Source organism: Rhinoraja longicauda, chromosome 30 (genome assembly GCF_053455715.1).
Source record: "Rhinoraja longicauda isolate Sanriku21f chromosome 30, sRhiLon1.1, whole genome shotgun sequence".
In the NCBI taxonomy this organism is placed as follows: Eukaryota; Metazoa; Chordata; class Chondrichthyes; order Rajiformes; family Arhynchobatidae; genus Rhinoraja; species Rhinoraja longicauda.
Window position 1 is genome coordinate 6,771,565 of NC_135982.1, and position 135,689 is coordinate 6,907,253.

General features: G+C 45.6%; 2 protein-coding genes across 3 annotated transcripts in view; both read right to left on the minus strand.

The window, feature by feature from the left end:
• Nucleotides 1-47,932: 47,932 nt before the first annotated feature.
• On the minus strand, nucleotides 47,933-120,891 carry ctnnbip1 (catenin, beta interacting protein 1). The gene is made up of 4 exons (XM_078425264.1): nucleotides 120,704-120,891; nucleotides 90,806-90,929; nucleotides 75,783-75,873; nucleotides 47,933-50,322 (listed from the first exon to the last, which is right to left on the minus strand). Exons 2-4 carry the CDS (start codon nucleotides 90,899-90,901, stop codon nucleotides 50,264-50,266), a joined length of 246 nt encoding a protein of 81 aa, XP_078281390.1. The 5' UTR covers nucleotides 90,902-90,929; nucleotides 120,704-120,891; the 3' UTR covers nucleotides 47,933-50,263.
• Nucleotides 120,892-127,355: 6,464 nt separating this feature from the next.
• lzic (leucine zipper and CTNNBIP1 domain containing) overlaps nucleotides 127,356-135,689 on the minus strand; it is a 12,417-nt gene continuing 4,083 nt past the window's right edge. Inside the window, exons 3-7 of one of the 2 annotated variants that reach the window (XM_078425173.1) lie at nucleotides 133,998-134,133; nucleotides 131,819-131,917; nucleotides 130,759-130,854; nucleotides 129,979-130,060; nucleotides 127,356-127,641 (exon numbers count right to left, since the gene is read on the minus strand). In XM_078425173.1, the coding sequence (XP_078281299.1) occupies nucleotides 127,583-127,641; nucleotides 129,979-130,060; nucleotides 130,759-130,854; nucleotides 131,819-131,917; nucleotides 133,998-134,133 (472 nt within the window). In that variant the 3' untranslated portion in view covers nucleotides 127,356-127,582. Of the gene's footprint in view, nucleotides 127,642-129,978; nucleotides 130,122-130,758; nucleotides 130,855-131,818; nucleotides 131,918-133,997; nucleotides 134,134-135,689 lie in introns of both variants that reach the window. The other variant, XR_013549156.1, reaches the window with a different exon arrangement.

Consider the following 135,689-nt stretch of genomic DNA (forward strand, 5'->3'; position numbering starts at 1 on the left):
GAGGCTGGCTTGTGGCCATTCCTCCCGTGCCTGCCACCCTATCCCATCGCGGCTCATTCTGTCATTATCTCCCACACACTTTAGTGTTCATTTCTGAACTCCAGATAGTTCAGTTTACGAACTGTTCTCAGGAATGGATTACAGTCGTAACCTGGGGACTGGCCTGTATTGCATCTTCCCCAGGGAAATTAGGAAGAGAAATTGCTGTCATTTCTGTGATGTTCTGCACTTTCAGTGTATTTTGTTTCTAATTAAATTGACTTTGCTGTGGAATGAATATGCCTCACATGCCTCCCTTCAATAAATACTGCGTGTTGAACGACTGGTGGCATCTGTCCAACAATCTATCTATCTAAACCTCCGCTCACCTGTGTTCACCTGTTACCTGTGTTGGATGGCACTGTAGATGTGTAGGGAAAAAAACAACCCGAAACGTCACCCATTCCTTCTCTCCCGAGATGCTGCCTGACCCGCTGAGTTACTCCACCATTTTGTGTCTACCATGGAACTGCAGATACGGTTTACACCGAAGATAGACACAAAATGTCCATCTTGTCTATCAGTCTGAAGCAGGGTCTCGACCCGCAACGTCACCCATTCCTTTTCCCCAGAGATGCTGCCTGACCCGCTGAGTTACTCCAGTATTTTGTGTCTATCTTGCCCTCTGACCTGCTGGGCTATTCCGTGCCCATCCTCTCCTCCAGCTTTCTTCCCCCAGCACAATTAGTCTGAAGTAGTGACCCGGCCCAAAACGTCACCTATCCACTTTCCCCGGAGGTTCTGCCTGACCCGCTGAGTTACTCCAGCATTTTGTGTCCTGTTTTAGAGTGGAGATCAATGCAGCCGGGCCTGGTCTGGTCTGGTCTGGCCCACACATCGATTCTGCCGGCAGGGATGTACGAACACCACTGTGGTGGACAGGCACGCTGGGGAAGGACTCTTACTCCAACCGGAATACATTTCACAGGTGATCAAAGCTAGATACACACAAGGATGACATATCCTGGTTTAATCAGCAGTATCTCTTCCATCACAGTTTGACATTAAGTGCAATTAGAGACTTGCCCACGTTACATTTCATGTCTTATTACATATGCGAAGAAACATCTCCCCAATAGTTTTCCATGAGAGACTCATTAGTTTGAAGCTGTATTTTTTTTTACCATCTCACCTGAAGTGCCGTGATGCTTTTATCAGCCCCAATTACCACCCTCTGCATCTCTTCATTATTCCTTGCAGTCATCCCTTGTGAGAATCCAGTTTCTCTCATCTTGCAACGCAGTCCCGAGTTGAAAGGTTGATTGAAAGGTACAGCATGGAAACAGGCCCTTCACACCAGCTCTATGTGATCACACTTTCTCATTCGCTCCCGGCACACTAGGGGCGGTTTACGGAGGCTGATCAACCCGCAAACCCACAAGCCCATCTTTGGCATGTGGGAGGAAACCAGAGCACCTGGAGAAAACCCACACGGGTCACGGGTCCCTTCAGACAGCGCCCGTAGTCAGGATCAAACCTGTGTCTCTGGTGCTGTGAGGCAGCCACTCCAGACGTACAGCACCCATGGTCGGGATCGAACGTGGGTCTCTGGCGACGTGAGTCAGCAGCTCTACCCGCTGCGCCACTGTGCTGGCCCTCGGTTGTCACAGATCTGCCTTGTGACCCTACCCTCTGCTAACAGCTCGAGGGTTTTTGGTGACCTCTCTGAACGCTGTTATCCAGAGTTGGCCTGACTAGAAACCAAAAATGCTGATTGTTTTCTCTGGAACGCAGGAGGTTACAGGGAGACCTGAAATAAAATTAAATTCTGTGAGGCATAGATAGGGTAGACAGTCAGAGTCTTTGTCCCAGGATGGAAAACACAAATACTAGAGGGCATTTGTTCACAAAATGCTGGAGTAACTCAGCAGGTCAGGCAGCATCTCAGGAGAAAAGGAATGGGCATCGGTTTAAGGTGAGAGGGGCAAGTTTAAAGGAGGTGTGCAGGGCATATTCTACACGGTGGGTGATGGGTGACTGGAACGCACTGCCAAGGGGTGGTGGTTGAGGCAGATACGATAGTGGCATTGAAGAGACTTTTGGATAGGTACGTGAATGTAGGGATATAGATTACGTGCAAGCAGACAAGAGATCACCTTGGCAACATGGCCGGCACAGACAATGTGAGCCAAAGATCCTATTATTTTCTGTACTGTTCTATGTTCTATGATCTATATCTAGCAGATGAAATAGTGGCTGTCGAGAGAGAAACATTCTACCAGAATCGGCCTGAGACATTAATTCTGCTTATTTCTCCACAGACTGCAGACTGACCCACTGAGTATTGCCAACATTTTCTGCTTTCAATTCTGATAACCACTGTTTTTGATTTTCATTTTACTGTGTCTGACGAGACGGTCTAAGGATGTCCACAATAACCTCTCGTTAGCTGTTTCGACTTTTATTTTTAGATTTTAGATTTAGAGATACAGCGCGGAAACAGGCCCTTCGGCCCACCGAGTCCGCGCCGCCCAGCGATCCCCGCACATTAACACTATCCTACACCCACTAGGGACAATTTTTACATTTACCCAGTCAATTAACCTACATACCTGTACGTCTTTGGAGTGTGGGAGGAAACCGAAGATCTCGGAGAAAACCCACGTGGGTCACGGGGAGAACGTACAAACTCCGTACAGACGGCGCCCATAGTCAGGATCGAACCTGAGTCTCCGGCGCTGCATTCGCTGTAAGGCAGCAACTCTACCGCTGCGCCACCGTGACGCCACTCCTACTCCAGGAAAAGTGGATAAATTACAATTGCAAATGACATTAAATTCATTTCAACTTTACTCTTAACAATTTCACTACCATGGAGACCATGGACAGGTGATGATATGTGTAGGAAGGAACTGCAGATGCCAGATTAAACCGAAGATAGACACAAAAAGCCGGAGTAACTCAGCGGGACAGGCAGCCTCTCTGGAAAGAAGGAATGGGCGACGTTTTGGGTCGAGACCCTTCTTCACACAAGGGAAACAAGAGATATAGAAGATGTTGTGGAGAGATAAAGAACAATGAATGAAAGATATGCAAAAAAGTGACGATGATAAAGGAAACAGGCCATTGTTAGGTGTTTGTTGGGTGAGAACGAGAAGCTGGTGCGACTTGGGTGGGGGAGGGATAGAGAGAGAGGGAATGCCGGGGACTTATGAATGAATGAATGAATGAATGAATGAATGAATGAATGAATGAATGAATGATTGATTGAATGATTGATTGAATGAATGAATAAGTTTATTGGCCAAGTATGTGCTTATACAAGGAATGAAGCAGGATTGAACCCAGGCCTCTGGTGCTGTAAGGCAGCAACTCTACCACTGTGCCATCGTGTCCCCAGTACATATGAGAGGTGGAACCTTCTGAGGGAAGGGAAGGGTAAAGTTGGACACAGAGGCTGGACGATGATAAACTGGGAGACAAAGGTACAAGTACTGGAATGTGATTCATAAAGAAGGTGATAACGGGAACCATTAAGGCAGGAGTGAAGAACAAATGGAACCGGATGAGGGAGGGGGGGGGGCGGGGAAGCTGGTGACTGAAGTGTGTGGGTGGTAAGTGGATGGAACCAAACGGACAATTGGGGAGCTGGAAGGGGAGGAGTGTATGTGTAAGGAAAACAAAAATGGGACTTCCAGGGGTGGATTGGACGGGGAGAGAGAGGGAAACACAGGAGGTAAGTGTTCTTACAAACTGCTGGAGGAGATCAACGGGTCAGGCAGCATCAGGTTCTATCCCTGGTCTGGCCTGGACGTCACTCCAGACCCGCCAAGGTGGTTGGCACCTGACTGCCTTGTCAATTCAGGGAATAAAATAGACACAAAGTGCTGGAGTAACTTAACGGGTCGGGCAGTATCTCTGGAGAAATAAAAATACAAAGTGCTGGAGTAACTCAACGGGCCAGATCGTATCTCTGGAGAAAATGGATAGGTGACATTTTGGGTCAGGACCCTTCTTCAGACATTTTTTTGTCAATTGAGGGGACAGTTGAGGATGGACAATAAGTTGCTGGAAATGCCAGGCATTGCTGCATCCTGTAAAGTAACAAATTAGAAAAGAAATGAGATCAAATATGAAAAAATCTGGCCCAAGGAGATTAAATTCTCAGTTTAGTGGATCATGGTGACCAATGGATAAATGAAGGAACAATGGAGGACCTGGCTTGGGGGGGGGGGGGGGGGTCACTGTGAGGGAGGGGGAGGGGTGGGGTGGGGGAGGGGGGAGAACAAAGGGGGACCTGCCGTGGATACTCTGAAACTGTCAGCGCCCCTTATGGGCGGCTATTTGCATACCTTGGGCATGCAAGCAAAGAGTTTCACTGCGACTTGTCACATGTGACAATAAAGTATTCATTCAATGAGGTATTCATTCACAACTTGATCTAGGGGGCCAGGCGCACAACGGCACTGTTACGAGAAATAACTTTTCAATCTTGGTCATGTTAGAATGGGAATTCCTAAGGGCAGTCCCTTGAAGCCGTCTCTAGGTTTTTACTACTGGTTTCTACGGCTGATTGAACTGTTATCCTTCTGCTTTTTGTCCCACGAAGTGTGTGTGCAAATGGGTAGTTTCTAAATACTCTCCCAAGTCCGGTATTCCCCGTGGGGAACAAAGTGCAACTTCTGTAGTCATGTCACCGGCTGACGACAGTGAAACCAATTCCCTTCCTCCTCGGCATTTCTACCTCTCGGGGGAAATTAAGAGCGTAATTTTTAAGGAAGTTTTGAAAAAATGACATGCAGAGGAGTTGGGGCTTGGCTATCGAGAGTGGATTGCAATATGTGACATTCTCACTGCAAATTCCACCAATACAACATCTCACAGTAACAAAGCAGGAAACAAGCGTGGAATATTCAGATGTTTGTAAGCAAGCACCCTTTAAATTTTGCTTAGCCATGTCTTCAAATGCTCGGCGCTTGGCACGTGGTGCTTGGTACTTGCTATTGAGGGCGTGCAGCGTAGGTTCACCAGGTTAATTCCCGGAATGGCGGGACTGTCATATGTTGAAAGACTGGAGCAACTAGGCTTGTATACACTGGAATTTAGAAGGACGAGAGGAGATCTTATCGAAACGTATAAGATTGTTAAGGGGTTGGACACGTTAGAGGCAGGAAACATGTTCCCAATGTTGGGGGAGTCCAGAACAAGGGGCCACAGTTTAAGAATAAGGGGTAGGCCATTTAGAACGGAGATGAGAAAAAACTTTTTCAGTCAGAGAGTTGTGAATCTGTGGAATTCTCTGCCTCAGAAGGCAGTGGAGGCCAATTCTCTGAATGCATTCAAGAGAGAGCTAGATAGAGCTCTTAAGGATAGCGGAGTCTGGGGGTACGGGGAGAAGGCAGGAACGGGGTACTGATTGAGAATGATCAGCCATGATCACATTGAATGGCGTTGCTGGCTCAAAGGGCCGAATGGCCTCCTCCTGCACCTATTGTCTATTGTCTATTGGCGCTTGGCACTTGGTGCTTGGTGATTGGCGCTCGATGATAGGTGTGGACTCAGTGGGCTGGGCGCTTCTTTGGTCATTGATTGACTGACACGGCTAAGGCCCACCGAGTCCACACTGACGATCAATCGCCCATTCACATTAATTCTACGTTATGCCACTTTTACTTCCATTCCCTGGGGGTGGCTTTAACAGGGGGCCAATTAGCCTACAAACACACTCATCTTTGGATTGTGTGAGGAAACCGGCGCACCCGGAGAAAAAGTACGCGGTCACAGGGAGAACGTGCAAACTCCGTACAGACAGCTCCTGGGGTCAGGATCGAACCCAAGCCTCTAGCACAGTGAGGCAGTGGTTCTACCCACCGTGCCACCGTGCCACCGTGCCACCGTGCCGTCCCTGCTGCTGTGTTGTATAATGAATGCCTGCCGCCCATCCACTCTGGAGCAACTTATGCTGGCACATGAAGCTACCAACCAGCATGCTGTTGGGGGGAGCACCCAGAGGAAATGTACCCGTCCATGGGCAGAAGGTGCAAACTCCACAAAGACAGCACCCAAGGTCCACAGCCAAGTGGCTCCGTGGAAATGTGGGATGGCAGCACTATCATTGAGCCACCATGCCACCCTGAATGATGAGGGAGGATGATTTCATGAGCTGAAAGTGCTCGTGACTTTCTCAGACCCAGCCAAAGCTCGGGCCGAACACCTCGCCCAGCCTTCAGATTGTCATGCGGTGATTATTGGTTCAAAATGTCACCGCTCTGATATTGTCTCTCAGCATATCAGGAGCACCGAAAGATTAATAAAAGGCAGGCTTACATTTATGACAACATTCAAACGGGTCTCACTGCTGTCCACATTCACACAGCAAGCTCACAAAAGGGTCAGTTTCTTCCCAGCTGTTATCAGGAACCGGAACCACCCTGCCACAACCAGAGAGCTGTCCTGAACTACTAACTGCCTCTTTGGAGACCCTCGGACTATCTTTGATCGAACTTTACTGGCTTTATCTTGCATTAAACGTTATTCACGTTGTTCCCTTTATCATGTATCTGTACACTGTGGACGGCTCGATTGTAATCATGTATTGTCCGCTGACTTGTTAGCACGCAACAAAAGCTTCTCACTGTACCGCGGAACACTCGACAATAAACTAAACTCAAGCTCAAACTCAAAAATGGCAGCATGATAACGCACTGAACAATGGGCAGCTGCTGGTCGGTCCATCACGGGTAGCGATCTCCCGATTATCAATAGGATCCACAAGAACCACTGCCTCAACGAAACAGCTAATATTATCAAAGAGCAGAAAACAAAATGCTGGAGGAACTCAGCAGGACAGGCATCTGTGAATAGACAATAGACAATAGACAGTAGGTGCAGGAGGAGGCCATTCGGCCCTTCGAGCCAGCACCACCATTCAATGTGATCATGGCTGATCATTCTCAATCAGTACCCCGTTCCTGCCTTCTCCCCGTACCCCCTGACTCCGCTATCCTTAAGAGCTCTATCTGGTTCTCTCTTGAATGCATTCAGAGAATTGGCCTCCATTGCCTTCTGAGGCATAGAATTCCACAGATTCACAACTCTCTGACTGAAAAGGTTTTTCCTCATCTCCGTTCTAAATGGCCTACCCCTTATTCTTAAACTGTGGCCCCTGGTTCTGGACTCCCCCAACATTGGGAACATGTTTCCTGCCTCTAACGTGTCCAACCCCTTAATAATCTTATACGTTTCGATAAGATCCCCTCTCATCCTTCTAAATTCCAGTGTTCCAGAATTTCATGATTCCAGTTCATATCCAATGCATATAACAGTTAAACACTTTTGATTGATGATTAGATGATCGGAATTGATAATGTTGATTGAGGGATAAATACTGTCTAGGATAGCACCCCTTCTCTGATGGAGCAGAGGGATTGGGGAAAGGAAGGTAGAGGGGGAATGTACAAGTGAGACGGTGGTGTGGATGAGGCTCAATGCACAGCCATAGAATCATAACAAACAGACTCATCAGCCCAACATGCCCACACCGACCTAGATGTCCCATCTACATGAGTCCCACCTGCCAGCGTTAGGCCCATGTCCCTCCATACCCGCCACCATAACGTTTCATTTTCAAACAACTGTTTTGACTTTTACTTCAGACTTTAGAGATACAACGTGGAAATAGGCCCTTAAGCCCACCGAGCCCGTGCCAATCAGCCATAATAATAATAATAATAATAATAATAAAAATATATTCCTTTATTTGTTCCCGCACCGGGGAAATTTGCAGTGTTACAGCAGCAAAGTGGATAGCAAGAGACATTCATTATAAATAAAAATAAAGATAAGGATAATTGTCATCATTTACTGTGTTTTTTTAAAACTGTTACTGTTTACTGTTATTGTTGACTCGTCTGCTGGGAGCAGTGCTGGTTGTGCAGTCTCACAGCAGCGGGAGGCAAGGACCTCCTATATCTCTCCTTCACGCACTTGGGGTGAAGGAGTCTGTCACTGAAGGAGCTACTCAGTGCAGTGACAGTGTCCTGCACGGGGTGGGAGTCGTTGTCCAGCAGCGATGTTATCTTTGCCATCATCCTCCACTCTCTCACCGCCTGCACTGAGTCGAGGGGGGCAACCCAGGACATCACCTCATGCACTACACACTAGGGACGATTTACAATTTTTACTGAAGCCAATTAACCTACAAACCTGTACGTCTTTGGAATGTGAAAGGAAAGGGGAGCGCCCGGAGAAAACCCACGCGGTCACGAGGAGATCGTGCAAACTCCGTACAGACAGCACCCGCAGACTGGATGGAGGCCGGGTCTCTGGCGCTGTGAGGCAGCAACACTACCGCTGCACCACTGTGACTTGCTCATCACACAGCCCTGGTACTGGGAGTGTTTGGTAAATAGGCACAACCCAATGAGCTAAGCCATTCCAGGAGACTGAGCAATAGCTCTGTGCTAGTTGGAGCCCTCCCTGCCTGCAACCACAGTCCCTCCACACAGACAGGTGCTGACCTTGCATTGAGCTCTGTGACACACTCACAGAAGTTACTCAGGACACCTCTATTCTCTATTCAGAGTCACAGAGTCATACAGCACGGACAGAGGCCCTTCAGCCCAACGTACATATACTGACCAAGGTGCCTTCTACACTATTCCCGCTTGCTCGCATTTGCCCGATATCCCTCTAAACCGTTCCTATCCATGTACATGTCCTGTTGTCTGACCCACTGAGTTAAAGAGAGATGCTGCCTGTCTCCCCCTGAGTTGTTCCACCTTTTTGTGTCCATCTTCGGTTTAAACCAGCATCTGCAGTTCCTTCCTACACATGCCTGTTCCAATGTCTTTTAAATATCTTCATTATACTACCTGCCTCAACTACCTCCGCTGGCAGCTTGTTGCATACACCCACAAAGGCTGCCCCTCAGGTTCCTGTTAAACCGTTCCCCTCTCACCTTAAACCTATGTCCTCTGGTTCGTGCTTCCCCGACTCTGGGTCAAAGACTCTGTGCATTGGCCCTCTCTTTATTATACAACCTCTATAAGATCACCCCTCAGCCTCCTGCGCTCCAAGGAATTAGTCAAGACATGAGATCCAATCTCCGTCACCTTTATTAAAAATTAAAATCCGAGATGAAAGAGCTCCCCCTTGCAGAGTGAAGCACGATAATTGATGCAGTTGTTGGCCTTGGGTTGCTATAGTTATGGCTGCCTCTCCTGGATCACGACAACTCTTCATCTGCTTTGCTTTTCCAACTGCAGGAGACTCAATGGCAATTAGGCGGATATTTCACTTGGAATAAATCTGCGATCCACCTTGATCTGACAACCATGATTCTTGTGCTCTGGACAGCTTGCATGCTTTAATTTTTAAGTAATAAAACAAATCTCGCCCACAAAGCGCTGGTGTGGCTCAGCGGGTCAGGCAGCGTCTCTGGAGGACATGGACAGGCGACGTCTCTGGTCTGAAGAAAGGTTCCACACAGTGGCTGTGCTACAGACTTATCCAAAATAATAATTGTACAATAATTGGGCAATTGCACGGAACCCTTCTTCTGGTCCGAAACGTCACCCATCCATGTTCTCCAGAGATGCACCCCGAGCTGCTGAGTTACTCCAGCACTTTGTGTCCTTTTGAGTATTAACCAGCATCTGCAGTTCTTCATTGACACATCCGTAGTCCCTTGTTTCTTCATGCATTTAACTCCTCAATTTTCGTTAAATGTTTCCGTATTTTACTCCCCTGGCTCTCAGTCTGAAGAAGGGACACGAGGAAACCGGAGCACCTGGAGAAAGCCCACACAGTCACAGGGCGAATGTACAAACTCCGCACAGACAGCACCCGCAGACTGGATGGAACCCGGGTCTCCGGCGCTGGGAGGCAGCAGTTCTACCAGCTGCACCATTGAAATTAAACGTCAACAAATTATTTTTAATACTTAATTGTTAATATTTACACCTTCACCCACAGCCTGTTGCTCCCACTTGCTCCTGCTCTACAACGAATGCAACCAACACCTTCATCGAATAGATACAAGGAACTACAAATGGCAGGTTACAAACAACGGCACAAAGTGCTGGAGCAACTCAGCGGGTCAGGCAGCACATGGAGAACATGGATCGGCGGCGTTTCGGGTCGAGACCCTTCTTCAGACTGGGGAATACCTTCACAGAGTATCTTGCTTGCTGAGGTGGGCTGTAGATGTCCACTGTGCAGGTTCCCACGTGAAACACAGCGCTGTGGCAGTGCAATACAAACAGCAGCTTGCTTCAGTGAAAGACTAACAGCAGCAATGGGGGAGAGAGAGAGGGGGAGAGGGAGAGGGAGAGGTAGAGGGAGAGAGGGGAGAGGGAGAGAGAGAGAGAGAGAGAGGGAGAGGGTGAGGGAGAGGGGGAGGGGGAGAGGGAGGAGGAGGGGGGAGAGAGAGAGAGAGAGAGAGAGAGAGAGAGAGAGAGAGAAGAAGGGGAGGGAGAGGGAGAGGGGAGGGAGAGGGGAGAGGGAGAGGGGAGAGGGAGGGGGAGAGGGAGGAGGGGAGGGGGAGAGGGGGAGGGGGGGAGAGGGGGAGGGGGAGAGAAGAAGGAGAGGGAGAGGGAGAGGGAGAGGGAGAGGGGAGGGAGAGGGGAGAGGGGAGGGAGAGGGGAGAGGGAGGGAGGGGAGGGGGAGAGGGAGGGGGAGAGGGAGAGGGAGGGAGGGGAGGGGGAGAGGGGGAGAGGGGGAGAGGGGGAGGGGAAGGGGAAGGGGAGGGGGAGGGGGAGGGGGAGGGAGAGGGAAGGAAGGAGCTAATCATTTAACCACATCACAGAGACCAAAGCAGTTGGCGAAGCATTACAGAAAACCAGCCAAGAATCGAGATAAGATCATAATCAAGGAGTGTTCAAAATGAGTGTGGCTGAGACTGTTATCATTTCCTGTGAGTGTTTTATACAGTCTGTTCCCCTGGCTTCAATGCACAACACTGATGGTGATGCAGTTCTGGGACTGGGTATTTAAACTGTTGCTTGCAGACTGCAGCTCCCCACCTCCCTCTCCGTCTCCCTCTCCCTCCCTTGCTCACTGTGATTCATAGTCTGGACTCACATGTGAGTCACGGACTGCACCAAACCCTCTGTATTTGCTTAAATTAGATCTGAGAGGTTTAACTGAAAGACACAATGGCTGAATGCAAGAGTTGAATTAAGCTGGTTACATGGGACTCGCTCAAGATTCAAGGGTGGATATTTGAATCAGAAAGGCTTTTCTGATCAATGTTGTGCATATGAAATATTTGTGTTCATTTCTTCACAGGTGTGAATGTTGTCGGCAAGATCAACATTTATTGCTCATCCCTGCCTGCCCCAAACTGCAGAAATGGTTAAAACACAGTTTTATAGACGAGATGCTAAACTGGGCTGTGTGCATGTTGGTAGGTTGGAAGATTGACACAAAATGCTGGAGTAACTCAGCGGGACAGGCAGCATCTCTGGAGAGAAGGAATGGGTGATGTTTCGGGTCAAGACCCTTCTTCAGACATTTTGTGTCTATCTTCGGTTTAAACCAGCATCTGCAGTTCCTTCCTAGACAGAAATGTTATCTTTGTATGCTTCGTTGTCACCTTCCCCCTCGATAACAATGATGTACCCTACATTTTCCTTGAACCTCATCCCCTTTCATGTCTCATTTTCACACCTCACCCTTCCATACCTCTCTGTCACCCTCTCCCCTGACTCTCAGTCTGAAGGAGGGTCTCGACCCGAAACGGCACCCATTCCCTCTCTCCAGAGAGGCTGCCTGTCCCGCTGAGTTACTCCAGCGTTTTGTGTCCGTCTGAGAGGCAGAATGACAGGTCAATTGGCCACTGTAAATTGTTCCCAATGTGTCAGTGCGTGGTAGAATCGAGATAGGTCAGTGAGAAATTGGGGAGAACAAAATGGGATGAATGAAGAAATAAAGAACTGCAGATGGTGGTTTATATCAAAGATGGACACAACATGCAGCAGGAGCTGACGACCTTCTACCGCTGCACCATAGAGAGCATCCTAACACATGGCATCTCAGCTGTGTGGTATCTCAGCTGCACGGAGGCAGAAAGGAAAGCTCTACAGCGGGTAGTCCATAGAGCTCAGAGGGCCATCGGAACACAGCTACCTGCCTTGGAGGGCATCTACAACACACGATGCCTCAGAAAAGCCACCAGCATCCACAAAGACTCTTCACACCCCTGCAACAGTCTGTTCGAACTCCTTCCATCGGGCAGACGATACAAGGCCTTCTACGCCCGCACCTCCAGACTCAGGAACAGCTTCATCCCCAGGGCCATAGCTGCTATGAACCGGTCCTGCTGTGCCGGATGGTCACATCGCACAGTGAACCGGCACAGATCTACTTGCACTTTATTCCGTTTTAAAACTGTTACAATTTGTTTTATTGGGTTGTTTAAATTAATACCGACTAGCTAATTAAATTATTGCATCGTATGGGAGGCGCATTCCCAATCTCGTTGTACCCCTGTACAATGACAATAAAGATATATTGTATTGTATTGTATTGTATTGTATTGTATTGTATTGTATTGTATTGTATTGTATTGTATTGTATTGTATTGTATTGTATTGTCAGGCACCACCTCTAGAGAAAAAGGATGAGTAACATTTTGGGTCGGGACCCTTCTTCAGGGTTACTTCTGGGTTACTGCTGCACTTTGCATCTATTTTTTGGGATGAGTGCACGATGAGTTAAATGGGCACTTGGTGGTCAGAATGATCTAGTTGGGCTGAAGGGCCTGTTTCTGTGCTGTATCTCACTGCCGCACCTGGTGTCTAGTCTAGGTTTAGGGTTTATTATTGTCACGTGTACCGAGGTACAGTGAAAAGCTTTCCTTTACATGCTGTCCAATCAAATCAGATGATACTATTTGAATACTTGTTCACAAAAGTATATTTGAATACTTGTTCACAAAATGCTGGAGTAACTCAGCAGGTCAGGCAGCATCTCGGGAGAGAAGGAATGGGCGACGTTTCGGGTCGAGACCCTTCTGCAGGCTTTGCCCTGCCTCTCCCAGGTTTCTTCTCCCACCCCCCCCATATGTCTGACAAAGGGTCCTGATCTGAATTGGAGGAACAGCACCTCATATTTCGCCTGGGCAGCTTGCAGCCCAGTGGTATGAACATCGACTTCTCCAACTTTAGATAGTTCCTCTGTCCCTCTCTTCCCCTCCCCCTTCCCAGATCTCCCTCTATCTTCCTGTCTCCACCATATCCTTCCTTTGTCCCGCCCCCCTGACATCAATCTGAAGAAGGGTCTCGACCCGAAACGTCGCCCATTCCTTCTCTCCCGAGATGCTGCCTGACCTGCTGAGTTACAGCATTTTGTGAATAAATACTTTCGATTTGTACCAGCATCTGCAGTTATTTTCTTACACTATATTTGAATACAATCAAGCCCAACACAAGTACAAAGGAGAGAGCAAAGAGAGGGAGGCACTGAAGTGCAGAATAAAGTTCCTTAGCATTGTAGCGAAACAGTTCCAGAGAAAATGTCTAACATCTGCAATGAGGCCAACAAAGCTCGGGCAGACCAAAGAGCGCCTTTCACCGAGTTGATGACCTTCCAGCAGCACTCGATGTCAGTCTCCGAATGCGTCCCTGGGAACAGTCCGTAGATCACAGAGTCCTCTGTGACGGAGCTGCTCGGAATAAATCGTGACAGGGACCCCTGCAAACCTCTCCAGACTCTCTTGGCAAATCCACACTCTGTGAAGAGGTGGGCCACCGTCTCCTCTCCATAGCAGCCGTCCCGAGGGCAGCGTGCGCCGGTAGTGAGGTTCCGGCGGTGCAGGAAGGATCTGACTGGGAGGGCTCCCCTCACCGCCAGCCAAGCCAGGTCTTGGTGCTGTTGTTGAGTTCTGGCGATGAGGCAACGCCAAGGCCCTGTGGGGGAGGACCACAGTCTAGGGTCCTTCCGCTGCTGGACATTGGGGGGCAGGGTGTGGTGGAGAGAGACGCCCCTCCAAATAAAGAATTCTGTGTAAATCTGGAAATGAATATCTGCATTGAATGTGTAACCTCCGGAAATGTCGGGTGGGGTTTTTAAAAGGAAGATGTTTTGTAAATATTTATTACTTGAATAAAGTTTTTTTTTGATATATTTAAAAAAAAAATAATTTAAATTTTTTTATTTAAAAAAAAAATCTGCAATGAGGTCGGCTGGATAATCAGAACGTACGCAAGCTTGTGGATGGACAGCAGGTAATTCCTCAAAAGGATCCTTTTTGTTGGTTCAGGTTTTCAAGGAACTGCGGTTTTCTGAGTGAAGCGACTGTCTGCCAGCGTGAGGTTTTGCTGGGCATTCAATAGTTGTGACTTGCTGGAGAACAACAGATGACACACTTCAAAGATATCTGCTGAGCGTGAAATGTCTCTGCGATGTGCGACAGTCTCACTTTCTTCCTTCCTCAAAAGATTTTTTTTCCGGTGTAGATTGGAGACTTTTATTTCTATGATCTTGTGCATTTTATAAAAGATTCAGTTTGAGATCAGACAATTGTGGGCGGCACGGTGGCGCAGCGGTAGAGTGGCTACCTCAGCGGTAGAGTGGCTACCTCACAGTGGTAGAGTGGCTACCTCACAGCGGTAGAGTGGCTACCTCAGCGGTAGAGTGGCTACCTCACAGTGGTAGAGTGGCTACCTCACAGTGGTAGAGTGGCTACCTCACAGTGGTAGAGTGGCTACCTCACAGCGGTAGAGTGGCTACCTCACAGTGGTAGAGTGGCTACCTCACAGCGGTAGAGTGGCTACCTCACAGCGGTCGAGTGGCTACCTCAGCGGTAGAGTGGCTACCTTACAGCGGTAGAGTGGCTACCTCACAGTGGTAGAGTGGCTACCTCACAGCGGTAGAGTGGCTACCTCACAGCGGTCGAGTGGCTACCTCAGCGGTAGAGTGGCTACCTTACAGCGGTAGAGTGGCTCCTTACAGCGGTAGAGTGGCTACCTCACAGCGGTAGAGTGGCTCCATACAGCGGTAGAGTGACTACCTCACAGCGGTAGAGTGGCTACCTCACAACGGTAGAGTGGCTCCTCACAGCGCCAGAGACCTGGGTTCCATCCTGACCATGGGCGCTGTCTGTATGGAGTTTGTTCGTTCTCCCCGTGACCGCATGGGTTTTTCTCCGGCTGCTCTGGTTTCCAAGGACGTACAGGTTTGTAGGTTTATAGGTGTGGTGGACAGTGCTAGTGGAGAGGGATCAGTGGTCGGCACGGACCTGGTGGGCCTAAGGGCCTGTTTCTTTAAAACTAAAGCTCAAACTAAAACAATAATCCTCACAGTGGTCAAAGTGGTTTGATCGGGGACCAGGAAGAGCAGCAATCAGGGAGTCTTGTCCCTTCACAAGGCAGTGGATCCGGGAGACAAGGTTTGTCCCGTACGGGACTGCTCTTGTCCCGTACTAGGTCCGCGGGCCGCTGTAGGCTAACGGAGTGTGTTCGGGGAGCGGGGCTGAGTGTGTTTGCTTAACGGAGGTTGGTTAGCACTCGGCCCCGCTCACCGAACACACTCCGTTAGCCTACACTATCCCGGGCCGCTGTAGGCCGGGACAGTGTAGGCTAACGGAGTGCATTTGGGGAGTGGGGCCATGTGTGTTCACCTGATGGAGGTTGCGTGGCAACCTGCCTCCCGGTGGCTGCCATTGGTGGAGCGGGAGCACGTGGCCGCTGGCTGGGTGAGGTCACGTGAGGCGCGGGGCGGTGACGTCACCTTGTCTCGTATTTGGGAGAGAGGAAGTTGGCAATCCTACAGTGTGAAGTGAACTATGGTTCTATTCAGCACATAGAAATGTACTGAGGTACTCTCTCCATCTATTCCCAGAGCACTTATCTTCCCATCCCCAGCTGGAAAGAACACGGAGACATTTTACGAGGATGTTGCCAGGAATTGAGGGCCTGACCTAAAAGCAGCGATGTAACACGGAGACTTTATCCGGCGCTGGTGAGGCCATATTTGGAGTATTGTGAAGATAGACGCAAAATGCTGGAGTAATTCAGCGGGTCAGGCAGCATCTCTGGAGAGAAGGAATGGGTGGCGTTTCGTGTCGAGACCCATCCTACAGTTTGAAGGGTCTAAACATAGAGGGTATAATTTAAGGTAAAAGGGGAAAGATTTAGAAGGGATTTGAGAGGCAATTTTTTTTCCACACCGGTGGGTATACTGAACAAGCTGCCAGAGGAGGTGGTAGATGCAGGTAGTATAACAACATTTAAAAGATATTTGAACATTTCATGCATGGTAATGGTTTAGAGTATGGTTGCCAACTGTCCCGTATTAGCCGGGACATCCCGTATATTGGGCTAAATTGGTTTGTCCCTTACGGGACCGCCCTTGTCCTGTATTAGGCCCGGGGGGCGCTGTAGGCCCGGACACTGTAGGCCCGGACACTGTAGGCCCGGACACTGTAGGCCCGGACACTGTAGGCCCGGACACTGTAGGCCCGGACACTGTACACCCGGACACTGTACGCCCGGACACTGTAGGCCAGGACACTGTAGGCCCGGATACTGTAGGCCCAGACACTGTAGGCCCGGACACTGTAGGCCCGGACACTGTAGGCCCGGACACTGTAGGCCCGGACACTGTAGGCCAGGACACTGTAGGCCCGGAGGCCCGGACACTGTAGGCTCGGACAGTGTAGGCCCGGAGGCCCAGGCGCCGCCTTACGGAAGTTGCGTAGCAACCCGCCTCCCGGCCCGGGCGGCCGCCATTGGTGGAGCGGGAGCACATAACCACTGGCTGGGTGAGGTCAAGTGGGGAGCAGGGCGGTGACGTCACCTTTTGTCCCTTATTTGGGAGTGAGAAAATTGGCAACTAGTTTAGAGTGATGTGGGTCAAATGCAGGCAAACAGGATTAGTGTAGATAGGCATTTTGGATGGCATGGACAGGTTGGGCTGAAGGGCCAAACTCTGTGCTGCGTGACATTAATCTCACTCGCATACAGCCTGTGTGTAAATATATCATGCAGCAGGAGATTTAAATTGCATACAATGATAAAATTAAAGCAAGTTCGTGTGGCGATCAGTGACTTATTATGGAGGCAATGATATCACTTTCTCTCCCACACTGGTTTACCAAAGAGCTTTGCGAAGGAGAACGCCCTTTAAAGTACTTATTTGTCTCAAAGGGCAATTGGGAAATGGGATTACAATCTGATTCCAGAAGTAAAATAAGCAAGCATCTCCTTTGATATTTCAGGAATTATCAGCAATTTTGTGTGACTATTAAAATATCTGAAAGAGGTCAGAGAAGGCCTCTGTTCAGTGGAAGCATTATGGGATGTCAGGGGCACTCGGGGACAGTTACTGTCTGCCCAAGGATTACGTCACTTCACTCCATTACCGTTAATTCCTCTGGGACACTGCTCAGTGTCTCGGCTGATGTAATACATTTTAATAAGAACAAAAGCAAAATAATGTTGATACTGGAAAGCTGAAATAAGCAACAAAATGCCCCCAACACACTGGACTTCTCACACAGTGTCTGTGGAGAGAGATTAACGATTAACGACCCTTCATCAGAATAAATCCCTGGACCAAATAAAAACACCTCCACTTACATTTACTGGGCGAGCGGGAGAAGTAGTCACTCACATCTTAGTTTGGTTTAGTTTAGAGATACAGCGCGGAAACAGGCCCTTCGGCCCACCGAGTCCGCACCGACCAGCGATCCCCGCACTAATTAACACTATCCTACACACACTAGGGACAATTTTACACATTTACCCAGCCAATTAACTGACATACCTGTACGTCTTTGGAGCGTGGGAGGAAATCGAAGATCTTGGAGAAAACCCACGCAGGTCACGGGGAGAACGTGCAAACTCCATACAGACAGCACCCATAGTCGGGATCGAACCCGGGTCTCTGGAATTGCAAGCGCTGTCAGGCAGCAACTCGACCGCTGCGCCACCGTGCCGTCCAGTTCTGTTGAAGAATATACATCTAGACATAGAAAATAGGTGCAGGAGTAGGCCATTCGGCCCTTCGAGCCAGCACCGTCATTCAGTATGATCATCCAAAATCAGTACCCCGTTCCTGCTGTTTTCTCCCCATATCCCTTGATTCCGTTAGCCCTAAGAGCTATATCTAACTCCCTCTTTAAATAACATCTTTTTGATTTGTTTCAACGTTTACAGGAGTGCGTCCTTGAGGGCGGCGTGGTGGCGCAGCGGTAGAGTTGCTGCCTCACAACGCCAGAGACCCGGGTTCCATCCTGACCACGGATGCTGTCTGAACGTTCTCCCCATGACCGTGTGGGTTACCTCCCACACTCAAAAGACGTACAGTTTGCAAGTTAATTGGCTTCGGTAAAAATTGTAAATTGTCCCTAGTGTGTAGGATAGTGCTCGTGTACGGGGTGATCGCTGGTCGGTGTGGACTCGGTGGGCCTAAGGACATCTTCCACACGGCATCTCTAAAGTCTAAAGTCAACTTAATACTCAACTGGGAAACACAAGGACTAGATTTGTACCCAAGATGGCTGAGGCCAAATTCCACCCTGGCCTCTGGCCAGTTTGATTCAATGAATTAACTAATAAACTAGAATAATATACACAGAAATGGTGAAGTACCATCTTGTTGCAGGAACCACTGGATGAACTAGTGCCCTGTGGTAAAGATGTCCTGGATCATAGAGTCACACAGTTCAGCCCAACTCGTCCATGCTAACCAAGATGCCCCATCTCCACTAGTCCCGCCTGCCTGCATTTGGCCCACATCCCTCTAAAGTCTTTCCTAACCATGTATCTGTCCAAATGTCTTTTAAACACAGTTTTTTAAAAATATTTTTTTTTTTAGATTTAGAGATGCCCACCGGGTCCGTGCCGCCCAGCGATCCCCGCACATTAACACTATCCTACACACACTAGGGACAATTTTTAAAAAACATTTGCCCAGCCAATTAACCTACATACCTGTACGTCTTTGGAGTGTGGGAGGAAACCGAAGATCGAAAACCCACGCAAGTCACGGGGAGAACGTACAAACTCCGTACAGACGGCGCCCGTAGTCAGGATCGAACCTGACTCTCCGGTGCTGCATTCTCTGTAAGGCAGCAACTCTACCGCTGCGCCACCGTGCCGCCCTGTTATAGTACCTGCCTCAACCACCTCCTCTGGCATTGCGTTCCATATACCCACCGCCCTCCGTGTGAAACGGTTGCCCCTCGTGTCCCCATTAAATCTTTCCCCTCCCGCTTATAATGGAAATGAAGAGCATCTCTTCTTTCGGAAGGTTGTAGATGTGTGGAGTTCTCTGTCCAAGAGAGCCAGGGATGCTGAGCCATTGAATCTGTTCGAGGATGAAGGGAGCCGTTGGGTGAGCTAACTCAACCTCTCAACCCAACTTCTCTCCAACACACGACTGGTCACAGAAACCTGTTTCTGTCTGATTGTTCCAACTCCAGTCACTACACGGGAAGTGGAGTTACAAACCCACGCATATAACGACACCATTTGGCCCATGCCAGCTTCCAGGGGAGCAATACCATTGTCCCATTCCCCTCTCCTTAGTTCCCTGTACCCTTGTGACTTATTCTGTCTCAAATTCCCATTAACTTGGGCAGCACAGTGGTGCACCGGTAGAGTTGCTGCCTCACAGCGCCAGAGACACAGGTTCGATCCTGACTATGGGTAGGAAGTTTACATGTTCTCCCTGTGACCACGAGAGTTTTCTCCGGGTGCTCCGGTTTCCTCCCACATTCCAAAGACGTGCGGGTTTGTAGGTTGATTGGCTTCTGTGAATCATCCCTGGACTGCAGGATAGAACTAGTGTGCGGGGTGATTGTTGGTCGGCAGGGGCTCGGTGTGTTGAAGGGCCTGTTTCCACGCGGTACATCTAAAACTAAACTAAGAAACTCCCCTTCGATTCTCCTTTATGCAGTCAACCTACACTGAATGGTAATTTACAGTGGCCAATTAACCAACCCTTTAGAATGTGGGTGGTAAATGGATCACCAAGAACGAATTCATCTGGTCAGAGAGGGGATGTGTAAAGTCCACATGCACAGTTCCTGACTTCCACGCTCTGCTTCCCAACTTTGCTTCACAAAGGCCGGCACAGTGTCTCAGCAGTAGAGTTGCTGCCTTACAGCAGCACAGAACCAGATTCCATCCTGACTCCAGAGTTTGTACATGCTCCCTGTGACCACGTGGGTTTTCTCCGGACGCTCCGGTTTCCTCCCACACTCCAAAGATGTACAGGGGTTTGTAGGTTAATTGGCTTCTGTAAATTGTAAAATGCACCTAGTGTGCAGGATAGTACAAGTATATGGAGTGATTACGGGTCGGCATGCACTAGGTGGGCTGAAGGGCCTGTTTCCCCCCCTGTATCTCTAAAACCTAAAGTCGACATCAAATGCAGGGGTTTTGTTCTCAGGCACTTTCTTAAACGAATAGTTAAAATCAATAAATTCTCCTGAATATCCAATTTCTTTTGTTAAAATGCCTAAATGCAGTTAGGCTTGGTGGACAGTACAGACAGACACCAAATAGATCATCTGGAAACTGTAACATGATCTCAGTGTCGAATGGCATTAAAAATCCATCCTGACTAACGATTGATGATATAATGGGAGTCCTTCACCGCACAGAAGCCTCAGATCTCTCTTCACCTACATTTGGAAACTGGACCTTCAGTGATGCCAACATTAATAGCTTGTTACTTATTATAAACCTCACACCACAGGTCATTAACATGGATGCTCGTTTGTCCAAGGTTAATGCAATCTTTCAGCACCTGCAACTGGCATACTAATTGAGCTTTGTTCAGGTAGAAGGGTCTCGACCCGAAACGTCACCCACATTCCTATGTGACACCAATGAGAAACAGACCTCTGTGTAAGAAGAAACTGCAGATGCTGGTTTAAACCGAAGATTGACGCAAAAAGCTGCAGTAACTCAGCGGGACAGGCAGCATCTCTGGAGAGAAGGAATGGGTGACGTTTCAGGTCGAGACCTTTCTTCAGACTGATGAAGGGTCTCGACCCGAAACGTCACCCATTCCTTCTCTCCTGAGATGCTGCCTGACCCTCTGAGTTACTCCAGCATTTTGTGAAATAAATACCTTCAAGTTAATAGGATATTCCCACAGTGCTCGTATAGGCGTGTGCTTATTGCATGTACATCTGTAGTTGTTAGCTATATATCACATGCATGAGGAAATGGGAAATCCTTCACAACCATTGCTGATGATAACTCCAGATATCTCCGCTGGAAATTATGGCAGGATGGGTCTGAGCAAATGTAAGTGAAACTGAGGAACGGCTACATTGGCTTATGGATGGACAACGAAACCAAATCTTCTCATATAGAAAAGGCCATGGGCTCTTTCGAAGATGACAGGAAGGTTTTGCCAGTAGCACAGTGGTGCAGCGGTAGAGTTGCTGCCTCACAGCGCCAGAGACATGGGTTCGATCCTGGAAACGTATAAGATTATTAAGGGGTTGGACACGTTACAGGCAGGAAACATGTTCCCAGTGTTGGGGGAGTCCAGAACAAGGGGCCACAGTTTAAGAATAAGGGGTAGGCCATTTAGAACGGAGATGAGAAAAAGCTTTTTCAGTCAAAGAGTTGTGAATCTGTGGAATTCTCTGCCTCAGAAGGCAGTGGAGGCGAATTCTCTGAATGCATTCAAGAGAGAGCTAGATAGAGCTCTTAAGGATAGTGGAGTCAGGGGGTATGGGGAGAAGGCAGGAACGGGGTACTGATTGAGAATGATCAGCCATGATCACAGTGAATGGCGGTGCTGGCTCGAAGGGCTGAATGGCCTACTCCTGCACCTATTGTCTATTGTCTGACTACGGGTGCTGGCTGTAAGGAGTCTGCACGTTCTCCCTGTGACCGCGTGGGTTTTCTCAGGGTTCTCCGGTTTCCTCCCACATCCCAAAGTTGTGCAGGATTGTAGGTTAATTGGCTTCTATAAATTGCCCCTTGTGTGTCGGATGTGAAAGTGGGATAACATGGAACTAGTGTCCAGGTGATCGATGGTCGGCATGGACACGGCGGGCCGAAGGGCCTGTTTCAACGCTGTATCTCGTAAACTAAAGCTAGTGAACTAAAACATGTTCAAATGCGAAAAAAAAACAAAGTGCTGGAGTAGCTCAGCAAGTCAGGCAGCAACTCTGGAGACCATGGATAGGTGACATTTCACGTTGGGACCCTTTGTCAGACTTATTGGAGGGGTGGGGGGGAAAGAAAACTGGAAGAGAGGAGGGGGAGGACAAGGCCTGGCAGGTAATAGGTGGATATTAGGCAGATGGTTGGTCAAAGACCAGAGATGCAAAGACATGTGGCTCGGTATGGAAATACTTTATTGAACTGTATACAAAAGATGAGATTCACTGTACGTGTAATAATAAAGAACCATTGACCAATCATTAGTCTCAAATCCTCTCTAGAACATGCTCTTCTGTTTCCGGAACTTTAATCATAGTCTCGCAAATATTTGTTAAAAGGAAGAAAATACAAAGAACATCACAGGACAAACGTGTTTGAGTGATAGAGTCATACTTCATCTCAACTTGCCCCTGCTGACCAACATGTTCCATCTACCCTGGTCCCACCTGCCTGTGTTTGGCCCATATCCCTCTAAACCTCTCCTATCCACGTACCTATCTAATTGCTTCTTAAACATTGCAATAGTCCATTCCTCACATAGCACCTCTGGCAGCTCATCCCAGATACCCACCACCCTTTGCGTGAAAATGTTACCCCTCAGATTCTTATTAAATCTTTCCCCCTTCACCTTAAACCTTTGCTCTCTGGTTTTTGATTCACCCACTCTGGGCAAGAGACTCTGTGCATCCACCTGATCTATTCCTCTCATGATTTTATACACCTCTATGAGATCACCCCTCATCCTCTTGTGCTCCAGGGAATAGAGTCCCAGCCTGCTCAACCTCTCCCTACAGCTCAGACCCTCTAGTCCTGGCAACATCCTCATAAATCTCCCCTGCACCATTTCCAATTTAACCACATCTTTCCCACAATAGATTTCCAATCTGAACACAATACTCTAAATGCGGCCTCGCCAACGTCTTGTACAAATGCAATATGACCTCCCAACTTCAATACTCAACACCATGACTGTTGAAGGCCTATTGACCACCCCATCTACCTGTGACGTCACCTTCAAGGAACTATGTACCTGCACTCCTAGATCCCTCTGCTCAACAACACTCTCCAGAGCCCAACCATTCACTGTGTGGGTCCTGCCCGTGTTAGACTTTCCAAAATGCAACTCCTCACATTTCTCTGCATTAAATCCCATCGACCATTCCTCAGCCCACCTGGCCAATCGATAACAATCCTGCTGCAATTTTTGACAACTATCTTCACTATCTGCAACACCATCCACTTTTCTGCAAACGTGTTGACGTAATAATTGTGGTTACTCAGGTTATGCAACAATACTCACGATTTGTTTTTAAAACATGGTTAAAGTGGGTTTGATGTTTGTTAATTTAATTCACTGGTCAGCTGTGTTCCAGCGGTGTCAAAGGAATGTGGGCACAGTCCCACACCTGAAGCTTGAGTCTACCTGGTCGTGGGAGCTTTACTTTAGAGTTTAGAGATACAGCACGGAAACAGGCCCTTCAGCCCGTCGAGTCCGCACTGACCAGCAATCAACCTGTACACTAACACTAATCTATACTCTAGGGACAATTTACAACTTACAGAAGCCAATTACCCTGCAAACCTGTATGCCTTTGGAGCGTGGGAGGAAGGGGGAGCACCCGGAGAAAGCCCACATGGGAGAACATGCAAACTCCATACAGACAGCAGCCATAGTGAGGATGGAACCCGGGTTCCTGGCGTTCTAAGGCAGCAGCTCTCCCGCTGTGCCGCTGGTTGTGAACAGAATGGCTGCCCTGTTCCCCACAGCCTAATGCTTCCAAAACACCATGGGATCTGCGGGGAATTCTTTGCCACAGAAGGCTGTGGAGGCAAAATCAGTGGATATTTTTTACGGCGGAGATAGATAGATTCAACTACTTGCGCGGGTGTCAGGGGTTATGGGGAGAAGGCAGGAGAATGGGGTTGGGAGGGAGAGATAGATCAGCCATGGTTGAATGGCAGAGTAGACTTTATGGGCCGAATGGCCTAATTCTACTCCTATCCCTTATGATCTTATGAACGGGTTACTGATTGAGAATGATCAGGCATGATCAAATTGAATGGTGGGGCTGGCTCAAGGGGCCGAATGGCCTACTCCTGCACCTATTGTCTATTGACCTCATGACCAGCTGCGAAGCTCTCTGAGCTGCCGAGCAGGGACGTGTATTAAGTTAATCCTGCAGGGCACATTCCCCTGCAACCGCACGAGATGCAACACCTGTCCCTTTACGTCCCCCCTCAACTCCATCCAAGGACCCAAACAGTCTTTCCAGGTGAGACAGAGGTCCACCTGCACCTCCTCCAACCTCATCTATTGCATCCGCTGCTCCAGATGTCAACTTCTTTACATCGGCGAAACCAAACGCAGGCTCGGCGATCGCTTCGCTCAACACCTGCTCTCGGTCCGCGTTGGCCAAACTGGTCTCCCGGTGGCTGAGCACTTCAACTCCCCCTCCCACTCCCAGTCTGACCTTTCTGTCATGGGCCTCCTCCAGTGCCATAGTGAGGCCCACCGGAAATTGGAGGAACAGCACCTCATATTTCGCCTGGGCAGCTTGCAGCCCAGTGGTATGAACATCGACTTCTCCAACTTTAGATAGTTCCTCTGTCCCTCTCTTCCCCTCCTCCTTCCCAGATCTCCCTCTATCTTCCTGTCTCCACCATATCCTTCCTTTGTCCCGCCCCCCTGACATCAATCTGAAGAAGGGTCTCGACCCGAAAAGTCACCCATTCCTTCTCTCCAGAGATGCTGCCTGACCTGCTGAGTTACTCCAGCATTTTGTGAATAAATACCTTCGATTTGTACCAGCATCTGCAGTTATTTTCTTATACTATAAGTTAATCCTCCTTGTCATTCCAGGAGGAAACTTGCAGCAGGATGGACAATGCAGATTCCTTCCCCTTTGACTATCAGGAGATTCATTCAGCGAGCCACATGTAACTGCAGACCACTGCCGCCTGAGATTTACAGTCTGCTCTCTTGGGAGACCTGCTTTTTATGGCAGCAGATTTCTTGCTCGTTTCCACCACGAGGATTAATTTGCTAGGAAACAGACTGAACACTGAGAAGCTGGATGATATCTTCAGCTGTTTAAAAGCATTGTTCATTGTGTAGTATCTGGGTATCACTAACAAGGTTTATCCACAGCGGCTGGCTGTCTGCACATTTCATTGTGTGGGCTTCTTCCGGTTGCTCCGGTTTCCTCCCACATCCCAAAGGCGGAGGGTTGGTCGGCTCATTGCGATCACAATTGCCCTCAGAGGGTGATTCGTAGAATCTGGGAGGATTAACAAGATTGTGGGGGGTAATAATGAAATGGGTTGAACGTAGTGGGAAGGAGCTGTAGATGCTGGTTTACACCAAAGATAGACACAAAATGCTGGAGTAACTCAGCGGGGCAGGCAGTATCTCTGGAGAGAAGGAATGGGTGACGTTTCGGGTCGAGACCCTTCTTCATACTGGGAATAAATGATTAGTAATAAATGGGTTTTGATGGCCAGCGTGGACTTAGAGTCATAAAGCCGTACAGCCCATGAAAGGCCCCTCGGCCCAACTTGTCCACGCCCACCAGGATGCCTCATTTACACTAGTCCCATTTACCTACGTTTGGGCCATATATATATAACTCTAAACCTTTTCTATCCATACGGGCGGTATAGTGGCGCAGCAGGTAGAACTGCTGTCTCACAGCACCAGAGACATGGTTTCAGTCCTGACCTTGGGTGCTGTCTGTGTGGAGTTTGCACGTTCTCCCTGTGAATGCATAGGTTTTGGATGCTCCGGTTTCCTCCTACACCCCAAAGACGTGCGGGTTTGTGGGTTTCGTTGGCCTCTGTAAATTGCTCCTAGTGTGTGGGGAGTGGATGCGAAAGTGGAAAGTGGTGACCGATGGTCAGTGTGGACTCGATGGGCCAAATGGCCTGTTTCCATGTTGTATCTCTGAACTAAACAACTCAACTTAACTACCTTTCCAAATATCTTATAAATGCTATTATAGTACTTGCCTCAACTACCTCCTCTGGCAGCTCGATCCATATACTAACCACCCTCTTAGTGGGCCAAAGGACTTGCTTCAGTGCTGTAACTCTATGATTCCAACTAGGATGTTTGCTTTAACATGAATTCCATTTTGCTTTCCTAACCCTGAACTAATTGGATGTGTCCTCTCTGTGGCTATTATACTGAGGTTCAGAGGGCAGTCTCTTTGTACTTTTGGGAGCTCCACACACCGACTTCCCTATTTGACTCCAAGTTGTCGGTGATCTTGGGTTAGCGAATCCTCCAGCCAAAAACTGTTCTTATCCAGTGTTCTAAAAAAAAAAGACACAAAGTGCTGGAGTAACTCAGCAGGTCAGGTTGCATCTCTGAAGAACATGGATGGGTGACGTCTCGGGTCGGGACACTTATTCAGGTTTATGAGGTTGGGTTTATAAGGCAACACATGAGACGTGCACTTTCACACGTGATCGAGATTGCCAAGGACATGACAGAGTGCTAGTAATTCATCGTTCTGTGTACCGCGGCGATTGGCTACTGAAAATAAGCATGGTTTTATTTGTGTCTCTGCCTCCTGATAAATTGGAACAGTCTGACCTTGCAGCAGCTCTGTGCAATCCTCCGCCATGGCTTTGTCATTTAGCGTGCTAGGTCTAATCGCAGGAACGCAATGCAAGCCGGGTCATGGTGTGATGCACGTGCCCGCTGGCTTTACTACTGCGAATCACCTCGTGGTTACTACCTCCCCCGACTGCGACAGAAAAGATTAAAACAGCCGTCAATCACCTTGCCAATGGCTTAATGTCCAATACAAGCAGCAAGTATGCTGGTGCCAAAGCAAGGTGCCAAAGAATGCCTCTCCAGCGTGTTTAAATGACTACCGACCGGTGGCCCTCACCTCGGTTGTCATGAAATGCTTTGAGAGGCTAGTCAAGAAGCACATCTGCGCCCTCCTTCCTCGCAACATGGACCCACTACAGTTCGCATACCGTCCGAACAGGTCCACGGATGATGCGGTCTCCCAGGTTCTACACACCGCTCTCTCTCATCTGGACAGCCAGGGGGGCTATGTGAGGATGCTGTTCATTGACTTTAGTTCAGCATTCAACACAATAGTCCCCAGCAGACTGGTTGAGAAGCTGCCGGAACTGGGGCTTAACACCCCTCTGTGTGACTGGGTCCTGGACTTTCTCACTGCCAGGCCCCAAGTGGTCAGGATGGGGGAACACACATCTAGCTCCCTCACCCTGAACATAGGATCCCCCCAGGGTTGCGTCCTTAGCCCCCTACTGTACTCCCTGTACACACATGACTGTGGGGCCAGGTTCAGCTCAAACTCCATCATCAAGTTTGCTGATGACACTGTGGTGGTGGGCCGGATCTCCAACAACGATGAGAAGGCCTACCGGGAGGAGGTGGCTGATCTGGCACTCTGGTGTCAGGACAATAGCCTCCTCTTGAATGTCACTAAAACAAAGGAGCTGATTGTGGACTTCAGAAGGGCTAAACATCCAAGGACGTACACGCCACTGGAGATAAATGGGTCTATTGTGGATAGGGTGAGCAGTTTAAAACACTTGGGAGTCCGCATCGCAGAGGATCTGACGTGGGCAACGCACATTGCCGCACTGGTGGGTAAGGCAAAGCAGCGCCTTTACCACCTTAGACAATTGAGGAAATTCAGAGTGTCTCTGAGGATCCTTCATTGCTTCTACTCTGGGGCTGTAGAGAGCATCCTGTCCGGCAACATTACAGTCTGGTTTGGGAACAGCTCTGCCCAGGACAGGATGGCCCTGCAGAGAGTAGTGCGTTCGGCAGAAAGCACCATGGGAACTACACTCGCCCCCCTGCAGGACCTATACATCAGGAGGTGCAGATCCAGAGCAAGCAAGATCATGAGGGACCCCTGCCACCCCAGTAACGGACTGTTCCAGATGCTACGATCAGGCAAATGCCTCCGCTGTCACGCTGCGAAAACGGAGAGGATGAGACGGAGCTTCTTCCCACAGGCAATCAGGACTGTCAACTTTTATAACCACAGAGACTAAATTTTTGTCGACACTAATAGTAACTTATTAACTTTATTTATATGCTGTAACTGTAATTCTTTTTTGTGCACAACCCGCAGGCATTGCCACTTTCATTTCACTGCACTGTATGTGTATGTGACAAATAAATTTGACTTGACTTGACTTGAAGTAGTAAGCAAAGGAAAATATCCCCAGCACTAAAATGCATTGTGGAAAACACGGTGACACATTCATCTGGAACCCCATTGGGATTAGGAGGGAGAGATAGATCAGCCATGATTGAATGGTGGAATAGATTTGATGGACCGAATGGCCTCATTCTACTCCGATTCCTTATGACCATGGGACCGGAAGACATAAGAGCAGAATTAGACACAAAATGCTGGAGTAACTCAGCGGGACAGGCAGCATCTCTGGATAGAAGGAAAGGGTGACGTTTCGGGTCGAGATCCTTCTTCTTAATATTTTGTTCATTTTAAGTAGATCATCTCTATTCTTCAAACTCCAAGAGTGCACTTCTATTCCATAAAATCACCCCCTCCCCCCCTCCCTTCCCATCCGGAAATGAATGACACCTTTTTGAAATAGAAACATAGAAAATAGGTGCAGGAGGAGGCCATTTGGCCCTTCGAGCCAGCACCGCCATTCATTGTGATCGTGGCTGATCATCCACAATCAGTAACCCGTGCCTGCCTTCTCCCCATATCCCTTGATTCCGCTGGCCCCTTTGTTGTTCTTTATGAATACTTAAGATTGCCATTCCTGCAAAATAGGTAATAGGTGGAATCAGGGAGGGGGAGGGGGGGTGAAAATGGGCAGATGAAAGGTGGTGGGGCGAGAGGGATGGAGATAGTGAACAAAGGGAGGTGAAACTTAGATGGTCAGTTCAGTGTGTAAGAAGGCACTGCAGGTGCTGGTTTAAGTTTTTTGTGTCTGTGGTCAGTTCAGGGTGTGGGTTAGGAGAACACTGGGATGGAGCAGAATCAGACCATTCAGCCCAATGTGTCTACTCCACCATCCAATCAAGGCTGACCAATTTTTCCCTCTCAACCCCATTCTCCTGCCTTCTCCCCATAACCTTTGATGCCCTTCCCAATCAAGAATCTATCAATCTCTGCTTTCTAAATACCCATGGACTCGGCCTCCACAGTCGTCTGTGGCAATGAATTCCACGGATTCACCACCCTCTGGCTAAAGAAATTCCTCCTCATCCCCATTTTGAAACAGAGTGGTGAAGAGAGCAGTGGAGGGCAAGCATCCTTGCAAACATCATAAAACCTTCTCAAACAACTAGAAACAAAGAACTGCCGATGCTGGTTTATACCAAAGAAAGGCATAAAGTGCTGAAGTGACTCAGTGGGTCAGGCAGCATCTCTGGAGAACGTTTGGGTCACAGACGTCTTGGGTCACAGACGTCTTGGGTCACAGACGTCTTGGGTCACAGACGTCTTGGGTCACAGACTTATAGAGTTGTACAGCGTGGAACAAGCCATTCAGCCCAACTTGCCCACACCAACCACCATGCCCCATCTACACTAGTCCCAACTGCCTGTGTTTGGCCCATATCCCTCTAAACCTGTCCTATCCATGTACTAGTCTGAGGAAGGGTCTCCAGAGATGCTGCCTGACCTGCTGAGTTACTCCAGCACTTTGTGTTTTTTTCTCATTTGAACTTATTCACTAGTTTTAGTCTATTGTCTATTGAGATACAGCATTGAAACAGGCCCTTTGGCCCATTGAGTCCACGCCAGCCAGCGACCACCTGTATACCAGTTCCATGTTCTCCCACTTTCGCTTCCTACACACTAGGGACAATTTATAGAAGCCAATTAACCAAAAATCCCGCAGGTCTTTGGAATGTGGGAGGAAGTCGGAGCACCCGGAGAAATCCCACGCAGGTCAGGCAGCATCGCTGGAGAATAAGGATGGGGTGACATTTCGGGTTAGGACAGTCTGAAGAAGGGTCCCGACCTGAATCGTCATCCATCTGTTTCCTCCAGAGATGCTGCCTGGCCTGCTGAGTTACTTTGTGTCTATCTTTTCTAAAGCAAGTTCTCTCTATTTGCCTCTGGTTGACAGTTTTCTGCACTGAAGGGCATTATTTGCAAAATGATTTGCTTGGCATGCATCGTGAATGCATTCTCACCTACACGAGGGCTAATTGCTTCACAGATGACAAGTCACAGGCAGACAAGTTCATCTCCGTCCCCTCCCCAGACACCAAAAACATTGATGGAAACTGTTCTAAAGGATTTTTTAAAACAAGGTCACCTTTGTGAAATTAGCACAAGCCCTTAACTGATTGCATGAAAGACTCTTGTGCTCATTGAGAGACTTTAACACCTACAGGATGCCTTGAAGCATTTCTCAACTCATGCAGATTATTTTTTGAAATGTGATCATGGCTTAGTTTAGTTTAGAGATTCAGCGTGGAAACCGACCCTTCGGCCCACAGAGTCCGCACCGACCAGCGACCCCCCCGTATACTGGATCTATGCTATGCACTAGGGCCCATTTACAAAGGCCAATTAACCTACAATTCCCTTATCATGCACCTGTGTATCTATGCACTGTAAATGGCTCGATTGTAATCATGTTTTGTCTCTCTGCTGACCGGTCACCACGCAACTAAAGATTTTCACTGTACCTCAGTACACGTGTCGATAAACTAAACTGAAACCTGAACGTCTTTAGGATGTGGGAGGAAATCCGAGCACCCGGAGAAAACCCACGCAGTCACGGGGAGAACGTACTAAACTCCGTGCAGACAGCACCCGTAGTCAGGATCGAACCTGAGTCTCTGGCACAGTAAGGCAGCAACTCTACCACTGCACCTCCATTTTCTCATTCACCCCCGACAAAACAGCTTCTTATGCACAACATATGTAGAATGCAACAGTATTCTGTAAATCCCTGATGTAGGTTGCAGATGTATTGCATAGCTTCAAAATACATCTCTTCTCTGTTTTAGTGATTTGTGTGTACTTCACTGCTTTTACACATGCTTCCATTGTATAGTTTAGTTAAGTTTAGTTAAGTTTAGTTAGGTTTAGTTTATTTTAGTTTAGAGATACAGTGCGGAAACAGGCCCTTCGGCCAACAGAGCCGGCACCGACCAGCGATCCCTGCACACTAACACTACCCTACACACTGTAAGGGGTTTCTGCGCCGAGCTTTCGCCCGACCTAAGGTCCCTGTGCCTTGCTCTGATCCCTTGACCAGGCCGTGCACACTGGTTCCCCGTGAGTGGTTCGACCCACTCACCCCTTACGGTTCTAGACACTGGACTTAGGTGCAGGAGCTCTTATAGTGCAGAAAAATTCAACCAGACCAGATTTTAAAACCAGGGTTTAAATGAAAAAGGCTTTTATTCAGCACTTGGGACTATTGTCCATGAATACTTATACAGTTCTACAATACATGTCTATGAAACACATACCGAATCACACGAATACTTATAACTATGAATCATAAAACACAGTTCTATAAGACATATACACGAATACCTTTTACTTATGAATTCTTAAACACAGTTCTGCAAGACACATACACAACTGTAAGATGGGGAACGCACAACGCATCGCAACCTTGACCGACACATATTTTAGTACACACCCAACGTTTATTCACAACCACCCTCCCCTCTACACTAAACTATGTCCAGGATATGTAGGATTTGGAATGCATGCTCACCATGGGGCTATTACTGGGGTTACTGGCTGTTCGTTTGGCAGTATTTCTCCTCGAGTTGCGTGCTTGTTCCTCTCTCTTGCATCCGTTTTTCTTGCCTGTCTTTTCTTCCTCCTGCATTCGTTTTCTTGCCTGCTTGCGTTTCTTGCAGGTTTTCTTCTAGCTTCAGCTTCTTCTTCCAGTATTTCTTCTTCAGTTTAAAACCCAAAAGTAGTGGCCAGTTATACTGTTTCTGACCCGTCCTATCTCCCGCCAGATCTTGGAATCTCTTTGTTCAAAAAGATATGTATGAGGTTTTCTTCTGATCTGCGCTTATGTTCGGGGATACCGGGGATGGCCAGAAGGTGTAAATTGGGATTTCATTGTGAGGTGATGGGTGTTAACTGGTTTCCCATCACCTACCAGGTAGTTTTCTATGGGCTATTGTGCCCCCTCACTGAGATGAACTGTTTAGGTCGGCTTGGGGCATTGTGAGTATGCTGATGTCAGCGCCCCAGTGTCTGGACTCCGACCTGGTTTCGTAGGTTTCTGCATGGCCAATACCCATCCTTTGTTCTGGCCATGGCTTTGCAGAAAACCTAGAGACTGGGATGCAAGGTTTTTACCTTTTTTTTGTGGCTGGTCACGAGGTCCTGCAGCCATTTTAGGACCCACAGATTGTGACATCCTTTGGTAAACTGACTGCAGCCTTTCTCCGCTATCAGCCCCAGTCTCCCGTTTAAAATGTCCAAACTGCAGCTCTTTGGTTTTGTGTTGATTTCAGAATGAGGGAAAACTTCTCAAATCTTACAACACACTAGGGACAATTTTACACTTATACCAAGCCAATTAACCTACAAACCTGTGCATCTTTGGAGTGTGGGAAGAAACCGAAGATTTCGGAGAAAACCCACGCAGTCACGGGGAGAACGTACAAACTCCGTACAGACGGTGCCCGTAGTCAGGATCAAACCCGGGTCCCTGGCGCTGTAAGGCAGCAACTCTACCGCTGCGCCCATATGCCCACATACAATCTCGAGGTTGCCCACCCTGCCACATGAGGTTTTGTAAATGAACAAACCTGACCAAAATACTCAATGGAAATTTGGTACGATGCGTTTCTATGTTCAGAGTGGAATACTATTCTTACCGGTTAAAAATAGCTTTGTAAATTGAAGACATGTAGCCCAAAAGGTCAGTGGTGCTACAACAAAAATGCATTAATCCAATGCTCGTAAATCAGGAGTACCTGTGTGTAGGTAGCAGATTAGTTGTACCAAGAACTTTATTAATATCAATGTCACGGTTTTATTTAGAAACAATGAACTGCAGATGTTGGTTAATATGCAGGACACAAAAAGTGCCAGAGTAACTCAGCAGATCAGGCTACAACTCTGCAGAACATAGATTACCTGAAGAAGGGTTATGGGAGATAATACGATATTATTTTATACATTAGACATTGTTGTTTAAGGTTTGTAACTACTTAGGCATTAGGCGCCTCTCTGTAACTAATTAAGGCGCTCTAGACATTCCTTACCCTTGACACGTGTCTGTAACTGCTGCTCAGAAGGAGGAGAATCATTGATGGATGAACCAGGATAGAAGACAAGGGTGAAAGGTGACATGTGAAGAAATACAGACATCCATCAATGAGTGGGGTGATTACTTGAAAGTTTAATGGTGGCAGAGTGGAAGGCAACATGTGAAGAAATATAGACATTCATCAATGAGTGGGGTTTAATGGTGGCAGGGTAAACAGGGTGACTGCAAAGAGATGAATAACTGTAAAGAGGAGTATGAGGGCGAGATAAGGAAAAGAAGATAAGGCTGGAAGAATCCTATAAAAATAGGCTGCCCGGTGTACTAAGTGGGCAGTCAGATGGTTGACATCCTGATTGTTCCAGCCGTTGTTTGCAAATAAAGGCTTTTAACTTCTTGAAGAATTCTCCATGTCATCTGCTTCATTTTGAACACCGGTAACCACGACAGGGTCACCTATCCTTTTACTCCAGAGATGCTGCCTGACCCATTGAGCTACTCCAGCAATTTGTGTCCATCTTTGATATAAACCAGCATCTGCATTTCTTTGCTTCTCCATGGATAAGTGATGGTCTGGATCAAGACCCTCCATTCAGGCTTCTGATTGTAGGGGTGAGAAGAAAGCTGGCAGAGGGGAGAAGCAGCACAAAGCCTAGCAGGTAATCAGTGGGTGGACACAAAATGCTGGAGCAACTCAGTGGGACAGGCAGCATCTCTGGATAGAAGGAATGGGTGACATTTCGGGTTGAGACCCTTCTTCAGACTGATGTTCAGGACTGATATCCACATCAAAGAGGATCTGACATGGACAACACACATTGCCGCACTGGTGGGTAAGGCAAAGCAGCGCCTTTACCACCTTAGACATCTGAGGAAATTCAGAGTGTCTCTGTGGATCCTTCAATGCTTCTACTCTGGGGCTGTAGAGAGCATCCTGTCCGGCAACATTACAGTCTGGTTTGGGAACAGCTCTGCCCAGGACAGGATGGCCCTGCAGAGAGTAGTGCGTTCGGCAGAACGCACCATGGGAACTACACTCGTCCCCCTGCAGGACCTATACATCAGGAGGTGCAGATCGAGAGCAAGCAAGATTATGAGGGACCCCTGCCACCCCAGTAACGGACTGTTCCAGCTGCTACGGTCAGGCAAACGCCTCCGCTGTCACGCTGTGAAAACAGAGAGGATGAGACGGAGTTTCTTCCCACAGGCCATCAGGACTGTTAACTATTATAACTCCAGGGACCAAATTTTATTTTCTGTATTAATTTAAATTTATATGCTGTAATTGTAACTTTATTTTGCACAATCCGCAGGCACTGCCACTTTCATTTCACTGCACATCGTGTATGTGTATGTGACAAATAAATTTGACTTGACTTGAGAGGGAGACACAGAGATATGGAATGGCAAGGTGTGAAAAATGAGAGATCAAAGGGAATGCAGCTCAAGGAAAATGTAGATGTGATGATTGTTAGCTTGGGGAAGGTGACAGTGAGGCATACAATGTAAAGTTTAATCAGGAGGACAGTCAGACTGGTTGGAGAACTATGATGGGGTGTAATTGAGAGAGAGGGAAAGCAAGGGTTTACTTGAAGCTAGGGAAGTCCATATTCATTCCACTAGGTTGTAAACTGCCCACGCAAAATATGAGGTGCTGTTGTTCCAATGCCTCCAAAAGGTGGACACAGGTGAGGGGGGCAGCTTCTTACCCCTACAATGACTGAAGAAGGATCTCGGCCCGAAACTTCACCCATCCATGTTCTCCAGTGTTGTTGCCAGACCTGCTGAGTTACTTTGTATCCACAGAGTCTTGTTAGTCAGGTTTAGTTAGAACTTGTATCACAGATGTGGGGGAAGGCCACTTAGATTATTTATCTGTGAGGGAACTGTCCAATTATTCCCACTCTTTTGAACTTTTGCCATTACACTACAAACCTTTACTTGTCTAATGTTCTTCGTTTTTGAATCTGTTTCCTTCAACAGGGAAAACACAGTGGCACAGCTGGTGGGGCTGCTGCCTCACAACGCCAGGGACCCGGGTCCCATCCTGACCGCGGCTGCTGTCTGTGTGGTGTTTGCACGCTCTCCCTGTCACTGCTCTCTCCCTGTTACTCCAGGTGCTCAGGTTTCGTCCCAAGGACCTGCGGGTTTGTAGGTTAATTGGCCCTCTGTAAATTGTCCCTGGTGCGCAGGGAGTGGATGCGAAGGTGGGATAACATCGAACTAATGTGGGTGGTTGATCAATGGCCGGTGAGGACTCGGTGGGCCGAAGGGCCTGTTCCCTTGCTGTATCTTTCTTTCTTTCATTCATTCATTCATTCATTCATTCATTCATTCATTCATTCATTCAATCATTCAATCAATCAATCAATCAATCAATCAATCAATCAATCAAATTTAATGATTCATTGCACACTAAATTAATATTCAGCTCATTGCCATCACTTTAAAACAGTGTCCTCTGGTCCCCAACCCTTCTCCCTGCCCTACTCCATTCACATCCAGAATGTTCGAACCCCTATTAAATCTCTCCTTACCCACCTGCATTTTAAGCCGAGACACTCCATGTAACTCTGTGGGTTTCCTGTCTCTTTGTGTAACAGAAGCCCCATGTCCCCACGACCATTCAATGAAAGACTTTCTGGGAAAGTGACCACAACAAATTTGAAGCAATTAATCGTTACATCAGTGAACAAATCCACTGTCTGATAAAGCGGCCGCCACAACCTCCCCGCCCGTCTGATTCAAGTACCAGCTATCTTGTGGTTCTGTACACTTTCCAGCTTGACAACATCTTTCCTATCACATGGTCACCAAAACTGAACACAATGCTCTAAATGTGACCACAGCAACACGTTATACAACTGTAATATAATAATAATAATAATAATGCATTTTATTTATATAGCGCTTTTCATATACTCAAAGACGCTTTACAGAGATTTTGAGAACATAGGGAAATGAATAAATAGATAATATAGATAAATAGATGACCTCTCAACTTCTATACTCAATATTCGGACCGATGAACGGAACCAGGGCGGCAGTGGTACAGCGGTAGAGTTGCTGCCTAACAGCACCGGAGTCCCAGGTTCGATCCTAACCACGGGTGCTGCCTGTACAGAGTTTGTATGTTCTCCCTGTGACCACATGGGTTTTATCTGGAATCTCCGGTTTCCTCCCACATTCCAAAGACGTACAGGTTAATTGACTTGGAAGAATTGTAAATTGTCCCTAGTGTGTGTAGGATAGTGTTACTGTGTGGGGATCGATGGTCAGCATGGACTCGGTGGGTCCAAAGACCTGTTTCCACGCTATATCTCGAAACTAAACTAAACTAGTACAGAAATAATAAACCAGGGCTCCTGCTTTTGACTCTAACAATGATCTCATGGATAGTTTGGGTGACTGGATCTCTCATTCTCATAACCCAGTTTCGTGCCCACATGATATTTCTACTTGTGTAGGAATGAACTGCAGATGCTGGTTTATACCGAAGGTAGAAACAGAATGCTAGAGTAACTCAGCGGGTCAGGCAGCATCGCTGAAGAAAAGGAATAGGTGACATTTCAGGTCGAGACCATTCTTCAGACTGAGAGTCAGGGGAAAGGGAAACAACTAGAGGCATGAAAGATACAAAGAACTAAAGAATGAAAGGTATGAAAAGAACTAATCAGGGTCAGCAAGGATGGTCAAGGAAAGGTGGAGCCCACAATGGTCCATTGTTGACTGTGGAAGAGCTGATAACGACGAGGTATTTCTATATGCTCAGCCAATGTTATCCATCACACAGACCAGACTCCCAATCAAAACCTCACGCCGCCTAGCAAAATAGACAACATAATCAAGGACAGGTATTGTAGAGAGTCAAAAATTGCAGCAGCATCTTGATCGGTTGGCCAGGTGGGCTGAGGAATGGCTGATGGAATTTAATACAGAGAAATGTGAGGTGTTGCATTTTGGGAAGTCTAACAAGGGCAAGACCTGCACAGTGAATGGTAGGGCTCTGGGGAGTGTTGTAGAGCAGAGGGATCTCGGAGTGCAGGTACATAGTTCCTTGAAGGTGGCATTACAGATAGATAGGACGGTCAAGAATGCTTTTGGCACATTGGGCTTCATCAGTCAGAATATTGAGCATAAAAGTTGTGAGGTCATGTTCCAGTTGTATAAGACATTGGTGAGGCCACATTTAGAGTACTGTGTTCAGTTTTGGTCACCATGTTACTGGAAAGATGTTGTCAAGCTGCAAAGGGTGCAGGGAAGATTTATGAAAATGTTGCCAGGACTCAAGAGGTTGAGCACTTTATTGCTTGGAGCGCAGGAGGATGATCTGATAGAGGTGTACAAGATCATGGGAGGAATTGATCGGGTAAATGCACAGAATCTTTTGCCCAGAGTAGAGGAATCGAGAAGAAAAGGGCTTGGGTTTAAGGTGAGGGGGGGAAAGATTTAATAGGAACCTGAGTGCACCTTTTTTAAGACCCCTTTGCTCTACCTATTGTACTTGAGTTTGACTTGACTGTATTTATGCGTAATATTATCTGATCTGATTGGATTGCATGCAAATCAAAGGTTTTAACTGTACCCCGGTACACGTGACAATAATAAACCTAAATATGGCTCAGGTGCAGGCAGAAGAGATGAGATTAACTTGGATCATGTTTGGTAAAGACATTGTGGGCCGAAGGGCCTGTTCTTGTGCTGTACTCTTCTATGTTTTTGCATTCAGTCTAAGCTCATTTCTGACGACACAAGGAACAGCAGATGCTAGACTCTTGAGCAAAATACAAAGTGCTGGAGGAACTCAAAGTAGGTACATGAGCAAGATCTATAGGACTTTGGTTAGGATGCATTTGGGAGTATTGTGTGCAGTTTTGATCGCCTCATTACAGGAAGGATGTGGATGTTTTGGAGAGGATGCAGAGGAGTCTTACCAGAATGCTGCCTGGTTTGGACGGTTTCAGCTACAGGGGGAGGTTGGATAAAATTGTTTTGATTTCTCCGGAACGTTGGAGATTGAGGTAGAATTATATAACATTATGAGATGTATATGTGTAGGAAGGAACTGCAGATGCCGGTTTAAATCGAAGATAGACACAAAATGCTGGAGTAACTCAGCGGGACAGGCAGCATCTCTGGAGAGAAGGAATGGGCGACGTTTCGGGTCAAGACCAAGAAGGGTCTCTCCAGAGATGCTGCCTGTCCCGCTGAGTTACTCCAGCATTGTGTGTCTATATTATGAGATGCATAGATAGGGCAGACATTCAGAACCCCTTTTCCGGGGTGGAAATGTCCAACACTAGAGGCCAAAGCTATAAGATGAGCGGGGGAAAGTTTAATGGAGATGTTTAGGGCAGGCGTTTTACACAGAGTGCTGGGGGCCTGGAACGCACTGCCAAGGGCTGGTGGTGGAGGCAGATACAGATAGCGAGGGATATGGATCACATACAGGCAGACAAGATCAGTCCAACTTGACGTTTGTGTTCGGCACATACACTGTGGGCCGAAGGGCCCGTTCCCGTGCTGTACTGTTCTGTGTTCTAGCACATTGCATTTTGCTCATTTCCGAGGAGGTGCGATTGTGGCCAGTGTTTTGTACATAAGGGGTGAAGATTGTTAAAGAGAGACACAGCATGGAAACAGGTCCTTCAGCCCAGGCTGACTATCAAGCAACCATCAACAAACATCCCACCCCAACTCATTTTACTCTCCCCACATTTTCATCAACTCTCCCCTCCCCCAGAGTCTGCTCCCCACCCACACTAAAGGCAATATGCAGCCGCTATGTTAACCTACCAGCCTGCACGTCTTTGGAATGTGGGAGGAAACCGGAGCACCCGGGGCAAATGCACATGGTCGCTGGGCGAACGTGCAAACTACACGCAGACAGCGCCCGAGGTCAGCGTTGAACCCGGGTCATTGGAGCTGTGAGGCAGCAGCACTAACTTGAGTTATATTACCAATTCAGGCGTTAGTGTCCAAAGGTCAAATCAAAATATAAACTCTCGCCTCTATCCACCTATCACTTACCAGACTTTTTCCTGCCCCACCTCCCCTCCAGCTTACTTCCCCCCTTCAATCAATCTGAAGAAGGGTCCCGACCTAAAGGGTCGCCTATCCACGTTATCCAAAGATGCACCTGACCGGCTGAGTTACTCCAGTATTTTGTATCATTTTTTTGGATTATTGTCTCCAAAAAATGTAATGTAAACACTGATCAGGAATAGCATTCTAAATTAGTGACCTGTAAATGCCAAATTTGGGTAATTACAATGCAGATGCTAAACTATGCAATAAATGAAACTACTCATTGTAGTCCCAAATGAAAATGCCTGCTTGAAGAGCGTTAATTGTATGGTCCTCGGGCAAGAGAAGCTAACGTTAGGACATAATAAGTAGAAACAGGAGCAGATCATTCAGCTTTCCCTGCAGGTACCATCGTTCATTGGGATCATGGCTGATCTTTGACCCAAGCTTCACTTTCCTGCATTAACCTCGATTCCATTAATATATTTAAAAAATCTAAGATAGGCACAAAAAGCTGGAGTAACTCAGCGGGACAGGCAGCATCTCTGGAGAGAAGGAATGGGTGACGTTTCGGGTCGAGACCCTTCTTCAGACTCACGTTTCGGGTCGAGACCCTTCTTCAGACAGGTCTATCCTCAGGCCCAATCACCAGCTTGTTACCTTGTTATCTTTGACCCACCGAGTTCACACCGATCAGCGATCACCCATACACTAGTTCCATCCTACACACCAGGAACAATTTACCGAAGCCAATTGACCTACAAACCTGCGCGTCTTTGGAATGTGGGAGGAAACCGGAGCACCCAGAGAAAACCCACGCAGTCAGGGGGAGAACGACAGACCCCATGCAGGCAGCACCCGTGGTCAGGATCGATCCCTGGTGCTGTAAGGCAGCAACTCTACCGTTGTGTCCCTTTGGCACCACAAAAAGATATACTCATTAAACTTAGGAATAATGAGAAGCTGAATGATTAATTCAGGAACAACTTGCCAACGCAAACATATTTTTCATCAAAAGGAAAAAAAAAATGTCATATCATATCACATCATATATATACAGCCGGAAACAGGCCTTTTCGGCCCACCAAGTCCGTGCCGCCCAGTCATGGGCAAGAATAATTATCAGCATATCCATAAAAATACTCCTAAGACCAAAACATGACATTCTGGAAGATCTTAGCAGGTCTGGCAACATCAGGGGAGATGATTGGACAGGTGATGTTTTGAGTCGGGGGTCTTGCTTCAGACTGAAGAAGGGCCCAGACCTGAAAAGTCATCTGTCTATTCCCTCCCCAGATGCTCCTCTATGATGAGTTCCTCCAGCACTTTGTGTTTTGGTTACGATTCAAGCATCTGCAGTTTCTTGTGAAGGGCTTGTTTCCACGCTGCATCTCTAAAGTAAAAAAGTCTAAAGAAATTGACCATATTTAAACACATCACATTGTAATAATACCTTTGAACGGACCTCTCACGTGCTCGGGATGAATTCTTGATCTTCCAATCTACCTCGTTGTTGCCCTTGACCCTTTTTTTAAACCTGCACTTACTCTGTAGCTGAAACGCTACATTATGCACTCATTTTGCACCACCTGATGTGGTCAGATGTGGTATGATTTGGCTGGATAGCACGCAAAACACAGAATTTCACTGTATCTGGGTGAGGTGATGCCAATAAAACACTACCCTTCCACCTGGCAAGTGTACCGTGGTACAGTGTAAAGCTTTGTTTTGCATGCTATCCAAACAGATCAAATATACCATACATAATGCTCAAGAACATCAAACTCAAGAACACTAGATAGAGCAAAGGGGAAAATACAGCTCTCAGCATTATAGTGCATTAGTTCCATGGATATAAATCTGGAAGATGTCGTCAGTAATCTGGATGGACGTAAGTTTTTAAATGTAGGGTTTAAATTTTGTGGGACAACAAAAGTTAATAAATTGGCAATTTGACCAATGGAGTCTGTAGAAGGGGGATGTTTAATTGACTTTCCTGAATTACAGCTTGTGTGATTTTATCAAAAGAATAAATATCTTTCAGCAAAGAAAAAAATGTTTTTGTTTCAGTGAGATCAAGGTAGTATTGGATATGTTCCTGACAGCCCTTCAATCAATCAACAGCTTGCACACACACACATACACACACACACACATACACACAAAGTTGCCAAAATGGGAATCAAAGATAAAAATAATTGAATGATGCTATTCTGACAAATCTTTAACTTTATTCTGCATTATGAAACAACAATTTAATCACAGGATAAGAGTAATATTAAATCACACTCTGCTTGCCTCGCTCTTAGTTGAAATGTTACGCCGTTCACATAGAAACCTAGAAAATAGGTGCAGGAGTAGGCCATTCGGCCCTTCAAGCCAGCACTGCCATTCAATATGATCATGGCTGATCATCCAAAACCAGTATCCCATTCCTGCTTTATCCCCATATCCCTTGATTCCATTAGCCCTACGAACTAAATCCAACTCTCTCTTGCAAACATCCAGTGAATTGGCCTCCGCTGCCTTCTGTGGCAGAGAATTCCACAGATTCACAACTCTGGGTGAAAAGGTGTTTCCTCATCTCAGTCTAAAATGGCCTACCCCTTATTCTTAAACTGCAACCCGTGGTTCTGGACTCCCCCAACATCAGGACCATTTTTCCTGCATCTAGTCTCTACAATGCCTTAAGAATTTTATATGTTTCTATACGATCCCGTCTCATCCTTCTAAATTCCAGTGAAGTCAAGCCCTGTCGATCCATTCTTTTCTCCTATGTCATTTCCACTATCCCGGGAATTAATCTGGTGAACCTACGCTGCGCTCCCTCAATAGCAAGAATGTCCTTCCTCAAATTAGGAGACCAAGCCTGCACACAATACTCCAGGTGTGGTCTCACCAGGGCCCCGTACGACTGCAGTAGGACCTCCTTGCTCCTAAACGCAAATCCTCTCGCAATGAAGGCCAACATGCCATTAGCTTTCTTCACTGCCTGCTGTACCTGCATACTTACTTTCAGTGACTGATGTACAAGCACGCCCAGGTCTCATTGGACCTCCCCTTTTCCTAATCTGATACCATTCAGATAATAATCTGTCTTCCTGTTCTTGCTACCAAAGTGGATAACCTTACATTTATCCACATTATACTGCATCTGCCCACTCACACAAGTCACTCTGCAGCCTCATAGCATCCTCCTCGCAGCTCACACTGCCAGCTTTGTGTCATCCACAAACTTAGAGATGTTACATTTAATTCCCTCGTCTAAATCATTAATATCCTGTATATTGTACATAACTGGAGTCCCAGCACTGAGCATTGCGGCACCCCACTAGTCACTGCCTGCCATTCTGAAAAGGACCCGTTTATTCCTATTCTTTGCTTCCTGTTTGCCAACCAATTCTCTATCCATGTCAATACCCTACCTCCAATACCATGTGCTCTAATTTTGCACATTAATCTCTTGTTTTTCAATAAGAACTATTTTCAAGGTTTTTTTTGGAATTGGTTAAAAATGAAATAGTGATTAAAACAGCTAGGAAGTTGAACAAGTCTCAATATGCTTAATTTGTAATTTAGAGATACAGCGTGGAAACAGGCCCTTCGGCCCACCGAGTCTGCGCCGATCAGTAATCCCCCATACATTAGCACTATACATTAGCACTATCCTATACACTGGCGACAATTTACAACTTTTTTTACCAAAGCCAATTAACCTACAAACCTGTACATCTTTGGAGTGTGGGAAGAAACCAGAGCATCCGGGGAAAACGCAGGTGGTCACGGGGAGAACATGCAAAACTCCGTACAGACAGTAGTCAGGATCAAACCCGGATCTCCGGCGCTGTAAGGCAGCGACTTTACCACTCCGCCACCGTGCCGCCCCATGTTACTTAGGTCTGGAACACATTTAATTTCCACACCATGAGCTAAGGACTAAGAACAACTCTGGAGCCCAGCCTTTCAGAGTGCAGGAGTCCATAGGACTGAATGGCTGTGGGCTTTTCCAAGGACAGGGGAAGGTTTACTGATGGGCACGGTTTATAGTCAGTCACCTCAGAACAAGCACAATGTTACCTTTACAATTAATATTCTGTGATGGAACAAAAAAACTGAGGTCGGAGTAAGTGAGAGCAAGGACAATAATTTACTAATTGGTTTGAATCCAACTAGACTGCAAGAAGAGGGGGTTAGGCAGCATTATTTCATGTAAGCAAACGCAAGTGCAAACTAATTAGGAAAGGGAAGTAGATCACAAGGTCTTTTCTCACTTGATAAAGCAGTTAATCAAAATCAGTTCAAGGTTCAAGTTTCTCTGCACAGCTGACAGTCTAAGAGAGGGGTTTCAATCCCAATTTTCACATCCTGAATAATTTGCTCCACTTAAATTTCTAGGGTGGTAATTTGAAAATAAATCTTGGTGCTGCACTTTCCTGTGATAAATAAGTTAAAAAGAAATAATCAGTCAATAGTACGTCTATCTATTCTCTCTTTCCTCTCCATTTCTTTCGTGAGGACATTTCAATGTCAACAGCTAAGGATGCATGCTGTTTCATGTCCTGCATTTTATGAATATCTCAGTCTACATCTCTGGTCTTCCACTTGCAATCCTGTTGCAATCTACATTTGTAATGTGTCACGACTGCATCATCAACGGATTGCTTCCATATGCAATCACTATGCTTTGGGGCAAATTTGTTTTTTTTTAAACTTGTATTGTGTAGATTAAATTTAATGCTTTGCGAAACTCTCTGCAATATACAAGCTTGGTAGCAAGTGTAACACCAAAGTGCAATGGTTGCAATGAAAGAAATGCCTGGAAACACTCAACATGTTGAGCAGCTTATGTGGAGGGGGAAACAGGGTCAACATCCCATCAGGAGGAATGGAAGGTGGTGTGAAGCAGGCAAAATGGAAGATTTATGACGGGGCTATAGAACAGAGAGATTCATTGGCAAAAGGGTTGATGTTGAAGATAAAAGGGATTTGACAATGGATCACTGGAAAATGGCAAACCAGTGTTTATTATATAGTACTATATTTACTGCTCACGATATCATCACTTTAAACCGGGGATAACAAATGCTTGGGCAGCTTACAACGTTGATTTCTCTAATTTAAAGTAACCCCTGCATTCCCTCCCTCTCCCCCCCCATCCCCACCCTTGTCACCCTACTAGTTCCACTGTTCGCATCCTTGTATTCCTTCGTTATCACCTCTTCCCCAGCCAACAATGGGCCATTGTGTGCTCCATCCATCCTTGGTCATCTGTTGCCGACCCTGCTTTGTTCTGGCCTTTTCCTACCTCCAGTTCCCTCCCCTCCACTTTCACTCTGAAGAAGGGTCATAAAAACATAGGAAATAGGTGCAGGAGGCCATTCGGCCCTTCGAGCCAGCACCGCCATTCATTGTGATCATGGCTGATCATCCACAATCAGTAGCCTGCCTTCCCCCCATATCCACTGATTCCATTAGTCCCTAGAGCTATATCTAACTCTCTTTTAAATCCATCCAGTGAATTGACCTCCACTGCCTTCTGTGGCAGAGAATTCCACAAATTCCCGAAATGTTACCCATCCTTTTTCTCCAGAGATGCTGCCTGACAGTGTTACTCCAACACGTTGTGTTTATCTTCGATAACAAATGCAGCTGGGGCGATTGTTTTGCTGAACATCTCTTTTCAGGCTGCAGATGCGATCGTGAAGTTCCAGTAACCTGTCACTTTAATCTGCCCCACTAGTCCCACATGGACCTCTCTGCCTTTGCCCTTCTACACTGTTCACATGAAGCTCAACATAAGCTAGAGGAACAGCACCGTGACTTTGCTTCATACACTGCCTGACCTTCAGTGCATTGTGGCATTACCTAGTTGACTTTTGCATTCACTCTTCCACAGAGAGATTGGTTGGTTGAGTTGCCAATGATTCATTTCATTACTTCTCACTGCGCCCGAGACTCACAAAACCATGAATAACACTGGTCTTTAGCAATGAAAAAAATATCCCACAAGTAAGCAGGTGTGCAGCATTCTCAGAGGTGTTGGGAAATTGGGACAGGAGCGAGGTACAATTCCAGAAGCAGCGGCTTGCAGCTGTAATGCACGCTATATATTCTCCATTGTAATGAATTGTGTTACGCAGCTAAGAAGAAATACATGAATGCAGCATATTTCTCATCCTTAGGAAGCTTATAAGTTATAGGAGCAGAAGTAGGCTATTCTGCATATCAAATCTACCTCTCCATTCAATCATGGCTGATCTATCTTTCCCTCTCAACCACATTCTCCTGCCTTCTCCCCATAACCCCTGACACCTGAATTCCCACTGCAGGGACATGTCTATGCAGTACTGAGGGAGCGTTGTGCTGTTGGAGCTGCCTTCATCGTTACTTAAAGACAGGGTTCCTCGATTCCAACCAAATTTATATCCATCGGTCAACACTACTGATTATTTGGTTGTTATCACGATTGCAAGCAACTGTTGTTTCTGCCATTCCAATCAAGAGATATCCCATTGTCTGTAAATGGCTTTTTAACATGAAAGTTGCTCTAGAAATCCTCCCCCCCACCCTCGTTATCCTACTAGTTTGCCTCTTTGCATCCCTTCGTTATCATCTCTTCCCCAGCTAACAATGGGGCATTGTGGGCTCCACCCTTCCTTGGTCATCTGTTGCTGGCCCTTTCTTCCCTCCCTTCTACTTTTAGTATGAAGATGGGTACAGACTCAAAACGTCACCCATGAAGAAGGATCTCGACCCGAAACATCCCCCATTCCTTCTATCCCGAGATGCTGTCTGTCCCACTGAGTTACTCCAGCATTTTGTGTCTATCTTCGGTTTAAACCAGCATCTGCAGTTCCTTCCTACAACCCGTCTTTTCTCTCCAGATACTGCCTGACCCACTGAGTTACTCCAGCACTTTGTGTTGTCTTCGGTATAAACCAGCATTTGCAGTTCCTTTCCACACCTTATAGAAGTGTAGTTCTATTGGTGAGCAAAAGTGAATCAACGAATGGAATATTTTTAATTCTGCCTTATAGCAAGTGAGGCAATCTTGTAGTGGGCTCACTCACCATCTGTACGTGAAGCAAGATGGGGCCGAATGCTGGAGAAACCTGTACCTCTTCCTGCAGCATTTCATTGCATACCCAAATTAAAGCCCTCTGTGGACATGACCTTGGGAGAAAAACATTGATCCAACTGATGAGATCCAGTGGAGGAAAGGTTCATAAAGCCAGCATCGCAAAGGTGGTGTCCACCAGCCTTGGCACGATGAAGCCTCGACGCTTGAAAAAGGCCCAGGAGCCTGGGGAAGCCCGAATGCACACAGCATGATCACGGCACTGTGGCGCAGATGTGGAGGCTGATATGTGATGCAGTGATCAGCAACCACTGATGTAACGTAGGAAATGTGGCAGCCCGTTTATGCAGAGCCAGCAACAATGTTCAGATCATCTGGATTTCCAGCTGCAGATTGAGCCAAACTCTCTCCTGCTCTAGGAGAAACAATTGCTCAAATCCCTCCGTTCCAACTGCAAGGAGATCACTGGCCAGAGGACAAACAGTAACGTAGGGTTTTGGGTACATCTTAGCGGAGAAAAGATTCGTAAGAGAGAGAGAAGCCTGCTGAATCTAAGATATTAACAGCTGAAAATGCAGTCGCTCAGAGTGAAGTGAATAAGTTTGGAGAATAAGTTAACAGCACTGGAGAAGTGGAGATTGCCTTAGTTTTTGTTATAAGATTAATACTAATTGCAGACTTAGAGAGGGAGTTAAGAACTAGAACGAGAATTCTAAAAGCAAGAGGTTGTTGAACTCTGTTAACTCATCACAAGAGAGGAAGCATTAGGAACACCCAAGGCAAGACCTCAGAGGCTGAACTAACAATCTTTAGCATTAAATGATATGCTCTGGTGAGGGTCCAGTGGAGGCTGACAAGAATGATCCCAGGAATGAGTAGGTTAAGATATGATGAGCGTTTGACGGCACTGGGCTTATATTCACTGGAGTTTAGAATGAAGGGGACCTCATTGAAACGTACAGAATAGTGAAAGGCTTGGACAGAGTGGATGTGGAGAGGATGTTTCCACTAGTGGGAGAATCTAGGACTAGAGGTCTTAGCCTCAGAATTAAAGGGCGTTCTTTTAGGAAGGAGATGAGGAGACATTTATTTAGTCAGAGGGTGGTGAATCTGTGGAATTCTTTGCCACAGAAAGCTGTGGAGGCAATGTCAGTGGATATATTTAAGGCAGAGATGGATGGATTCTTGATGAGTACAGGTGTCAGAGGTTATGGGGAGTCGGCAAGAGAATGGGGTTAGGAGGGAGAGATAGATCAGCCATGATTGAATGGCAGAGTAGACTTGATGGGCCAAGTGGCCTAATTCTACCCCTATCACTTATGATCTTTAATTCCATTTCTATTCCATAATAGTGATGATTTGCGGGGTTTTTAACAGCCTGATTGGTGAATTGAGCCCAAGTATTAACTTGGGTATTGCAAATGTTTACCTTTTCACCGAACCTCGGCGCACGTGACAATAAACTAAACAAACAAACAAAGTTTGAAGATATTCCAAGAGTGGGCATGATTGGTTGATCAAACCTTGTGACTATCTTGCTTTTAGTGAGTCTGATGGGCAAGATGTGTACACAATTGCCCTCCATTTCTGGTGAAAATATCCTGCTGAGGTTGGATATTCAATGGTCACTGTGGTTTCTGCTACCGAATCGGTTCCCATCATTGTTCAAATAAATAGTTTCCTGAGTAAATTGACGTTATTTGCTGTAGAGTTAGTTGTTGGCTGAAAGCCCGGTTAGATATTCTGCTCTGTGTCCAATTTATTGGTTGATGCAGTGTTGGCAATGGAGACCGCTTCCAAAAGGGACACACCAAGTGCAAATCATTTGGTCGTGGGGGAAAAAAAAGACACCATACGTAGTCAAGGTTAACATGACAGTTCTCAATGTATTTTCAATTATTCTAACCAGAAATTATCAACAATCATAGAATTTTCACAACACCCAACCTCACCAATGTTTGAAAAACTGCATTATCTATCACCTGACACAGATGGGAGGATGCAACCAAACAACAGCAATTGTAAAAGAGTACAAAATTATCTTGTTTGCCAAGCTATTTGGGTAAGGGGATGGGAGGAGATGCGAGTGGAGAAGGGAGGAAAGACATGAGGTACATGATCTATTGTGTTGATTAATGGATGCACAATACAAAGTCAAAAGAGGGTCTTCACCCAGAAGGCCTTGCGATACAGCAAAATCTCCAGCAAGGCAGTCCTTTATTACATCCCTATCAATCCGACACTGCCTTGGATCAAAAACTGCTCGTTTCTCTGCAGATCGAGGAGGCTGACACATGGTCAAGAGATTTGCCATCGGTTTAGATGGAAAGCTGCACCGTGGGCTTGAACTTCTGACCATTGAGGAGCAGGATTTGCACTTTCGTTCTATTTAGAGGCGGAGGATGGGACGGGGTGGAGTTTGGTTGCATGGCAGGTTTAATCACTTAGGACCAATTTGGAGGGTCTCGTGGCCGAGAACCCAGTCTCCTGAATCAGATAGCCCTCATTATATTTGACAACGGGGTATTTTTGTATGGAAAAAAAGTAATCAATGGATTTTCTTAACTATGATCCAAAATCAAGGATAGTAGTCCTCGGCACACAGAAATCTGCCTCGGTATAAACAATTTAGAAGTACCCAGTTTCAAGAAATACCCTGTGGCAACAGTGTAGATATTTACAATATCAGGCACCCGACATCCAAGCAGGATTTCAAAACAAAAACACACATACACATGCACCGTTTGCTTCACTCAAAGAGTGTGAGCCCCTAAGAGGTTCCAAAAAACAGGACGCAGTCAAAACTTGTCTTCAACAAGACAGATTTTTTCTTTCTGGTGTCCCACAAAAAGTAAAATGCAGATAAGAGAACTTCCACTCTGTGAACATCAAGGACCAGGGTACAGAGGTATCAATTAAATGGATGCCCTTGGTCTCACGAGGCCAGTGACACCACACTGGGGATGGGTTACCACAGTAACGGCATCCTCACAACCCAGTAACCAGCTGCATGGATCATTAAAACCACATCTCTCCCCGGTGGCTTGCTGCCCTGCTGCGCAAACCGGTTTGTAAAATATGTTGCGTATGTCCTCTGGAGTGTTTCCTTCAAGTAGATGTTATTCAGTGTCAGCCATTTTCCTTGGAAGAAGAGTATGTGAGGTCAGGGCATGTAGAACACATTTTTGGTCATTGTAAATTGTCCAAGGTTTCAGATTTTGTTTCAAGCAGCTAAAAATTGCTGATACAAAAGGAACAAATGACCACATTAGGAGGACCGAGAAGTGAAACGTAAATTAATGTTTCACTTGTTGCTTGCGGTGCGGTGCGGTTTCCAAAGAGGAGTCTTTGGTGCTTGTTGTGTTTATTAAACCTGCTGCTAAAAAAGAACACGTGACGTCAGTTAATTCTCCACAGAACCCGCCAACTGGAAAACACTGCATCTCCTTCCATGGCGGGAGTGCACGAGTGAAGCTTCAACAGAGAGCATCAGAGGCAGAGGGCAGCTTGAGTCACACAACACCCCTGCTGCAGCAGCAGCCTCTCAATGTACTTTGAAAAAGTAAAGACAATGCACACACATATTAAAATTAAAACACAAGAGGACAGTATATCCCTTTGATCAACCAAAAAGACAGCGGGTCTTTTTGCCCCTTGCCGTTAGAAGCAGTCCAGGTGAACAACACTGGCAGTCACAGGCATTGCTGTGATGCTAAAGTACATGAGAATCAAGAAACTTGTGAGCACTCTGGAATCTGCAATAAGAATCGTCCACAGTCTTGCTGCCTGCCACCCCACCCATTCATTGCCGCCTGTCCTCTGTTTCTTGTCTGGAGAAAGCCATCACAACGTCCTCTGCACCTGTAAGATTTAAAGGAACATTATCAGACATCGGGTGACAGAGGTGACAGTGGTTAGAATTTACTGTAGGTGCCAGTTAACATGCCTGCAAATGAACTGAAGTGCAAGAAGGTTCTCGACCCGAAGAGTCTGAAGTAGGGTGTCGACCCGAAATGTCACCCATTCCTTCTCTCCAGAGATGCTGCCTGTCCCACTGAGTTCCTCCAGCATTTTGTGTCTGTCTTCGGTTTAAACCCACTCTGACCTTTCTGTCATGGGCCTCCTCCAGTGCCATAGTGAGGCCCACCGGAAATTGGAGGAACAGCACCTCATATTTCGCTTGGGCAGCTTGCAGCCCAGCGGTATGAACATTGGCTTCCCCAACTTTAGATAGTTCCTCTGTCCCTCTCTTCCCCTCCACCCTCCCAGATCTCCCACTGTCTTCCTGTCTCCACCTACATCCTTCCTTTGTCCCGCCCCCCTGACATCAGTCTGAAGAAGGGTCTCGACCCGAAACGTCGCCCATTCCTTCTCTCCTGAGATGCTGCCTGACCCGCTGAGTTACTCCAGCATTTTGTGAATAAATACCTTCGATTTGCATCTGCAGTTATTTTCTTACACTATGGTAAAACAAAGTATGAGAGGAACTCAGCGGATCATGCAGCAACTGTGGAGAGGCAATGGGGTGAACTTTGGCTGGCACTGATTTGGTGGCTGAAGAGCCTGTTTCTGCTCTGCATCTCTAAAGTCAAAGCTGTAAGGTGAGAGGGGCAAAGTTTAAAGGAGATTTGCGGGGCAAGTTTTCTTTTACACAGAGATTGGTGAATGCCAGGGGTGGTGGTGGAGGCAGATACGATAGTGGCTGGTAAGAGGCTTTTAGATAGGCACAGGCATATGAAGGGTATGGATGCTCATGGACGACACGCATGCAAAGGAGATTAGATTAATCTGGCATCAACTTCAGCATGAATATTGTGGGCCGAAGGGCCTGTTCCTGTGCTGAACTATTCTCTACACCAAATAGAAAATGTGTTTGTGTTTGCCAAAACCATATATGGATTTCCTAACCGTTAACAGATAATTTGTTGACAAATTGCAGAGCTTTCCACAGCAGCACAAACATGTCTGAATCCTGATTCAATGAGGCATTTGAATTTAAATGAGCAAAATGGAATTGAGCAAAGAACGCTAACACCTACAGAGCCATTCCCAAAGCTGCTCTAAATGTACTGCTGCACTGAAGTAGCTTGGAGTTTATCCCAGCAATTCCCTCTCCCACTGCACCTGTCAGAGTACCACTCCACAATGCCAATCACTGACGGCTCATCATTTGCAAAGCAATATCGGCAACTTGAACTCATAACGCACCGTTACCAGAATGATTCAATCCAAAAACTGAATCAATGCCCAATTCTTGGCCCTCTCTGTCACTGATGGGCTTGAGAATTGTGAAGTCAGAGGTTGCGAATTGTAAGTCAGGAGGAGGAAGCGGAGAAAATAGACAATAGCGACAAACATAGACATAAGAGCCAATTCGAGCCAGCACCGCCATTCAATGTGATCATGGCTGATCATTCTCAATCAATACCCCGTTCCTGCTTTCTCCCCATATCCCCTGACTCCGCTATCCTTAAGAGCTCTATCTAGCTCTCTCTTGAATGCATTCAGAGACTTGGCCTCCACTGCCTTCTGAGGCAGAGAATTCCAGAGATTCACAACTCTCTGACTGAAAAAGTTTTTCCTCATCTCCGTTCTAAATGGCCTACCCCTTATTCTTAAACTGTGGCCCCTGGTTCTGGACTCCCCCAACATTGGGAACATGTTTCCTGCCTCTAATGTGTTCAACCCCTTAATAATCTTATATGTTTCGATAAGATCTCCTCTCATCCTTCTAAATAGATGCAAGTACAGGTGGAGCATGGGGGGCGGGGAGGGAGAATGGGGTGGTGGGAGATAAAGGGGGAGGGGGGGCTGTTAGAGGTTAGCTAAAATTGAAGAATTCAATGTTCATACCATTGGGTTCTAAGCTACCCAAGCAGGAAATGAGGTGCTGTTTGCGTGTGGCCTAACACTGGCAACAGAGGAGGCCCAGGACAGATAGATGAGTGTGGGAATGGGAAGGGGAATTAAAATGGTTGGCAACCAGGAGGTCCAGCAGACCTGACAGACTGAGAGCAAGCATTCGGTGAAACCGTTGGCGAGTGCACACTTGGTCTCGAAGATGTACAGGAGGCCACATTGGGAACACCAAATGCAGTAGGTGAGGTTGGCGGAGGTGCATGTGAACTTCTATCTCATCTGGAAGGACTACTGGGGTCCCTGGATGGAGGTGAGGAAGGGGGTACAGAGACAGGGAAATAGAGATGCACACAGTCACTTAGTTTTTATTCATACTATTTTCTTCAGGCATGTGAGGCGGCTGATACAAGGTTCTGAAGATTTTTTAATGCAAATGCCTGTGCACTTCCCTCTATTCAGAAACCTCAGCAGTCACTTTTTAAGTGGAATCAGCAGTTTACATTGAACAGCTAAAAAGATTGCACACTGAGAGAGGCATTAACCCAAGTGATGAGAGGTGATAAACGATGAATTGTCCCTAAAACGTAGATCATCAGCAGGAGAAGCAGTAGATAAACACATATTACAGCTCACCATGGAAGATAGTGGAATGTAATTAGCCCAGTGGTTGCACTCCATGTCTAAACTAATCCTTTGTGTGCTAATGCATAGAAATGTGCAAATATATAATTACTTTTAATTACTCCGACTACCAGCATCAGAAATTAATCAAATATAAATGCATGGATGAAATAAGCCGGCAAGATGAGATATTTGAATTCAAATAAAATTAAAGTTTGAAAAAAAGCTGATAAGCGGTAACACCATTTAGAACAGAAAAGAGGAAAAACTTTTTCACCCAGAGAGTTGTGAATCTGTGGAATTCTCTGCCTCAGAAGGCAGTGGAGGCCGATTCTCTGGATAATTTCAAGAGAGTTAGATAGCGCTCTTAAAGATAGCAGAGTCAAGGGATATGGGGAGAAGGCAGGAACGGGGTACTGATTGTGGATGATCAGCCATGATCACAGTGAATGGCGGTGCTGGCACGAAGGGCCGAATGGCCAATTCCTGCACCTGTTGTCTATTGTCTATTAACATCAAACATAATCAGAAAATTCTGCAATCAATTCCTGGTTTCGAGTAGGGCTAAAAAGTGAAATTATGAGGACAGATTTTAATTAGGCTTGAATGATATGAAAGTGAACTAGCCCATCGCACACCTGACTACCTTCCCTCACTTTACTCTTCATTATCTGGAAGTCATCTAACACCCTGGTGTTGATGAGTCCTTCCAGCACACATCATTCCAGATGTAAGTGAAGCCACAATCTCTTTCCTCGCTCCAACCTCCTCCCAGAACTTAATCGCTCCAAATCTGGTAGCTATGCCTTCAACTATCAAGGCACTAAGGTCTCTAATTCCTTCTCTAAACATCCCTGCCTCTCTACCCCTCATTCAAGACCTACCTCTCTGACCAAGCGTTTGATCATCTGCTCTATAATTTCTTTTAAGTGGTTCAGCAATAAATTATTGATGGCACTCCTGCAAAGTGCATTGGGATATCTTGGCTCGTTAAAGGAGTATTATAAATCGAAGCGGTTGTATTTCCTGGAGTACGGACGGACAAGGTTGACCTCGCTGAGATATGAGAAAACTGAGAGGAGAGATGGAGGATATATTTTGTGTAATGGTGGGTTAGGGTGCTCCAAAAACACTTCTTTACACAGAAGACAACAGAAATGTGGAACTTTCTCCTCTCAAATATTTGCCGAGAGTTGGTCAATTTAACATTTCACATGTGCGATTAAAACACATACAAAAGTAATCAGAAAACTTTACACAATGAAACAAAAAAGTGGAATAAGCACTAGGGGGTGTGTGGGTGGTGTAAATGTCATAAAGCTCTGAATTTATGACATAAATAGAAATAGCCCATTTTGCACCTTGCACCTGCTCCACTGTTCAAAAGGACCATTGTTCCTCTGATATTTGGGTTCAACTTTGGTGGCAAGAACAAGAAGGCAGATTATTATCTGAATGGTGTCAGATTAGGAAAAGGGGAGGTGCAACGAGACCTGGGTGTCCTTGTACATCAGTCAATGAAAGTAAGCATGCAGGCACAACTGGCAGTGAAGAAAGCAAATGGCATGTTGGCCTTCATAACGAGAGGATTTGAGTACAGGAACAAAGAGGTCCTTCTGCGGTTGGACAGGGCCCTAGTGAGGCCACACCTGGAGTATTTTGTGCAGTTTTGGTCTCCTAATTTGAGGAAGGGCATTCTTGTTATTGAGGGAGTGCAGCGTAGGTTCATGAGGTTAATTCCCGGGATGGCGGGACTGTCATATGATGAAAGAATGGAATGACTGGGCTTGTATTCACTGGAATTTAGAAGGATGAGAAGCGATCTTTTAGAAACATATAAAATTATTAAGGGATTGGACACGCTAGGTGCAGGAAACATGTTCCTGATGTTGGGGGAAGTCTAGAACCAGGAGCCACAGTTTAAGAATAACGGATAGGCCATTTAGAACTGAGACGAGGAAAAACATTTTCACCCAGAGAGTTGCGAATTTGTGGAACTTTCTGCCTCAGAAGGCAGTGGAGGCCGATTCATTGGATGCATTCAAATGAGAGTTAGATAGAGCTCTTAGGACTAGCGGAATAAAGGGATATGGGGAGAAGGCAGGAACGGGGTAATGAATGTGCATGATCAGCCATGATCACATTGAATGGCCTCCTCCTGCACCTATTGTCTATGTATCTATGTACTATCTAACTTCACTTTACTGCTTTGTTTCCATTACCCACAGTTTCTCGATAATTGATTTACTTTGACCTTGAATATACTAGAGGATTCACGCAGAGGGAGGTAGATATATGGAACGAATTGCCAGAGGAGGTAGTTGAGGCATATACCATTACAACATTTAAAAGGCATTTGGACAGGTACATGGAAAGGAAAGGTTTAGAGGGATATTGGCCAAACGCAGGCAGGTGGGACTAATGCAGATGGGACATCTTGGTCGACATGGACAAGTTGGGCCGAAGTGCCTGGTTTATAGTTATAAAGTCATACAGTGTGGAAACAGGTCCTTCGGCCCAACTAGCCCACACAGACCAACATGTCATCATATCATATCATATATATACAGCCGGAAACAGACCTTTTCGGCCCACCAACTCCCTGCCGCCCAGCGATCCCCGTACATTAACACTATCCTACACCCACTAGGGACAATTTTTACATTTACCCAGCCAATTAACCTACATACCTGTACGTCTTTGGAGTGTGGGAGGAAACCGAAGATCTCGGAGAAAACCCACGCAGGTCACGGGGTGAACGTACAAACTCCTTACAGTACAGCACCCGTAGTCAGGATCGAACCTGAGTCTCCGGCGCTGCATTCGCTGTAAAGCAGCAACTCTACCGCTGCGCTACCGTGCCGCCCGTCCCATCTATACTAATTCCACGCCTGCATTTGGCCCATAATCCCTCTAAACCTGCCCTATCCATGTAACGGCTTAATTGCTTCTTAAACGTTGGGATAATCCCTGCCTCAACTACCTCCTCCGGCAGCTCGTTCCATACACCCACCACTCTTTGTGCGAGAAAATTACCCCTCGGATTACTACAAAATCTTTCCCCCTTCACCTTGAACCTATGCCTTCCGGTTCTGGATTTCTCCCACTCTGGGCAAGAGACTCTGTTCCTCTACCCGATCTATTTCTCTCACATTCTTCTCTCTGAAGAAGGGTCTTGACCCGAAACGTCACCCATTCCTGTTCTCCAGAGAATATGCCGGTCCCGCTGAGTTACTCCACCATTTTGTGTAAAGCAGCCTCTACAGTTCCTTCCTGCACAAACTATTACGGGCACTTGACATCCCATCCCTCCTCCATACCTCTGTGCACTGGCAATCTTTCCACCTCCCTCTAGGTCCTGATGCAGGGCCTCAACCCAAAATATCAACGTACACTTTTTACCTCCACCAACGTAGCTTGACCTGCTGAGATCTTCCAGCAATCTGTTTTATGTATCAGATTCCATCATCTGCAGTATTTGGGACTCTCATACTATCCAATCAGATCATATAATGCTATGAGTACAATCAAGTCAAACTCAAGTACAATAGGTAGAGCAAAGGGGAAGATACAGAGTGCAGAATAGAGTTCTCACCATTGTAGCGCATCAGATCCACAGCCTGCATTGACTGCAAGGGGGAAGAGGGGAATCGGACATTACCCCAGCTCAGGGAAGGACCGTTCAGATGCCGGATACAGAGGGGAAGAAGCTGTTCCCGAGTCTGGTGTTGCGTGGTTTCAAGCTTCTGCAAAGGGACGACCCGCATAATTCGGCTATAATGCTTAAAGGGATTTGTAACTGTGAATCCAGTTGACTGTAATCTTGGATCAAGTTCAGCCATGGTGCCAGCCTTCATAGCTCAAATTGTCAAGGCTTTATCTCAATCCTCAACTTGCACCAATAGAGTCACACGGCACAGAAACAGGCCCTTCTGCCCAACACATCCATGCCGACCATGATGTCCAATCAAGCAGGTCCCATTTGCCCATTTTTGGCCCATATTCCTCTAAACCTTTCCCATGCATGTGAAATATATAATGGTACAAGGCTTTCCAGTTCATGGTCAGTTTATCAGCGAACAAGCAGTAAGCAAAAAGATCATTTATGACCATAAGAAAATAGGTTTGATCAAAACCCTTCTTTAAATCAGGCAATTCTCATGGATGCGATTTTTTAAAAATAAAGCGTTGCTATGGCAGTACTAGATTTGTGAAGCACATTTTGCAATCCAGCACAGCACAACCTTTGTCGCATGCAAGCCCTTTCCCAGAATAAGGGTGCAGCTTGCAGCTGTTAATCAAGGGAAGGAGGACCAGTATTTTCAAAGTGCGTAGGTAATTGCCATAATTTTCTTTTGAAATTAAATTTGTAGCTTGATTCATCTCCACGGTCGAGTCTGTGCTTTACTTCAAAGACGACAGAAATAAGCTACCGCATTAGAACAGAATCCGACAACCTACGTGATGCACTCATTTCCCTTGGAGACCTGACTCCAGAACCGCCATAGGCTCGCTCACATGCAAGTTGAATGCAGGGGGAAAAAAATCTAATTAAACAAACCGTTCCACCTGGCTGCCCTGCTCGAAACGCAACATAGAAACGCTAAATAGAAGCAGAGCCCAATTCACCCAATGCATTACGACAAGCTGACTCCTAGTTTTCACGGAGACTCCGGATAATCGTTTTGCATTGTGCATTTTTTTATTTCAATTTGTACTATTCCCCGAATCTAGGGAATTAAAAACAAAGATAGATGCACTCCTGACAATTCAAAGCTTAAAACCGACTGGGGTCAGAACTATCTCATTACCTCTTGCTGGTTACGTCCATGCTGATCTCCCCGTCTGGAAAACTATTCCCAAGCTGCACGTAAATAACTCAGTTTTCCTAAATTGAATCTGCATTTTGAAGATTAATCCACTGGCTTCATTTGTTGCGTTCATTCTCCAAATAAATATGGCAGAGCAACAAGGGAATGATTCAACATCCCCTCTGTATTATGGGCTGAGATCGAGAAAGCTGGGTATTGTTAACAGATTTCACTACTTATAGAGACTGCAGATGCTGGAATCTTGAGCAAAACACAAATTATTGGAGGAACTCAGCAGGTCAGGCAGTGCCTGGGGAGGGAAATGGAGAGGTGATGTTTGAAGAAGGGTCTAGACCTGAAACATCGCCTGCCCATTTCCTTCCACAGATGCTGCTTGACCCACTGAGACTTTGTGTTTCCCTCACTATTTATAGGCTGCTTTCCAACAAACCGACCTGCACTGTGCCACACTGCACTGTGCCACAGCAAACAAAAGATTCCTTTGGAGGAAAGCATTCACAGATTTTCAAGACTGGTTTTTACACAAATGCTCTGTTTTCATCTGGGAACCGCAACAACTCTCCATTACCCAGCCAACTAGGAGAGAGAATGAGAGAGAGAGTGCAAGAGAAAGCACAATGGAGAGGACGAGGGAGATGGATGGGTAGGAAAAAAACTGCAGATGATGGGTTAAATCAAAGGTAGACACAAAATGCTGGAGTAACTCAGCAGGTCTGGCTGCATGTCAGGAAAGAAGGAATGGGTGAATTTTGGGTTGAGACCCTTCTTCAGACTGATGTCAGGGGAGGGGGCGGGACAAAGATAGGATGTAGTAGGAGACAGGAAGACTAGTGAGAGAACTGGGAAGGGGGAGGGGAAAGAGAGGGACAGAGGAACTATCTGCAGTTAGAGAAATCAATGTTCATACCGCTGGGGTGTAAACTGCCCAAGAGAAATATGAGATGCTGTTCCTCCAATTTGCGCTGGGCCTCACTATGACAATGGAGGAGGCCCAGGACAGAAAGGTCAGATTGGGAATGGGTGGGGGAGTTGAAGTGTTTTTTTTATAATGGATGGGCGGGTGTGTACTTGCATCCATGGGTTTAATGTGTTTCTGCATTGGAGGAGAGTTGGAACATACAGACTTAGATGTGGTTGTGTGTGCACCCATGAAAGTACATATTCACCATCCCACATTCTTTAAACCGTCTTTCCTGAAGGGTAAATATTAAAGAAAAAATTTCATGTGGATCTGAATTACCCGATTTGTTGCTTGTATTCTGCTGAGTCAGTCAACTTTTTGGTTAATTGATAAGAGATTGAAAATATTAATTCCGAGAAATATAGTAGGAGCAAACTCAAAGGAAGTTGTTACAGGAGAAACTATCAATATTTCTGCAGTGCTGCTCTGAAAATTCATCCCTCTTGAATACTGGTTTCAATAGTAGGAGACAGGATCAAAAAGATTTATGCTTTAAAAAAAAATTCTGTCAAAGAGAAAAAAAACATATTTCCCGCCATATTATAACCTCTTGCCAGATCCTTACCTACTCATTTCACCTCTTTGGTGTTTCTTTATATCTTCCTGACCAATTTTCCTATCTATTTTTGTGCAATCAGAAAATTTAAAGACGTTTCATAAATATTAAAAAGATGAAATGTAAAAAGCTTAGGCCATAATATTGCCATTGTCCTTAATTATAGTTTTGAGGCTTCTGACTTCTTTTACATCTAATGGAAAGCAGCTATAGGGAGATTGCTGCCAAAGTTGTTGGTTTGCTACAAAGATTCATCATTCATTCATGACTGTCCCCCTGATTACATTTAATCTCTGTTTGCATTGTTGTCACCTTCTCCTAGCTAACAATGATCTATTCAACATTTTCCTTGAGCTGCATCTCTTTTGATGTCTCGTTTTCACACTTTACCCTTCCTTATCTCTGTGTCCCCGTCTCCCCTGACTCTCAGTCTGAAGAAGGGTCTCGACCTGAAACATCGCCCATTCCTTCTATCTAGAGATGCTGCCTGTCCCGCTGAGTTACTCCAGCATTTTGTGTCTCTCTTCAGTGTAAACCAGCATCTGCAGTCCCTTCCTACACACTTTCTGTTTAACTGCATGGTCACATATGCTGCTGCTATCACCATACTGCCCAGTCCATCACAGGGTACTGACCTTCACATCATCGTAGGGATCTATTAGAGCCACTGCCTCAAAAAGGCAGACCCACACCACCCTGGACACGCTCTCATTTCACTCCTGCCATCGGGAAGAAGGTATTGGAGCATGAAATATGTAATATTCCAGGTTTAGGAGCAGCTTCTTCCCTACAGCCATCAGATCATTAAACACTACAACCTCCAAATAAGCTCCGAACTATATGGACTGGGGGGGGGGGCAATATTTTTTACTTTGCACTACTACAGCCTATTTAGTTGTCTGTTTTTTTACAAAGTAAAAAAAGATGTGCATCTGCAAGTATGCATTTTATTGCTCTGTTTCGAGACATGACAATAAAACACTCTCGACTCTTCTTGGCTATCATACAAATTACTGATAGTCAGAGATGGATGCACAGACATATGGTAAGTGAGTTTGCCAATTATGAGAGTCTCATGCAAGGGAAATTGCCAGTAGAATTGTGAAGGTTACAGTTAAAAACAGAGATGTTGTTTCTAATTCGTGCTTAAACAAGTTACTGTAAGTTGCTCGAGAAGAGCAATATCCAACTCGTTTGAACTAGAGTTGAATTAAAGACACCTGCTCAATTATAGGCACTCCAGTTTATAATTATGGTTTCAGCTCCCAAATTGCTTCAGGAGACGGCTCATGTTCAAATTAACTATGTGACTGAAGCAACCATATCAAAACACCACAAAAAGATGAAAAACAAATCTATAAAAGTAGCGCCTGCAAGGACTTGCTGATACATTGGTATTTCTGTTCCACCCTCCTAGGCATTGAGTTTAGTTTACTGTTTAGTTTAGTTTAGATTACAGCTTGGAAACAGGCCCTTCGGCCCACCGACCAGTGATCCCCGCACGCTAACACAATCTTACACACACTAGGGACAATTTACACTTATACCAAGCCAATCAACCTACAAACTTGTACGTCTTTGGAGTACGGGAAGAAACCGAAGATCTCGGAGAAAACCCACGTGTTCACGGGGAGAACGTACAAACCCGGGTCTTCGGCGCTGCAAGCGCTGTGAGGTAGCAACTCTACCGCTGCACCCAAAATACTAAATACTGGCTTGAGGATCGGTGGATAGCTTTGTTTCCAGTTATACTTCGATAAAGGCCTGGGAATGGCACCACAAAGTAGCTGAAGCCTGCACTCATGGCTGATGAGGACATCAGCCATGAGTCCATTTATGCTCTCCAGAAATGCTGACGTTCTACTATTTTGTCTGGATATCAAACTAGAACCTAAGGCATGGCAGATCATTGATTGGGACTGAGGTATACGAGACCTCCATCATTGGTCAGGTTTCCTATAATTATTGAACAACAGTGGCTATAATGTTGCCTGCACTTGCATCTATGGAGCGCACACTGGTTTGTTTGAGAACCTCATTAACCTACTGGAGATGGGTTAATGAAGTTCACAAACAATCACAAGAGGTGAACCTCGCATCCATATGAGACATATCTAGCTAATTGAACCACTGCCTCAAGCTACAGAAAGGTTTGTACCATGGAAATTCATGTGGCAATGGGAAGCTGGTTTATGGAATGTATCAAAAACAATCTATTGCATTTAATGCCGATTCTCACCTCTGGACAATATGGCCAGAAATGGAAGGGTGACTGGGACCATGTGATCAGGAAATATTGTTGCAATCATACATCTTCATAATATTCTTCATCTCTGTACATTACTCAGCACTATCATTGCCCCCCACTGTCGGTTCTGGCAGCAAACTCCAGAATCCTACATTAATCCCATTTTTTATTCTCATCAACCACCCCACCTTTTATCGTATGTGCACTCGAGGGGTGATTTACAGCAGCCAATTAATGCACAAAGCCACAGGTTTCAAGGTTGTGGGAGTAAGCCAGGGCAACTGGAGGCAACCCAAGCAGTCATAGGGAGAACGTGCAAACTCCACACAGCAGAACCCAAGATCAGGATTGTTTCCGGATCTCTGGCGCCGTGAGGCGGCATCTCTACTAGCTGTGCCTCAACGCCACCCTTATCATCTTTGTTGAAAACACTGCTGCAACCTTACAGCTGCACATCCTACAACTATAATCAACATCAAAGGAGATCTGCTGCATAGTTAGTATTTGAGTTTTCTGTTTTGTATTTGTGCAAAATGTATTTTGCAGGACAGAATAGGGAACTGGTTCTAGCACAACCCTCTCAAAATGTAATTTCTTTGTGTTGATTCATTACGTTCAGAGGATCAAGAAGCATTCTAGACTTTATCAGGATAACACCTACACAAGGAGGACTGAGACGGTTAAAAAGCTGGAATGTAAAGCGCCAGTGTAACACAGTAAGAAACTTAACAACAGACTGCTAAAGTTGAAACGCTGAAGTAAAAATTAAATGATTAGCTGAAGTCAATTTTGGTCCCTTATAGACTGAGACTGGAGAATTATACAAAATGGCAGAGAAATTAACTAACTGTTTTGCATGTCTCTTCTTTACAGTAAACCTCCTGAAAATAGTACAATATAACAGGTCTAGGCTAAATAAGTAACACAAAAAAATCAGCATGAGTAATAAATTACACCAGAGGGGTTAATGGCATGAAAGGTAGTACATCTCCGTGGCCTGATGTCCTGCACCACCGCTTTCTAAATGGGGTGGCTGTGGAGGTTGTGTATGTACTGACTGATCTTACAATAGGCCACGGATTTGAGAATTACACCTTTCATAATTTTTTTAAAAAGCAGAATAAAAGGAAACAATAGATTACAGGGAAAATGCCGGGAGAAAGACAAATGCAGACAAGGCTTCAAGGGGATATACGCGGATTAAGTGAATGCGCAATGACACAGCAGGTGGAATATATTGTGGACAAATACAAATTTTTGGAAGGTGGTAGAAAGTCAAAGTATTTTTTAAATAGTAAACGATTGAATGATGTTGCAGTTCAAGGGGACTTGGATGCCCTTGTACATAAATCATGAACATACAGCAAACAAATAAGAAGGCCAACAGAAAATTAGTCTTGAAATCATCATCATTGGTCCAAAAACGCTCACCAAATCCACCCAAAACTTCATCCTCAACATTGATGGTCTCCCAGTATCCACCTCACCTCACATCCGGAATCTTGGAATCATCCTTGATCAAACCCTCTCCTTCGACAAACACATCAAACACATCACAAAGACAGCCTTCTTCCACCTCAAAAACATTGCCCGTCTCCGTCCATCCCTCTCCTCCACAGCTGCAGAAACCCTCATCCACGCCTTCATCACCTCCTGTCTGGACTACTGCAACAGCCTCCTCTATGGCGCACCCTCAAAAATCATCAATAAACTTCAATACATTCAAAACTCCGCTGCCCGTCTACTCACACACACCTCGATCCGTGACCATATCACCCCCGTCCTTTATAAACTCCACTGGCACCCCATCCCCCAGGGAATCCAGTACAAAATCCTCCTCATAACCTACAAAGCCCTCCATAACCTGGCCCCATCCTACCTGACCGACCTCCTCCACAGGCACACTCCCACCTGCACCCTCCGCTCTGCCGCTGCCAATCTCCTATCCCCCCACATCCGGACTAAACTCAGATCCTGGGGGGACAGGGCTTTCTCCATCGCTGCTCCCACCCTATGGAACTCACTACCCCAAACCGTTAGAGACTCCCCCACACTCACCACATTCAAAACATCGCTGAAGTCTCACCTGTTCAGTACTGCCTTCAACCACTGAAGGTCACCTCACCTTCTGTCTCCTTTCTCTGTTCATTTATTTATTTACTTATTTATCTATTTATTCATTTCCCTATGTTCTCAAAATCTCTGTAAAGCGTCTTTGAGTATATGAAAAGCGCTATATAAATAAAATGTATTATTATTATTATTATAAGAGGATTCGAGCACAAGATGTATTATTACAATTATATAGGACTCGGGTGAGATTGCACCTGGAATCTTGCATGCGGATCTGGCCTTTCACCCAAGAAAGGATAGACTTACAAGTGAGTGTGTGTAAGAAAGGTTTACTAACAAGAAATGATGTCCAATGACGATTCAACAGAATGGTTCCTGGGAAGACCCCAGTTTGAAATACAAAGAACCATTGAGTAGACTTGGACCGAAGTCGATGTTTTAATGAGATCACTTCTCGGTTTGAGTAGACTTGGACCTGTCTATGTTTGAATGAGATCATCTGGCAATTTTTAAATTCAGAAAAATGAGTGGTGATTTCATTAAAACATACTAGATTCTAGAGGGGAATGACAGAATAGATGTAGGGCTGATATTTCTCCTGGTGTGAGTGTTTAGAATTAGGAGTCACATTTAAAAAATAAGAGGTTGGCTGCTCAGGACAAAGATGAAATGTATTCACTGATGACGCAGTGAAACCTTTGGACAGATCCATGCAAGAGGGGTGTGTGTGGAGGCTCAGTCATTGAGGACTGATACGGATGCACCATGGGTAGAGGGGAGGAGGGAATAATGTCCATTATTGCTGGTTGTCCGCTAGAACTAAGGAAGAGATTCGTTCCACTCATCTAGACGTCATGCCGTGAAACAACAAGTTGTTTTCAAATACTAAGTTCTTTTCAACAATATAAAAATGTTTTTATTGCAGCAAGCTAAAAAAACTAAGGGTTGTTTGTTGCGTTGTTTAATTATCATTGCATGAGTGTTGATAGAAGCGATTGATGGCAATGTCAATGACCTCCCGCAGTGCAACTAGCAAGTCAAGTCAAGTCAAGTCAAATTTATTTGTCACATACCCATACACGATCTGCAGTGAAATGAAAGTGGCAATGCCTGCGGATTGTGCACACAAAATTACAGCCTGTGTTCTTAAAGAGACGGTGGTGCCTGATAACTGTGGGGACACGCCATTCGCTATAACCAAAATCAAATATAAAGAGCTCTGTAATAATGAGGGTCGACTGTATATTCAAAGCAAAGACTGCTGGATTTTGAGATATTCAGTGAATACAATATGACTCTGAAGAGGGTCCTGACCTGAGTCACCTATCCATAGCCCCCAGAGATATCACCTGACCCGTTAAGTTATGAGGATATGGCATTTGTGAAAGAATGTGGTTCTGAGGTAAAAGATCAGCCATGATCTTGTTGAATCAGCCATTATCTTGGAGAGAAGGCAGGAGAATGGGGTTGAGAGGGAAAGATAGATCAGCCTTGATTGAATAGCGGAGTAGACTCGATGGGCCAAATTCTGCTCCTGTTACTTATAAACTTATGAATGGTGGATCGAGCATGACAGGCTTAATGGACTATGCCCTCTGGTGCTCCTTTTATAAAACTGGGCAACATTTTTTCCTACATTTCACATCTGACATTGAGACTGCCTAAACACTATGTCCCATGGGCAAATGGAAACTGTGTGAATGAAAAATAGTTTCACGAGTGACTATGGTGATGACATGGTGTAGCCCAGGTTCATCAACAACACCTTGCATTTAGATAGTGCCTGTTACATGGAAAATACCCTAAGATGCCTCACAGAAATTTTCAGAAACAATATTTGACTGAAGACCACCAAAGGCAAACAAGGGCAGGCAACCAGAGGTAGATGCCTAAAGGAATATCATAATGAAGGGTAGAGGTGGGAAAGTCAAGGAGTTCATGAAGGGAATTTCAGAGCTGAGGACCCCCGAGTTTCATACATTCTGAACTATAATATTTAAGAGTTAAGATCTAATAGGTTAATTGTCTGAGCAAAACCAAAAACATTACCAATTTTTCTTTATTTCACCAGAACTGAATTTTCTCTCCTCAATCCCAAATATTAGCCACTTTGAAACATTCATCAAGACTAGATCATCAAATAATCTGATTTGTAAGATATTGCACAGCCAAGAACTAATTACAGAAAATAATTTCTGTAAACACAGTTGAAATTTCCACAGGAACAAAATAATTGAGGATTATGTTCAATTCTACTGAGATGAGGCTGTCTCACCGATTCATTGCCCAAGTGGGGGATGACAGACAGACAGCCCGGCTTGCCACTGCCGATATCCACACCAGACCAGACCAGACATCGTGAATGACTGCTCACTGAGGCTTTTCCCTGGTGGCATCAAGGCCACCCACCCTGACCTGGACGTCTACCCTTGACCTTCAACTTTAGGCTATGCACGCCATACGCAAGAGGGAAAACTGCGGGTGGAAAAAAAATGGCTGAACGATACTTTCCACCCCATGGATTTTCTTCACCCACCAAACAAACGTCTTGTTTTGGAGGGTGGAGTTTCACAGAAAGAAATCAAAAGGTTACCCGATATTCTGAAGCAGCACGTTTTTGCAGCATTTTAGTAACTTTATTTGACGGGTACTTAAGACTTTATTGTCATTAGCAAAAAAAATCTTGCAGAGGCATTCCCTATCAAAATGTTTTGCTTTAGTATTTAATGAAAAAAACACCTTAAGAACTCAGGCAATCATCTCAGCACCATGGAGAACACTGAATAACAGATATTGCACCTCTTGTGATCCAAAGGAATCTGTGCTACAGGCAGAGGTGCTATATTATCGGTGTTAGCTGCAGTGACATTTCATATTTATGAAGAATATGTAGTTCACAGAATCTCACATGTGGGTGGTTATACATCGGCATGAAATTCAACAGCTTCGTTGGCAGAAGATTCGTTCTTATTTCCTGCTGAACCCTTGGCCTATAAATAGCATGGTGGCTGCTTTGCCTATCTGCCCACTGCTGCAGCGTGAAGCAGGAAAAGTGGCGACAAAGGGCTTGCATCGTGTGCTCATGTTACAACGGTATTTATTTCACAAAATGCTGGAGTAACTCAGCAGGTCAGGCAGCGTCTCAGGAGAGAAGGAATGGGTGACGTTTCGGGACCCGAAACGTCACCCATTCCTTCTCTCCTGAGACGCTGTCTGACCTGCTGAGTTACTCCAGCATTTTGTGAAATAAATACCTTCGATTTGTACCAGCATCTGCAGTTATTTTCTCACACTACATGTTACAACGGTGACAGCTTCACCTAATCACCTTGATTCTAGCCAAGATAAAACAACTAACATAATTAATTGACCCCAAAACGAAACCTATCCTTGTCCTCCAGACATGCTGCATGACCCGTTAATTTATCCAGCACTTTGTGTCTTTGTTTGTACACCAGCATCTGCAATTTATTGTGTCTCCAATAAAAAATATATATTACAGTATATATTCTGTAGCGGTTGGCAACGTTTCTCTAAAAAGTGTGGAAATAACATATTCTGCCAGTGGCTCTGCTGGAAACTTTTCAGCAGATTTATGCAAGTTCTTGTGGAATAATTTTCTTCGTCAATTAAAAATACAATGGTTCTCCCTTAAATTTTGATATTTAGCCAACACAGCTCTGTAAAACATTTATTTGACTGTTAACTGCTCCCTAACAAAATGCTCTGCAAAATAATTCCGAAGAAGGGTCTCAAACTGAAACCCTGCACACCCCGTGGAGGGGGTGTGGAGGGAGGGGGAGGGGGAGGGGGAGAGGGAGGGAGTTGGCGAGAGGGAGACGGAGGGGAAGGAGGGAGGGAGGAGGGAAAGGGGAGGGGAAGGGGGGGAGGGGATGGGGAGAGGGAGGTTGGAGAGAGGGGGACAGAAGGAGTTTGGAGGGAAAGGGGGAAGGGGAGGGAAAGGGGAAGGGGAGGGAAAGGAGGAAGGGGAGGGTAGGGGCGGGAGGGGAGGATGGGGGGAGGGGAGGAGAGGGTGCTGCACCAATGCAGGAGAGGTTTGGGCCCAACGGGTCCACTTGGTCTAGTCTCCTTCCTAAAAGAATGTCCTTTTATTCTGAGGCTATGACCTTTAGTCCTGGACTCTTGCACCAGTGGAGACATCCTCTCCACATCCACTCTATCCAAGCCATTCACTATTCTGTAAGTTTCAATGAGGTCTCCCCTCATTCTTCTAAACCCCAGCAAGTACAGGCCCAGTGCCGACAAACGCTCATCATAGGTTAACCTACGCATTCCTGGGATCTTTCTTGTAAACCTTCTCTGGACCCTCTTCAGAGCCAGCACATCCTTCCTCAGATATGGCGGCCACAATTGCTCACAATATTCCAAATGCGGCCTGACCAGCGCCTTATAGAGTCTCAGCATTACACCCCTGTTTTTGTATATAAGCCATCTTGAAATAAATGCTAGCATTGAGTTTGCTTTCTTTACTACCGATTTGACTAGCGGATTAACTTTTTGGGAATCCTGCACCAGCACTCCCAAGTCCCTTTGCACCTCCGATTTCTGGATTATCTTCCCATTTAGAAAATAGTCTACGCCTTTATTCCTACTTCCAAAATGCATGACTCCACACTTTGCTACACTGTCATTTCTCAGCCCGCTCTCCCAACTTGTCCAAGTCCTTCTGCAGAGTCCCTGCTTTCTCTGCACTACCTGCCATTCCACCTATTTTCGTATCATCCGCAAACTTGGCCCAAAGCCTTCAATCCCCTCGTCCAAATCATTAATATACATGAGGCATCCCTCATGCTAGGCACCACTCTGCAGTTTGAATAGTAAAAACGATGATGTATTTTAGCTTCATGCTGTTAAGATTACGACGGAAATGTTGCCAGCTAATTAGGAATTTATTTTTTATCCACATTACATGGAGGCGCCGGCTGTATAATTTAGCATAAGTAAGTAGTGAAGTTGGATATATTAAATCTGTATTTCTTGTCAACAAACCTATGATGCATAAAAATTACAGGCTCTCCAATGGTAAGACTCTTGCAACAGATTGGAACATAAGGCAGGTTTACAAAATAGCTGGAGAGAAGCAATTTATTATTTGATACTGAACAGCGGGCAATATCCAGTGTCAAACACTTTAGAATCAAATTCTTACTTTTTTGCGCCTCAGTACAATTAAGTTCTAGATTGAGTGCATGATTTCTGCAGTTTTAATATCGCAAGGCAGGGCACCTTAGTACTAGGAAGAAAACAATAACTAGCTAGAGTTCATACAACAATCACCATCCCATTTTTCTTCTCTGTTCACTTGGTGTAGACATCCAATTGTCCCTCCCTAATCACTCACTGGCTGAGGAGCTTGTCAGGGTGTTTGAGAAGACAATTAAAGACAAGGGAATCACGGCAGATTTTGCCTGAAGGATGCGAGGAAAACAAATGGATTTTTACAACAATTTGAGATTTATTTAATGACTTGAATTTAAATGCTCCAAGTGCTGAGGTGGGATTCACAATTGTACCTTTAGATCAACTCTCCAAATCTTTCGTGCCCAGCCCAATAAGTTAAACACTACTCATAATCCAAGAGGAACGGCACGGTGGCACAGCGGTAGAGTTGCTGCCTTACAGCGCTTGCAGCGCCAGAGACCGAGGTTCAATCCCGACTATGGACGCTGTCTGTACGGAGTTTGTACGTTCTCCCCATGACCTGCGTGGGTTTTCTCTGGGATCTTTGGTTTCCTCTCACACTCCAAAGATGTACAGGTTTGTAGGTTAATTGGCTTGGTATACGTGTAAATTGTCCCAAGAGTGTGTACGTTTGTGTTAATGTGCAGGGATCACTGGTCGGCGTGGGCCAGGTGGGCCAAAGGGCCTGTTTCCGCGCTGTATCTCTAAACTAAACTAAAAAAGGAAGGTGGGGTTGGAGTGTGGAATGGGGTGAAGGGAGTTGGGTCCTGGTGCAAAGAAGGGTCTTACATTCTAGTGCCGAGGCCTGCACTCTAGCTAGTTATTGTTTTCTTGCTAGGACTGAAAACAGTATTAAAACTGCAGAAGTTATGCACTCGATCGAGAACTTCATTGTCCTGAGAACTCCTTGGGTTCAACTGCAAAGCAGTAACAACAATATTGTTTAAGATGGAGATAAATTTGATTTGACGTCTAGTTATTTACTCAAGATTGTATCAGGATCAAACTCCATGTTGGCCTTAACTGAAGAGCAAGGTTTCAGCAAAAATGAAGGAAAACCTCTCTTTCTTTTGATCTTCCTCAATTGAGTGGATACTAAAGACCAACCTGAGATCAACAATGGTGTAAAGAACCAATAAATTAAGAACCTTCTAATTTCAGTGATAACATTATAGCAGACACAGCCTACATCTCAATTCACAGTACCCGCAAAGAGCTAGGACGTAGCAAGCAATGCTCTTGGCGGTTCATCCTACCAATTTCATCTCCATTACAGGGATCGGTATGAGTTGCATTCTCTTTTCCCAGGCCTTTGAAACTAGAAAAATATTCTATACAGATACTGTTTAAACATGAATACTATTCGAGTCTGAAGAAGGGTCTCAAACCAAAACGTCACCTGGTCATGTTCTCCAGAGATGCTGCCTGCCCCAGCACTTTATGTCCTTTTCTGTAAACTAGCATCAGCAGTTCCTTGTTTCTATAATACTACTGTTCCCTTCGGCAGTCCATCAACACACCAATATGTTGTGCCACAATGCCACCCAGAGGATTACTCATTCTAGTGAAACTCCATTCCCAGAACCTTCTCATTTCAACGGCTTAACATTACAGCAGATTCATAATTGGAAAACTGAATAATTTGGGAGTTTCAGTAGGTCTGAAATGGTACGTGCCTCATCCTGTACATTTTAGGGAGGACACAAAAGCTGGAGTAACTCAGCGGGACAAGCAGCATCCCTGGAGAAAAGGAATAGGTGATGTTTCGGGTAAACCCGAAAAGTCACCCATTCCTTCTCTCCAGAGATGCTACCTGTCCCGCTGAGTTACTCCAGCTTTTTATGTCTATCTTCAGTTTAAACCAGTATCTGCAGTTCCTTCCTACACATTTTAGGACCCCTGATTTGGGGCCTCTTTGGGAGCCCAATGTAAGGGGAAAGTACACAGTTAATGGCAAGGCCCTTAAGAACATTAACATACAGAGGGATCTTGGGGTGCAAGTCTATAACTCCCTGACAGTGGTAACACAAGTAGATAGAGTGGTAAACAAGGCATATGGGTGATAGGTGCCTGGAACGAGCTGAGAGTGGTGGTAGTGGAGGCAGATACTAGTGGTGTTTACAAGGCTTTCAGATGGATGGACATGCAGGGAATGAAGGGACATAGATCATGAGCAGGCAGTTAAGATTAGCTTAGCTTGGCATCAAGTTTGGCACAGACATTGTGGGCCGAAGGGCCTGTTCCCATGTTGTGCTTTTCTATGTTTAATGTCTAATGCAACTAATGTGCATCTGATCTATTAAATTGCACATTGGAAACTAGGTAGATTCCAGGATAGGCATAAAATGCTGGAGTAAATCAGTGGTTCAGGCAGCGTTTCTGGAGAAAAGGAATAGGGTCGAGATCGGGTGGCGTTTCGGGTCGAGATCCTTCGTTAGACTTAGTCTGGGGAAACGGGAAACTAGAGGTATGAAAGGTGAGAGACGAGAGGTAGGATCCTTTTCATACCTCTCAGTCCCCTCTCCCATGACTCAGTCCCGCTGAGTTACACCAGCATTTTGTGTCTATCTGTGGTGTAAAACAACATCTGCAGTTCCTTGGTTTCACAAAATGCTGGAGTAACTCAGCAGGTCAGGCAGCATCCCAGGGGAGAAGGAATGGGTGACGTTTCGGGTCGAGACCCTTCTTCAGTCTGAAGAAGGGTCTCGACTCGAAACGTCACCCATTCCTTCTCTCCTGAGATGCTGCCTGACCTGCTGAGTTACTCCAGCATTTTGTGATACCTTCGATTTGTACCAGCATCTGCAGTTATTTTCCTACACCATCTGCCGTTCCTTCCTAAACATTGAATCTAGGTTAGTTACAGTACAGTTCAGAATGGGCAATAACTCTGAAAATGTGTTGGCCATTGTTCCTTTCTGCCTGGTAGATTCTGACATTGGTGCGGCATTACTGTAAGCTGGTTTCGGTTTCAATCTGCTTTCCGAGATGCGCTCTGCATCATCCTCATGTACATCAATGTGATGCTGTCAGAATGGTGTAGAGAGGATCTTTTCAATGTTGCAAGGCTGAATGCATGCGCCTGGCCAAAATAACTTGCCAAAAAGATCAAACCTTTCTCATCTGGCAGTGCAATCAGGTTGACTTGAGATTGCAGCCACAGAAAACTGGGTGAAACTAATTATTATATATATTTAAATAAAAGTCAACAAAAGGAAACAAAATATTCTTTGAGACCAGAGATCACTACTGAGGGAAAAGTGAATTGAATCTCAAGATTCCTTTTTGGGTCGGGTTTTAAAGCCATCTTTAAAGGACAAAGTATTAGTTTTATACTTTATTCTTTAAAAATAACCCAGGGTGTTGTCTTGCTGTTGTTAGAATTAGTCATGCTCCACTCCCTTCATTATATCTTAATTGTGACACAAATACATTCCTCCTGACAGCATTGCTAAATACCTCATGCAACACAAGTACAACATATCTACACCCATAATTTACATAAGGCATCCATTGATCCTTTAACTTCCATCTAGCTACTAAAACGAAATAAATAAACCAATATCAATCTATCCTGTTAGAAATCGTATTTCGGCTGTTTAGGTAAGGCATCAGCTCACATCTCTCTGAATACGCACTCACATTATCCCTAATAACGAATGCCATTAGTTTTCTAATTATTCAATGACGGGCGAAGTGTGGAGAGTGTGAGGTGGAGATCCACATCAAACATCCATCTGGAGTAAACCTGAGAGAACAATCTGATAGTGCTGGATGGACTGGGTGTCAGTAGCTTCACCTGACTGGGGCGTGCAGAACAAGAGGTTGCATAGAACCGAAATGAGAAAAAAGCGTCTTCACGTAGAATCTGGTGAACCTGGTGAATTCCCTATCAGAAGGCCGTGCACAAGCCACTGAATACATTTAGATGTAGAGATCAAGAAGCATGGAAGCAGGCTTTTCTACACACTGCCCATGCCAACCATCAATCACTCATTTATACTCATCCCATTTTTATTCTCTACACATTTCCGGTAACACCCCAAAGATTCTGGAGAGGAGTTAATGGAAATAGTGGAGATTTACAGTGACCAATTTACTTACTAACCCACACACCTTTAGCATGTGGAGGAAACCCATGGGGTCACAGGAAAGGAAAATTTCACACATGCCACAGCAGAGGTCAGAATTGAACCCAGATCAATGAAAGTGCAAGGGAGCAGCTCTACCCTCTGCACTACTGTGCAGTGAACAGGTAAGGAGAAAGATACAAGACACCCAGGGCATGGGGAGTAAATGAGAATTGTGGTTAGCAAGAGGCGATTAGGCATGGTCATACAGAATAGCCCACTGTTCCACAGTTGGCAATACAGAGGCACAGCGGTAGAGTTGCTGCCTTACAGCTCCAGAGACCCGGGTTCGATCCTGATTATGGGTGCTGTCTGTACGGTGTTTGTATGTTCTCCCGGTGACCATGTGAATTTTCTCCAGGTTCCTCCCACATCCCAACAACGTGCAGGTTTGTAGTTTCATTGGCTTTGGTAAAATTGTAAACGGTCCCTAGTGTGTAGGATAGTGCTAGTGTACGGGGTGATCGCTGGTCGGCGCAGACTAAGGGCCTGTTTCTGTGCTGTATCTCTAAAGTCTGAAGTCCTCCAATTTCCTATGTTTCCTCAAGTACACAAACAATATCAGCAATAAATTCCTGTCATATTGCAAGGAAAAATGTCTCAAGAAAGACTGATGAAGAGAGGAAATGTACAGATCAAGAGCAACGATAACAAAACACACACAGGATATTTGCTTTAAAAAGGTGATTGAGAGACTATTTTTATAAATCATTCATGGAATGTGGGGGATGATGTCAAGACCATAATGTATTACCCATTTCCAACTGGGTTGACAGAGTATTTAAGACAGAAGTTAAAAATTAACTGCAGTTCCATATGTCAGGAGTCATGTTTGGGGCCCAACTGGTTAAGGATGGCAGAGTTCCTGCTTTACATGACTTCAGTGAACCAGGTAGGTTTTTTACAACAATCGCCACCTATTATACCAGCTTCTTTAATCTGGTTTTAATTAGCTAAATTATATTTTCTGGCAGGCCATGTGTTTGAATTTATGCCTCCACATCATTACTCCAAATTTCAATCTTTCAATTCCAGTAACAAAACTTCGATGTTACCATATCGGTAATCTTGTTATTCTATTTAAACTTGTCTGCACATTCTGCCTTTAGAATTCAAATTTTCTCAAACATACTTAACTGCAGATGGATTTTGTTGTCAATAATCGAGTTTCTTTTGCATTATGACTAAATCTGGATGTAGCAAGCACCCATATGTTCATACCTTTTCTTGGTAAATGAATGGAATGGGTTGATTCACTGCCTCGCACCTGATCTAATCTGGTGCACAGACTTCCTGTCCAACTGCTGGAAAACTGCAGGAAGCTCCTCGAGAGAGAGAACAGTCGACACTAGTTGTACACACATCAGCTTGTCTATATTCAGCCACCCTTTAGCAGGAATTGCAAACTTTCTCACAGCAGGGAGTTACATATTGAAATTAGACATTTGCCGAAACATTGATTTTATTTTTTAAATTTACGTAACAGAAAGAACAAAAACTCTGATGAGGTGGAGGACTGTTCCTCCTCATGAAAAACCCACTTCCTCGTCCCACGATAACATTTGTTTTCTGTTAGTCACAGGCAAGGCAGTGCAATCATACAAGGATAGGAGGAGGTCATATGGGCCATTGTGTTCAGGGCAACTCTTTGGCCATGCAAGTCAATGAAATCTCACTTTTCTGATTTTAAAATTGGTTGTTGGACCAAAGAATGGTTGGATCGTTTTTAAGATGGCAGGGTTAACTTGGAGTTCAGTTAACTGGTCGAGTTCTGTAAGGATCCGTGCTTGTGCCAGAGTTACTTGTAATCAATATCAATAACAGAAATAACAATGACAATAGACGCAGGAGTAGGCCATTCGGCCCTCGAGCCAGCACTGCCATTCAATGTGATCATGGCTGATCATTCACAATAACCAGTGCATTATATACAACTGTGCTGGAGTAATTCAGCAGAACAAGCAGCATCATTGGATAGAAGGAATGGGTGACATTTCGGGTCGGTACCCAGAGTCTGAAGAAGGGTCTCAACCTGAAAAGTCACCCATTCCTTCTATCCAGATATGCTGCCTGTTCTGCTGAGTTACTCAAGCATTTTGTGTAAATCTTCGGTGTAAACCAGCATCTGCAGTTCCTTCGTACACATATACAACTGTGTGTCAGGACCAAGATGGAAGATGGAATGGAAAGTTGCTTCAGCTGTTTGAAATCCATAAACCATTGCAATATTATGGTCCTTATATGTGCAAGAGTGCATTTAGTATTATAACTTACAATACCCAAATATAGCCACTAGAAGGCATCAGTGGGCTAAGCATAATAAAAGAAATATCCACTGGCTGAAACCTCAGCAACTCAATTTACCAAATTGCCTCAAATTATGAATTCTTGTTTGCACAATGGTGGATTGGTCCTGCCAAAAATCTGGATTCCAACTGTTTCAACTCAAGTTTAAAACTGGATCTTTACAGAACGGGCGGCACGGTAGCGCAGCGGTAGAGTTGCTGCTTTACAGCGAATGCAGCGCCGGAGACTCAGGTTCGATCCTGACTACGGGTGCTGCACTGTAAGGAGTTTGTACGTTCTCCCCGTGACCTGCGTGGGTTTTCTCCGAGATCTTCGGTTTCCTCCCACACTCCAAAGACGTACAGGTATGTAGGTTAATTGGCTGGGTTAATGTAAAAATTGTCCCTAAATTGTGTAGGATAGTGTTAATGTACGGGGATCGCTGGGCGGCACGGACTTGGAGGGCCGAAAAGGCCTGTTTCCGGCTGTATATATATGATATGATATGATGATAACCATCTGCTGCAATTGCTTAAATGAGAACAGTCCTTACCCTGATCAATTGGATGCTGTGGAAGTTGGCTAAGTTGACTGTTCACTACTCCGGCATAAGTTCGTAGAAAAGCTTCTTCGCTTGGAGTTAGCTGTTAAAATAAAGAACCTGTTTTATTTTGCAGAATTGATCAGTAGCACTGAGGCATTAAAAAAAAATTCTTAAGCAATTAATTTCAGTCATATAACGAGATTTTGTACAGACATGAAAACTCCTAAAAATAGACACATAGTGTTGGAGTAACTCAGCGGGTCAGACAGCATCTCTGGAGAATATGGTTAAGTGACATTTCGGGAGATGTTGGAGAAGTGTCTGACACGAGGATGCTAATCGAGGATGTGCTTAGGTATGGCAATACTGTACTCAACTGTATGTAAGAAAAGAATTTCACTGGGCATTTGCACGTGTGACAATAAAAGCAATAGAATTTGACTGTATTTTTAATATGTTGGCGGTATATTCGAATGCATATGAAAAGAAATTGAAAAGATACAAATCCTGTTTACTGGTATTTCATGCTTATAAAGTTTAGTTTACTTTAGATTTACAGCATGGAAACAGGCCCTTCGGCCCAATGAGTCCACGTTGACCATTGATCACCCGTTCACACTAGTTCTATGTTGTTCCACTTTCTCATTCACTCCAAACGCACTAAGGACACTTTTTATAGAGGTCCAATTCTTGTACAGAGCTGCACGTCTTTAGAATGTGGGAGGAAACCGGAGCACCCAGAGGAAACCCACGTGGTCACATGTGGAGAATGTGAAAACTCCACACAAACAGCACCCGTGATCAGGATTGAAGCTGGGTTTCTGTCGCTACGAGGCAGCTGCTCTGCCAGCCACACTACTCTGCCATCAACATTCTACTAATTTCACTTTAAATCTTTGGAAAGGTTCAATGGAGAAGAGTTATGGAAAATATTATTCAAGAGTCTTAAGATTAACTATTGGTAAATATCAATGTAACTTGTTTATTCTGACAAATTCCTCTTTGGCCTAACTTTCGTCGTACCCAACTCTGCGGCTTGTGTAAGCGTTTATTTGATAATGGGCCAGAGAAGCACCTCGGTATGCTTTGCTATATTAGAAATGCCATGTCAGCTTGTGTTGCTATTGGTCTCCAGACATGGTTTGTTTATCTCTGTACCACCCACTCCCCTGACATCAGTCTGAAGAAGGGTCTCGACCCAAAACGTCACCCATTCCTTCTCTCCAGAGATGCTGCCTGTCCCGCTGAGTTACTCCAGCATTTTGTGTCTGCCTTCGATTTAAACCAGCATCTGCAGTTCTTTCCTGCACATGGCTTGCGCTACGTTACACTTGGGAGGGGCAGAGTTGTACATTGTCAGACTGCATCGCATTAACATGGACATTATATAACTGCTTTAAAAACCGAGATGACAAGATCAGAACAATATTTTATCCATACAAAGAAAGATGAAATTGATGTTAAGTTTAGAGGTTTTTTTTTTAGAGATACAGCGCGGAAACAGGCCCTTCGACCCCCGCACATTAACACTATCCTACACCCACTAGGGACATTTTTTTACATTTACCCAGTCAATTAACCTACATAAGTGTACGTCTTTGGAGTGTGGGAGGAAACCGAAGATCTTGGAGAAAACCCACGCAGGTCACGGGGAGAACGTACAAACTCCATACAGACGGCGCCCGTAGTCAGGATCGAACCTGAGTCTCCGGCGCTGCATTCGCTGTAAGGCAGCAACTCTACCGCTGCGCCACCGTACCGTGTCTAGATACTGCATGGAAGCAGGCCCTTCGGCCCACTGAGTCCATGCTTACCACCAATCACCTGTTCACACCAGTACTATGTTATCCTATTTATTATAATATTACATTATTAATGGATTAAAATTTATTTTATTTTTGGAAAGAGTTCAGTATTTGGGATCCAAACAACACAAACATTTATTCATGTCAGGCTCTTCAGAATGAGGTTTAAAAAAAAAACTTGTGCCAGAAGGGGTTAATTTTTTTGAGTGGTCTTATTATGTTTCAGTGATATGTTATTGTGCTTTACAAACCTGCACAGGAAGTTCCACCCTGAACTGTAAACCTTTGCAGGAAAACAGCACAATGAAGAATTCAGAAGAGACTTAATGATGATGGTTAGCACAGCTGCAGCAATACTTTCTACCGCACTGCTGCATGTGTTGCATTGCATCCCAGCTGAACTGTTATTTAATTTCACATTCCAACAATAAGTGTATATGACAGCAGTACACAGGCATCCCTACTTAGGGGGCAGTGGGCACTTGTTTTCACTTCCTGGATGAGGTGGGGGCAGAACAAACCAAGGTCAACGATCAATACAATTCAAGCTGAACAGTTCACAGGCACATACAGGATGCAAGTAGGCTTGGCTCCCACACATGAAATCGCTCCCACCCCTCGCCACGACAGAAAGCAGAGGCCCTTTAGTCAGCTGGAGAACAATATCTTTCTCGACCCAAAACGTCACCCATTCATTCTCTCCCGCTGAGTTACTCCAGCTTTTTGTGTTTTTCTTCGGTTTAAACCAGCACCTGCAGTTCCTTCTTAAAACAATATCCTAGTACACAATACAATCAGGGAGGACAAGGGGAGGGAAGAAATCATGTTTTTGTCATTGAAAAATCGTCAGTTTATCATTTATATCAAGAGGACTGGAATACAAAAACAGAGATGTATTGCTGAGGCTCTATAAGGCAATGGTTAGGCCGCAGTTGGAGTACTGTGAGCAAATTTGGGCCCCATATCTGAGGAAGGATGTGCTGGCTCTGGAGAGGGTCCAGAGGAGGGTTACAAGAATGATTTCAGGAATGAGTGGGTTAACATATGATGAGCGTTTGACTGGAGTTTAGAAGGTTGAGGGGGGACCTCATTGAAATTTACAGAATAGCCTCAGAATTAAAGGGCGCTCTTTTAAAATGCCCTTTGTTTGCCAACCCACACATCGGAGCGACCTGACCTGCCTACATAACATGCGGGAGGACCAAGACGCTGCATTTGTGGGCTTTTCAATGGCTAGCAGTTGCAACACATTGAACTGGAACGTGTGCCTTGGTGTCACCATAATCAACCAGTGATGCATCCATTAAAAATGGAGCACACACTGATGCACCTGGAAGAAACTATGTGCCTCTACAGACCAATCGATTTGCTATAGGTCTGCCTTCTTGTATTACTGAGTGGAAAGCATCGAACATAAGAGCACTTTCAACAGCCGATCTCTGTTTGTAAAACTGAGGAAAAAATTCACTTTGTGCTGACTGATGTCATTAGATGCATGTCGGATGCCAGCTAAAAGTCAGATACAACATAATAATTGTTCATACAACACACTCTACAATTCAAGGCATATGTTGTACATATTTTGAACAGCTCAGTTTTCTCCGGGGCTGCTCACAGTAGTGTCCAGGAGATTCATCCTTAATTTTGGAGGTTGACAACCATGTTTGAGAGGTGTCTAAACTCCATTTGGTGAATCCTCGTTGCGATTGAAATAGGAGAATCAGCCGAGGGAGTCAAAGTTGTGTCAGCCATGAGTTCCATGTTCCAATAAAAAGTCCAAGTTATGAGATGCAATGTTGAGAGGGCAGCGATGACATTATCCATCCACCATCTGCCCTTGGCCTTATCCAACTAAAGACCCCACCCCATTCCCCAATCCCCCATGCCCCCAGGAGCTAGTCAATAATCCTAATCTGAGGAAAGACATTCTTGCCATAGAGGGAGTACAGAGAAGGTTCACCAGATTGATCCCTGGGATGGCGGGACTTTCATATGAAGAAAGACTGGATAGACTAGGCTTGTACTCGCTGGAATTTAGAAGACTGAGGGGGGATCTTATAGAAACATATAAAATTCTTAAGGGGTTGGAGAGGCTAGATGTGGGAAGATTGTTCCCGATGTTGGGGGAGTCCAGAACCAGGGGTCACAGCTTAAGGATAAGGGGGAAGTCTTTTAGGACCAGGATGAGAAAACATTTCTTCACACAGAGAGTGGTGAGTCTGGGGAATTCTCTGCCACAGAAGGTAGTTGAGGCTATATTTAAGAGGGAGTTAGATGTGGCCCTTGTGGCTAAAGGGATCAGGGGGTATGGAGAGAAGGCAAGTACAGGTTACTGAGCTGGATGATCAGCCATGATCATATTGAATGGCGGTGCAGGCTCGAAGGACCGAATGGCCTACTCGTGCACCTATTTTCTATGTTTCTGTTTCTATAAGGATGCTGCTTCAACGGCTAATACAATTTGCGATGTTGCTCCAATAACTTCCCTTTGGCGTATTTTAGGGCACATACCCTCAGATTATTTTCGCATTTTGTAACAAGTCTTTTATTTGTTTTACAGGGGAGTAATTTCAGTGGAAGGAATGGAGAATCTACAAACCAGTTTGGCTACAGGAGATCAAGAAGAATTTTGAAGCAAAAGCTTCTCCATCTCTGAATTTAGGAATTGGTGCCTCTATTCAAAGACTGTTAGTTTTTGTAATGGGAGAAAGACACAGTCTGGGAGAGGATCTCGTGTCTCTGTCATAGTGCACTGGGTACTTTAACAAAATAAGCTGTGTTGGCCATTTAGTTCTTTCCTACACATTTGGCCATTTATAAGCCAACTGCAAGTGGGTAGACTTTAATAATGATGGTAGTAGCATGAAGATAGCATTTACTTGTCATCTGAGTCTTGTATTGGAGCGAATGCACGTAAAGATATTTTTGCTATTTATTTTGGGGGATTTTGACATCGTTGGCAAGGTCAGCATTTATTGCCAATAGGATGCAGATGGTGAGTTGCATTCTTACACTGCTGTAATCTTCTGGTGAGGGTACATGTATGGTGCACTTGGAGAGGGACTCCAGAATTTAAACCATGCAATAATGAAGGGATGATGCTATATTTCCAAATCAGGATATTGTACAACTTGGAGGGGAAAATGCAAATGGAGGTGTTCCCATGTGTCTGGAGCCCTTGCCCTCCTTGGTAAGTGAGATTGCCGGTGTGAGAAGTGTTATTGAATAAGCCGGGAAAGCAACTGCAATGCACTTTGTAGTTGCTTTACACTGCGGCCATTGTGTGCCAGGAACGACGCAGCATAAGTGCAAGGCTAAGAGCTGTGAAAGGCCCCAAGCTATCTTCAGGGCATTGATGCCAAGCTTTCAAGTGCATTAATGCAGCCAAGTTATAAGTATCAGATGCTTAACACAGTGCATTTCTGGAAATGCAGATGGTTTCCCCAACTTTGCCTTTGTAACAATATCATTAAACTTTTGTTGGCACTGAGCTGAGTACGGAGCTGGCTTTCCATCCCTCAGTTTGCAAGAGCCATTGCAAATTTATTTGAGAACCGTTGCCGTTCTTTTCCAAATACAATATCCCCAATCGCATTAAATGGAGCAGCAAGATTTCTAAATGCTGCCTCAGCAAACAGCGGAATTCTGCGCAGGAATTAACATTTATAAATATGATTTAACCAGTGTACGGCATACCGTACTGGCAGCATTTGCAGAACCAATTTCCTAATCTTACACTGTTTTCATTGAACTAACTTATCTATTGATCTATTAACAAATTAATTCATGTCAACAAATGCCCCATTGATGGCAAACACTTGAAACTTCACACAGAATGCTGCCTACATGCAGCATACACACTCATTTGTTTTCTTTTCCCTAAAGTTTACCTTCTACAGGAGCATAATGGTTAAGCTACTGGTCACATTTCCAGAAGGCTAGACTATGCATCCAAGGACAGGGGTTTGAATTCCACATTGGCAGCTGAGGAATTAAAAATCAAATAAATAAATATGGAATAAAAGAGACCGATCGGTATCAAGTAACTATTACTGATGGCCATGAAAATGTCAAAGATTGTCATAAACTCCTGGTTTGCTCATGTTCCACTAGTAGAGTGGATAAGGGAGAACCAGTCGATGTGTTATATCTGGACTTTCAGAAGGCCTTCGACAAGGTCCCACATAGGAGATTGGTGTACAAACTTAAAGCACACGGTATTGAGGGTTCAGTGTTGAGGTGGATAGAAAATTGGTTGGCGGACAGGAAGCAAAGAATAGGAATAAACGGGTCCTTTTCGGAATGGCAGGCAGTGACAAGTGGGGTACCGCAAGGCTCAGTGCTGGGACCCCAGTTATTTACAGTGTATATTAATGATTTGGACGAGGGAATTGAATGCAACATCTCTAAGTTTGCGGATGACACGAAGCTGGGTGGCAGTGTTAGCTGCGAGGAGGATGCTAGGAGGCTGCAGAGTGACTTGGATAGATTAGGCGAGTGGGCAAATGCATGGCAGATGCAATATAATGTGGATAAATGTGAGGTTATCCACTTTGGCGGCAAGAACAGGAAAGCAGAGTATTACCTGAATGGTGACCGATTGGGAGAAGGGGAGATGCAACGTGACCTGGGTGTCATGGTGCACCAGTCATTGAAAGCAAGCATGCAGGTGCAGCAGGCAGTGAAGAAAGCGAATGGTATGTTGGCATTCATAGCAAGAGGATTTGAGTTTAGGAGCAGGGAGGTTTTGCTGCAGTTGTACAGGGCCTTGGTGAGACCGCACCTGGAGTATTGTGTGCAGTTTTGGTCTCCTAACCTGAGGAAAGACGTTCTTGCCTTAGAGGGAGTACAGAGAAGGTTCACCAGATTAATCCCTGGGATGGCGGGACTTGCATATGAGGAAAGACTGGATAGACTGGGATTGTACTCGCTGGAATTTAGAAGACTGAGAGGGGATCTTATAGAAACATATAAAATTCTTAAGGGGTTGGAGAGGCTAGATGCGGGAAGATTGTTCCCGATGTTGGGGGAGTCCAGAACCAGGGGTCACAGCTTAAGGATAAGGGGGAAGTCTTTTAGGACCAGGATGAGAAAACATTTCTTCACACAGAGAGTGGTGAGTCTGTGGAATTCTCTGCCACAGAAGGTAGTTGAGGCCAGTTCATTGGCTATATTTAAGAGGGAGTTAGATGTGGCCCTTTTTGCTAAAGGGATCAGGGGGTATGGAGAGAAGGCAGGTACAGGCTACTGAGCTGGATGATCAGCCATGATCATATTGAATGGCGGTGCAGGCTCGAAGGGCCGAATGGCCTACTCCTGCACCTATTTTCTATGTTTCTATGTTCTTCAACAAAGGAAATTTGCTATCTTTACCCAGTTTGGCTCCATGTGAACACTAAGTGCTGGAGTAACTCAGCGGGTCAGGCAGCATCTCTGGAGGATATGGATAGATGATGTTTCGAGTTGGGACACTTCTTCAGACCGAAGGAGGGTCTCGACCAGAAACGTCACCCACCCCTGCCCTCCACAGATACTGCCAGACCTACTGTGTTACTTCAGCACTGTGTTCTAGGCAAGATTCCAGCACCTGCAGCTCCCTGTGGCTGCATGCGAGTCCAGACCCACCAAAGTGGGTGTTTAACTGCATTCTGAATCGCGACAAAGCCAGCCGGCGGTAAGGAATGGAAAATGCTGGCCTGGCCAGATATGTTCATGTCCCGGGAAGAAATAAATAAACTAACTAATGGCGTTTGGTGAGATGCCCAATAGATAAATAACAACCAAAACTCACACATTTTAGGATTTGAACTTGAGATCGGTACTTTACTGAGCTGGAGATTTTCCAGGTAGCTACAGTAATCTGCAATTGTTCCAACTTAAAACATTCCTGACTGCCAAAGAGAGTTTGGGATTTTCCTGTATAACTCAATAACTCTTTGAAACAGTGGCTGAACTAATGGGGAAGCCGTGTCTCTTAAAGGACCAAGAGTAAGGGGAGTGAAAAATCAAGATGGACTGCAACGTCAGTAGTTCGCAAAGAATAAGTCTAGAGAGGAAGAGGGGCCAAAGCAGAAGATCCAAGCGGATTGAAATTCTGGAGATGGAAGGGTCCACAATCTGGGGTGAAGACTCTGGGCAAAAGAAATGGGCATGGAGGTAGAAGAAGAGTCCCAATGTCACCTCAGGCTGGGAGTTCATTTGGATGGGGTTGTAGGTAGAATGAGGATTGATCATTTGGGATCAAAACGGATGAAGATCAAAAGGGTGGTGAAAATATGGCAGGGAGTGCGGTGGCCGAGTGGAGGGGAAGAAAGTTCAGGAGGGCAATTTTAATTTAAAAGCTGTTGGAGCTCACGGGTTTTCACATCTGAAAGGAAGGAAGAATTCTGACAGCTGCTGCACCAAGTGCAGCAGAAAATCTATATCTATATACTATTAAAACTCAGATCTTGTATCTATATATATATATCCCACTGATGTCGGCTGAAGACGGCAATTCCGGCAAAACGGTGAACCGTAGCGCCACGATTTTTGTACCGCCTTAATCAGCATGCGGTTCGCTGCTGGAAAATTATATTTTTATTTAATTCGGACGCATATTTTTTAAGTTACAGAGGTTTAAAAGTGCTGCCCCCCCTGATTTATCGAAGTTTTGACAGAAGGGGGGCGCTGCGGTGCGGATTGTGATGTCACAATGCCCCTGTGAGATGGACTCGAGCTGACCCCCCTTCCCCCCCCCCCCAGCGGTATTCAGCGTGTGATGTCACAATGCCCCTGTGCTACATTGTTGCGAAGAGCTGTCAAGTCAAGTCCATTTTATTTGTACAGCACATTTAAAAACAACCCACGTTGACCAAAGTGCTGTACATCTGATTAGCGCCTCCTCAATGAGCCTCAAACGCTAGGGAGTAGAAATAGGTTTTGAGCATGGACTTAAAGGAGTCGATGGAGGGGGCAGTTCTGATGGGGAGAGGGATGCTCTTTCCACCCTCCCCCTCTCTCCCTCCCCCCTCCCCCCTCCCCCCTTTCCCCCCTCCCCCCCTTTCCGCCCTCCCCTTCCACCCTCCCCTCCCCTCCCCCTTCCCTCCCCCCACTCCCCTTCCCCCTTCCCCCTCCCCTCCTCCCTCCACACCTCCCTCCTCCCCCCCTCCCCCTTCCCTCCCTCCCCTTCTCCCGGTTACAATGTAAACCCTACGAGGACGGGCACAATGGGGAAAGAGGGGTACTGGGAAAAGGGGAGGTCCCCCTCCCTACGCCCTTCCCCTCCCCCCTCCCTCCCCCTCCCCCTCTCTCCCTCCCCCTCCCCCTCTCTCCCTCCCCCCTTCCCCCCCTCCCCTTCCCCCCCTCCCCTCCCCTACCCCCTCCCTCCCCCTCCCCTCCTCCCTCCACACCTCTCTCTCTCCCCCTTCCCTCCCTCCCCTCCTCCCGGTTACAATGGAAACCCTACGAGGACGGGCCCAACGGGCACACTTGAGATGGGTGCTACAGTGAGAAGCACTATGTGACCGCGAATGTTTCAAAACAAGCACTTAAAAAGCACTTATCTCTTTTTAAAGTATATTTTTTTATTGCAAGTCACTTAACATACACAGATCAGCATTGGGCCCATATGCTCGTGGCCACCGGGGCAAGTGTTTCGAAAAAAGCACTGAGAGTGTGTATGGGGAGAGAGAGAATGGGGGGGGGGTCTGTGAATGGGGACTGGGGACAACAGGGGTCGTTGCGGAGGGGGCTTGGTGGTGGGGGAAAGAGGGGTACTGGGAAAAGGGGAGGTCCCACTTCCCCCATCAACCCCTTCCTCCCCCCTCCTTCCCACCTCCATCCCCACTCCCTCCCCCCCTCCCTCCCCCCTCAATCCCAACCTCCATCACCACTCAGCCCCTAACTCCCCCCCTCCCTCCTTCCCTCCATCCCACCCTCCCCCACTCCCTCCCCCCTCCCTCCACCATTCCATCCCTCTCCCCCTCCCCCCTCCTTCCACCATCCCTCCACCCCTCCCGGTTACAATGGAAACCCTACAGGGACGGGCCCAACGGGGAAAGAGGGGTACTGGGAAAAGGGGAGATCCCCCTCCCTCCCCCCTTCCCCCTCCCTCCCCCCTCCCCCCTACCCCCCCTCCCCTCTCCCCCTCCCTCCCCCTACCCCTTCACTCCCCCCTTCCCCCCTCCCCTCCCTCCCCCCTCCTCCCTCCCTCCCCCTTCCCTCCCTCCCCTCCTCCCGGTTACAATGGAAACCCTACGAGGACGGGCCCAACGGGGAAAGAGGGGTACTGGGAAAAGGGGAGATCCCCCTCCCTCCCTCCCCCCTCACTCCCCCTTACCTCCCCCCTACCCCCCTCCCTCCCCTCTCCCTCCCTCCTCCCCCCTTCCCCCCCTCCCCTCCCCCTCCCCTCCCCTCCTCCCTCCACACCTCCCTCCTCCCTCCCTCCCCCTCCCCTCCCTCCCCTCCTCCCGGTTACAATGGAAACCCTACGAGCACGGGCCCAATGGGGAAAGAGGGGTACTGGGAAAAGGGGAGGTCCCCCTCCCTCCCCCCTCACTCCCCCCTCCCTCCCCCTCCCCTTCCCCCCTCCCTCCCCTTCCCCCCTCCCCTCCCTCCCCCTCCCCCCTACCCCCTTCCCTCCCCTCTCCCTCCCTCCCTTCCCCCCTCCCCTCCCCCCCTCCCTCCCCCTCCCCTCCCCCCTCCACACCTCCCTACTCCCTCCCTCCCCCTTCCCTACCCCCACTCCCCTCCCGGTTACAATGGAAACCCTACGAGGACGGGCCCAACGGGCACACTTGTTCTAGTCTATTACTAAAACTCTCGGTTTGTTTGTGTGTATGTGTGCACCATGCCCTTGCGCTTTACACAGCCAAAACGGTACACGATAGTGCCACAATTTTTGGCCCTCCCTACCCCCCATTCCCCTATGGTGTGAATAAACCCACTTTTGTTACTTTTTAAAAACAATTTACCTTATAAACTTTAATAAATCGGTCCCCCCCCCCCCCTCTGGGAGGACCAGCGGGAGGACCGGGATGGGGGAAGGGGGGGTCGGGGAAAGGGTCGGGTGATGGGGGAAGGGGATGGGTGAGGGGGAGGGGTGAAGGGGAGGAGAGGGTGCTGTACCAATACAGGAGAGGTTTAGACCCAACGGGTTTACTTGGTCCAGTAATTATCTAAATTAGATGTTCCAATAAACTGCTAGTCATTTCAAAACCATTAGTTTTTGAAAAGTCTGCAGCAAACCTTGTCACATTTTTCTGCAGATCTCAGACTTTCAGTGCCTCTTGTTTCCTCTCCCTGGTTTTCCAGCAGATCCGTATAAAGGACAATCATTCTTAATTCACTCCTCCATACTTTACCTTCTATACCTTCCTGGTTTCAAAATCCCATCTCATATCACATGCATTTCTCTCAATAAACAAATGCCTCAAAATTCTATTCAATAATGCAATTTTTTTCAACATTATTCAAACAAAAATCAAATTTTCCACAAGTGAACTGTCAATAAAAAAACACTTTTTAAAGTTGTTCTACGTCACTTGGAAAGCTTGACGGCACCTTCTATCATAGATCGCCTGTGCAAACTGTGTAAGAAGGAAATGCAGATGCTGATTTACAACGAAGATGGACACAAAATGCTGGAGTAACTCAGCAGATCACGCAGCATCTCTGGAGAAAAGGAACAGGTGACGGTTTCGGATCGAGACCTTTCATCAGACCTGACGTCTGGTGAAGGGTCTCCACCCAAAACGTCACCTATTCCTTTTCTCCAGAGATGCTGCTGACCTGCTGAGTTACTCCAGCTTTTCGTGTCTACCTATACAGCCTTCTTTTTGCCACATTCCTTTCAGAGGACTACAATGCAACTTGGACCGAGTATCCCTGTGGATATTGGCAACATGGTTTAGCCGTGCAGTGCCAAACCATGATCCCTAGAAGATAAGTAACATTTATCAACTTCCTTTCTCCCCTTTTGTCCTCAAACATTAAACCTATCCCCCAAAACCCACAAATGCCCAAAAGACTGCAAGACCATCACTACCAGACCCCATCCCAAGAATACAAAATTTAGACCTTAGACTTTAGTGATAAAAACGCAGAAATAGGCCCCACCGAGTCCACACCAACTAGCGATCACCCCGTACACTAGCACTATCCTACACACTCGGGACAATTTACAAATTGTTTTAACCGAAGCAATTAACTAACAACCCTGTACGTTTTTGGAATGAGGGAGTAAACCAGAGCTGCCAGAGAAAACCCACAGTCACAGGTGGAACGTACAAACTCTGTACAGATAGCACCCATGGTCAGGATCGAACCCGGGTCTCAGGCGCTGTAAGGCAACAACTCTACCAATGCGCCACTGTAGGTTCTATCTATCTCTGGGAGCAAGTTGTGCATATCATATCATATCATATCATATATATACAGCCGGAAACAGGCCTTTTCGGCCCACCAAGTCCGCGCCGCCCAGCGATCCCCGCACATTAACACTATCCTACACCCACTAGGGACAATTTTTACATTTACCCAGCCAATTAACCTACATACCTGTACGTCTTTGGAGTGTGGGAGGAAACCGAAGATCTCGGAGAAAACCCACGCAGGTCACGGGGAGAACGTACAAACTCCTTACAGTGCAGCACCCGTAGTCAGGATCGAACCTGTTTCCGGCGCTGCATTCGCTGTAAAGCAGCAACTCTACCGCTGCGCTACCGTGCCGCCCTTACATTGTAACAATTCAATAGATATTGAATTGTCGGCCCGCTGTGGACCTTTCACCGTCCGGCGCGGCCTGGAACGTGGCAACGACACCAGCCTGGCCGCGGGAGAAGACGGCAGGGGAAGGGAAAAGACATTCTGGCCTTCCATCACACTGAGGAGGGGACTGGAGGAGACTCACTGTGATGGATGTTTCTTTTTTTTGTGTGTTGGTTGGGGTTCTGTAATTTGCTTGTTTTATTGCTTTTATTATTGGACTGTGGTTGACTAAATTTCGTCCAAAAAAAATGTTTTTTTGGATGACAAATAAAGATATCTTGAATCTTGAATATTGGCTCACATTGAAAATTCACGTCATTATATTTAATATATTTCCCATCTTTTCATAGTGTTGGTGTAAGTTCCTAGCTTTCTGAATTTTGCCACCCCAAATTAAGATGAAAACCTCTCACAATTGCTGAAAAAGAGCCTTATCTCATAAATTAACAGAAAAGGCCACAAGCCGCTGGAGTAACTCTGCAGGTCAGGCAGCATCTCTGGAAAACATGGATAGGTGACGTTTTGGGTCGAAACCTTTATTCTCTTCACAGGTACCAGTTTTCATGCAATAGATCTTTATCGCATCATAATGTCAGAAGTGGAAATGTTCACCAGTGACTGCACAATGTTCAACTTCATTTGCAACGCCTAAATTAAGTAGTCTCTCCTTACATACAGTAGTATTCAGGCATGGACTAAAAAGATGGAAGTAACGTCCATGCCACATAATAGCCAAATAATGACCAGACTCTAACCACTACCCACCCTGGGCATTCAGTAGCATTAACACCACTGAATTATCCACCATAAACAGGAGTTAACTGAACCAGGCACATAAAGACATGGCCATAATATTGTGTCAGAGGCTGGCCTTCCTGAGCTACTTTAATGGACAGGTACATGGATGGGAAACATTTAGAGGGCTATGGGCCAAACATGGGACTATTTTAGATGGGGCACAGCATGGATGTGTTTCGCCAAAGGGCCTGTTTCCTTGCTGTATGATCCTATGACTCATTTCTGACATATCAATCCTTTCATCCATCTACAAGGCCCAAGTCAGGAACATGACGGAATACTCTCCATGTTCCTGGATGAATACTGCTCCAACACCTCCCAAGTTACTAAAAAAGATCTAGGAGAAAGCAGCCTACTTTACTGGTACACTACCCAGCAATTTAAATATTTATTCTCTCCACAGTGGCTGCTGTGTGGATCATCTACAAAATGCATTGTAGTGACATGCCTGAGAACTTCTGTAAGCACCTCCCAAATCAGTCATTTCTACCATTGTAGACCAGGACAGCAGGTGTGTGGGAACACCACTAGCGACAGGGGCCCCTTTGACACACCATTACGATCAGGAAATATACTGCTGATCCTTCATTTTTGCTGGGTCTAAACACAGGAACTCCCTACCCAACATTATTGTGTGAGAACCTCCAACACACAGAGCTCCTGCCTCACAGTACCGGAGACCCGGGTTCAATCCTGACCCTGAGGGGTGTCTGTGTGGAGTCTGCACGTTCTCCCTGTAACCTTGTAAAGGGCGGCACGGTGGCGCAGCGGTAGAGTTGCTGCCTTACAGCGAATGCAGCGCCGGAGACTCAGGTTCGATCCTGACTACGGGCGCCGTCTGTACGGAGTTTGTACGTTCTCCCCGTGACCTGCGTGGGTTTTCTCCGAGATCTTCGGTTTCCTCCCACACTCCAAAGACATAGAGGTTTGTTGGTTAATTGACTGGGTAAATGTAAAAAGTGTCCCTAGTGTGTGTAGGATAGTGTTAATGTGCGGGGATCGCTGGGCGGCGTGGACTCGGTGGGCCGAAGGGCCTGTTTTTTTGCGCTGTATCTCTAAATCTAAAAATCTTTTAAAAAACGCGTGGGTTTCCTCCAGGTGCTCCAGTTATCCCAGAGACGTGCGGCTTTGTTGGTTAATCGGCCTCTGTAAATAACCCCTAGTGTGTATGGATTGTGTAGAACTAGTGAATGATCGATGGTTGGTGTGGACTTGGTGGGATGAAGGGCCTGTTTCCGTGCTGTGTCTCTAAACTAGACTTCAGTGGTTCAAAAGACAGCTCACCACCATCTTCTCTAGAAAAATTAGAGATGGCAAATAATGCTGGCCTTGCTCATAATCCTTTCCCTGATACTGAGGAATGAATAAATATTAAAAGAATTGTTCAGAGAAGTAATGTGAAGAAAGCTAAAAAAACATTAAAATACACTGCTGCAGCACAAAAATTGGGGTTGTGCAGATTATAAAGTCATTTAGCAACTTTCATCTGAAAAGCAATGAAGGAAAGAGCAAGAGCTTATAATTAACTGGACAGCTCTTTCAAAGACCCAACACAATCACAATGAACAAAATGGCTTCTGTATGCAAGATATCATTTTTATCCTATTAATAATTTGTATTCAACTCCCACATCGTGAGGAACAGTTAAAGTTATGGTTGCACATTAAACTCTTCACTCACATTTGATCCCATCTTCCTCAGCATAAGCAGCACTCGCACCTTCTGTTGGATGTACATCTCATCGGGAGTCTTCCCGTGGGCACCTTCACGGTTCATCTGCTCAGCTCCAGTCACTCTGTTATCACTTAATAATAGGAAGAGAAATATTTTTAAATACCATATTTTTAGGCCTGGACACCATTAAGGTCATATTTGCTTTCAACAGTAATAATTGCTTGGGTGCAGAAATCCATCTTCCAACCTACCTCTTTGCAGACCTTGCACTTTTCAAAATCTACACTGTAACAGGACTGCTACAATGCTTAGTTTTGGTTCAGAGATACAGCATGGAAACAGGACCTTTGACCCACCAAGTCCGCGCCGACCAATAATCCCCATACACTAGTTCGATCATACACACTAGGGACAATTTACAGAAGCCAATTAACCCACAAACCTGTACAACTTTGGAGTGGGGGAGGAAACCAGAAAACCCACGTGGTCACACGGAGAACGTACAAACTCTGCACAGACAGCACCCGTTGTCAGAATCGAACCCGGGTCGCTGGCAGTGTAAGGCAGCAGCTCTACCACTGTACCACTGTGCTGCAAGATGGTATGTATTCTAACACTATCTACTGGACTCTGGTATTTTCCTCTTTGCACTATCTTGTGCACTTGTGAATGGCTTGACTGTACTCATGTATAGTATGATTTGGGTAGCACGAGAAAAAGGCTTTTCACTATACCTTAGGACATGCGACAGTAATAAACCAATACCAATAACTGCTACAGAAAATTGGTGAGAAATCCATCATTAACAACTTTATAGGCATTCAAATTATGTTCAGAAAAGACTAAATTGTCAGATATAAGATGCCATTGGTTCAATGGCGCAGATTCAGTGGGCCAAAGGGCCTGTATCTCTAAACTAAACCTAACTTAAATCTGTGGTTCTGGCCTGAAAGTAAAGTGAACATGAAGCAGCAGGAGTGATGAACAACATAACAGAAACTCTCCCCCGACATTTTGAAGTGTTGCACGATGGCTAACAGTGTTAAAAAGGTCACACAAGGACACGTTTCTGTTTTTGGCTGAAACAGAACTCCTCTTGTGGCAGAGCTCTGCCAAATTGCCCTCCTTTATTTGCTCGAGCTGACGTCACACACCCTTGAGACGGAACATCTCAGACCAGCCCACCAGGCAGCCTGAATACCTTACGCGTTTGCATGGCTGATGATGCACAGCAGATCTCCCGTGGAGTGGTGGACACATGCAATCACCCTCTTGGGAAAGGGATGCGTGGCCAGTTTTAGTGCTTGCTATAAAACCTAACAGAAGGTCAGCAGCTCCTTTTAACGATTGAAAGAGGCGTGTAATAGTCATAATCCATCTGCAATAAATAATACACAGGAAACCGCAGGTGCTGGAATCTTGAGTGAAACACCAAGTGCTAGAGGAACTCTGTGGGTCAGGCAGCATCTGTGAAGGGAATGGACAGGCTGAAGAAGGGGCCCGATCCAAAATGCTGTCTGTCCATTCCCTCCACAGATGCTAACTGACCTGCTGAGTTCCTCCAGCACTTTATATTTTGGCTGCAGTTAACAAACTCTCACCACCTTCCATTAGCTGCCACCCACACTACCTCTATCGCATATCCTGGTCACCATGATTTTATAGAAATCCTTTTGTTCTCTCCACCCCTCTGCAATTAAAACATGTCTGCTTTCTACCTGTGTCCACTCTCCACCTCCCTCCCCCAGTGTTCTCCCCACTATTACAATCATTCTGAAGAAAGGTGCCAACCTGAAACATCACCTATCCTGTTCTCCAGAAATGCTGCCTAACCCGCTGAGTTCCTTCATGTGTTTTTTTTGCTCAAGAACTTGAACATTGGCAAATGATAGAGACCACATTGAGAGAACCACCTGCAGCACTGCCATGGTACACCTGCAACCAGCACAAAACCATCAACTTTGAACTGCAGGCTGTGTACTGGACCATTGCTCATGTTATTCATGTTTACAATGAACTGGGCAGAGGACAGGCACCTCAGTAAAATTCGTACATTCTGCACATGCATTTAAGTTCACAAATGCCGTGTTGAATTTCGACAAAACTTTGAGATGTGGAGCATGTGCAAGTTACCTACCAAGCTATCCCTTGGGGATAGAACCAGAGCACAAAAAAAAAGAAACTGCTGGAGGAACTCAGCGAGTCAGAAAGGAATCACAGAGGGAATGGACAGACAATGTTTTTGGACGTGCTTTTTCAGTCTGATGAAGTAGGGGAGAAAAAGCTAGAAAGAGGTGGGGGTGGGGCAAAGCCTGGCAAGTGATAGAAACATGGAACTGCAGATGCTAGCTTACAAAACAAGACACATAGTGCTGGAGTAACTCAACGGGGCAGGCAGCATCCCTGGAGAATATAGATAGGAGACATTTTAGGTTCAAATCCTTCTTCACTCTGAAGACGGATCCCTTCTTTGAAGTGCCTTTTGCTGCCAAGTGATAGGATACAGGTAAGATGGGTTTGATTGGCAGAAGGGTGGAGTAAGTGACAAAGGCTTGATGTTTAGTTTAGAGATATAGCATGGAAACAGGCCCTTCCGCCCACAGAGTCCACCACCAGGACAATACTCGGGACAATTTACAGAAACCCAATTAACCTACAAACCTGCATGTCTCCAGAATATGTGAGGAAACCGGAGCATGCAGAGAAAACCCAAATGGTCACAGGGAGAATGTACAAACTGCGTACAGTCCGCAGTCATAGTCAAGATTGAACCCAGGTCTCTGGCACTATAGGGCAGCAACTCTATTGCTGTGACACTGTGCCCATGAAAATTAAGTCAAAAGGGTGTCAGAAGGAGGGGGAAGTGGCAGAGTGGCTAGGGTGCAGGAAGGGACTTCAGATGCTGGTTTACACCGAAGATGGGCACAAAAGGCTGGCGTAACTCAGCGGGACAGAGTAGTGCGAGAAGTGTGCGCACACCGGGATGGGGGCAGGGATAGGGGAAAAAGAGGGAAGGGCTGGAGTCAGGCTGTTTGCAACTTCAATGTCATACAATGAACTCCAGTTGAGGTATCCAATGTATGGCTGGATACAGTTCATTTGTTACCTCTCGGCTACCTTCACACCACTGTGTTTGCTGACTGACCTAAATATTTGTTTATGAGACAAAAGGCCTAAGGTTACTGTCTGTAACTGGAGTCTACAGCTCAAGGACAACAGTAGTGCCATGGCACATGTTCTGAAGGCCCCATTACAGCTTTGGTGTTACGTAGCAGCTCTGTAGTACAATAAAAAGCAGGAACCCACATCATTTAGAAACCTGTGTGCAGTTTGTTTCGTTGCAGTTTAGCATCTTGCACGAGACACTTATTACATAGCAGTTAATCTGCAAACATGGCACTGAGGCAGCATTTCAATTTATCCGTAAAATGGATGGAGATAATAAATCATTGAGCCAAATGATATCTTTATTTTTGTCTGTCAAAAATTTCAAACGTTTTCCGAGTGGCAAGGCAATTCTTAAACTGCTCCCATTCCAAAGCTCAGACAATCTTAAAAGCAGACCAGTTACTGCTTCTCAAGAACAAATTTACTTGGTACAAAAGAACACTGTGTGTGGCAGCCACCATAATTTTATACCGGTGCTATTTTTAAACAGCTAATAGGCATGACTGGTCAATATGAATCATGTCCCAAAACGAGCAAGCAGGCAACAGCTAAGTTGAACGACAATGAATTTATTTCAGAAACTTATTTCATTTCCTATTCTCCCCTTTCACAGCACAAATCCTGCTTACCCACAAGGATCCATGATTTCCCTTCGCTGGAGCTGCAGTGTGCCACACTGAGTGGAATCTGTCACCCCTCCCCCTTCCTCCTCCACCCCTCAGGAATCAGCTCAGCTCACATCCAAGGGAAGTCACAACACATTTTCAGCCTGAAGACTGTCTGTCTACGCTACTGAGACACAAACTAAGTGACAGCAGGGAGGGCCATTCTTATGAGCACAGAAACCCACAAGTCGACTCAAAATTCCTATTTACTTCTGGTGTGTGAATGCGCTACCATGAAGCCCAACAAACAACCCGAACAAATTTACCGAGTGGTAATCCTGTTGACATATAATCGCTCTTGATTTCATGGAAACGAGTTATCATGTCTGGTGCAGTGAAGCTGCTGTCAGAGGTGTCAACTCTCAAAGTTATCATGCGAGATGGCATGGAATATTAAAAATAGCTACTGCACAAATTGACTATTCAGGCAAATATCGACAAAATGCACAGTTCTGCAAAGCTCCTGCTTGTGAGCAAATTCATTTCATTCAATCTGAATGAAGTGTGTTGAACACAGTGAAACACAATACGGCATATACATGCTGCTTGACTATTGCACCCTGGCAATTTGTCATGCATTCATATATTCAAATCTGATATGTCAGCACAGAATATGCTGGAAAGCCAAAGCCATTAACTTAGGGAAACTATTTATAAAAAATAAAAGATATCAGCACATGTGAAATTGTACGGGAGGAGGGAAAGGCCGTGGCACTCAATTCCACAGTCTGAGAGAAGAGAGGCATCTTCAAGGGAAAGCAAGGGAAAGGGTGGCACGGTGGTGCAGCGGTAGAGTTACTGGCTGACTGCAGCATAGACCTGGGACTACTGGTGCTGTCTGTATGGAGATTGACTGGGTGGGTTTTCTCCGGCTCCCCATGACTGCGTGGGTTTTCTCCGGGTGCTCTGCTTTCCTCCCACACTCCAAAGACATACAGGTTTGAAGGTTAATTGACTTTGGTAAAATTGTAAATTGTCCCTAGTGTGTAGGATAATGTTAGTTTACTGGGATCGCTGGTTGGCGTGGACTCAGGAAGGACCTGTTTCCGCACTGTAGCTCTAAACTAAACCAAATAAATTCCCCTTATATACCCAATGGTTGAACCAATGTCAAACAGTAAAAAAATAAGTAACATGTAATTATACAGCTCAATATAGAGTTGGCATGATCTAGTTACCATTCTGGCTCCTGTGTCATTCCCTATTCAGAACAATGGACCTCTGTGCAATGCAGTTACTTTTTAAAGACAGGCAGTCTGCTCCGAACATTACAAGTTCAGAGTTTAAATTTAGCTCTGCACTTGGCTAAGTTATCTCCACCAGCTGGAAATATTTTTGACCTTCTTAGTTTAGTTTTAGTTTTAGAGACACAGCGTGGGAACAGGCTCTTCAGCCCACCATGCCCACGCCTACCAGCGATAATTGTTTCATTTAGTTTCGAAATATACTGCGAAATACACTTTCGAAATGCACAGGCCCCTCGGCACACTGAGTCCGCGCCAACCAGCGATCCCCTCACACTAGCACTATCCCACACACACCAGGGACAATTGTACAATGAAACCAAGCCAATCAACCTACAAACCTGTATGTCTTTGGTGCGCGGGAGGAAAATGGAGATCACGAGAAAACCCACGCTGGTCAAGGGGAGAACGTACAAATGTACAAGACAAGCATCCGTAGTCAGGATTGAACCTGGGTCTCTGGGTACCTGGGTAAGGCAGCAACTCGACTGCTACGCCACCATGCCGCTTTGTTCTATCCTACACACCAGGGACAATTTACAGAAGCCAGTTAACATACCGACCTGCACATCTTTGGGATACGGGTGTCTTCTTTTGGGTAACGCAAACTGGTGTAGATGGTGGACACTGATACAAAGACAATCAGCCTTGCATCAGTACAGACTGGGTAACAAATCGGTCTTGAGGAGTACTTCTGAAGAAAGAATACTATATACGCTTATTTTTATTAAACAAAACAGTCTCTAATTTTTGTTTACAGCTGCTCTTATAATAACAAGGTAAAAGTCTTGGTTCTAAATTGTGAAGATTCAGATTAGTTTACTGTCATACACTCACGGTGCAATGAAATTCCTCGTTCACATGAAGCTCACAGAGTAAACAGTGTACATACAGTACACTAATTGCATCATGACCTGCTTAGGGCAATGTTTAAAAAAAGGGTGCTTTGTTTTCAGCAACAAGGCATCTACTCTCCAGCTACCACATGATGTAGTCTGAACAGACAGAGTCAGGGCAAATACTGCAGTGGAAGGTAGGAATGGTCAGTGTGTACATAAAAACAGCCTCAATGTAAGCTGCATAGTGAGCTTCATTTCTTATTATTAATTTATATGTCCGTGAATCTTTACTACAATAGTTTAAAGCTGCAGCTCCACAAGAACATTTCTGGCTAAGAGCATGGCTAACAAGACTGCTAATAGTACGGAAGAAAGATGGAAGAATGTTTATGCAGTGACCTTCATGGTCTTGAAACGTACAAAATTCTTAAGGGGTTGGACAGGCTAGATGCAGGAAGATTGTTCCCGATGTTGGGGAAGTCCAGAACAAGGGGTCACAGTTTAAGGATAAGGGGGAAGTCTTTTAGGACCGAGATGAGAAAGTTTTTTTTCACACAGAGAGTGGTGAATCTGGAATTCTCTGCCACAGAAGGTAGTTGAGGCCAGTTCATTGGCTATATTTAAGATGGAGTTAGATGTGGCCCTTGTGGCTAAAGGGAACAGGGGGTATTTTCTATGTTTCTATGTTTCTATGAGACAGTTCAAATGCAGGGGTTACTTGAAGTTAGAGAAATCAATATTCATACCCCTGGATTGTAAGCTGCCAAAGTGAAATATGAGATGCTGTTCCTCCAATTTGCATTTAGCCTCACTCTGACAATGGAAGAGGCCCAGGACAGAAAGGTCAGTGTGGGAATGGGAAGGGAAATTAAAGTGTTTAGCAACCGAGAGATCAGGTAGGTCCAGGCGGACTGACCGAAGGTGTTTGGCGAAATGATTGCCCAGTCTACGTTTGATCGCGTCGGTGTATAAGAGTCCACATCTTGAGCAACAGATACAGTAGGTCAGGTTGGAGGAGGTGCAAGTGAGCCTCTACCTAACTTGAAAGGACTATCTGGACAGAATCGAGGGAGGAGGTATAGGGACAGGTGTTGCATCTCCTGCGGTTGCAGGAGAAGGTACCTGGGGAGCGGGTGGTTTGGGTTAACCAGGGAGTTGCGGAGGGAACGGTCACTGCGGAAGTTGGAAAGGGGTGGAGACAGTTCATTGGATAGCTTCTATATTCTAGGAATGTAGGAAAAAAAATGTCCTCCACTTTTGTGCTAAGATTAACCCATATCATAGAACACTAATTTCTACTTCACAGAAAAGTAACAGTATCTTATGGGAAAAGTTTTGTTTTTGTCATTACTTTCCTTGCAGGAGTCTTTTAAATCTGGATTTATGGCTCTAATTTTATGTTCACCGTCCAAAATCAATGTGTTTTCTACACCTCACTATTTTAAAGGTCTGCATCGTACTTCATCTCAAACGGACATAAATACAATTGTTAGTATAAGAAAATAACTGCAGATGCTGGTACAAATCGATTTATTCACAAAATGCTGGAGTAACTCAGCAGGTCAGGCAGCATCTCGGGAGAGAAGGAATGGGTGACGTTTCGGGTCGAGACCCTTCTTCAGTCTGAAGAAGGGTCTCGACCCGAAACGTCACCCATTCCTTCTCTCCCGAGATGCTGCCTGACCTGCTGAGTTACTCCAGCATTTTGTGAATAATACAATTGTTAGAGTCTTTGTGGTAATCTGTCAATTGGACATAATCTCCTGGAACCAGCATCACCATTAATCTATATAAAGTCAATTTACAAAGATTCATATTCCATTAAAGTCCAAAAAATTGCTTTATTGGTAATTGTTTCATGTCACCAGATTATTTCACGTATAAGGGTGGCACAGTGGTAAAGTTGCTGCCTTACATCGCCAGAGGCCCGGGTTCGATCCTGACTACGGGGTGCTGTGTGTATGGAGTTTGCATGGTCTCCCTGTGACCGTGCGGGTTTTCTACGGGTGCTCAGTTTCCTCCCACACTCCAAAGACGTGCAGGTTTGGCGGTTAATTGGATTTGGCAAAATGGTACAAGTGTCCCTACTGTCTCGGATAGTGTCAGTGTAAGGGGTGATCGCTGGTCGGCGAGAACTCGGAGGGTCAAAGGGCCAGTTTCCACGCTGTACGTCTAAAGTCTAAGATCAGTACAATGATTGCATTCTAATATTCTTCCCATCCTCTGCCAGTAAATGCCGCTTAAATATTTATTATTACACCCCAAACATATTTCCCCCTTAATAGTTTCCATTGAAATTCACTTGCACAAGAGTGTGCATATCTAGTGATCTGTCCTGCAGAAAAGAATCAATTAGTTCTCAATTACTACTGTATCTTCTATTTATCACAACTGACTCTTTTTGTGTATCTTTCAAGATAATGTTCAGGTATTTTGTGTTTTAATATTATCTGCAAGTCTCACTTTGAGAGAAATGTTTCGGAAATCGAGGAATATCATATCTAATAAATTAGTCTTTAGAATGAGTACAGTAACCCTATAATAAGCCCAGATGCCACAATTTTAAAACTATCTGAACATCGAGCACCTTATCAGTCCTCTTCCAATATAAATTTATGAACTCTATATTCTGGAAACAAACGTATCCTTCATGTAAAATAATACATTACTATAAAAGTCTATTCCTCGTTCTTTTTAAAATAACAATTGTCATTGACTCTGGGTCTACATATGCCAAATATCTAATGGATGCTACCTCCTCCCTCTGCCACTATAATTATTATACCCTTCTTCCTCTGGACAATGACTGACTACACTGTGAAATTTCACAATTCTCTGATACATCTTGGTGGCTTACCCTAACTCACCCAGCCACAATAAAACCTACAGGCCTATTACTGTAACCTCACACTATCTTTTAAATCGTGCCATTACTTTCACCTTCACTATATCTGAAAATTATTGGCATTCACCTTTTTGTGCTTCTTGCTATAAATTCTCAATGACTTTATAAACCTAATGTAACTTTTCCAACTGTTACAAATTAATTGTAAGTAGAATTTCCTTGATTTCTGCCTTTGTCATAAGGTCACCTCTCAGACAAAAAGCCCACAAATTCCAATCCTTTCGCATAACTCAAATGATAAGCGGCATGGTGGTGCAGCGATAGAGTTGCTGCCTTACTGCGCCAGAGATCTGGGTTCCATCATTGCTGGTCAGCGTGGACTCAGTGGGCTGAAAAGCCTGTTTCCACGCTGTATCTCTAAACTAAACGAAAACTCAGGCTCTTCACTAAGTTGAATAGTTCTTTCCGAGCAAGTCAGACAGCCAAAAATGAACAACCAGAAACAGATTTAAGAGTTCATTATTAAGGATGAGGTTTCCAAGTACTTAGAAGCACATGATAAAATGGGTCAAAGTCAGCACGGTTTTGTGAAGAGATCTTGCCAGAAAAATCTGTTGGAATTCTTTGAGGAAGTAAATAGTAGGATAGACAAAGGAGAATCAAGTGGATGTTGCTTACTTGGATTTTCAGAAGGCCATTGATAAAGTGTCACGCGTAAGGCTGCTAAACAAGATGAGTGCCCATGGTATTAGAGGGAAGATAGTACCATGGATAGAAGATTAGCTGAATGGCAGAAAGCAAAGAGTGGGAATAAAGAGGGCTTTTTATGGATGACTGCTGGTGACTGGTGGTGTTCCACAGGGGTCGGTCGGTGTTTGGTCAAAACCTTTCACATTTAATATTAATGATTTGGATGATAGAATTGAAGGCTTTGTGGCCAGGTTTGTGGATGATATGAAGATAGGTAGAGGGGCAGGTAGTGTAAAGGAAGCAGGGGGTCTGTGGAGCAGCAGGTAGGATAGAGGAGGCAGGAACTCTGCAGAAGGACTCGGGCAGGTTGGGAGAGTGGGGCAAAGAAGTGGATGGAATACAGCGTAGCAAAGTGTGCAGCCATGCACTTTGGTAGTAGGATTAAAGGCATCAACTATTTTCTAAATTGGGAGAGGATTCAGAAATCAGAGGAGCAAAGTGACTTGGGAGTGTTGGTTCAGGATTCCCAAAAGGTTAATTTGCAAGTTGCATCAGTAGTAAGAAAGCCAAATGCAATGCTAGCATTCATTTCTAAGAGGACTAGAATGTAAAATAAGGGATGTAATGCTGAGGTTTTATTAGGCACTGATTAGACTGTATTTGGAGTATTGTGAGCGGTTTTGGGCCCCATGTCTGAGGAGGGATGTGCTGGCGTTGGGGATGGTCCTGAGGAGGTACACGAGAATGATCCCGGGGATGATTGGGTTAATGTATGATGAGCTTTTGATGGCTCTGGGCCTATTACAATTAGAGGCTTTGGAAAGGGTGCAGAGACTTACCAGATTGTTGCCTGGATAAGGGGAGAGGTTGGACAGATTTAGATTGTTTTCTCCGGAACGCCGGAGGTTGCGGGAAGACGTGATAGAAGTATGTTAAATTATGAGGGACATAGATAGGGTAGGCATTCAGAATTGTTTTACCAGGGGATGGAAAAATTAAACACTAGATGGCAGAGCTTTCAGGTGAGAGGGGCAGTGTTTAACAGAGATGTGCAAGGGATGTTTATTTTAAATACAGAGGATGGTGAGTGCCTGGAATGCACTGCCTGGTTGGTGTTTGAGACAGATACGATAGTGGCATTTAAGTGATTTTTGGGTAGGCAGATGGATATACAGCGAATGGAGGGAAATGGATTATGTGCAGGCAAGTAAGAGTTGGGCTTGGCATCATGTTCGGCACAGATATTGTTGGCTGAAGGGCCTGCTCTTCTGCTGTACTATTCTATGTTCTACATGTATTATGCAAGAGTCAGATGTAAAAACTAAACCGATATGCATTCATCTCCTATTCTGGACCCTAGATGTCAGCTTTGAGGAAAGCTAAATATCAAATAGAATTTAGAATAAATTCAAAGAGAGAAGCACAGAATCTACTGAGTTTCCAACATTAGACTTCCGAATTTAAGAACAGAACTTTGGCTTTAATCTGCTTCAAGGCGATTAATTAATTGACCAACTGTCAGCATAAATGAGACTTTAGCTGGTGGAAGCAGTGGCCAAGTCAGTATCATGTCCGTGTTTGAAATGATCCAAGACATTTGCTGGTTATCTCTCATCCTCAGCTCAGGTTTCATTTTCTAACTATGCTAACATCGATCTCACTCAGCTCAAACAACTGCATTATGACTAAAATAGGATTATCATTTTTCACTTGAAGCTGTTACACAATGTTAGAAACAGCATGATCTCTCATAGCTCTTCCACCATCCAGTCACAAGCTGAAGGACAGAATAGGCAAAATTACGATCACTTACAAGTCAATGTATGTTACTAAAATGCTGTCTAGAAACGTAACATCTTAATGGAACATCTTAATGGACTTAGAGGTCAGGATGAAGGCATTTTAAATTACCAGTTCACAGTTTAAATCAGGGACCATTTATATTTATCTCAACTGAGAAAGGATTTTAGCTTAGAAAATCAAGCATAATCTATTTATGTGGAGCCAATAATCTGCAAATGCAATATTGGTGAGAGTTGTCTAAAGCCCCCAAACTGAAATGATTCAGTCTGAAGAAAGGTCTCGACCCGAAACATCACCCATTCCTTCTCTCTTGAGATGCTGCCTGACCTGCTGAGTTACCCCAGCATTTTGTGAAATAAATACCTTTGAACTGAAATGATAATATAGGACATAGTATAAACCAGGAAATTAGAGATGCACATACAAGGGTAATCCACCAATCATTGAGGACTTTATCTGTGTATATCTGAGTAAATCAAATCATCAATGATTTTGTGAAAAATGATGCATAGGAGATAGTTTTATCGATCAGTATGTTGAGGATCCAATGAGGGAACATGCTATTTTAAAGCTAGCATTAGACAATGAGAAAGTGTTAATTAATAATTTAGCAATTAATGGGCTTTTTGGAAAGAGTGATCATAACAAGATAGAATTTTAAATCAAGATTGCAAATCAACTGGTTCAACCTGAAACTATAGTCTAAAGTCTAAAAAGATTCAGTCACAGCTAACATGAGAAGTTAAAGGTGGTATTAAATAAATAAAAAGGCTGACCATGTTGCCAAAGAGTAGTGCTTGAGAATTGCAAAAATGTCTGAATTCAGCCAAGGGGCAAGGCATTGATGTGGAAAAAAGTAGTAAATACGAATGATTGTTGTAAGAAATATTGGCCTTTTATATGTCAATTGAAGCTTCTGTAGATATGCAAAATGAAAACATTAGCTAAGGTCGGCATTAGTATCTTAGAGATTTGAGCATTTTTGGAAATAAGAAAACAGCAGAGAAATGAAACAAATATTTTGTGTCTGCCTTCACAGGAGACACTGAAACCTTGGAAGCAGTGAAGAACAATAGTTCTAAAATGTAGGAGCAATTAAAAAAAAATTAAGTGTTGCAAAAAAGTATGAAATGGCCTGAAAGTGGATAAATTCCCAACATCCCAAGAGTTTGAAAGAGGTGGCTGTGGAGATAGTTGTGCATTGTTTGTCATTTTCCAAAATTCTAGATCCAAGAATGTCTGACAAACTTGAAGGTAACAAATATAAATTCACCATTCAAGAGACTAAGAACTGCAGACCAGTTAATCTGACATCAATAGTAAAAGAATATGCCATTTTCTTCTTAGATTGTTCCTCTGGATCAAGCAGTCAGAAGAAAGGTCTCGACCCGAAACGTCACCCATTCCTTCTATCTAGAGATGCTGCCTGTCCCGCTGAGTTACTTCAGCAATTTGTGTCTATCTTCAGTATAAACCAGCATCTGCAGTTCCTTTCTACACCTGTCTATCAATAAATATTTGTTAGTTTTAAGATTATGATGAGCCCAAAATGGTAATAGCTGACCTTGAACAATCATTGAAAAAATATAGCAGTGTACTGATTCCACAAATATGGCAATAAATGTTGCTGCATTGTTTTAAAAGACACCATTGTTTTTGCGAAGACAACCCGAGTATGAAGATTTAATAAACTTTATGTCGTAAAGCTGAAGAAAGTGCAGAGATAAAATTAACAAGGATGTTGCCAGAACTCGAGGGCCTGAGCTAAAGGGAGAGGTTGGGCAAGTTAGGACTCTATTGCTTGGAGCGCAGAAGGCTAAGAGGTAATCTTGTCGAGGTGTATAAAATCATGAAAGGAGTGATAAGGTGAATGCACAGTATTTTACCCAAGGTTGGGGCATCAAGAACCAGAGCGCATAGGTTTAAGAAAGGAGGAGATTTAATAGGAACCTGAAGGGAAACTTCTTCACTCGGAGAGTGGCAGAGAGACTAATTGTGATATGATCTGCAAATTGGCAAGAGTAAAAAGACCTGACTAAAAAGCATGAAAATTTTAATTTTAAAATATAAGACAGCTGGGGTGGTATCCATTACTGGTACATGCGAAGTATGCAAGTCTGGGGATCAGTGCTGTCAGACAATGGAGAGCCAGAACCAATTTTAAAAGCTCCAAATATTCGATGTGAGAATACAGTCACCAACAAGCAATGAGTATGGTATGAATAAGAAAATAACTGCAGATGCTGGTACAAATCGATTTATTCACAAAATGCTGGAGTAACTCAGCAGGTCAGGCAGCATCTCGGGAGAGAAGGAATGGGTGACGTTTCGGGTCGAGACCCTTCTTCAGTGAAGTCTGCTTGCGAATGTCTGTGACACATTTCACACTCTTACTTGAGCTCACAATATGTTCAGTCATCCCACCTTGCAGGCTGAGCAGCACAGGCAAGTCTTACAGCATTTCTGACATTTATCCTCAATCTTGTATTTAAAAATTGTGACTTTAAATATATCAGTTTTATTTCCGGCTGTAGACACACGCACTACAATGGAGAAAAATGCAGAACAAGCATTATCTGATGACTACAATGGCTTAACCTCATTCACTTACTCCGACTTTTCTGTGAGTCAGAATGCAAAGTGCATTGTAATGCAGAAAATATGTTTTAAGGGAATTTTAAATCTTTCTCAAAAAAGATTGTTTGCTTTTAGTCTAAAGGCATCTCAAAGTATGAACCGTACCAAAACAAATAAGAAGAGATTAAGAAACCTGCATAAAAGCAACATCAATGGAAGAGGGTTTGAGATTTTTTCTTTGTAAGGAATGAAGTGTAAAAGCTGAGTGAATTTGAAAAGGAATATTCCCCCGAGAATGACTTGGGTGGAATGAAGTCATTGGTTTTGAAAAAAATGACAAAGTGGCTTTTAGACAGAAAAAATAGGTGCCCCAAAGTAGCTTCTCAATTAGCAAACTACTGTATCAGAAGTACATCTTTAGTTAGATTGTTACAGTGCCAATACTGCATTATAAGACAGGTAGCTATTGATTACTTTTGATAATTATCAAAGACTCTTAAACAATAAAGATTAAACACAATGCTGTGATCAATGTATTATATTCACCTTGCAACCCTTTTCTCTTGTAATCTCCTGCCACCACGTAGAATGGTGAGAAATGAGGAGAGGGTTATGCAGTGACAGGCAAATTACGATGAGGTTAGTTCAGCAAGTCAAACAGAGGATTGTGCTGGTGTGGGTAAGTCCAGGCTAATGGGGGATATGGTCAGGCAGGCAGGATATGTGGAATGCAGAGGGTTAATCATCGGGAGTCGAGGTGACAGTGCAATCTGGCCAATTAACAAGCATTGAGGCCTCAGTCCTATGAGGGAGTCCCATTTCACTGCTCCCCTCTACAGGGTAGAGTTTTACATGAAATGATGTTGCATTTACGCCTCGCCTCGTCCACAACACCAATGTGTTAATTATTGCACTGCTGATTGCATGTAGGTGCTTGCTGCCGTGTTTCGAACAAGTGATAACACTTTAAAAGCACTTCAGTCTATGAAATGGTCAGGATATCCTGAGGTTAAGGGGGCTGTGGAAATGCATTCATGCATTGTTTTTCTTTTAATTTCGGATCTATTCATGGCTCTTTGTGTTCATGGATTCTAATTTTAAATGCATGGAACGCCCAAAGGATAGTTTGACACTGTTTGCGGGAGAGGTGGAATCTCAAAGCTGTGCCTTTTTACAGCCTGGTTGTACAATAGATCAATGAAGTACACTAACACAACTTCTTACACCCCTGAGAAGAATTTCATTTACATAGGTTTAGATTTAGTAGGCACAAACTAACATAAGGTTATGGTGTAAACAATTTATAATTGTGGCCACTGGATCTAAAATGCAATTAATCTTAAAACACAGAGGGTGGCCATTACATATTTTCTGGCAGTGCCAGCGTGCCTAAACTATTGTCCAATTCTTTATAATTCATTCATGGGATGAATGGTTTGATTCGGCATTTTAGAGGCTAGATGTATTATCAGGTAATATTATAAAGTTATGCAGTTCTGCTTCGTAGGATGTACCAGATTTGGTTTCCATCCAGTGCCACATTAGGTGAATGGTAACTAAGTTTTATCTATGAACCTCACAACCAAGATTCATTGCCAAGACTTAATTACCATTCAACTAACTTGGCACTGACTGGGAATCATAGGTTTAGTTTAGTTTAGTTTAGTTTAGTTTAGAGATGCAGAGCGGAAACAGGCCAACCAAGTCCGTGCCGACCAGCGATCCCCATTGGCGTGGCAAATTGAAGGTGATACATAGAATCAGCAACCCAAGGTCCAGTAAAAGTTGGTTTTAAGCTTGGAGGCCCATGACCAGAGACGTGTTGCAGGGCCCTCTGTTGAGTTCTGGGCCCTCTGTTGTTTGTCACAAGGAGGCATGATTAGTAAGTTTGCAGATCACATCAAAATTGCTGGTATAATAGACGTGAAGAAGGTTGTCTAACAGGATATTGAACAACTGGGAAAATGGGTGAAGGAATGAAAGATAGAATTTAATTTGTACAAGTGCAAAGCGATGTAATTTGGGAAGTTAGACTAGATCAGGACACACATAGTAAAAGGCACGGTCTTATTAGGGACTTTTGTTGAATAGAGAGACGCGGGGAGGTAACTGTAATAATACCTGAAAATGACAACATAGCTGGACAGAAGGGTGAAGGCAGTCTATAACAAGCTTGCTGTCAACATTGAGTACAATAGTTGGGACGTTATTATAATTGTACAAAATGATGGTTCAGCCATCCTTGGAGTACTGTGTGCAGTTCCAGTCGCCACACCGTATGAAATAAGCAAGACAGGGTGCAGAAAGATTTCAAGGGTCTCGAGCCAAAACGCCACCCATTCCTTCTCTCCAGAGATGCTGCCTGTCGAGTTACTCCAGCATTTTGTGTCTACCTTCACAAGAATGTTGCCTGGGTTAGAAAGCTTGAGTTATAAGGAAAGATTGGATAGGGTGGGTCTGTTTTTCCTGGAGTAAGGGAGGCTGAGAGATGACAAAACAGAGTTTATTATGAGAGCCATAGACGTAATAAATAGCAAGAGAGATAGTTCTCCATGTTATGGTGGCTAAAACTAGAGGGCATGTTTAAGATGAGAGGTTGAAAAGGGATGAGGGTTTTTTCCAAACATAGTTGGTGTCTGGAATAAGCTGCCAGAGGAAATGGTAGAAGCAAGAACAGTACCAACATTCAAGAAGCAACTGGTCAAGTTCTTGAATAAGATTGGCATAAAGTTATGGAATTAATGCAGGTAAGAGAGGCATAGATATGGTGGGCCCCAGGGTGTATTTTATGCTGAACAACTCTATGACTTTGTTATGAATCCATTCAACTAAAATGACAAGGGATTATAAGGATTCCCACTCTCAATGAAAGATATAGAAAATTACAACCCAATTAAAAACTGAGCTGCTTCACATGGCAATACAGTCTTGGACTGAAAAATAAGGCTTAAGGGAATGGTTCATGTTACATTTAAAAAATGCTTGCTAACTTAAAAAGAACTACAGCTGCAAGTTCAATTGACACCACTCGAGGGGATCAAGGATCTGTAATGGCTCCCTACTTCAAGGGCGAGTGATGTAGTGACATGTCGAGTTGGGAAATACATGTGGATCACAGTATTGGGTATTTGTGCTCCAGTAATTAAACACATTCCACAGCGCACTCTGGGGTTTTTTTTCTAATCAGAGGAAAGGTGTTACGTGCCTACTGCCAAATTACCTACACTTGCAAAAGTTCTCCCAAAGGCTTCAATAAAGTTGTATTAATTATCCATCATAGTCTTGACTGTTAAACCCTTATAAAAATTGAAGGTCTAGCATGTAATTTAGCTTTAACAAGTTTCCATCCTTGGTTTCAATTCCTTTCATAAACTCGGTCCTTTCCCCTCTGCCTCCATAATCCACTGAGATTTTCAAGCTCCTCTATTTCCGGCCTCAAACATCCATGAATGAAACTGCTCCATTCCTGATGACCATGCCTTCAGCTGCCCAAGCCCAAGGTCTGGGATTCTTTCTGTATTTGTCTCTACCTCTCAAGTCACATTTCTTCTTTAAGGTAGTCTGCAAAACCTAAATCTTTGACCAAGCTTTTGGGCATCTGTCCTAATATTTATTTTTGTGTCTCATTGTTAAGATTTTTTTCTCATAATAATCTTGTGAAATGACTATGTGAAAAATGCTTTATAAGTTCAAGTTGCTGATATTGCTCAAGGAATTTGAAAAAAAACAAATGTTTTGTGCAAACTTCCTAAATTTGTGAATCATTCTTCAAGTGGCTTAGAAACAACAAATGACAGAGGCAATTCTGGCACACACTCTCCAACCATTTGATTGGATCTTTGAACAGACCCCAGAATGGGCCACATCTCAGAATAGTGTGGCGCAGTGGTGCAGCGTTAGAGCTGCTGCCTCACAGCGCCAGAGACCCAATTCTGTCTTTGTAGAATTTGCACGTTCTCCCTGTGACTGTGTCATTTTCCTCCATGTTCTCCGATTTCCTCCCACATTCCAAAGCCATGCAGATTTGTCGGTTAATTGGCTTCTGTAAATTGCCCCGAGTGTAATGGATGCGAAAGTGGGATAACGTGGAACTAGTGTACGGGTGATTAATGGTCGGTGTGGACTTGGTGGGTTGAACGGCCTGTTTGAATTGAATTGAATTGAATAAATTTTATTAGCCAAGTATGTATACATACAAGGAATTTGCCTTGGTGCTTTACTAGCAAGTAACAACACGATATACAGTAGACAATTAAAAATGAGACATTATAATTGAAACATGTGAAGAATGAAATAAAATACCAGAGCAAAAGGAGACTACAGACTTTTGGCTGTTGAGTAGAGCTCCTGCTCGTGGAAAAAGCTGTTTTTATGTCTGGCTGTGGCTGCTTTGACAGTCCGGAGTCGCCTTCCAGAGGGAAGTGCTTCGAAGAGTTTGTTGCCAGGGTGAGAGGGGTCAGAGATGATCTTGCCCGCTCGCTTCCTGGCCCTTGCAGTGTACAGTTCGTCGATGGGGGGAAGGTTGCAGCCAACAACCTTCTCGGCTGATCGAACGATGCACTGCAGCCTCCGGATGTCGTGCTTGGCGGCTGAGCCAAACCAGGCCACGATGGAGAAGGTGAGGACAGACTCCATGATGGCAGTATAAAACTGGACCATCATTGCCTGTGGCAGATTGTGTTTTCTCAGCTGCCGTAGGAAGTACATCCTCTGTTGGGCCTTTTTGACTGTGGAGTCGATGGTGGCCTCCCATTTAAGGTCCCTGGAGATGATGGTTCCAAGGAACTTAAATGACTCCACAGATGTGACTGTGGTGTTGTTGATGGCGAGTGGGAGGAGGGGAAGTCCTAAAGTCTACAATCCTATATCTAAAAAAAACTAAAACTAAAGTAAGTAAATCAAAGCTCAATAGTACTGGAGCATACTGATTGTAATGTCAATGAGAAAATTGACAAAACTTTCAAAGTGCATTATAGATCCACTATTTCCTGAGGGGAAATGAGGGGCCTGAACAGGTAGATTAGAAAATGGTAGGATCTTCTTTTTGGAGGAGATTCAATTGACACCACTGGAGGGACCAAAAATCAATAAATGGTCACCTACTTCAAGGGCAAGTGATGCATTGACACGTGGAGTTGGGAAAAGTGTGGGTTATAGCACAGGGTATTTGTGCTTTCGAAATTAGAAAACTCCACAGTGCACTGTTTTTCCACTCAAAGGAAACGTATGCTTACTGCCAAATTAACTAGACTCACAAAAATCCTCTCAATGGCTTCATCAAAGTTGTATAAATTGAACATCTAAATTTGGGCCATTAAGTCAAGACCTTATTAACGGTTCAGATCTTGTGTCTCTCAAGCACTGCAGCCTTGTGACCAACGTGCCGGAGCGGTGGCAGTTTTTCCTGATGATGAACTGGCGTGCTACAGTGAAATGATGACTTAGTGTGGTGGTAATTAATCAAAGTCTTCGCTTGAAAATAGTTTAATTTAGTTTAGAGATACAGCACGGAAACAAGTCCTTCGCCCCACTGAGTCTGCACCAACCAGCGATCCCCGCTCACTCGCACTATCCTACACACACTCTAGGGACAGTTTACAATTTTTACCCAAGCCAATTAACCTACAAACCGTTAAGTCTTTGGAGTGTGAGAGTAAACCGAAGCACTCGGAGAAAACCCACGCAGGTCACAGGGAGAACGTACAAACTCCGTACAGACAGCAACCGTGGTCAGGATCGAACCCGGGTCCCTAGCACCTGTTCTTCACATATTGTTTGCAGTTGTCAACTTAAAATGGCCGAGGTAAAGTTAAAAAGAATTCTGAGATCATTGGTATTCCTGCTTTTCCCAAACTCAACCAAATGGAGAGTAAACTGGTATCCCGAGATTTAATCCTTTCCTCACTAAGTCTCTCTCACACAAAGGTGTTGATGCATTGCTTGAATAGTTATATTGCTTGGGTGCAGGTGCCAGGCACTGCTGAGTGGCTCGCTTGACAGATCACAGTGGATATGTGGACCTGCATATAATTGATCACCTACAAACTGTAATATTCCACCAGGAACAAAATATCTGGCCAACAGTCTCCTCCCTCACCCCAAATGTGAGCTCCTAATCACAACCGTGGCTGTGTCGTTAGCAATGCAGCTCTGGGATCAACCCCCATTGTTCCTTCCTCCTCTGCATAGTTCTACATCATCAGATGAGCCTACTGATGCATCAGAGAAACAAAGCAGCAGATTAAATGCTGGAGTAACTCAGCGGGTCAGGCAGCATCTCGGGAGAGAAGGAATGGGTGACGTTTCGGGACGAGACCCTTCTTTAGACCCGATGCTGCCTGACCCACTGAGTTACTCCAGCATTTTGTGTATACCTTCGATTTGCATCTGCAGTTTTTTTCCTACTGCGGATTAAATACACCGCATTGAATTGATTATAATTAACATAAGCAAATTCACTTCAGTAATTCACCGGATGTCAAATCCCACAACATCACATGCTCAAAACTATATTCACAACTTGAAGGTTAGTGGTCAAATGATTAAGGACATTAACAGTGAAATACAGAAAATAGAAGCAGGAGGCCATTGACTTTCTCAATTTGCTCCACCATTCAATCGGATTATGGCTGATCATCCACATTGAATACCCTGTCCAGTTTTTTTTCTCCAAGGCTGTTAATCCCACCAGCCCAGGAAAAATATCGAAGACTTTCTTAATGATTTGACTTTAACTGATTTCCTCAGGTTCACCACTCTCTTTGAGATTTTTTTTTTAATCCTAATCTCTGTCTTAAATAGTTTATCCCTTATTCCATAGCTTGTGACCGCTGCATCTGGACACCCTGGCCAAAAGGAGCATCCTTCCTGCCTACTAATCCCACCCCCACCCTCAAATCTTCTATACCCAAATCTTCATAAATTCATATGATAGGAGCAGAATTAGGCCATTCAACCCATCAAGCCTATTCCACCATTCAATCATGGCTGATCTATCTTTCTCTTAACCCCATTCTCCTGCTTCTCCCCATAACACCTGACTAATCAAGAATCTATCTATCTTTTCATTAAAAATATCCATTGAGTTGGCCTCCATAACCTTCTGTGGCAATGAATTCCAGATTCACCATCCTCTGACTAAAGAAATTCCTCATCTCCCTCTTAAAGGAACGTCCTTTAATTTTGAGGCTACAACCTCTGGTCCTAGACTCTCCCACTAGTGGAAACATCCTCTCCACATCCACTCTATCCAGGCAAATGCTGCTGGTCCCGCTGAGTTACTCCAGCATTACTCTATCTACCTTCGATTTAAACCAACATCTGCAGTTCTTTCCTACACCTAATGAATAACAGTTTAATTTGAGCAAACATACCTAAACTTTCAATATCATAGTCACGGAAATCAATATTACACTTTATATGTACATTAAGATAAGGGGTAGGCCATTTAGGACTGAGATGAGGAAGAACGTTTTCATCCAGAGAGTTGTGAATCTGTGGAATTCTCTGCCACAGAAGGCAGTGGAGGCCAATGCACTGGACTTTTTCAAGAGAGAGATTTTTCAAGAAAGGAATCAAGGGATATGGAGAAAAAGCAGGAACGTGGTACTGATTTTAGATGATTGGCCATGATCATATTGAATGGCAGCTGGCTTGAAGGGCTGAATGGCCTACTCCTGCACCTATTTTCTATGTTTCTATGTATTTAAAGGAAAAATGTCACCGAAAGAGAATTTACACATTCAGTGGTAAAATATAGGACAGTCAGCATAGATTATGGATAAAGTTAATTCAAAATTTATTTTTTCAAATAAATTTAAATCCTTGAAAACTATAATCCAAGCACAATTCATATTCTTCTTTAAAGCTTCAGTTAGTGAATTAGTCCACTCCCGAAACTGCAAAAGTTGCCTTTTGCAATATCTTACTTCAGTTGATCGCAGTGAAAGGTGCCATTGTTGGGGAATTCATCTGAAGTTTCACTTCCAGTGTCAAGAACCCTAGGTTTAGAGTTAGCAACGGGCCAAGTATAAAACACAAAACCATCTTGCATTAATCATCAGCTATCCCTTCTTTCAACCAATATTCTTTGATCAACAACCAGTAACCACTTTACAAACCAAATCGCCGAGGAAAAGATACACACGACAAAAAGTTCTGGAGTGACTCAGCAGGCAGCATCTCTGGAGAACATTGTTAGGCAGAGTATTTGGTCCGGGCCCTTCTTCAACACTGTAGTGGGGGGGGGGGGGGGGGGGGGGGGGGGAGAGAGAGAGAGAAAGCTGGAAGAGAAGAGGGGCAGGACAAAGCCAGGTAGGTGATAGATGGGTACAGATGAGGGGGAGTTTTGAAGGTAACTTGTATCTATCTATCTCTTGCCAGTTTTTGTCCTGCCCCATCCTTCTTTCAGCCGTTTGCCTCCACTACAGTCTGAAGGGGGGTCCCGACCCGAAATGTCACCTATTTATGTTCTCCAGAGTTACACCAGCTCTTTTGTGTCTTTTCTTGTAAACCAGCATCTGCAGTTCCTTCTATGAGAAAGCATGATGGTTCGGAAACAAAAATTGATATTTCTGGATGTGTTTGAGAACTCCAGTGGGCACGGCACAAACATTTTACTTGCACAGCCCTAAATTTCGCCGGGTCAGTGAAAATATTACTTTACCCTGGATGAATATTATCAATAATATTGCAATTTTTACATACACAATTTTTCTTCCAAATTGGGAATAGGAGCAAGGGAATGCAACATTCATGAAATATTTTCCAAATTTGGAGATCAGAACTGACGCACACCATCCATGTAAGAGCAGTCCCTACATCAATAATGCGTTCAATTTGTCCTCAAAAAAATTTCTTCCTTGAACAGAGACCCAATCAGTTTCCCTCAACTAACTCACTTCCACTTCACACGTTTATTGCCCTCAGTAAAATCTGGCCCCTGCATTTAGCACTCTGATGGGAATTAGGTTATTTTTCTTTGATCTCGGCTCTCAGCAAATACTATCCATCTAATGGAAGGATGTATAATTCACGTGATACAGTTGCTAATATTGTCTCTCGATCCACGGGTGTTCATTTTCACTTAACTAGCTATTCAATTCAACCCTGCTGTTCTTTAAATCTTTGAAGCGTGCTTGCCACTACTTCCAGTGGAAGCATAAAAGGAGACGACAAATAAAATCTGCTCAGGATGTTGCACTGCCAGATGGTATTTTATATGGACAACTGAGCTAAGGAAATCTGTTGTGGCTGCAATGTCCATTTAAATTGATACTTAAATGTAATGGAGACCACAGTATTGTAATCTAAATAGTCGTGAATTTTCAATGTTTAAATACCAAATAGCTATGGAAACACAACCAGTTCATTTTTGACACCAAGTGCTGGAGTTTGTTTGTAAACCAGCATCTACAGGTCCCTGTGTTTTCAGTTACACTTTGAGTTTCATTCTTGAATGCTCCTTTGATTTAGGAGGCTGATGATAATTGCTATGAACACTTTTACATTAAAGCCTCAAAATGTTTTATATTGCCTCTGAACTTATCGCCTTTCCACCTAAATAACATAAAATCATGTGAAAAGAATCAGGAAACCCTGTTGATTGACACAAAATGTTGGAGTAACTCAGCGGGGCAGGCAGCATCTCTGGAGAGATGGAATTGGTAACATTTCAGGTCGGAACCGTTCTTCAGAGAAGGGTCTCGACCCTGTCCCGCTGAGTTACTCCAGCATTTTGTGTCTATCTTTGGTGTAAACCAGCATCTGCAGTTCCTTCCTACACAAGAAACCCAGTTGGTTTGGCTCTGCATAACTTGGATCTGGTCAGCATAGTCTTCATCATACTTTTAAATGTTAACGATTTGCATCGGACACATCAAATCAAACACATGGAATGAACAGATGAATATTTAACCCTCAGCCACTTCACACAAAAAATGTTTATCTAATCTCCGTTTCATGGGTCCTTGTGAAATGTTGTTGTGCACAAATTAGTCTCCGCTTTTCCTGCATGAGAACAATGATCATGTCAAATGCCCTTCACTGGCTGTAAAGTGGTTTGGCTCATCCTGTTGCCACCATTTTAATATGTCAGTGGGGATAGAAAGCGGTGATGCTTCAATAATGTCAAGTCGTCACTTTTAAGTCCTCACATCAACCGCTACTTAAGAATAGTTTAATGCACTGCAGCTTGTATCATTTGCAGTTTTTTATTTTAAAAGCAGGACCAACAATATTAGAGCAATAACCTCCATGTAATTTTTTTTAACAAAATAGTTGCTTTTCATCCTGACTCAGACAACTTGCATAATTCATCAAAATGATGCTGGTAGCATGGATAAGACCAAAATTCATATTTGAATATTTTATGAGGTATTATTAAAAATGTCTAATGCAAACTTTTCTGTGTGAGAGGCACTTCCTGAATAGGAAATACTCTTGCAAATACTGATATATTCGCACTACGTCAAATACGTTTGTTCTAAATGCACACTGGCACCACTCCACAACTCTTTCTCTGCTGTACTGGGGCTGCTTCCTGCATCTATGCAGAACTCATCAATTTTAACAACTTCACCACCAACTTTCACCCTGCCCTGAAATTCACTTGGACAATATCTGACAGCTCTCTCCACTTTCTTAATCTCTTTGTCTCCATCTCAGGCGACAGATTATCAACAAAAATCTGAGGACACCATCGTGAAATTTGGGCTTGTTAGGCCTGTATTACAGACACGAGACCAGCAAAAAATGGAACAATTCTGGGCCACTAAGTGCTGGGTCACAAGAATGTTTGAAGCAAGTTGGAGCCAAAATTTGGTCAAATCGCTCTTCAGCCTTTTAAGAAAGTCACATCAGGTCTCTTCCTAACCTAACAATTCCTGTCAGTAATTGGACTCAACTGCTTAGAACAGGTGTTTGGGATTTTTCACTCACTGAGTGAGATGACAACTTGTTGATGCATCATATGGCAAGATCACGTAGTAATGCTGTGCTTTCACTGAGTCTTCAACCACACCCGTCATTAGCTGCATTGATTTGACACTTTAAAAATGGTTTCATGAAAATCTGGAACTTAAGCTAATGAAAAGCTAAAGTAGCCCCAGAATATGGCCCCGGAGCTTTAGGGAATGATGAGCTTTCAGTGTGGTGCAAGCGAGAAATAGTGTATCCCAATGGACACTAGCTTACTAAAGGTTCAACTAGTAAAAAACAAAGCGTTGGAGGAACTCAGTGGGTCAGGCGGCATCTGTGGAGGGAAATGGATAGATGGCATTTCAGGTCGAGACCTTTCTTCAGTTTGAAGAAGGGCCCCGACCTAAACCAACTGTCGGATCAGTCTGCAGAAGGATCCCGACCCAAAACTGTGGACCCATTTGTCCATTTCCCTCCACAGATGCTGCCTGGCCCGCTAGAGCTCTATCTAACTCTCTCTTAAATCCATCCAGTGATTCGGCTTCCACTGCCCTCTGTGGTAGAGAGTTCCACAAATTGACAACTCTGGGTGAAAAAGTTTCTTATCACCTCAGTTTTAAATGGCCTCCCTTTTATTCTAAGACTGTGGCCCCTGGTTCTGGACTCGCCCAACATTGGGAACATTTTTCCTGCATCTACCTTGTCCAGTCCTTTTACAATTTTATATGTTTCTATAAGATCCCCTCTCATCCTACTAAACTCCAGTGAATACAATAGTGCCCAATGTGAATCGTGCCCAATGAGTCAGGCCATTGGTCAAATGAGTACAGGTACGGTGGAAATGCACAAAATTTTAATTAATTTTTAATGGGTATTACATAGCGGTCTTGTCAGCAACACTCACTTTTAAAGTGGGTTTTAAATCGGCAATGGAGGGATATGGATCATGTGCAGACAGATGAGATTAGTTTAACGTGGCATCACATTTGGCACAGACATTGTGGGCTGAAGGGCTTGTTCCTGTGTTATGCTATATGAAAAACGAAGGAAAAAAAAGCCAAATTGCCCAGGAAAATGGCCAGGTGTTTTAACTGGCATTCACTGAAAGATGAGGGAGTGGGGGCCTGGAAAACAGAAACCACTGAAGAGGCGAAGGGTGTGTGAGGTGTCTTGGACATAGGTAGGGAGGGTTTGGACCGGGGGGGGGGGGGGGGGGGGGATAGGATGGAATTGACGAATGTGGAAATTAATTGAGTGGGACGGGAGCAAGCAGAAACATAGGGTGTGCCAGGGCAGTTCTATTTATGAATTTTGGGGGAAGGTAAAACCGGGCCGTGTGGGGCTGGGGAACAATAAGGTTGGAGGCTTTGGAGGCCATACAGCCGGAAGTGGTAAAATCAGAAATGGTCTGAGAGAATATGTGGGATCATGGTCCAAGGGTAAGTAGGAGGAGGAGGTGTCTGAGAGGTGCACAGTGAAGGATGCATGTTTGCCAGGGCAAGAGCATGACGATCTGAACATGTTTAGTCTGCATATTACTTCCCAAATTCTACGAGATATGATCCCTTGTTCACACTGATTGCATCTGGCACGTTACAAATTTTTCACAAATGGGTGGTTCATTGGCATCCACTCAAGTGTGACAAACTAAGGTGCAGCATTCATATAAACACTCCACCTTAGCTTAGAGGCGTTCAGTGTAATTTAGTTTAGTTTAGTTTAGTTTAGAGATACAGCATGGAATCAGGCCCTTCGGCCCACCGAGCCCTCGCTGACCAGCGATCCCCATACGCAAGCACTGGAAGTGTCCAGAGCTAATTCTGCTACCACCATCGCCTGTTGTACAAGTGATGGCTCCCACTGATTGTCGCCAGAAGCTTCCGCCCTATTCAGGACGGATGATGACAGTGATGTGACATTTGAAACATAGATGATGGACAGGAAAGAAGAAGCACTATCCTACACAATAGGGACAATTTACAATTTTTCCAAAGCCAATTAACCTTCAAATTTGTAATTTTTTGGAGTGTGGGAGGAAATTGGAGCACCCGGGAAAAACCCACGCAGTCACGGAGAGTACGTGCATACTCCGTAGAGGCAGCACTCGTAGTCAGGATCAAACCCGAGACCTTGGCGCTGTAAGGCAGCAATCCTACCGCTGCGCCACCGTGCCGCCATTGCTAAGTATCTGACTTCCTCTGTCAAGAGGGGACATCAGTCTAACCAGTTGAGAAGTGGCACCAATAGCCCCCATTATGCTGCATCTCATCACGAGGCTTCTTGGTCAGCAGGTCAGGCAGCATCTCTGGAGATAATGGACTGGTTCATAAGTCAGAAGAGTAGAATTAGGCCATAGTGAGGCCCACTGGAAATTGGAGGAGCAGCACCTCATATTTCGTCTGGGCAGCATGCAGCCCAGTGGTACGAACATCGACCTCTCCAACTTTAGATAGTTCCCCTGTCCCTCTCTTCCCCTCCCCCTTCCCAGATCTCCCTCTATCTTCCTGTCTCCACCTATATCCTTCCTTTGTCCCGCCCCCCTTATATCAGTCTGAAGAAGGGTCTCGACCCGAAACGTCTCCCATTCCTTCTCTCCTGAGATGCTGCCTGACCTGCTGAGTTACTCCAGCATTTTGTGAATAAATTCCCTCAACAGCCTCTTCAATATTAAAAATGCATTTACTGGCAAAGTACTCCACCAGTAAGATAGGCACAAAAAGCTGGAGTAACTTAGTGGGTGAGGCAGAATCTCTGGAGAAAAGGAATAGGAGATGTTTTGGGTCGAGACCCTTATTCACTCGGCCCAAAATGTCAACTATTCCTTTTCTCCAGAGATGCTGCCTGACCCACTGAGTTACTCCAGCTTTTTGTGTCGATCTTCGGTGTAAACCAGCATCTGCAGTCTCTTCCTACTCTACCAGAAAGGTTTGAGACTCATATTGTCATTAAAGGGCTGACATAAACCTCGATCAAGGCACAAGAGACAGCTGATGCTCGAATCTTGAGCAGAACACAGAAAGCTGGAGGAACACAGTGGATCAAGCAGTAATTTGGGAGGAAATGCTTACGCGACATCTCGGATCAGGATCACAATAGCTAATCGACTGAGCTATTGTGATACTAATCATCAAAAAAGTACTCTTGAAGTATAATCGCTGTACACAACAAGCACTTCAATGCTGGCACTACAATGTGCTTATTCAGCAAGGTTGAATGAGGGATAAAGATGGCCAGATCTGGACATCATCACCTTCCTGCTGCTCTTCAGAGGAGTGTGATGTGATATTTTAGTTCTCAGCTGAACGGCAGCACCTCCGATGGTGTGCAACATAGCAACTGTTGCTGCACAATTCTGTGTTGCTTTCAACATTTTACTCACTCCAAAGAAAGCACCAAAATTAATAGAAAGATTTAAAAAAGTTAGTTCTTAAAATGCCATTCCTTCATACAAAAAGCTAATGCTGGGTATAGGGCCACCCCACCTGCACAGAGCTCCCACTCCCTGCAGAGGGCTACCACTGAGGGTCCAGGAATACCCTATGGGCGTAAAGATATCCCTCCAAGTATGAGCTACCCATCTAGGCACTCGGCTACTACAAGGCTACCCCTCCCTGATACAGGGCTACCCCTCCCTGATACAGGGCTACCCCTCCCTGATACAGGGCTACCTCTCCCTCGCACAGGGCTACCCCTCCCTGATACAGGGCTACCTCTCACTGGCACAGGGCTACCCCTCCCTGATACAGGCCAACCCTCCCTGGCACAGGTTACCTCTCCCTGGCACAGGTCTACCTCCCTCTGACACAGGGCTACCCATCCCTAGAAAGGACTAGCTCTCCCTGACACCGGGCTACCTCGCCTTGGCACAGGGCTACTACCTCACTGGGTACAAGGCTTCCCCTCCCTAGACATGGCTGCCTTTCAGGGCATAGGGCGCTCAGTTCAGTTTATTGTCACGTGTACTGAGGTACAGTGTAAAGCTACCTCTCCCAGGCTTCCTCTCCAGGCACAGGGCCACCCTCCGGCCACAGGGCTACCTCTTTGGGCACAGGGCTACCTCACTGGGCACAGGGCTACCTCACTGGGCACAGGGAGGGCTACCTCACTGGGCACAGGGCTACCTCACTGGGCACAGGGAGGGCTACCTCACTGGGCACAGGGAGGGCTACCTCACTGGGCACAGGGCTATCTCACAGGGCACAGGGCTACCTCACTGGGCACAGAGCTAGCTCGCTACACTGGGCACAGGGCTACCTCACTACACTGGGCACAGGGCTACCTCACTGGGCACAGGGAGTGCTACCTCACTGGGCACAGGGCTATCTCACAGGGCACAGGGCTACCTCACTGGGCACAGGGCTATCTCGCTACACTGGGCACAGGGCTACCTCACTGGGCACAGGGCTACCTCGCTACACTGGGCACAGGGCTATCTCACAGGGCACAGGGCTACCTCACTGGGCACAGGGTTACCTCACTACACAGGGCACAGGGCTACCTCACTGGGCACAGGGCTATCTCACAGGGCACAGGGCTATCTCACAGGGCACAGGGCTACCTCACTGGGCACAGGGCTACCTCTCCGGGCACAGGGCTACCTCACTACACTGGGCACAGGGGGGCTACCTCACTGGGCACAGGGCTACCTCACTGGGCACAGGGTTACCTCACTGGGCACAGGGCTACCTCACTACACTGGGCACAGGGGGGGCTACCTCACTGGGCACAGGGCTACCTCACTGGGCACAGGGCTACCTCACTGGGCACAGGGCTACCTCACTACACTGGGCACAGGGGGGGCTACCTCACTGGGCACAGGTGGGGCTACCTCACGACACTGGACACACCGCCGCCCCTCCATGATCCAGGGATGGAACAATGAAGCGATTGAAGGAACACGCTGCCAAACAAGCGCCTCTTTGTTCCGCTCCAGCGCCGGCCAATGCCTGGACGTGCAGCGGCCACAGATGCACACACACACACACACACCCTGGCGACCATCCCCTGCCCCGGCAACTCGTCTCGTGTGATGAGGAGCCGCCACTGAGGGGGGGGGGGGGGACAAAGCGGCGGCGGTTGCCAGGGGGAGCCCAGGCCCGGTGGTCCGGGGAGAGAGCGGCACAACCTCACTGACGGGGAGAGATGCGCTTCCTTACCGCTGCAGGCCGCGTCCCGTCCCGTCCCTGCCCTGCCCTGCCAGGCTTGCTCTCCCTCTCTGATGCCGGGCGTCGGGCGGGCGAGTGAGGAGGCGAGGCGGGCCGCGCCGGGCGCTCCGCCGACGGGGGCAGCAGCTGAGGCGGCAGTGGGTGCCGGAACTCCTCCCAGCCGTCAGGGGGCGCTTGTGCGGAGGCACCCGGCGTGGTCCTCCCGGCTCCAGGGGACGCTTGTGCGGAGGCACCCGGCGTGGTCCTCCCGGCTCCAGGGGGCGCTTGTGCGGAGGCACCCGGCGTGGTCCTCCCGGCTCCAGGGGACGCTTGTGCGGAGGCACCCGGCGTGGTCCTCCCGGCTCCAGGGGACGCTTGTGCGGAGGCACCCGGCGTGGTCCTCCCGGCGCCAGGGGGCGCTGGTGAGCGGTAAACATGGTTGACATTGACTATGCCAATGGAGTGGCCAGCATTGGAAATGCTTGCTGCAGTTTATATTCCCCCTAAAATAAACTTTAATCACAATAAAACACATACATACAAAACTAAAAACAGCGGCGCAGCTGGTAGAACTCCTTCCTCGCCGCTCCAGGGACCTGGGTTCGATCTTAACATCTGTGTGTGGAGTTTCCGTTCTCCCCGTGACCATGTGGGTTTCCTCTGGGTGCTCCGGTTTCCTCTCACGTCCCAAATACGTTAGGGTTGCCAACTGTCCCGTATTAGCCAGTACATCCCGTATTTTGGGCTAAATTGGTTTGTCCTGTACGGGACCGCCCTTGTCCCGTATTATCATATCATATCATATATATACAGCCGGAAACAGGCCTTTTCGGCCCTCCAAGTCCGTGCCGCCCAGCGATCCCCGTACATTAACACTATCCTACACCCACTAGGGACAATTTTTACATTTACCCAGCCAATTAACCTACATACCTGTACGTCTTTGGAGTGTGGGAGGAAACCGAAGATCTCGGAGAAAACCCACGCAGGTCACGGGGAGAACGTACAAACTCCTTACAGTGCAGCACCCGTAGTCAGGATCGAACCTGAGTCTCCGGCGCTGCATTCGCTGTAAAGCAGCAACTCTACCGCTGCGCTACCGTGGGTTGCCAACTTCCTCATTCCCAAATAAGGAACAAAGGGTGTCGCCACTGCTCGGGCCGCCACTGGTGGAGCAGGAGCACGTGGCCACTGGCTGGGTGAGCTCACATGGTCAGTGTATAGGAAGAAACTGCAGATGCTGGTTTAAACTGAAGATAAGACACAAAATGCTGGAGTAACTCAGCGGGACAGGCAGCATCTCTGGAAGAAAGGAATAGGTGTTTTTTACGGGTCGAGACCCTTTCTCGACCCGAAAAGTCACCCATTCCTTCTCTCCAGACATGCTGCCTGTCCCGCTGAGCGGCTCCAGCTTTCTGTGATCAATGGTCAGCATGGATTCGGTAGGCCAAAGGGCCTGTTTCAATACGATGTATGTAAAACTAAACTAAACTAAAATCTGTACAAAATCTCTTCATACATTTCACTGTCTATACATTGAATAGTGTCATACTCAGTAATGTTTACTCCTCTCTTTACACTTTGGCACCATCGCCACTCATGTGGCCTCCCTTGTTTGAGGGGTGTCCCCACCAGACTCCTTCCGCTGCTGGACTAGACTGTGGTCCTCATCCACAGAGCCTTGGCATTGGCTGCACCAAGCTTCAGTGCGTCCCTCAGCACGTACTCCTGCAGTCCTGGAGCGGGCCAGTCGACAACATTCCCTGACGGACATGTTTGTCCCAACCCCACCTCTCTTTCTCACTCCCTCCCCCCCCCTACTATAATCATTCTAAAAAGGGTCCCGACTAGAAATATTGCTTATGCATTACCTCCACAGTTGCTGCCTGACCGGCTGAGTTACTCTAGCACTCTGTGCTTTACTTAAGATTGCAGCATCTGCAGTTCTTTGTGTCTGCCTCCCTGTACAGAGTTACCCTCCCTTCATGCTTACTTGCTTCAAAACTAAACCGGTTTTGGAAACACAAGCACACGTGTCTTGGATAAATGTCACTGTCCATCAAAGCACTTTTTTTGCACTGTTGCCATGTATTACTCAACATGAAGCATTTTGTGGTTTTCACTAATTAGAGATTATCTGGAGTCACAAAGTATTGACGTTTTCAATGCTCATGAAAGGGTTTTATTTGTTTCATGAGGTTTCTCTTTATTCCCAGCACAAGAAAAGGACTGTAAAGTCTGAAGAAGGGTCTCAACCTGAAACGTCACCCATTCCTTCTCTCCAGAGATGCTGCCTGTCTCGCGGAGTTACTCTTGCATTTTGTGTCTATCTTATTGTAAAGCACTACTTGGTGGTGGGCAGATGCTGGTGATAGGACGGGATGCCATGCATGGGTAACCACCTTGTTGTGGTTGAGAGGCTCGTGTGTGCCTACGATCCTGAGAGCTAAACCATCCGGAGCTGTGCTTCTGGCAGGGTCATTCATGGTGGGCAGGTCGAGGGGGAGGTTCCTGACAAACCACAGCCCGAAAAGAGTCAAGAGTTATGGGCAGTGTTGCAGTGCTAGTTTTTTAGGTGCCGGAGCTGCTGCTGTTAAATTCCCCGCTGTTTATTTTGCCTTTTTTTTTACAGAGGTGCCGGAGCGGCGCTCTGTCATAGAAACATAGAAAATAGGTGCAGGAGTAGGCCATTCGGCCCTTTGAGCCTGCACCGCCATTCAATATGATCATGGCTGATCATCCAGCTCAGTAACCTGTACCTGCCTTCTCTCCATACCCCCTGATCCCTTTAGCCACAAGGGCCACATCTAACTCCCTCTTAAATATAGCCAATGAACTGGCCTCAACTACCTTCTGTGGCAGAGAATTCCACAGACTCACCACTCTCTGTGTGAAGAAATGTTTTCTCATCTCGGTCCTAAAAGACTTCCCACTTATCCTTAAACTGTGACCCCTGGTTCTGGACTCCCCCAACATCGGGAACAATCTTCCCGCATCTAGCCTGTCCAACCCCTTAAGAATTTTATATGTTTCTATAAGATCCCCCCTCAGTCTTCTAAATTCCAGCGCTTCTGGTGTCAGCACTGCACCCCTGGTTATAGGCGAGGCAGTTTTAGCGGTCCGGGCATGGGTTCGGCCGGGAAGGCGGTGAAGGTGGGAGAGGTGGATGTTGGTGCTGCTCCTCGTGGCGGCAATCTCGTGGTGTTAGGGCAGGCGGCGCGGTCCAGCAGTAGAGCCCCGGGCCTGCGGGTGGTCGAGACGAGGAGTGTCGGTGGAGGGACCGGTCTAGAGGCAGGCAAGCTTGTGATCCTCGGTGGAGTCCAGGTCGGCGGGGATGCGTTTGATGAAGGCGTGGATCTGGCGTCGAATGAAGTAAAATTGAGGTCCGTTGCAGGTGTGGGAGAGTGAGGCCCGGAGGTGCGGGAGAGTCAGAGCGAGGGCCTGCTGGTGCTGGCTTTTATAGCCGGGGCAGTCTCGGTGGTCCGGGCTTGGGTTCGGCCGGGAAGGCAGTGATGGTCGGAGAGGCGGTGGATGTTGGTGCTGCTCGGTCCAGCCCAAGAAGATTTTAATGATGGGGAAAGGCAGAGGATGGTGGTAGGAGCACAACAACAGCTGAGAAGGCGGAAGCAGACAGCAGCAGGGAGAGGTTCTGGTCACCACATTACAGGAAGGACGTGGAGGCTTTGGAAAGGGTGCAGAGGTGGTTTACCAGGATGGTGCTTGGATTAGGGGGTATTAGATACAGGGAGAGGTTGGACAGACTTGATTTGTTTTCTCTGGAACGTTGGAGGTTACGGGGAGAAGTATCTAAAACTATGACAGCCATAGATCGGGTGGGCAGTCAGAACTTGTTTTTTCCAGGAATGGAAAAATTAAATACCCGGATGACATAGCTTTATGATGAGAGGTGCAGAATTTTAAAAAGGTGTGCAGGATAATTTATTTACACAGAGATGGTGGGTGCCTGGAAGGTGCTGTTGAGGGTGGTGGTTGAAGCAGATACATTAGTGGCATTTAAAAGACTTTTGGGTAGACTTATGGATATGATGGGAATGGAGGGATATGGGTTATATGCAGGTGGATAAGCGTTAGTCTTGGCATCCTGTTCAGCACAGACACTGTGGGTCGAAGGGCCTGTTCTTGCTCTTTTTTTTAGATTTAGAGATACAGCGCAGAAACAGGCCCTTCGGCCCACCGGGTCCGCACCGCCCAGCGATCCCCGCACACTAACACTATCCTACACCCCACTAGGGACAATTTTTACATTTGCCCAGCCAATTAACCTACATACCTGTACGTCTTTGGAGTGTGGGAGGAAACCGAAGATCTTGGAGAAAACCCACGCAGGTCACGGGGAGAACGTACAAACTCCGTACAGACGGCGCCCGTAGTCAGGATTGAACCTGAGTCTCCGGCGCTGCATTCGCTGTAAGGCAGCAACTCTACCGCTGCGCCACCGTGCTCTGTACTGTTCTATCATATCATATCATATCATATATATACAGCCGGAAACAGGCCTTTTCGGCCCTCCAAGTCCGTGCCGCTCAGTGATCCCCGCACATTAACACTATCCTACACCCACTAGGGACAATTTTTACATTTACCCAGCCAATTAACCTACAAACCTGTACGTCTTTGGAGTGTGGGAGGAAACCGAAGATCTCGGAGAAAACCCACGCAGGTCACGGGGAGAACGTACAAACTCCTTACAGTACAGCGCCCGTAGTCAGGATCGAACCTGAGTCTCCGGCGCTGCATTCGCTGTAAAGCAGCAACCCTACCGCTGCGCTACCGTGCTATGTTCTACGCTCTATGTTCCTGACTGTCATGAAGTCCTTGCCGTTGGAGCTGGGTCTGTCCTGTCAAGGGCTTTGTGGTGCTTGTCCGGGCACCAGACCCCGTGCGTTAAGAGGTGTCATGCACAGGTGGCCACCTGAAGGGGCTCCAGGATCGACCTCTTCAGCCATCACAAGACAGCATCTCCGGAGAGGAGGAATGGGTGACGTTTCGAGTCGAGACCCTTCTTCAGACTCATTAAGATCTGTTCTTAAAATTAAGATCACAGTGATCTTCGGACTAGTAAGAATTTCATGATGGGGACAGATGACAATTAAACCCTCTATTCTCCCGGCCTGCAGGCAGCGGTGTTGCATAAATCTGCTGCTTATCAAGGCAGTACATGGGTAATCTCACTGTAGGATAGGTGGCACAGTGGCGGGGGTGCTACCATCCATGCTTTTTGTTTCTTACCTACAACTTCCACTACCTGCTCCTGATGTAGGATTGGTTTCTCATACATATACCCGTTGCAAAGGCCCCAGGATAACAGGGCCGATGAGTGGGTGATAAATCTCAGTCTGCAAGATCCTGGACGCTACTTTATATATCAGTCTGAAGAAGGGTCTCGACCCGAAACATCCCCCATTCCTTCTCTCTGGAGGTGCTGCCTGTCCCGTTGAGTTGCTCCAGCATTTTGTGTCTGTTTCCGGTTTAAACCAGCATCTGCAGTTCCTTCCTACACTTTATACTATCTACCTTCACAATGCAGACTGGGCAATTTTAACCCTGGTCACCTAGCCCCAGCTGTACAATTAGCCCAGTACACCCTTTCCTCAGGCTAACTTGATCCCATCCAAAGTAAAGGGTCCCAACCCGAAACCTCACTTAGCCATGTTCTCCAGAGATGCTGCCTCACCTGCTGAGTTACTCCACTTTTTTTTCACTCAAAGTGATTAGTTTAGTTCAGAGATACAGAATGGAAATAGGCTCCATGGTCACCCGTTCACACTAGATCTATGGTATCCCACTTTCACACCCACTCCCTATACATTAGGGACGTATTTTTTTTACACACACACACAGGCCAATTACCCTACAAACCCGTATGTCTTTGGGATGTGGGAGGAAACCAAAGCACCCGGAAGAAACCCAGGTGGTCACAGGGAAAATGTGCAAACTCCACACAGACAGCACCCAAGGTCAGGATCAAATTGGGGGGTCTCTGGTGCTGTGTGGCAGCAGGTCTACCAGCTGCGGCTCCCTAATACAAGCTATCCCCTGACCTCCCAATGACAATGCTTACTCTTGGGAATTGTGTATTATCTAAGAAACTCTGGTGGAAAAGGGATCTTCTGGTGCCTTGGAATCGCACAAACCCTTCTTTATTGATCCAGTGCTGCCAGGACACAGGGCCTCAAAGCAAAACATAAGAATTGCACGGAACCTCGGTCTGAGATTGGATGCTTCAGAGACATGGAGGATGCAAGATGGCGCCAGGACGTGGCGAATCTGTGTGCAATGTTTCAAAAGAGGATCTATCGTACTCGTGTGTGGTGATACGATGGATAGTACACAGAACAAGCATTTCACTGCATCTGTGTACGTGTGACCATGAAGAAACCATTGAACAATGCTGTCAAGACTCGCGTTTTCACCAAAATAATTAACATTAATTATTTTACTTAACACTATTTCTTAACCTTTCCCACCGAACGAAAGATATCATCCTCAAAATGGAAACATTTAGAGGCCTGTTAACCTTTAGTTTCTTGATCAGCCTCTTGTCAACAAAGTACCCATGTAAAATCAAAATCTGTGTGTGGTCAGACATGTAAAAACTTGCTTTATCTAGATTGGAATAAAAAGAATTCATGAGGTACACGAAGATTTGGGTTTTATTTTATAAAGGAGATACGTTCATGATGCTAATTGTAGTGTTTTAAACTGAATACATACGGAAAATATTTGGAAAGGCCGGGCATACAAAACATCATGTATATACAGGTTCTATTTCAACTTTATACTTTGCTGCGGTTTATTCAAAAGTGAAACAGGACGTTAAAATACAAACAAACAGACAATTATTTGAAAAACTGGAATACAAATCTCTCCTCATTTCTTTGTGATCTCTACTCCCGAACTGGCAAGGGCAAGGATTTTATCTCCAGTTCCTGCAAGTTGATACAGAGACACAACAGGTTAGTGCCGACACTGCACTTTATTCATGGGCATCATTGCTAGAGGTAACGTCACACAACTTTCTGCCTTGAATGATTGATTGAATTTAAAGGCACAGCATGGAAACAGGCCCTTCAGCCCACCGTGTCCACGCCGACCATCGATCACCCGTTCACACTAATTCTATGTTATCCCACTTTCACATCTGCTCTCTTACACACGAGAGGCAATTTACAGAGGCCAATTAACCTACAAACCCACACGTCTTTGTGCATGTGGGAGGAAACCCACGCGGTCACAGGTAGACCGTGCAAACTCCACACAGTCAGCACCTGACTTCAGGATCAAACCCGAGTCTCTGACGCTGTGAGGCAGCAGCTCTACCAGCTGCACCACCCTTTGTCCTCCCACTTCCTTTGATACTATTTGAGATACCTGAACCCCATCATCATCGTCCCCTCATGCACTCAGGGTATTTGCATTGGCAGCAGCCCGAGGAATAAGTGAATGACACATCCATGCCTCTTTTCTGTCTGCGTTGAGACTTCAGGCAGCAGTCAGAATGCCCAGGAATGCCTCTGCCTCGTACTACAGACTGACATTCAATCTTTACTTATTCAAAAAATGCTGGAGTAACTCAGCAGGTCAGGCAGCATCTCGGGAGAAGGAATGGGTGACGTTTCGGGTCGAGACCCTTCTTCAGACATTCCTTCTCTCCCGAGATGCTGCCTGACCTGCTGAGTTACTCCAGCATTTTGTGAATAAATCGATTTGTACCAGCACCTGCAGTTATTTTCTTATATTAAATAACCTTTGTTTCGTTAAAGAAAGTGTGGTAAAATTGTGTCACTGGTGAACCTTTTATGTTGTTTCTTACAAAAATTCACATTCACATTCAATGTATCAATGTATCAATGTATCAATGTATCCATATACAGATCACTTACTACCCTGAAGCACAAGGAGCTTTGCTAATGGGGGTTTATAAAATTACAGTCCATGGTCTTCATAGACATCCTTGCTGCAGGTAAATCCACACAACTACCTGTCTTGAATGAGTGATTGATTGAATTTGAAGATACATTGTGGAAACAGACCCTTCGGCCCAGTGAGTCCACGCCGACCACCCATACACACTAGATTAGTTTAGTTTAGGGATACGGCGCAGAAACAGGCCCTCTGGCCCAGTGAGTCCGTGCCGACCAGTGATCTACACACACTAACACTATCCTACACACACTAGAGACAATTTACAATTTTACCAAGCCAATTGGCCTACAAGCCTGTACTTCTTTGGAGTGTGGGAGGAAACCGGAGCACCCGGAGAAAACCAGGGTGAAAACCCACATACTGTAGGTTAGGGGGGGGGACACACACATACGTACAAACTCCGTACAGACAAGCACCCGGGTTTCTGGAGTTGTGAGGCAGCAACTCTACCGCTGCGCCACCGTGCCGCCCTAGTTCTAAAGTTATCCCACTTTCACGTGCACTTTCCGCAAACTCGGGGCAGTTTAGAGGTCAATTAACACAGGCTTCTGGCATCACATTTGTTAAATTTTGGATTGGATCGTTCAACTGCAAACTCTTTGTTGCCAACAGAGGCCTACCTTAGTGCTGCTAAAAAGAACATGGGAGATATAATTCATCGAGAAACAAGTGGTGAAGATTCAGCAAGGGCTTTGGCATGTCCTACATGTTTAAAATTTAGTTTAATTTGCAATAATGTGAATATTTTAAATTTAATAACCTGTAAAAATACAATATAGCCTCTATTTAGCATTTCCATCTATAAGCATGACTGCGGCACAGTGTCAGAGCGGCTGCCTCACAGCTCCAGAGACCCCAGTTCGATCCTGACCACGATCCTGTGCCATCTGTAAGGAGTTTGCACTTTCTCCTTGTGATCGTGTGGGTTTTCTCCAGGTGCTTCGGTTTCCTCCCGCATTCCAAAGAAGCAGAGGTTTGTGGGTTAATTGGCTTTTATAAATTACCCCCCTAGTGTGTAGGATGCGAAAGTGGAATAACATAGAACTAATGTGATCGGGTGATCGATGGTAGGCACGGACTCGGTGGCTGAAGGGCCTGTTTCCATGCTGTATCTCCAAACTAAACTAAACTGCATATATTAATACCTGGTTAATTTATGATTAATATATGTTTTTTTTGTGGGTGGCCCCTGGAAATTTTTCGGATTGTCATTCAGACACTCGCTCAACGTAAAGCGAAACATGAACTGCACGTTTCTGGTACACTGCAACATTCATCACGGATTATTCCACTACGTGTACATTTTAAAGGATGTCGTTATGGCGCACACTTGGACTTACCGAGACCTCCAGAGACTTTCTCAAAATGGCTGAGTGTCGTGCTGGCATTCGTCAGGAGGAAGGCTTCTTCATCTGGAGTCAGCTGAAGATAAAGTCAGAATATAAATTCTGTGCAGCCTCAGAGATACACCAGCAATCACAACCTGCGCAGCAACACAAGCCAATCACTCTCAGTCACAAGACAAAATGCCACAATCAAGTGTCACTAAAATCGTAAGTCAAAGAACAATTCTGCTACTCACATAGAACATAAAGTGCTGGAGTAACTCAGTGGGTCAGACAACAACTCTGGAGGACAAGGATAGGCAATGTTTCAGGTTGGAACCCTCCAGTCGTTTGAAGAAGGGTCCCCACCTGGAGCGTCACCTGTCCACTTTCTCCAGAGATTCCGCCTGACCTGCTGAGTTACTCTCGCACTTTATGTTCTATGCTGGTTTGCAGCATCTGCAGTGCCTTGTATGTCACCCGGAGAGTTGTGAATTTGTGGAATTCTCTGCCACAGAGGGCAGTGGAGGCCAATTTGCTGGATGAATTTAAGAGAGTTAGATAGAGCTCTGGGAGCTAGCAGAATCAAGGGATATGGGGAGAAGGCAGGCACGGGTTACAAATGGCCTCCTCCTGCACCTATTTTCTATGTTACTGGGTCAAGAAAGAGTCTCGACCCGAAACATCACCCATTCCTTCTCTCCTGAGATGCTGCCCGACCTGCTGAGTTACTCCAGCACTTTGTGAATAAATACCTTCTATGTTACTGCCACTGGTTTGTCCTCAGAGAGTTACCTTTTCTTCCAGCTTCTTCAGAGCCGTGAGGATCTCAACTTTCTGCTGCATGTAGACATCCCGGGGCAGTTTTCCTACTATTACGTCTCGGTCCATCTGAAGGAACACAGTAACATCAAACCTGGATATTTAAGAAATATTGACGACAATTATTTCACACTGATATCATGGAGGCTGCATCTGTCAAAAGACAGTCGGATTTTCCTGTGAATAATTAGCGGAGGAAAGGTTGGCTGAAGCTTCTCCTCCAGGTGACTTGGCCCAGAGTGAGGTGCAGATTATAATTGGTCTGCTCTGTAGCTACAATTGGTCGAGGCATTCTTGGGGCCAAAGTCACCTGAAGGTTATTGTCCTCACTCAGTCATTAACCAGTGACCCACGCTGCAAGCTCTCTTCTGATGCCTCCCCATTGACCAGTGACGTAGACAAAGGGCAGGACATACATCTGATCTCACAACATAAAGTCGACGGACTTTGCTCGCTGTACCCAATTCATACCCAAAACAGTCTGCCGAAACAGAATCATACAGCATGCAAAGCAGCCCTTTTGTGCAATGAGACTCCAACGACTTTTACACCATAAAATGTGCCAGCTACTTTATTATCAATAGTCTTTATTACCCACAGGAACATACCACTGTGGTGAAGCGGGTAGAGCTGCTACCTCACAGCATCGGAGACCTGGGTTCGATCCTGACCTCGGGTGCTGTCTATATGGAGTTTGCACGTTCCACCTGTGACCGTGTGGGTTTCCTCCAGGTGCTCTGGTTTCCTCCCACGTCCCCGAGACGTGCGGGTTTGTAGGTTAATCGTCCTCTGTACATTGCCCCGAGTGTGCAGGGAGTGGGTGAGTGAGTGGGATAATATAGAATTAGTGTCAACAGGTGATTAATGGTCATCGTGGACACGAAGGGGCTGTTTCCGTGCTGTATCTCTACACTAAACTAAACCACCATCGGTGAAGCCATCGGTTTCTGTTCTACACTTCTCACTTCGGATCCAGACACAGCAGGCGCACGAGTTCACAGCAGATTAGCCAGCATCAGTGTAGGGTGCTCACCTCCGCCAGTCGTGTCCGCAGCTGCCCCGGCTGCTTCTTCGCAAACATCCGGATAACCTCTGGGGTTTTAAAGGCCTGACTGATAGCTGCCTGGATTGCCTGCCAAAGACAAGGAAAAGAATAACACGCTGCAACAAGGCTGCCACAAGCACACTCTACTCCGTGCCTGCAATAAGATTTTATATATAACTTCATCTGGAGATTGCACAAGCAATTAAATCAGAATGAATCCACAGTCAGACGGGGATGAGGTGGTTCCAGGCCCATTCTACTGCACAATTTCACAGACTGGAAAGGGACATGACTTGCATTCCTTCTCAGACTGGAAAGGGACATGACTTGCATTCTTTCTCAGACTGGAAAGAGACATGACTTACATTCCTTCTCAGACTGGAAAGAGACATGACTTACATTCAGGCCCATTCTACTGCACAATTTCTCAGACTGGAAAGAGACATGACTTGCATCTTTTGTCAACTTATGGCATTGCAATGTGTTTTACAGCACAGGGTTATAGTGCAGGGAATATTTCATATTTTCATATTTCATATACAGCGCGGAAACAGGCCTTTTCGGCCCACCAAGTCCGCACCGCCCAGTGATCCCCGCACATTAACACTATCCTTACACACACTAGGGACAATTTTTACATTTACCCAGTCAATTAACCTACATACCTGTACGTCTTTGGCAACATGTACACTAAACATTAAAGGCAACATGTACACGAGGTTTAATGAAGAGCTACGTCGTTACAATTAAATAGTTTTGTTAGTGACGTTGGATTGGGGAGTTACAGGTAGGTCTTTGCTCAGGTCACCCGACAGACTCAACTGCTTGCTGACAATAATGCCTGGGAGCCTTTACATCTACTGAAGGGCTCTGCTCTCAGTGCAGGACATCCTCAGCTCCCAGGTGGAATTTCAACCATGATTTTTTTTCCTACTACTGATAATTCTACTCAATAACCAAAGTCCGTCGTCTCTTTTTTGCTCTGGTTTATTTTCACCCACAAGTTTAGACCGTAATGTTGTATCCATATTGTTTTGATGTGTTTATGCTTTATTCTTAATTGTTAACTGTACGTTTGTGTTGTCATTTGTGAGCGGAGCACCAAGGCACATTCCTTGTATATGCACATACTTGGCCAATAAACTTATTCACTCATTCATTTTAGGACTCGCGTCTCTGGAGTGCGGGACTCGATTCCAGAACCTTCCAGCTCAGAGACGAGGGTGTGAGTAACTAAACCCTGGCTAACCCAGAGAGTTCAGGATAGATTCATGACAGCTGATTCCATCACCCACACTGGGCTAAAGACCAGGGCTGAGTTCCCTGTGATTGATAACTTTTTAAAACTGGAGCAAAGCCTCATCGAAAGCCAACATACCCTGAATACAATTTGCATTTAGAATTCCCACAGGTAAATTGGGCCGTGAAAACCCGCTCAGTCAAGACAAAGGGACACGCTACAAAGAAAAAAAATCTAGATATATATAATCACCTTCCAAGAGGTAAATTGCTTTGTGGAAAGGAAAACTAAATTCCTATCAATTACAATTATTGGTCACCAAAGTGAAATACTGATATTGAGATCTGATATTAATAACAAATCTTTTATTCTTAGGCTATGCTTTAATAAAAATCTAAACCCCCAACTGTTTAATGAAAGATAAACTGAACTGAAACATGAACTCCATTCCTCCTCCCGCAGTTGCTGGCTCCAGGATTCCCTGAAGGAAATACTGCCGTCATGAACAGAGACTTCAACTGTTCAGTGCAAGGATTCCCCCAACTTACACAGATACTGTAACCTTTGCTGAGGCCCAGAGCTTGAAAAACACGCACCACCAGACTCAGGAACAGCTCCTTCCTCTCTGTAATCAGGCCTCAGGATAGTCCTTCCATCAGCCAGGATATTGTCTGATTCACCCCCCCCCCCCCATTGCGAACATTGGACTTTGTCTCTGGAACTGGTGCTCTACGATACTGAGAACCGTATTCTGCACTCTGTATCTTTGCTCTACCTGTTATACTTGAGTTTGACTGCATTGTATTTATGCGGAGTATGACGTGAGCAGATGGATAGCATGCAAAAACAAAGCTTCTCACTCTGCCTGCGTACACGTGCCAATAATAAACCAAAAGTACTGATACAAAGCCCCCCCCCGCTTCTTACAAGTTGCATTCCACTGAGTTCATCAACTAATGTCATATCTCCAGACATGATTTTCTTCAGAGACTCGTTGAATTCACTCAGCTGTTCCAATGTTTCCCGCTTTGTTTCTTCATACTCTTCGGGCTCAAGTTCCTCCCTAAAATATTGGGGTAAGATAAATAAATTCAATGAGTGTAGCTGATTTCAGATTCTCGTGATAGGGTGCTACATTGGTCTCTCCGTCTCTCAATAGAAACGTGTGGAACTGCATCTATGCTTTCTCCTCGCCCCACTCTATTGATGGTATTGATTCCCAAAAGAGGGTAGAGTGTAACAATCGCCATCCTCATCTTGTTTCACCCACAACCTCAACAAGTACTGTCATCAGTACGGGCGGCACGATGGGAGAGCTACTGCCTTACAGCGCAAGGGTCCCGGGTTCAACCGTGACCATGGGTGCTGTCCGTATGGAGTTTGTACATTCTCCCTGTGACCGCGTGGGTTTTCCCTGGATGCTCTGGTTTCCTCCCACTTTCCAGAGGTTTGTAGGTTAATTGACTTGGGTAAAGATTGTAAATTGATCCCAGTGTGAAGGATTACAGGTTAGTGTACAGGGATCGCTGGTCGGTGCGGACTCGGTGGGCCGAAGGGCCTGGTTCTGTGCTGCCTCTCTAAACTAAACGAATCGATTGACAAAGTGCTGGAGTAGCTCAGCAGGTCAGGCAGCATCTCTGGAGATAATGGACTGGTTCATAAGTCAGAGGAGTAGAATTAGGCCATTCGGCCCATCGAGTCTACCACGCCATTCAATCATGGCTGATCTATTTTTCCTCTCAACCCCATTTTCCAACCTTCTCTCCATAACCGTTGACACCTTTACGAATCAAGGATCGCCACTTTAAAAATACCCAATGACTTGGCCTCCATGGCCATCTGTGGCAATGAATTCCAGATTCACCACCCTCCGACTGAGGAAAGACTGGTGATGTTTTGGGTCGGTCTACTTGCCCATCAAAAAAACACCCTCACCTGTATCCATCCATCTGTCACTTGTCAGGCTTTGGCCTGCCCCATTTCTCTTCCAACTTTCTTCCATCCCTCCACCACAATCAGCCCAACTCGAAATGTCACCTCTCCATGGGTTCCAGAGATGCTGCCTGACTTGCTAAGTCACTCCAGGACCTTGTCTTTTTTTAAAAATAAACTAGCATCTGCAGTTCCTTGTGTCTCCATCTACTCCCACCAAGTCCTTTGCCTGTGATACAAGGCTTGAATGTCTGCGATCGCTCCCACATCCTACACTTCACGTTGCCTTGGAAAAGCAGCCAACAAAATCAAGGGCCATTTACACCCTGGCCATTTTCTCGTCTTCCCTCTCCTGTCAGGCAGAAGATATAAATGCTTGAAAGCATGTACCACCAGAGTCAGGAACAGCTGCCCTCCTGCGATTATCAGACTACTGAGGGCCTGAGTTATAAGGAGAGGCTAGGCAGGCTAGGACCTTGGAGTGCAGGAGGCTGAGGGGTGACCTTATAGAGCTGTATAAGACCATGAGGGGAATAGATCGGGTAAATACACAGTCTTCTGCCCAGAGTAGGGGAACCAAGAACCAGAGGACATAGTTTTAAGGCGAGGGGAAAGATTTAATAGGAATCTGAGGGGAATCTTTTTCACACAGAGGGTGCCAGGTATATGGAATGAGCTGGTAGGGGA

Coding starts and splice junctions, on each gene's coding strand:
- ctnnbip1 (XM_078425264.1), bottom strand. CDS start 90,901: ATGAACCGTGAAGGTGCCCACGGGAAGACTCCCGATGAGATGTACATC. Junction 75,874..90,805: donor TGAGGAAGATGGGATCAAAT/GTGAGTGAAGAG, acceptor TTATTTTAACAG/CTAACTCCAAGCGAAGAAGC. Junction 50,323..75,782: donor ACAGCATCCAATTGATCAGG/GTAAGGACTGTT, acceptor TAAATCTTACAG/GTGCAGAGGACGTTGTGATG.